The following is a 144,179-nucleotide window of genomic DNA, read 5'->3' as shown; positions in this document are numbered from 1 at the left end:
ATTGTTATTCATAAAAATAACTAGCAAATTGGTAGGAGCGATATTGTAACGATTTGCATCTAAAGATATACGTTACTCTGTTAGCCACATTCAAAATGTACATTTGCGGTGAAATTCAGTAAAATATCCGATTTAACTCCTATGAAAAAAGCCCTCGTAATGTAATAAAATATGATTCTCTTAGTTCTTTGGCTTGAGCCAAAATTACAGCGACTATGTTTAAGAACCTCTTATCAACCTTTTAAATAGAAAGGTATTATAAGTGAATTTTGCTATAAATACTAATTAATGCATATCCTAAAAAATCGTAAACTTAATGTGCCAATAAGGAATGTTTTACGTAGACACATGTTGTGAGAAGCATTTCATACCATTGCAGGAATGAGAACTGCTCTACCCAGGTAACTACTTTCATATCTTGGTTCTCTGGTCAGGTTACATTAAGGTGGTCTGCCCTGTGCATCTCACGGGCTTACTTCGGGACACATTAGCGCATTAATGTTTTATTCGGAAAACTTATTACCCTCCAACTAGCACACCCAAAAGTATATTTGTTTAAGTATCCTCCTAGCAAAATGTGTACGCGGAAGATAAAGGGAGGTGGAACGGAAGGGAAGTGGAAGTGTTTTGTATTTTTTCTTATTTCCTGCGTAATATGAATATATATTTATGTAAGTTTAATTGCTTCATAAATGTAATTTAGCCATTTTAAACAACAAATTTGTAAGATTCAAGTAGTTTTATGAAAATTCTTTGGGAAAATATACTTCTAAAAAAATTCGAAATGTTTTAATCTCATGTTTTAAGAGATTTCGTGAGGAGCAGACGCAAATGAGGAGACTGAATTTGGGCGTCATGGATCTTAAGTATGTTAATATCATATATCGTAAATACCTAGAAATATTCTAGGAACATTGAAAGATTTCATTCCCTTTAAAGTATTTGTTGGTCTACGATATAATGCCCTTTTGCTGGAAATCCTAAAAATAGCCGTAGAACTAAGTTTAAAAATTCTGTAGGCATTTCAAAACGAAACAAATACATTGATTAACTGACATTGAATGCAATAGTAACATCAAAAAAATTAAAATCGCACTAGTAACAATAAACTTACCGCAAAAGTATGCCGTGATGAGCTACCTTCGAGAAAAGGGTCGAGGATTATATTTGCCCAGTTGCCAAAGAAAGGGTCCAGCACCCCGCTATGAAACGTCATTAAGGGTAGGAAGCGACTACCTTGACAGTCCCAAGCCGAGAAAAACCTTGAAAAAAAAAGGAAGTTCCCGTAAAGGAGCCCGGCGCGAAAGGGTTAAGCGCAAACAATATTTTGTCGTAAAATAGACTTATGGTATTTATTTTGATGCAGATATGGACTCAAGAAGACATTTTAATAAAAATATGAGACTCCAAAGAGCATGCCTTTACTGAATTGAGGTGGAAAGACTCGTGCGTTAAGTGATGAACTTTTTTTTTCCGTTGCAGGTGCGTGAAGAGTTATACAACTGGACCTATCATTTGAAGATCAAGGAAGATCGCCGCCATGATGGTGAATTCGATGACAACTCCCCGGAAGCGAAAGAGTTTGCTCTTCAGTCCATACAGGATATAGCTACCAACAACATGGGCTCACTTTGCGTTACCGACTATTTCCGCGCTCTGCCTGTGTATCTTCCAGAAGTTACGCAGCACTTGCAGGACAAACGCCAGAAAGCAGACGAGGCAGCCAACCTAGTAGAGATCATCGGAATAAATCACCGGAACGGTAATGCATATATTTTCCTGAACAGATGTGGTAAATATCTAAAACAACTCACGCAATGGGTTTCAATTTGTTGGTAAGACGTTTTGCACTGCTTTACAGAGTGTATTCCAAAAGAAATGCAATTGAATTTCTTGCGCCCATTCTATTAGTTGAAGTTTGATCATACTCCATGGAGTGAGTGCAGTCAACGCCAGCCTTTACAGCTAAACAAGTTCTAGTTCTCTCTAAGTTGTGATAGTGGCAGAACGTCAGTTATTGTAAACCCCTACGCGACAGTGTCACGAAAAAAATGGAATCGACAGTCTTACAAAGCTTATGTTTTATGCTAAATACATATCTTAAAAAGATGATTAAAATTATTCATGAGGCTTACGGTGAAACTGCGCTATCCTACTCTCAAGATTTGTGGTGTTTTAAGGCCTATAATAAGGACCGGAAAGTAATGCATCCCCAAAATGGCAAGAATGAGAAAATATAAAATGAAATTAGAGTTCATCGTTCTTTTAGAGCCTATATAGTGGCATATAAGGAATGTATTTTTCAAGAAAAAGCAGTAAAACCTGTCCGTCATATGTAATTGATTTTAAGATACCGAATTAGCTCCATCAGAACGATAAAGGATATCTTTGGTACATGGTTACTCCATCTGGACAAAGCGCCTTGCCACAACGCTTCATGATTCCGCAATTTCCTGGAAAAACGAGAGGTTCAAACTCTACTTCAACCCCTAATAGTCCAGAAGTCACCTCCGCAGACCTCTTTCGATTACTTTAGAATTGTAGCCCTGAAATGAACCCATTTTTTGTTTTAAAAAGGCAGAAAATCAGTCGTGACAAGGTACTTGCGAGGGGTCCCCGAACAAGCTTTTCTGGACGTGTACCGGTTATGCCCAATTGGCCATAAAAATATGTAATACCCCAACGGAAGAATTTGGAGTTCTTGTGCGATTTCGCTCAATAAGTTTCTTTTAAAAAATGATTGCACTACACTCGGAGCGCACCCTGTTTATATTTAGGAAGTACTCAATAGTTTTTGCGCGGGCTCATATTTCTCTAGCTCCCAATTCTCTGGCTCCAATCCCTCCAATCCGCACCTCCCGCCCAAATTAGTCCATCTCGCGCTCTTTTGGCGCCACATTCTACGATCATATTCTAAGAACTTTAATCCAATTATCTTCTATGCGCTCCTTGGATCTAAGTTATTGCGGGGAATTCTCGAATATTTTGTTGCGTTCGATGCTAGAGAGTGTTTCATTTCTTTGTGGTGCAGAAGGATATTTTAAATTTGTTAATCACGTACAAAGGTATTATAATTTTAAATATTATCCTAAAACATCATAAATATTTCCTATTTTACTCACTTCTAAACGCACATTCAGCTCTGGTGTTGATGCAACCGTAATATATGAAGAATATAACTGGTTTATTTTACGTTTTATACAATGAATATCAAATGTGCTTATTTTAACTTATCTTATGAACTCATCTTACTGATCAAGCTTCGCACAAAACGCTACCAAATGGCTCTGTTTATTTTTGTCTTTGCATTTTCACCTAAAATTAGTGTCTATCAGGTCCGTGGTGAGCCGTTGACACACCGGAACGCATTCTGGAGCGCCCTCTTGCTCCGAAACCGACAAATTTTAACGTCAGAATACCAACATTGAGCAGTTTACACATTGGATGATGTGACTGATAGACACTAATTTTAGGTGAAAATGCGAATACAAAAATAAACAGAGCCATTTGGTAGCGTTTTGTGCGATGCTTGATCATTATGATGAGTTAATAAGATAAGTTAAAATAAGCACATTTGATATTCATTGTATAAAACGTAAAATAAACCAGTTATATTCTTCATATATTACGGTTGCATCAACACCAGAGCTGAATGTGCGTTTAGAAGTGAGTAAAATAGGAAATATTTATGATGTTTTAGGATAATATTTTAAAATATAATACCTTTGTACGTGATTAACAAATAACGTCCCGTCCAAGCCGAGATACGGAGCACGTCAATGGAAGTACTCTGCACGTCGAACCGAGAGCCCTATTCTCCCCCTCCGTACGTGACTAATATCCACTTCCCAGTCTTCCGATGGTATGAGTAGACATTAACAAGCTTTCATCTTTTAAACCGTGAGCGCCGTTTGTAAACAGCTGTATTTGAACGGAAGTTGTGTCGCGGAAACCTCTGTCTATTTTTCGTCCATATTTTTCTCTCCACGTCAGAATATGCCATTATTTTTACTAATATTTATGAGTGAGATACTTATCATAGTGTATTTTATATGTAATATTTTATCTTTTTCAATTTTTCACGCCACATTACGTTAAATACACATTTTTAGACCATAGGTTTGACTTCCATATTAAATGATTAAGTACTTTGTGTAATTATTGCTTATTTTATTTTTAAATATAAAGAACTATAAAGAGGGATAGCTCTTTAATCTTTTAGCTCCATAAGCATAAATTTTTCACTGCTGCCTAATTTAACACTTTAGGATACTTCATTTTTCTACAAAAATTAGAAATTAGGAAAGAATAAATATTCCGTAGCACCTGGCGAGAGTGGCAGTAATTTTTCATTCTGACTTTGCTTAAATATTACATTTTTTATTTAAAGTAGTAAATTGCCTTCATATTTACAGTGACGCATGGAAAAATAGCTAAAAAATTTATAAACTTAGAAGTTGCAGTTGCATTAAAAGAATTACACGTACCTAATGAAGATTTATTATGCATGTCTGTTTACGAAACATTTGTAAACGCATGTGTTATCTTTATAATGACCTCAGTGTGTTTCAATTCAATTTCGTAAATTATTCAGTAGCCATAATATCTGCCCATTTTGATCTATCTACATGCGCGTAGTATCCAGTAAGCCTCCTTAAAAATATGTGGTATTGGTTACCTATGGCAGGCATTCACTAACCAGCAAACATTACATAAATGTACTATTGCACTGTTGATATGTGTAACTAACTATCGTGGAAACGTAGTGGTAATTTTCTCCGATTTAATATAAGGGGTGTAAATCATTTTAGGATTCTTAATATTCTATGGATTTTTAATAACCACAAAATTGTTTATGCTCTCAAAAGTTTTTCTTCTAAAAATATTTGCCAACTCTCTCTCTCTCTCTTCCTGGTAAAAACATCATTTATTTTTTTGAGCGGTTTCCCCTTAAGTTAAGACCTATATAGTGACAGAGATAGGCTATGAGGACATTTTTCTTTCCTCAATTCGGCGGAAGAGGGGAAAAACGGATGTTGTGAGTGGTCCTAAGGATGAGATAGAAGAAAACCTAATGGACCCAACTGAGAGGGAGACAATAGTTATTGCACATCTATCCTTAGGCCCTTTTATAGAGGCGGAGGTTTCAGTATTCCACCCCTAACCACAACCTCTGCCTTCGCTTCTTCCTCCCCTCCCTCTCCCGTCCCAACTCCCTCTCCCTCGCCCTATACCGAACCACGACCTTCAACACCCTCTCAACCGAGCAGTATTGAGTGTGCTGATAATCTGGTGGATCCTCCAAATATTTCTTTGGGGTGGGGGCAACGGATCATTCAATCTCATTCATAACGTAACCGAAATGTATCGTTCGTTCACTTTAAGTTATGCTTGCCGAAATAACTTGGTTTTATTTGACGTCGTATGCTTTATTTCATAGCTCATAGTAGTGCGGCCCCATAGCACAGTCAATGAATTTTCTTTAACTAATAGTAATCCCCGACACTAATGACAAAAACCCACAGCCAAATTGACAAAAATAGCTTTATTGCAAACTTCGTGAACAATTGTACTTTTACTGAATTATAGTGAAAACGCTCATTTTATGAGCCTAGCGATACTGAAATATTAAGCACGTCAATTGATTTGGTGCCAAATTTTGCAAAAATAATGAAAAAATTGTTTGAATCATGCATAAACATCTATAAGGAACTGCAGTAAACACAAATTAATCAAAATGAATAAGAAAAATTTATCACCTGACTCATATCGACCCGAATTCCATGAAAATCGGGACCTCATTGAATGTGTTATTGGGGAAGCATCAATTCTGTTCTCGGTACTGGATGAAGTGGTTCCACGGAACTTACTTCAGAGAAGGACGATTTGATGCTTCACGTACAATATATCCACATGGGCCGTCGACTGTAGAGTGAATTTTGCCAGCAGTTCTTATATCCTCTGGCACCACTTCAGTGCCCCAAGCCATTAGCCGCACATGTGGTACATCAAAGCTTATGCTTCCATCCCCATTTCATGGGTAATATCCCCGATATTTCCGCAGAAATGATGGAAAGAACAGTTTTCAGCAACCTAAACCTTTATGTTCTTCATACTATGGGCTTCTATGTGTGCTTTAGTGATCGAAAAATCTGATTCGATTTAACTCGAAAATCAAGTTTAAATATTTGAAGATCGAAAAAACCAAATCGAACTATAGTATTCATGTTTCAACACAAACATGGTTTTTTAAATCCGATCTTCACCATTTTGATCTAAGCTATGCTATCTCTGCGCTTTTGGCGCTGGGGAAGACCACGGGAGTGGAAGGTAGGGGAAGTGGTGTTGTATGTGGACCAAGTCACGTCTATTATTGAGTGGATGGAGTAGCTATTACATGTTTATAGTAATATATCAAACATACTTCAGGACATCAGGAAAACTATATTGTTGTGTGCTAATTTTGGTTGGCGTCGCACAATGGGTTGAAATAAAAAAGCTGGCAATACCATCGAAAACGATTTCGCCAGTCTAGGAAGTTGAAACTTCGAATGAATATTTTCCAATAAATGTCGCATAACTTGCCTTATTTACTCTCTCCGGTGTCTATACGTCAACATAATAAATATATGTTAAAATTTGAAATAATTTTGTGAAAAACGACCAATCTCAAGTTTTTCTAAAATTTCCAAGTAATTACTCTTGCATTGGTTTCGTGAACTGCTATTTTCACAAAGGTGTAATACTAAGAAAATGAAAAATACTTTTTTTTACATTTAAAGGCTTTTAAATATTTTATTTTTTTACTTACCATTGATACATAACGAAACGGTGAATACTTTCTTCAGCAATTTTGACATAATCTCAAGGGAAAAGTAAATACTTCCGCTTACTTGACTGGGATCTTCTTGATGAAATCAGCGTTAAAGTACAGCTTTGACTGATATCCACTCTTGGGTATGAAACTTCACTAACTGCCCTTTTGGATGCATTAACACATTTAGTGAGGACCCGATTGTCATGGATGTCGCCCGGATTGGGCGATAAATTTTATTTTGTGCTTAATTTGTGTTTAGTATAGTTCCTTATACATGTTTACAGATTGTTTGAGCAAAATTTACGAGATATTTCGGATACATCTTTTATAAAGAGTTCCTCCGCAAATATGTTTGTTTCCTTGTCAACTGACTAAAACAAAATCTACCCGTAATTTGGAGATCAAAATAATCTTTCGGCCTGTCCCCCAACCCAAACGAATATTTGGAGGATCCACCAGATTATCAGCACACTCAATACTGCTCGGTTGAGAGGGTGTTGAAGGTCGTGGTCCGGGATAGGGCGAGGGAGAAGTAGAAGAAGTTGCGATGGTAGAGGGAGGGGAGGAGAAAGCGAATGCAGTGGTTGTGGTTAGGGGTGGAATACTGGAACCACCACCTCCTTAAAAGGGCCCAAGGATAGATGTGCATTAACTATTGTCTCCCGCCCAGATGGGTCCATTAGGTTTGCTTTTTCCTCATCCTTAGAGCCGCTCACAACATCCGTTTTTCCCTAATTCTCGGAATTGAGGAAATAAATAAATATCCTCATAGTTTATCTTTGTCACCATATAGGTTCAAAAGTAGTTCTCGATGGAGTTAACTCTGATGTAGTTAGAGGTACAAGAGGTGTCCCACAAGGATGCGTAATCTGCCCCTTTTTGCTCATAATGTACATTAATGATCTATGCTCTCACATTAGCAGGAAAATACGTTTATTTTCTGACAATCTGCAGTATTTAGGACAGCACAGGGTAATAAACATCAAATCTTCAAACAGTATTTTGAAAATGCTGGTCTTTTTTATCTACCAAGATTTTATGGAACATTTTCTCGGTGTCCACGATAAATACAAATCAGTAATTTATCCAAAATGAGACAGCGGCACTATATTGAGGAAGTAAATAATCACCTACATGTAACTTGGAACTTAATAATACTCCTTTGTTGGTATTCCGGGAAGCTTTGAAGAACACTAGTACCTATGTTGTCGTGCTACAGTCCATCTAAGTTTCATGGTGTGGAAGATAGAAGCAGCTATATATTTCCTCGGTCTTACGCGTTGCCTCCTTTATATTATCTAAGTCCACGCACTATTTGATGAATGTTTGGTATTTTTCTGCATAACTCCGACCCATTTGAAATTTCCTTTCCGCGAGCTTCTGCGTCACTAATGCTGCGGGATAATGACTGCCAAGCTGGATAGATATAACAGTCTTACCACCCTTCAAGGGAAACCGAACGATGAAGCAACCTGAAATGTGCTTTCTGTGAGCGGAAAGAAACAAAAGTGTATATATTCTTGTACAACCGGAGTTAATACTTTATTGGGAACTGGAAGCTCTTTTTGATTCCAAAACCTACTTAATAGTTTGTTCATGTTTTCTGTCAGTGATGAACTGTTGATCTTACATCTGCGTGAAGTCAAGTTTGAGAAACTAAAAGCATCAAATCCACGGATTTTAGTATGGAAATTAGTTTCCCCGTGTTACTTTTCATTATTTGGCCTTCTATGATCCTGAAGTTAACTTCCTCACTGAGGAATAAATCTCTCTCCTTTGCGTCATGGTATCCTGGATCTGCAAGTGCGAGCATATGAAGTGTGGCTTTAAGGGCATTAGAATATGCTGATTCAAAACGAGGTTTTAGAATAAAGGAACCAGTGTTTTGCAGACAAATTGTTGGAATCCACCAGGGCCAATTAATTTCTCGTAAGGGTTTCTTTCTCTCAATTCTAAGCGTTGGAAAAAGTGCTTGGAGATGAATGACGACTGAGCCCATTACACTCGTTTCATTGCGTAGATCCCTGGAATCCAACTATAAATGAATTGGCCAAAAGAACTGTCTCTCTACGAAGAATAATATTTGCTTAACGCATTGATGCTGAAGTACTTGGTGAATAAACTGACAGGTATGTTATAATTCCGTAGAATCTGAGGCAATCGAACGTGGTTTCAATTCAATCTTCTCCGCAGCTCCACATTCATTGGTGACATTTTGTTCCAAGGGTATGACACATTCCCACATTGTAGGAAACACGAGTTGAAAACTTAAACGGTCTGTTGCCCAGGCATTGCTCATCCCCGGTGAACACACCACCGATGATAGAGATGGGGTGGTTTCCCAAAACCATGGTTGAAAGATATTTTTTATAGGCCGCCAGGTGCATACAAAGGATGCACCATTAAGTGAAAATACGTCACAGCCTCTTTTGGCAAGATGGATTTGGAAAGATACAAGATTAATTTCCATAAATATTTAATGATACTGTCGTGTACTCCCGTGAATACTCGGTAAGGGGTGACTCAGAATAGGGATCTTGGACTAACGCTGAGGGATTCCGGACAGCGAATTCCCGACTCTTGACGAAACGAATGACGAGTGACGAATCGCGAATCACGAATGACCTCGAGTTAATGATGCGTGCAGTTTTTAAGGCTTCCCAAATCCGACCACCCCCTCCCCTCCGTGCGTTCTAGAACCTTCCACCGGTATGCCATTCTTTACTGAAAAGTGCAAACGCATCGGCAATCACAAATGCGATTCCCCCTCTCAGCAAAGTCAGCACAGTACGGACATCGTGGCTTTCTCTCTTGAAAGTGCACAAGCACCGTCTATTCAAAACTGCATTCCTCGCCAGCAGCACAATCCGCACCGCGCAGTTAAACAGTTAAACAGTTACTAAAGCTAATTTGTCGTTATCATCTAGTATCATTATTTTGCAATTGATAAATTCCCCCTGGCTACACGGACAGGACTTGTGCTGACTCCACCCCAAGCCTATCTCTTCAGTTCTTCCTAACTTCTTCTTTTTCCTTTATTCTCTCCTTCTCCATCTCTTTACTCCTTCCTTTTCCATTATTCTTCCTAACAAAGGAAAAATAATGGAAAAATACGTACCGTACCGTGACCACTCCTTAGGCCAAGTCCTTCTGTGACCCCTCTCCTGCGTCGTCCTCCGAATCTTAAAATTCTTGAATTAACCTCGGCGGCTCCACCAATTTGTCGTGTCCTCCCGTGGACACTCGACAAGGGGCGACTAAGAATACAGACCTTGGACTAACGCTGAGGGATTCCGAGCAGCGAAGGTGGTCCTCTAGGAGGGACGGTATCGGGTAGAAATGAAAGATCCCGGGTTTGCCGCAGGAAGTGTATTTGATCCTCTTGATTCTTGCGAGAGTGATCTCCTCCCTCGGCTTCTCCGGATCAATCGTTGACCTCCCCTTCCACCGCCCTGTGGGCCCCCGATACGCGGGTCCCGACTCTTGGCGAAACGAATGACGAGTGACGAATCGCGAATCACGAATGACCTCGAGTTAATGATGCCTGCAGTTTTTAAGGCTTCCCAAATCCGACCACCCCCTCCCCTCCGTGAGTTCTAGAACCTTCCACCGGTATGCCATTCTTTACTGAAAAGTGCAAACCAATTAAAAATAAACTTCCATTTGTATCCAATAAATCCAAATCCAAATCTATCCAATAAACTTCCGAAAATAAGAAAATACCATTCTTTACTGAAAAGTGCAAACGCTTCTGCAATCACAAATGCGATTCCCTCTCTCGGCAAAGTCAGCACAGTACGGACATCGTGGCTTTCTCTCATGAAAGTGCACAAGCACCGTCTATTCAAAAATGCATTCCTCGCCAGCAGCACAATCCGCACCGCGCAGGTATAAAGGAAAGTTCAAGAGACCCACGCAAGAAAGGTGAATAGACGAATGAATAGGACGCATAGACCGACCAAAAGAATATGCACGCATCAACAAAAAGAGTGTGAGGACTTAGTCGAAGGCAAAATGAAGTCGGGATTTAACATAACGCACCCCTCAAAACTTCGATCTCCGGACGAAGCCTTGAGTGGTATCCGTGGATGTGTTATTCACCGATTACCCCAATAGGCGATTTGATCACTCTCGATCCCAATTACATAGTATCTAAAAAACGAACCTCTAAACAATATCATCATAAACCCTTAATAACATCTTCAAAGTAAGTACCCTAAATCACATTACAATATGTTTGAGAACAGAAAAAATCAACAATAAAACAATACAACAATACAACATTGAAGCACTAAGAATTTCACCACAAGCACTGCCAACAATAACATTTTAAAAATCATGAAATTCACCATTCCACAAATAAAAGAAAAAATTCACACATTTGAACTCAATTTCAAACATTTTGAATGCGATTCTAAAATTCCTTATTGAAAGCATTAGTAGAACATGCACAAAAATACGTAACACCATTAGTCTTGACTTGTCTTAAAATGTTTCATTACTAGATAACTATTTTCAAATTCACCGTCTATGTTGGCGTATACAAGTGATGCTGCCTCTTCCGGAATTGCTGAAATAGGCAGGGGAATGGGTGCCCTACTCTCAGGGGGCCTACTAAACATCACTGCCAGTTCGGTGATTCCTACATCCACACGGTCACCGTTAGCACTCGCACTTTCTCTAAGTTCTAACTTCTCATCCAAGGTAGCGTTTTTTTCACAGTGAATGGCTGGATTAGACGGGGAATGGGTTATCACGTACACGTCACTACCGACCATGGTGTCCTTTGACTTCTCAAACTCTGATGGGCACGCTTCTACCATTACTTTGGCCGTCACTAATGGCCGAAGAGGTCAATGGCCGGTTCGTAACCCGCCGCCTCATTTAGCTGATTTTAAGTGGTTCCGCCGGGGTTTGGGTGCTGATGAGCGCCGGGGTGAGCTTGTGATTTTGGCAAGCCGTAATGACTCCCGTCTGCGAAGCGATGGTGTCCTGGAGGTTAGCCAGAATATTCCGGCCAGGTCCTCCAGGTGCTTCTGCATACCCGGTGTCATTGTGCGTTGTGCCGGTAGTGTCAGTAAGTAACCACGGTCCCGCATTGTTCTTTCAAACTCCTCAGTCTCCCCCTCCGATGCAACGAATCGCCCCGCGTGCTGCCGCATCAGAAGAGCGAAAGGAGACGTAACTGCTCCCCCATCCGGTGACAATGGTGCCTCTGTAAGTCGGCCAGCCCAATATCTCCGGCTCCAATTCTCTAGTGTTGGTGCCAGCGTAGTGCGTGTGGCTTCACAAATCCAGGGTGGTTTTTTCTTTCGCAGTTGGATGCATAAGACCTGAAATTACCCAACTCCCTCCTTGGATTAAAGGAAACCTTCCAAACACAAGAGTAGGATGTTTCATCTACTGTGAGATTAGTTAATTTTCTAAATAAAGCTCTGCAAAAATCGATTTTTTTCATATCCATCTGGCCCAATGAAAAAAAGTTGTGGGACCGATCAAAAATAAGGCCTGAAAAATTTGAGACCTGTACGTGAACCCCTGACCCTCGCTCAAATGCAATTTAGGGGGGGAGGGTCAAAATTCGAAAAATATAATATTTAATGGTCATTCCCTATAGATTTTGCCGAGTTACTGTCCTTTTAGATCAAATATTTCGTGCATTTTTACGTATCTGCCACCGTTTAGCCACAAAATGCCTAATTTGAGTCCGTGTCCGCGAAGAAAATATTCCAACGCCCACGCAGCGTCGCGGATACCAGAGCCGCAGGCCGATCCCTTCCCCTCCACGCTCGCTTCTCCCCCTCTCACGCCTCTAACACAGCAAAATTCATCCCGCACATGCTGCTAGGAGGTCGTCAATATGCGTTTCCGCAAGGATGCATTTGGGGACCAATCCGAGATATTTTTTAATTGCTGGATTTTAATATCGACGTAAAGTACTACCCGCTGATGATATATTGGAGAGAGACTCCGGTTCCTTCGGCTATATCCGAGCTTAGCGCTGTGGAATTTAAAAATCTATTGATGAAAGTTCAAATTTAAATTTCAGTATTCCTTTTATTATACATACGTACGAGAGGTTCGCGAAAGAATTTACCAAAACTTTGTTGACAGCAGCAAAAGACCAGGAATGACAATAACATAAGAAATACAGACTGGAAAGCAGGTAATTGAATAATTCTTTTGTGATTGTTCCTCACTGGACGATGCTGATAAATCAAATATTAGTAAGACTAACGAAGAAAGACGCACTTGGTGTGAATTTTGCTGCCTCTGGGGCGTTCGAGAGGGAAGCGGGGAGGGTACGCCGGCGGCCTTCACCCTTATTCATCCATTTAGTCACAGCTGTCGGACAATACCGGAATAGAAGTGCATAACCTAAGTTCCCAAACCATCATAACCGCTCGAGAGGCGTCTTCATAGACCGTAGTCTCCTTTCCTGCGTGCGCAGGTCTAAAATTATTTCATCACTTCTCTAAAAGTTGGTAACATCGATTTGTTAAACGCCGACGAGGCGCCAAATATGGGACAAGTCGTCTCACTACGCATCGTTTTTTACCGTCTACCATCTTCTGATTTATATTATGAAAGATAAACGACCTCCACGGGATTTTACAATACTTCACAATCATTCTGAGATTAGCAAATATTTTCACCATTCCAAAATTTTGCCTTCGTCCAGGCAGTTTCCTCTAGGTTATCACATACATATGGGTAACACTCTCCGACAACATTAAGTTACAACACTTAGTAAGATATAAAATAATAAATAAAATATTACTCCTGTCATTTCACAAAGAAAATTCTGGTACTGGTACCCATACTCGGGAGAGGAGAAAAACCCTCCTTCTCGTTGTACAATGTGGGAATGTGTCATACCCTTGGAACAAAATGGTGGAACTGTCCTCCAATGGTTGTTTTCTCAATTCTCAATACAACCATCACTTGGGGTTTCCAACGCAGCACCTTCCCCTTCCCCCCTCCTGACACCCACTCCTTCCACTCTTTCCCCCAACCCCTTCAAAGAGTATATATGTTTACTTAACATTCGAAATTTTTGTACTTGATAATGACCTCTATGGTCGAAACATGTCGTACGGACGAAATAAATCTGTGGAAATCGACGAAGTCGCCTTTTCATTTTCGTGTATTAATTTCCACATAGTTGAGCCGAATACAATTGAACGGAGAAAACCCCTCTCTGCTACTACATGGTGGATTACATCTTACGAGGGAATAGAGACTCTTGGCCCAAAAAATAACCCTGAAATGAGAACATTGCACATCATAAATGCGGAGAAGATTGACCCGAGGAAACTGAAGAGTGGGCGGTGGGACGAGACTTACCTAGACGGGAGAATCGGGAGACAAGATGGAGAGGACCTACTGAGTTGGTGGCTAGAGTGCAAGAGCGCACTCGTATGCGCACGTCGCATGGCCGGGAAAGATCATGGGAGGGGTTCAGTGGTGGGAGAGGAGGGGAGGGGTGAGGGGTGATAAACGCCGAAACCTTTTTTCGTGTGCGCTCTGTGAATCTCAGAAATACCCCGGAACTGATAACTTTCCGTCAGCTGATCGGCTAGGCACAGACGTCGCGGTGGAAACCGTGACAACTGCAGAAATGAATGTCGTCTAGCGTGACAAAGTCTTCATTTTTTTTGGACCTGCATAATGGACTCAAGTAACGAGAGAGTGAGTTCAAGCATAAGCTTCATAACTTTACGATCTCTCTCCGCTGAGTCGGATTTTTTGCCCTAAATCTATCGCATTTGAAACGCTTTCAAGGGGTTGGCACTTGTTCTTAACATCGTCTTTGCACCCCTTTGGAATAGCTTTGGCGAGTCACTGGCAGTTTTTGTAACTCTTTAATAAGCGTCCAAATTGATCCCTTAGCCATCCAGAAGGTTAATAAGGGTTTCAAGGGTTGGCAGTTTTCACGGGGTCATGGAGTTTCTGAAATGATTTTCCCAAGCTCAATGCGTTTGCTAATTAAATTTTTTAACAGTAGAATGAACTGAAAAATCGTCTCTCATTTAGCTGGCAGCCACTGCACCTCCAGTGGTCAACTGCGAATTAGAGTGGTGGAGAAAATTCTTTTTAACTCTGATGATTTGGCGAATGAACTATCAATTTGAATAGAATTCACTTGACAATGTTTTTTATAGTACGTATTAAGGTTTTCAACCCCTCGGCCATAAAAATACGATGTAAACGTCAGGGAGGATTTGTCTGTAGCTTCTGCTATTCCGTTAATGTAAAATTTTGTGGCATATTTTCAAAGATATTGATATTTAAAATAGGTGTCATATTTTCTCATTTTTTGTCTTTCTCGCTCCAATGTTGACCATGAAAATACAGGTATTGCGGAAAAATCAGCTACCTGCTACGACGTGTTTGAAAATGGAGTCCAAAATCATTTGTACCTATTTTAAATTAGAATCTTTTCTTTCTATTGTAGTGCATCCTAATTTAATGTACTCCACGTGGTAGCGTAGCTAAGTCAATCCATCTGCACCAATGCACGCTATTTTTGCGTTCTGTTTTACCGCAGCATTCTCCCGTTTACCTCGCCTTCAGCCCCTAAGCGAGTCTGAGCGCGCGGGAGGAAGTGCAGAGGAGGGGGAGAGCGCTGGCACTGAGTTGGTTGCTCTCAGTTCACCGGCAGCTGCCGCGTAGCATTCGTCCCTCGGACGTTCCTCTCTGCATAAGAGGCGTTTTGCATGTGATATATACTCGGCGCTTCAGAGCCAAATTTTGATCTACTTCAACAACAATCTCAGTGATGGGAACTGATTCACGCTTGACGAGCAGAAAGCGACGTACTCATTAGCAGTACATGAACTCATATTAAGATGATACTATTGGAACATACCATGACAATATAATAATAAATTCTTCAATGAATATTTTGTCATAATATTATTAAAAATGATTCCTTTCAACATAGGAAAGACGCAATTTCGCTGCAATTCCCAAAAAACATCAATGCAGCGTAATTTATGTTGTGCCTTTACAATCGAATACGGCGGTTTATTCTAGACGGGGGCGAAATATGCTACGAATTATCCTATAAAATTTATATTCACGTCTGTACAGCATTGTGTCTCATAACCACAGTCAATTTGGTGAGATAAAATTTTCCTTTCGTCAATTAAATCAAAGTTGTTGTTAGGGATCCGTATATCGATACCATCAGGGAAGGCAGGATCAGTTAAAAGTAAACTCTACGTTACACAAAGCAGGTTTATTTGCCACATTCGTGCACTACAACTGCCAACACCACACTCTGCATAGCGTCCTCTTTTTGCATGATAGACGCTCACTATCTCTTCCCACTCCATCGCTCGCGCTAGGTCATTCTGTCAACGTTGCGTTGGTCCCACGCTTGAGGTGAGGTAAAGAACGGGGAGGGAGGCAAGAGGCGAAGGAAGGACTGCGAATTTGGCAGCGCGTGGGTGGTGGGTGGCGTGAGGTAGAAAAAGGGGAAGAAAGGACATAGTCCCTCATCCCACGATGCTTACTTACTCTCTTATTTTACATATATGATCTGATATTCCGTAGTATGTTGGCGTCCGTAAGATATCGTTATCCATATCTTACGGAAAGATACTGCCCTTGATTTATATAAAAGGTTTAGTCTACTTTTCAATATACGGTCCGACAGAGATTCCCATCCGAGTTTCTCTAAGATGTCAGTTACACTAACAAGACTATCGTAACGACCTTTCACATACCTGGCAGCTCTTCTTTGCACGCGTTATAACTCTGATATTAAGCCTTTTTCATAAGGCTCCCAAACACTGGCAGCGTATTCTAATCCCACGTCCCGCAGAGAAACCGGAGAACAAAATTATACATTCAGGAAACTCAGGTATTATGAGTAGTCAATTCGATGTAGAACAGGTTGACACTTATCAATCAAAAACGACAACTATTGAAGGGACGGAATTATCAAAATAGAGTAGTTTCCTTCATCAAAGAAAACGAAAGGCATCGATTGTGATTCGTTACCCACCATAAGTGTATTCATGATATTGATACTATATGATTTTAGAAATCCCAGTTTAGACGAGTGGCAATGGTCAATTTTAACCGCATTTGAAAAGGGCAAGATTGGCGCCCATGCGACGCCACTCCACGCGACGTCACAGGGACCTAGTTTATATACGAATAGATAGGAGTTTTACATCAACAGAGATAACCAATGCATGCATGAGGCACAGATCTAAGGGAAATATCAGTTAATAATCACCTATTAAAACTGCCTATGGTCGGAAAGTTTCCTTCGTTTAATAAGGTATTAATAATGCTTATTTAAGCCAAGCGCCAGCTGCTAGCAGGGTACTCTGCTACCTCCTAGCAGCCTGCATTGCAGCTGCGCATATATCCTTATCCCAAGGTCACCTCACACGGTGACAGCGGGAACCTCAGTGACGTCACACGAGTTTTTCCCAGCATTCATACTAAGCCGTCTCGTTTTCGCGCGCTAGAAAATATTCTATTTTTATTTAGTCGTGAAAAATAGATATTGTCATTTAAAATGCTAAAAGCGTGAAATACGTACTCCAGGTGTAATAATATTTCAATTTAGGCAATAAAAAATAATGCGAAACCACCCTATTATTCACCAAAACCGTAATAGATTATTACGGTTCTTATCTTAACAAGTGACCTAATACTCCAAAAATACATACGCCAACAAAGTTTATGCAAACCGTCACTATGGTCAATATTCTACCTCAGATAATCCAGTATTTAAGTAATATTTCCGACATCCATACAGTGATTTATGCTGCTTCCATTACCATCAGTAAGCTTTAGGCTTCAAAATCAAACTGAACATTCGATCTGATACAATGCCAATAAGAAAAACGAAAATCCACCATGGAGAAAACGCTTAGAAAGCGAAATAGAACATCTAATACAGCAAATTGGTTAATTGACCTAATGGTCAATATGGAGAGATAGTTGAAAGTTGTAGTAGATGTAATAGTAGATGCAGTAGTAGATGCTAGTAGAGTTGATAATTAGGTGAGGTGAGGTAGTTGATGTTGTAGTAGAAAGATATAGATCAAGATAGGTGCTATCATCACTTCAATGCATTTGCAAACTTTTAAAACTGATAAAGCAAATAAAAACCACAACAAGCATGTCAAAGAGTTTCTCGAACTTAAAAAGCAAAAACTAGCAGTTAAAGTTGGGTGGCTTAAAATATACCATAAGTCTTTCTATAGAAAGGAGCAAAACCGGGAATACAAAACTTACGAAAAATCATTTTACATGAAGGTAAGATCATCTGCAACTACTAACATGGAAGGTAAATTTCCAGATCAAGATGGGGTATACAACTTCTGGTCCTCATTATGGTCGAACATAACAGAAAGCAATTCGAGTGTAAGCTGGATTGGAAACGAAAGAAACGAAGAAAAAAGAAACCGTAAAGGCAGCCATGGAAAGATCAATACTTGCATTAGTCACAAAATTAATTTCACATCACCCAAAGGCTGCAATAGAGACACTACAGCTACCCCGATATATTGGAGGTGAGGGGTTGATTGATATGCAGCAGCTCCTCAAAAATCAAATTCATGGACTTAACCTTTTTTTACAATAAATCGAACAGTTCGATGCTGCACAAATCAATAGTATATGCCTTCAATAAATTAACACCATTAAATCTAAAAATGGCACTACCTATAGAATAACCAACACAAGAACCATTCTATTAAATAGGAAGGTAGAGCTATGGGATCAGAAGGAATTTCATGGACGACACATCAATGACCTCAATGAACCATATGTTGATAAAATCTCATCAAACAAGTGGTTGTCATTGGGTGAACTTTATGGAGAGACGGTTCATGATTGCAATACAAGACCAGGTTTTTCGCACTAAAATTATGCAAAGTACCTACATCCTGGGTGATAAAACCATAACAGATGACAAATGTAGAAGATATTTTCAACAAATTATATCTGCCTGTAAAATGCTAGGTAATACAGAATATTTTTAGTAGACAAATTAAGTTGCAAAATTATGCGCCAAAAATGGCCTACCAGAACAAGTTAAAAGATACCAAGACTCCATACTATGAATACCCCTTCCCCGTTATTACTCATCACCCTCCCAAATCCCCCACCCCCTAACACCCACTTGACAAACTGTGTTCCCACCCCTCTTTTCTCCTCCAGTAATTAGCAATCCCAGATTGAAATCAAACCTCCTCCCCCCACCCCCAAATTAGCAATCATAGTATATATAAACCTGCTCCCACCACACATATTTTGTATTTGATGGTAGTGCCAAATAATAGCCAAAACCGGTCAATAATATATTTTTATAAACTTGTTGAAAAAACTAAGTTTCTTTCATCATTGATATGGAGCCCTTCCACCATGTTCGTGCATCACGTTTTGATTTAATAGTTTAATACAGCTCCAATTTTCATTTCTGCTACCGGCATAATTCCAAAACATACAAAAAAATAGTTTCAACATACTTAACCTTCATCAAAATATATGTGTCAAATTGCAAAAGACTGTAATAATTCCAACCTGTCATATCACGAGAAAATTTCTCAACTCTTTAGAACAGTAGTGTTATCTTGGTGACAATCCGTGCTCTTTACAGCAAAGCAACTCTGTGAAAACCAAAGAAAATATAAGAAAAAATATAATAATAATAAAACACACACACTTGAGACGCCGACCAGGACTGACGTATCTCTCGATCGCTCCCGACAGTCAATTTATCGAGTGACAAAAAGTCGCAAAGTTTATTACATTCGTGCAACCTAACGCTGCTCGTGTGAGAGCACACGCATATCGCGTTTCCCTATGGGCATGGTTGAGTAGTTTCCGTGACGTGAAGGGTGTTTTTCGATATCGCAGCACTTTTCACGAGACACCAGTGGACTTGGATTCCGGCATCAGCACGGACGCCGGCATCTCGGATTCCGTGGAGACTCTTATTGAAGGAAAGAAGATCTTCAACTTACCGACCATCATGCCGCTGACATCACGGGCAACATCTTCACCACCGCCTTCATGATCTTTAATTGACTTCGTGGATTTCTCCCGATCGTCACAAGAAGGCACTGTAAAGAGTGCACCGAGTTCTACAAAGAAATCATCACAGCTGGCACCGACAGGCTCACCGCCCGCACGAAAATGCGGGGGTAGGCTGAATTTCCCCTCATAAAATTTAGACAGTATATTTCTCGTGCCGGCGATCGTGTAGCGCAGGGAGTCGGGCGCGCTTACCACTTGTGATATTTCAACGCCGACCAGACATCGTGAAGACGATTTATCCATTGTTTCCTCTTTTGTGCCATCAACAAGCACGCACGCACTTCGGGGTAAACACCAAATAAACCAATATCATGGTCAATCGACCGTCATTTCAAATTCATTACGTAGCGAAATGACATTGTCATTCACCCCACTCTCGCGTGAATCAGGTAGGAGGGGCGGTATCTTATCAGAAGCCCCGACTTAAGTGAGCAACAGAGGACGGGGAAACACCTCTAACACGACCATTCCCCCTTTTCGTGCTCCGGAAACACACCCACCCTTTCTCCGAGAAGTGAAGTCAATCACATTAGGGAATCCATCACCCAACAGTAATTCGGTGGCAAAGGTTTTTTTTAGAGGTAGAAATGTAAAATGGCATTCTTAGGGAAAGCTAAGAAGGCAGCATTAAGATATTTAGCTGAAGAATTAGGGGCTACGGTTAATACTGCAGATAAAATCATCCACTTAAAACTGAAGATTGTGGAATCGCCTGAGTATGGCGAGGTCTCGGTTCAGAATATGCTGGAAGCTTACCAAGAAAGAGAAGAGGTGGAAAAACGACTGCAAGCAGAAGCGCAGGAAAACCGATTGCAAGCAGAAGCGGAGGAAAAAACGTTTGCCGGCAGAAACGAATGATAAACGATCAGAAAGGGAGATGAGAAGGTTGGAAATAGAACTAGAAATGGAAAATTAAGAAATCCGGCTAGAAGAGTAGGTTTGGAAGGAGGATCATCCACTTCCGGAAGGGTAGCGCCAAAAATTGAGTTGCATAAGGTGATGGCCAAGTTTGTGCCGCAGGACACCAATGCCCAATTGTTTTCAAATTTATTCGAGGGTCAAGCAGGAATAATTAGATTAGATCCTGAGCAGTGGGTAACTCATTTGATTGCCTTGTTACCCCGGGAAATGATCGAAGTATTAGCTAGGGAACCAAGTGAATTGCGACGCGATTATTATCATGCAAAGAAAATAATATTGGCGAAATATACATTAGGCACGGAGAAACTTCGACAGCTTTTTATGAATAGTCAGAAGCCAGTGAATTTAACATGCAAGGAGTTTGCGTACCGTAAGAGAACATATTGCGAAGGTTGGTTAGAGGGTCACGGGGTGAAGGAATATGAAGAATTAAAGGATCTGATAATTTGCGAGCAATTAAAAAGGAGAGTTTCATACGAAATCAAGGATCATTCCATTGATAGATGGGCCAAGCTGAAGTCCACGGACGAAGTAACCACGTTCGTAGAAGAATATATCACCGTTCGTGAAGAGAGGCATGGAGATAGAGGAATTAGGCAAAATACAGGAACTAGTAAGACGGCAAATTATGAAGTAAGTAATTCCGTCAAAGAGAATAATAATAATGAACATTCAGCATCTACCCGTGGCTTAGGACCGAACTTTCCCTTTCGTCAAACTAATAATTCCCATATGCAAAACTGGGGGTCAAATAACATGAAAAATCCAATCCACAAGGAATACGAAAAACGAGCGGGGAGGACTTGTTATATATGCAATTCTCCGTATCATTTTCAGGCTAGCTGTCCAAAAGTCAGAGAAAGAAATGGAAAGACTGCTAGCGTAAATTGTGTGGAGAAAATCTAGTTTCCGTCAGAGAAATTTCATGTTCCTGTAACATTTACAAGTAGGCAATTAAAGGAAAAAGTTTTAGTCCCATAAGGCTCCAATGTTAATTCGGATCGATATATCTCGAAAACCAATCGAGTTTTTGGATTTTGCCCCGCGATCGATATTTTTTCCCCACCCAAGGTAAAAATTTCGTCTTCCCAGCGCGTCCGAAAGTGGTCGGGAATTTGTATACGTGGATCAGTGAGTGGTCAGTGAGTAAGGTATCTGTCACACATCGGATTGTATATAATATAGACGAGTATATTGGCACTTGAATTCATCAAGTGGGTAATTAGGGGGGTGGGAACAACACCACCTAGAGAGAAGGCCTGAATACTCGCGCGTGACGTCACAACCCGAAGGCCGTCCGGCTGACTGTGAACCATTCATCGTACTGAAAGCTTGTCTCTTGTAAATGTACGGGAATTTTCTATTTCATCCAACTCCGAATATTAAAGGATGAATATAACTATTACAACCGCGTATGTATCATAGTCATTAAATTTGCGTCTATGCAAACATGACCCATTCAATGAAAGTTTACCGTAAATGCATATTTTACACTTTTAAACAAACCGTAGAAAGCCGAACTTTTTACGAAATATCAGAACTCATTAATCGGATTCGTCAGATAGTAGAAAGACTTCATCAAAATTCCTTCACAATCGGAAAGCTTTTTTAAAAATATTAAAGACTCTTGGAAAAATTTAAACAGGAACCAGTCAAATTTCACTTACCATTGATGAATCTTGCGTTGATTTGAGGTTCTCAAAGAAAAACAATGCGAACGTGCGATTTAATAAGGCACCAGGATCTAATAAAAAAACTGTAATAAATAATCAAGAATACAAATTTATTATATCGCTATACTTATTGATGCTTTTATCACTTCACAAATTTCATTATCTTTCTTGCATTACTAACATGACAGCATTCGTCATTCTTTCTACAGCAGTAATTTTTAAAAAAAATGTTGGCACAATTATATTCAATTTTTTTGATAGCATTATTCAATCGGTGCCCTTTGCCACAGATATTGCCATTTAAATAGTCATTTAAAATCAACTCAAACATGCTGACACTGTATAATGCATTCCTTTGACTGACTTCTTTTAGAAATTCTTCTTTCAAATCAATGCTGATGATTTTATTCATCACAACATATGCATGAACAACAGCATTTACAGCAACTTCCTGAGGCACAACAAAACCACCTCTACTAAGGCACTTCACAAAATTATTACTGTCTACCCCTTCTAACATTCTTTCCTTAACTAACATTTTTTTGCAAAATGAGCAATTAATCAATTTTAAATATGATCTCACTCAATACCCTATAATAATGTGAAGTTCACATAAATCCTTAAACTTCACCTTTTCCTCTGAGAGCCTTCTCTCTTCTTCAATTTCTTTAATACACCTCTCCAGGTGCTTCATCTCCAATTTCAGTCGCTTCGTCTCGGGTTTCTCACGCGATGATGAAGCCGAACCTAAGAAAGACGGGCAGCCAAGGAAAACAGAAGGTATTGCACCAGCTTTCAGTATTGGTGTTGGCAATTTCTCTGTAATTACCGTGCCAGTCTTCTCATCAAAGGCGGATATTTCCGAGGAAACATCATGAGCCACAAAATGCAAAGGGAAAATAATATTTTATGATTATAGTATACAAATACAGAACCTCCATAAACTAAAAACTAGGCGCCAATGTGAGAGCCTTCTACAAACATTGGCATTAAGATATTTTAGCAAAAAACTAAATACCAAAATATTTCAGAAATATATCTCGTAATTGCCTGGTTATACAAGATGAATGAAAACATAAGAGATAACGTGCGAGTGCATGTTCCAACAAATAACAACAACCTACACGAATGCATTGATTATGGATGGTCATAAAATAGTATCGGTTCAACTTTCGTCCAAACCCTCGTATATTAACTCGTAAATATTAATTAATTGTACAACCCGGCATTAAGATTGTTCATACACTCGCCAACTTACCCTAGAATATGCCGTAGGGATGAAATCCTCCCTCGGAATACTCCTAATTAATTTCTTCTTCACCTCGTCGTCTTCCAGGAAACGAGAAACGTAAACCCTCTCACCACCCGCATAATTGCCTCGGCAGTGAGGTACGCAGCACCATTTTACCATTATCCACTCATCCACTCGTTAACTTCAAGCACTTTTAGATTGAAATCACCGAAATCCGCGCAAAACTTCACTGATACACGCAGGCATGCACGCAGGATACACGTTTTAACTGTACTTTTCACGTTATTTATTATTAGGTCTCCCTTGCAACGGGAGGGTTGCCAGACTTCGCTAGGCCTCCACCTTGTGACGTCAGATTATTTCAAGCCTTCAGCACTCATACCTTAGCCTAGGTGGTGTTGGTGGGAGCATAGATGTGTCACGTGTTGTCGAGTATAATGTCACTAAGGGCCGGTTTTATAATGTCTGGTTAAACTAGAGTTTAAGCTAAGCGTCGGTTAAGTCCCAAAATTCTGTTTTATAACACAGGCCAACAAAAAAAAACTTTTTTTTTGGTGCCGGGAATTTTTTAGCTGATGCTAACATTATTAGTGGTGCTGAATCCAAATATGATATCCGTTTTTAAGTAACAGCTCTACTTTTTTAGATACGGCGTATTTTATGATTATTTTCTTTCAAATTTTTTATATATTTCAGAAAATATTTTTTAAATTTAAATCAATCTATAAATAAACTAATTCATAATCACTCTGCAGTATTTACTTTGAAAATCACCTTTATACCTTTAGGAAAGGGGTTGGGGAGGATTTGGCGTGTTTGAAGAAGGGGGAGACAGGCGTACAGAGCGGAGGCAGTGGGAAAAGGTACAACTAAGGGATGTGGGAAACCCACGTTGGAAAAGGACCCTAGTCATAACTGTAGAATAACGACACGTGGGAAGAATCACAGATAAGTGGAGAAGAGTAAAAAAGGGGGGATAGGGTAAAGAGAGAGTGTCTTTGAAAATGGAGAGGCGGGAGTAAGTAAGCCGTAAGGGAATTTCCGAAAACAAATGGTCAAATTCTCAAAGTTTTTATAAAGCAGCCTCTAAAAATGAGCTCAAATCGAAGAAGCTGTGTAAATCATTGTGACGTGTTTTGTTACATTTGTGGGGAATATACTTTAAAAGAAAATAGGAAAAATATTACAGACTTCGTGAAACGTGCATACCTAGGATATTTTGATGTTCAGCTTGGTGACCAAGGTAAAAAGTAGGCACCGCATGTTGTGTGTAAAACATGTACAGAACATCAGCGGTATTGGACTACAGGAAAAAGGAAAAGTTTAAAGTTTGGTGTGACAATGGTTTGGAGAGAACCTACAAAAAAATATTGACGACTGTTATTTTTGCATAGTAAATGTTTCGGGAATTAATTGAAACAATCGCCACAAATGGAAATATCCAGATTTGCCTTCAGCTAGACACCCGGTACCCCATTCAGAAGAAATCCCGATCCTAATATTTCAGACATTACGAGATGTATGTGAGGATAAATATGAGCCATTTGAACACATTCCTGATTCTATTGACGATAGTGACAGTGACTACGAGGCAGTATCAACAAATCCTCAACTATTTAATCAAGATGAACTAAGTGACCTTGTTAGAGAATTGAACTTACCGAAGGAAGAATCTGAACTACTAGTTTCAAGGATGCATGAAAAGAATTTAATGGAACAAGGTACAAAAATTAATTTTTATCTCACAATTGAAAAGGATCTACTACCCCTCTTTACTCAAGAAGACAATCTTACATTTTGTTTAGACTTTAGAGGTCTTCTGAATGGAATGGGACTACCGCAATATGAAGCTAGTGATTGGCGTTTGTTCATTGATAGCTCCAAGTGTAGTTTAAAATGTTTTCTTTACAATGTTAACAAGTTTGGCTCAATACCAGTCGCTCATTCAACTGAAATGAAAGAAGAATATGATACAATAGTATTGGCCTTACAGAAGATAAAATACCAGGGACATCGCAAGGTGATTTTTGTAGATTTAAAATTGGTGAACTTTCTTCTTGGGCAGCAATTTAGCAACACAAAATATCCTTGTTTCTTGTGCCTCTGTGCTAGCAGGGACAGACAAACAACTGGATTAAGAAGGAGTGGTCAAAGAGAGAAAACTTAATTATTGGGTAAAAACATTGTTGCTGAGTCTTTGGTGAACGGGAGAAAATCACCTTACCGCCCCTTCATGTTAAACTTGGCTTAATGAAGCAATTTGTAAAGGTTCTTGACAAGGATGGACCATGCTTCGGCTACATAAGAATAAAAATGCCACAGATAACTATATAAAAACTTAAAGCTGGTAGTTTTGATGGGCCACAAATCAGACAACTTACAAAGGATCCTTCTTTTGTCAAGCCATTGAATGAGATTGAAAAAAACAGTTGGCTTTCATTCGTTGAGGTAATAAAAAATTTTCTGGGAAATCACAAGCGAGAGAAATTATCTTGAGCTGGTAAACAATATGCTCACTAACTTTAAACCATTTGGACGTAATATTAGCATAAAAGTTCACTATACACAGTCACTTAGACTTTTCCTGAAAATTTAGGCGACACAAGTGAAAAACAAGGCGAATGATTTCACCAGGAAATTAAAACAATGTAAGATCGCTACCAAGGAAGATGGGATAAACATATGATGGCAGATTACTGCTGGTGCTTAAAACGAGACTTTTTTAACAAAGTGCACGCAAGAAAACTCGCAAAAGGAGCTTCCGTAGTGTTGAGTGACGTTTTTACGTCTTTTTTTGTTTAAATTGTTTTATTTCAGTAAAAAATGTTACTACTTGTATGCAATTGTATTGTAAAACTACTGTAATTGTAGGTGATTTAACATTCCTATAAATAATTCAAGTCTTTATATTTTGTGGGTTTTATCATATGTGTAATATCATCATATTGAAAATTTTTTATGTAAGTAACAACATATCTGTATCTTGAAAACTAGAGCTGATAGGAAAAAACTAATATCATATTTGGATTCAGCACCCCAATTATACTTGAAATCAGCTTTAAAAGCTTCGGCACCAAAACCACTGTTGACCTGTGTAATCGATGGTTAAGTCAAATCTGAGCTTTAAAGTGGTAGTCAAGCTAAACCATGGATTTCCCTTGGGTAAAAGGTTAACGTGAAGTTTAAATAGTTGAAAATGGCGGATGTTTTGAAATGCTGAAGTACCCTACGATAATATACGGAATAAATACTCGAGTATTTATTCCGTATATTATCGTAGCGCAGTATCCTCCGTTTTTATCCGTATCTACGATATCAGCAATCAATTTCCAATATTTTTAGCACCATACTAGCAATTTAATAAGTGAAATATTTCCATAAGACCGGTGATATATCCGGAACGGACCACTGTTTTCATGCTATTCGACGTATTCTACGGTATACGCTACGAAATCCTTACAAACATCTCAAGTTTGATAATAATCACCATCCAATAAATAATATTGTCTATTCTATGGACTGCAGTCGGAGATCGTGTGCTTAACCCCTGAAAATGTTGAAGTTATGCAATATTTGTGCCGGTGTAGGAGTTTGTTATGATTTGTGCCAGCCAAGTGAGTTGATGAAAAATATTAGAATTACATATCGGAGAGAAAGAAGGAGGTGTAACAGGAGTGTAGGTATAGAAATCTGTTATTACCTGGTTTTGCTGACTTCATCAACGAATTTAAAATGTGTCGGTATTTACAAAGACAGTTTGAATTAGAAGAAAAGCCAAGTTTCGTATTTGGCAATCGAAAGAGAGAAAAAGATCGTACTTACTGATTGCATTCTGATTTACTAGCATTTGATGTCACTATAGAATTTATAATTAATTGTGAGGATATATGTTATGAGGTGAAAATATTTTCGTATTTACTTTTCCAAAAGATATGTTTGTCAAAGTACTACAAAAAAAATTGTAGGTAAGTCCATTAACAATATCTGGTGTACGGCTTGGTATTTGTTGAAGATAAATATGTAAGAATAAGTGAGGCAAGTGAAAGATTGCGTGAAAAAGGAAATGATTTTGCACGTTTCGTACGTAATGTATACAAGATACTGTTTGAGTTTTCTTTGGAAGCTGAGAAAGGCAAATTGATGCAACCAATACAGCTCGTGTGGGTAAAAAAGTAAGAATGACTGATTTGCTCATAAGATGGTATGACATATTAATGAATTTGTTAGGCAAATGAGCCTTTAGAGTGTGGAAGTTTACTAATTATTGTACTTTTTGTGACTAAAGTAATGACCTCTCATCCTTTTGATAGAAAAAGATTTGGAAAGGCACCTTAAACAAGAAAAGTCTTCTCTTCTCTGAGGGTTCTAATGTGTAGCCTTCAACGAAAAAAAATGCGACTTTATTGCCTAAGTGCAGTTCGTAGCCAAACATAGGTTATGTACTATTAAAACCTCCTAGCAAATTATCTAACATCAAAAGTAGCTTCAGAGCTATAGAATCAGTGGTGAATCTGCCATCAAAAGTAGCTTCAGAGCCATAGAATCAGTGGTGCCCATCTAAATACCTCATGTTAAAATATAAGAGTGCCAATTTGGTTACCAATACTTATCTTATTTCAGGTTTGTATATTTTAATATGGTGAAATAAGTAAACAATTCGATACTTTATCCTGAAAAAGTTTGATTTTATTCCACACATTTGAGCCTTAATTCAAGGAGAGAATTTGGACCCTTGCACCTGAAGACGCATGGAACATCGAAGCCAGATTAATCAAAGAAATATTATTTTAAGGTTCTTAAGCATTGTCTGCTAAGGGAATATATTTATTGAAGTTCTCAAGCATAGTCTGCTAAGGGAATGTATGAAACAATCAGAGTCAGTTGTATTTCTTACAATATTGAGCCAGCTGGGCTACTCTTGCTTGCAATTGGGGAAAGCTGTTGTCTGTGTACATATGTATTTGCTCATGAGGTTGAATTTACAGGAAATGACTGCATTCACCACCGTTCCATTCGTTATTTTCCATGCTTATCAGTGACTACTGAAATTTTTTCATCGATAAGCTCTTTCAAAGTATTTTGTATGATATTGAGCAAGATATGGTGAAGTTCTTCATATTAGTAAAATTAGACATTGCAGTATTTCCACTGAGTGTTATTATAATAAAATCAGTGGAAATATTGCAATGTCTAATTTGACTAATAACTCTTTCAAAGTCTTAAGTGGGATCCTTGGTATGGTTTCTTCCTAAAATATTAACCCTTACGACTACTTGTCAACGTTTAACTAACTAATATGTTTAATAAGTCTTCAAAGGATAAGTGAAGACATATTCCTATAACAGCCAATTTATATCACATATCTGGTACACTCGTTAGTTCCTTGGGATGTCAATCCCATACGTAGCTTTCATTAATTTTTTCATGCTCCATCCATTGAACTGTCACTAATGAGTACATACATTCAAAAAATCTATTAGGTATAATATCATCAACACTTATAATAATGCATGACTAGATATCTCATTCCATTACTTACTGTTAGAAGTTATCTACTCATTAAGGTTGACATAGTTTTTTGTAACATACATGGTTATTCCATTTATTCCAGAACCATTGTCTCCCTGCCCTTGCTTGTTACTCAAAATCCTTACCTTAATCATTGTTGTCAGCATTTCAAGCTTGATATACACTTCATCTACATTATTTATATCTAATTCATCTCCTGCAATTATTCCCTCACCTCACTTATCAGGTCTAGCTAGCACTTCCTACTTCCTTTTCCTGTCAATATTATCTATACATTCCTGTATACCTCTATTCTTATCCTCCTTCTGGGTAAAAAATACCAGTTCCATAGCAAACCTTACTCCATATATCTTAACCATACTTCTATTTTCACTTTGGTACTGTGATTATCCCTTTAATTCTCCTCTATTTATTTATTCCAAGGATTATCTCTGTCTCATCTGTCTCGCTCCGATTTGCATCACTAGAGATATATTTTAACATGCATAGCTGCAACATATGTAATGAGAAACAGTCTATGTTCATGTCACAAAGGCAAATTTTCTTAATAGATTTGTGAAATTGGAGTGGATGTAAGGGAAATTGCTTCTATAATCACTTCATAAATAGAACATGGTACGATAAAATTCTGTGAGGAAGTCATATTATTGCATTTATGATAATGGAAGCACATACATTAATTATAAGTGATTGATGTCAGTGTGGTGCATTCAGAGATTACTTGGTACAGCATTCAAAAGGATTACCCCAGAAGTAGGTAGTAAAAAAATTACTTACTGTGACAACATGTAACAACATAATTCCATTGAAAACCCATATCCCAAAAAGACAGTTGCTAAGACACTAAATAAGACATCACATAGCCCACGAGCATTAAAAGCTTACTCTAAAGCCTGACGAAATAAATTTTTTAAATAAAAATTGCCGATGAAACAGGATTGCTGACACATCTGCTATTAGTATGATCGAATTCATCAAAATGCAAGCAAAAATTAACGTATAGTTCAGTCTCAGCTACTAAAACTTACCCATATCAGGCGCTAAAGTATTTGAAAAATTATTTGGGATGAGTAAAAGTCTCTAGGTCACTGCAGTAAATGTATCAACCTATTAAAAATATGAAAGTCCTGCCAAATCACCAGCATAAACACTTGTAAAGTAAAACATGGTATCTTTTAGATCACACCTCCGATTTTATACTTACTTTGCATGAAGTCACCACCACAAGAAATTTTAAAGAGGCAGGAAAGAAAAAACCCACAGAAATACAATACATATATTATGTATTTTCTATTGTCAACCACAATAATATTTCCAATTTTCTCTTATATCCCACATCTAATTTAGCGAAACAATTACTCTTATTCTCTTTCGAATAGAAAATTATTTAAAAGAGGACTGGTCGATACATAAAAACTATCTTCAATACTTTCTCTGATGAACGTCCACTATCACAGCATCAACTTGCACAAATCAAATCCACATCCACAAATATGTCACTTCTGCCACAATGTCTGTCTTCTTGGCGACAGGTAACAGTGAAGCAATGGTACCTTCCTCCAATCTGGGCACCTTCAATTCAGCAAGAATTTTCTCCTCGTCTTCTCGTCCAAGGCCACAGATTATTTTCTGATATCACAAGGTGCGATGTGAAGCTCACACACCTAAAATTAATAAATAATAAAATACCATGTAACTTATTAGGTCAAATCATTTCCAATTTTTGGTATATCTGCATGAGAAATCAAATTACTAGGCTCGTAAATATATTAAATATTTGTATGCCTGATATTTTTATTGTTTTAAACTATAGCATAAGATAATTTGAAATGATGAAAGCCGACGTGTAATACACCATAGGGCAAGCTAAGAAGCAATATTCGATCCTATAAACTTGACAGCTTATTCCTAGTTTCTCCTTTAACCAAACGTTTACCGAATGAATTAATACAAAAAAGACAACTAAAATGCAAGAATTTTCAAAAGAATTGCTGCTACAATATTTTGAATCACCATTTTTTGTACTGAATATAGTACTATTGTACTTCAGTACTGAATAGTTCGGGATGTTGATGCATCAACATCCCGAAGCCACTTCTAACTTAAAATTACATCCAAATAATTACAGCGAGAAAGAGTACATACCTCACAGTTTTTCGTAGGGGTGAAATGTTTTCTTCTTATCGCCCAAATGCACTTCTTCTTCAACTCAGGATCTTTTGGAAAGCTAAAAACTTGAACCATGTCCCGGAGTTTCAATTACATCCCGACAATACACACACGAAAGGCATTTTTAACAAAAATATCTCACAAACACGTTTCTGAAGCCCAGTGAATGAAATTAAAGAATAAGGGAAACTTCACCATTACCAGACACTCTATTTTTCACAAATTTAACCACAAAAATCCCTGAAATGTGGTGAGACGTAACGTAAACGATGCGATCTCCAACGGCAGGTGCCAGCTTAAGCTTGTGAAGGCATGTGATCTTTCTAGGAGGATATGGCACGATGGCACCACCCGCGAAAGAAAATAGTCCCAGACCGAATAGTTTTATCGATGAGATACAATTTTATCGATACATATGAATTTGCCAGTCCTCTTGCATCTTTTTTCGTCATTAAAGGAAATAAAGAAACAAAACCTTTTTAGTAACTTCCTAAGCGCAATTTTTGTATCTTGATGGTCCACCCTCGTATTCAGGTACGAAAACTTCCTGTGCCGTCTGGGTGAATACTACGATAATAATCACGTTTAATTGCTATTGTGTGCACTACAAGATTTTATTTGGCTAATGATCCGTCAAAAATATACATAAATCGTGATGTAAGGAAAATAATATGGTTTAGCAAGACTTACAACAGTATTACATCGGGAATCATGCCTACCATTACTTATCAATGCTCTACAAAATGTATTGATGAGAAAATTTTAAATACACCGAAGTCAAGCTTGGATTCTTATCACCGGACATTTTTTCGGTTGTTTTACTTCAATATCTAAGTGTTACACAGTGTAAATCATTTCCGGATCTACTGTTTATACCCTCATGGCCATTAAATCGAAAGGGTTTCCTCATCAAAGGAAAAGTTTGAGCAATGGGAAAGTAAAATATCACCTGAGAGATAAGATCGACAGAGATTTCGCTTACAATTCCGAGTAAACTGCCATGAAAACAAAACAGTCTGAAGAAATTAAGGATGGGTCTGGTGAATTTCAAGTGCTGGCAAATCAGAAATTATTATCCTTCCCCAAAATCAGACGAACATGCACAGTGGATAAGAACTGTGTTAAATGGAATCGTTGAAGGAGGTAAGAAAACAATTCCTATTTTCCATCTTATATAATGTACACACCCATCAAATATAACATTTTCAGATTTCCAGAATGATTTAACAATGCTATTGAAACTGATTATTTATACAATTAATGCAAAGTAACCAAATTAACAATAAATCTTTATGATTATAAATAAACATTATGTAACATTCCATTAAAATACAGGTGTCCCATTAATCTTGACCAACTGAAATAACTTTTTATCCAGATGCAAATTCAAAAATGTGTCAAGCAAATGTTCATTACCGTCAGGGGCACATTAATCAGCACGATTGCCTTCCCTGTGGCTTCGTGATTTACAAAGATATGAACAGCGGTATGTCTTTTTTAAATGGCACCCTTTATTTTTTATTCAGCAATTCATTTCCTCTCCTAAAGACTTATTCAAAAATGGAGCACAGTGGATCATTAACATAAACACAGTGTTATAAAAAATGACTGACTCTCTAGCGCTTAGTGCAGGTGCGCGGGTATTGGAACTACTTAACTTGCTGCTGTTGACAGTGAACAAATGAAAACATAGTAAAATGCACACTAGTATAACGTTGTCTTTATGTTGATGGTCCACTGTGCTACATTTTTGAATAATTCTTTGGGAGAGGAAATTAATTTCCGAATAAAAAATATAGGTTGCCCTTTAAAAAAGATATACCGCTATTGATATCTTTGTAAAGAACAAAGCTACTTGGAAGGCAATCATGCTGATCAATGTCCCCCTGACGGCTAATGAACATTTGCTTGACATATTTTTGAATTTGCATTTGGACAAAAAGTTATTTCGGGTGGTCAAGATAAATGGGACACCCTGTATATTCAGATTAGCAAGAGAATTATGAATACATGGTGAAGGCCGCCACACATCCGGGATTATTTCCAATTTTTGTACGTCCATACACCCTCAATTACATCGGCTACTGGATTAGCTGAACCTGCAATTAAAAATATGTATAAATTCATTAGCTATATTACACCTAAATAGGAATTATTTGACAATTTCAATGGACAAAATCTGTGTGATATATCAAATGCTTAGTATCACCAAACAAGGTAAACCTCTAGATGTTAATGAAAAATGCTATCACTTAAGTTTCTACTTCATCAGGAGAACAATGAATGAGCAATTTCAATGTCGAGTTCGTTTAAAGTTCGTCGCCAACTAAGCATGTGATTGAATGTAAGATATTCAGAATAGGAGGGCTGATTGCTTTATTTGACCACCACAAAATGCAAGAATTTCTGTTGGATGTGTCAAAAGGTGTCACGCTTCAAGCAGTAGCCCAATGGCCTATCCACTAGGCCACCACACTTCTACACTGGTGGTAAATAGAGTTGGTCCTTATCAAATTAGGGAACAATTTACTACACATATACAAAATAATCCTATTCCATTTAATGTTGTCTAAAATCGGCTATACTTTTGTCACCCTTTAATGACAAAACAATGAAAGTAATGAAATTGAATTTTTGCAAGCTAGTATTTGAGTAACTTAACATTATGATGCACATTTATGGTACAAAATAGGTGCATACTTTTGTTTTCTATCTATAGTAGTGGTGCGACATATGTGTGCACCTAGTGTAAAAATAGCCTAAAATAGATTGTTTGTTGTATCGTGAGCAATAACCTTAGTGAGTGTTATTCACATTGATTAAAATTGAAGTGACAATTGTAACGAAAGACACATATGTTGAGTCACAGGGGGGAAATTCATTCACAGAATATGAATTCTGGTTGAGTAGTTAGTAGGAAACCACCACATGTGCCACACACTTTCATCATCTTTATACAGGGTAATTACTTATTTTTTAAATTGAAAAACAGACGAACACATGATTGATCATCATGAACACATTCACAAAGAAGCAATGAAAAGGGCACTCACGTGATCCTAGCATAGATAAAGGAACTGTTGCTTCAGCAAAGTTGTAATCACAAAAATATCAACAACACCTACGAGCAAAAAAAGATGAACAAGACCTAAATGAAAAATGATATTAACCAGAGATTGCAGTAACTCAGCAAAAACTAATTAGAAGATGTTGCCTCCCCTTTCTAAGAGATTAGAGGACATAAATGGGCTATGGAACAAGACAAAACACATTCCGGGCATGTAAAGTGGTCAAGATTCATTAATACCTATATGCTTTCACAACAATATTTTTATGACTGAGCATTTTATTTCTAAATAAGATCAATTAAGGTGTATATCAACCCATTAACAGAGGAAGAAGTTCATGTTGTTTTTTTGCTGAGTAAGTGCTGCTACTGGTCATCGCTAATGATAATAATAACTTTTCGGTCGATAGTTGAAATATTGCCAGGCATTGCTTTCAAAACATGAGACGCAATTGTAAGGCCAGTATAATAACTAAACAATTTTGCATTTTAGATCTAATTTCCACGATTGTAGAAAACAAAATTAATTTGCCAATGCTGGGTTGAGAACCACAAATCCCTGTACACATGTTATGATTTTTAACTAATGTCGAATTTTGGTGGCTAAGAGAGTCATGCGTATCTTCGCTCTAAATAGACCTAATATCTGAACACTAAGTGTTCAATGAAGCACGAAATTCACTCACACCGCACAACTTGTACAGCGAATTAGTACCAAAATGTTTTTACCATTATGTCAATACACAAAAATGTTCACCAGCGAAGGTACGCAGAGATGAATAGAGTTCCAAAAGAGAACGGATATTTTTTTAAATTTCTTACTTCATTACGATTAGCATTATCGCACATGACAAAATTCAACATAGTATAATACAATTTTAGCATTGATAGGGATAAGTAACAATTAACCTGTACACTGCCGCACAGGAGTCCACCTGCTGCACATGGCACATTCATAGACAATTAACAAGGTTGACCATGCACTTCAAGCAAATGATATAGATATTACTAATAATTGACTATTTTGCAACTTACCGGTGGAATATGAGTCCAGGTATCTTTTAACCAGGGCCATTACTGTACCCGTAAGCCGCGCAGCAAACCATTTGCGAAGGATGAATAAATATGTCGTTTTCAAGGTTAAATACTCACTTTCTAACGGAGATAAATATATACTAGTATTAAGATGAAGTCTAGAATATCAGCATACCTTCAGAATGCTACAACAGCCTCGGATTATGGAAAATTAGGTGATTTTCTCAACACGTACCTTTATGGGAAAACAAGCGAGCGAGGTAAAGGAATATGGCGGACGAACAAAAGCGCATCGGTTAAATAGGTTTCTGCTGGCTTCACATTTTTTAGCTAACGCCCTCTCCAGGAGCTCCATGGATGTACCCATTCACAAATTTCATTGGACCAACGTAGTAATCAAGTTATGTCAATTTGCGTATTTTCTACAATTATCGATTCAATTTTTCGATTATACTGACATCTATACTCTCAAATCCGCAATGATATCGATTTTATTTCCAGTCCATGGTCATCTACTATGTAATTCCTGGTCAACTATACCCTAGGATGTAAAATCTTATATGTTATAGCAATTCGATATATTTTAAGAAAAAGCAGATTCGATATATATCACACGAGAAACTATATTCAAAACATATTTCCTTTGGTCATTGTGAGGATACCAAGATGTACCCATTCACCAAATTTCATTGTTCCAACGTATACACTAATTAAGTTATGCAAATTTGCGTATTTCCTATAAAAATCAAATTGAATTTCCTACTATACTGACACGTGTATTGAAAATTCGCAATCCTATTTATATCCCTTCCATTCAATGGTCATTCCCTTTTCCCTGCCTACTCAACTATCCCTGCTTTCCCAATTTCACCTGTGTACTTATATCGGTGACGTAGATAGGGAGATGCGTGTATTTCTTACGGGGACTTGTTACAAAGAGATATAAATTCATATCAATATATCTTCATTAGGAAACATAATTCATCTAAATAATTTATGTGTTTGTAAAGATCAAACCTTTCCTAACATATTGTTAAATTTTTTATCCCCGTAACTATGAAAATAGGTCGGAAAAAGGGCTCCATCGAATAAAATCTTATATAAACCATAACTTCAAATCTAATCAATTGATCAGTTTGATTTAATTTTATTCGGATAAAACACCTTAGCAGTTGTATTGCATATGACTTTCATATTCATAACTTGATTAACAAAAAAATTATTCGCGATTAAAGCGAAACCAATGACATTGGTATCGATATAACTCTCTAATGAATCAATCGAGCGGAATGGTCATCATTGCAAAAGTTGACTTTTTGAATAATATTATTACCCTGAAAATTTCATTCATCTAGCTGAAACGGTTGCTAAGATATTCAAGATTATATGCTCGAGAAAAAAATGGCGACAGTTATTTATCGCGTGCAGGATATATTTTGGAATTATATTTTGAATTAACCAAGAGGCTTACGATGAAAGTAGAGTGAAACATTTAATCTACCGTCTAATGCACCGTTTGTGTTCTGATATACTGGTTTCGATTGTTCTTCCGGTTTCCCCAATGTAGCTTTCTCCGCATTCACAGGGTCAGAACACAAACGGTGCATTAGGCTTGGATACACAGAGAAATCTGCCGTAGGCGACCACCGCACTAAAAACAGTCATACCATCAAGTTCAATGAAACAAAAATCCTCTGAAAGGCAAAGAAATATTGGGACCGTCTTACAAAAGAGGCCATCGAAATACGAATCACAAATAATAAAATTAATAGGGATGCGGGTTTCAACCTCAGCAAATCGTGGAACCTCATGATAAAAAGATAGAGTAGCTGAGAGGAGGAAAGAAACCTACCTAAAGAAATCTAATTTATATTGGATTTAGGTTAAATAATGCAGGTTCTCATAGGAAAAATAAAATCTAAGAATTTTAATTATCAATAATAACGATATCTGTCAAATACGTGGCAAAAAAAAAGGCGTAGGATTATGTCTGACAATAAAAACGAACGTGACGGAAAGATGTGGTAATGCGGGTTGCATAACTTCTTATAGATACCAGCTTCGGCCAAAGCTGTGAAAACGCAACATAATGTTCCCGATACGACTTTTTTTTAATGTTAACTCCCTGACGAAATATAAGCTTTAATGTCTATTAATTGAAATTTTGACGTCCATATGGACGAATAAAAAACTTCACAGGTGACTTGAAAATTGACACATTTTGAGTATTTTTATACATATCGAAATACTGATGAAATATTATTACAATCTCACTAAAAATCAAAATATACTTACTTTTATGAAAAAAATCAAATTATATACGAATAAAATTCTATTAAAACATTTGTTTGCATTTCTCAATAATGTTGCGTTCTCGAACTTTGGCTGAAAATGGGTTAAATAGGAAAATTTTTACAAAGTAAGCGTCGTGGGATGAGGAATTCTGTCCTGTCTTACCACTTTTTCCTCCTCGTGCCACCCACCGCTCAGGCGTCGCCAAGTCCGCAGTTCCTTCTTTGCTCGTCTAATCGCTCATTCCGGTATTTCACTTACTTCCAGGTTCGTCGTTCCTCGACGTATTCTAATCCCCTCGTCACCCCAATTAGACATCATTACTATTGCCCGGTTTTCTTCATCCACCCTACTCAGAGTCCAAGCAACGGCACACCCTTCCACTCCATTCAATCGGGGTACTATCATAACCATTCTATCTCAATACCAATTATTATTTGATATAAACATACACTTTTGAAAACAGAAGAAAAAACTGATATAATCTGTGGACTTTTCAGTATTCTTGATATGACTAAGAATAGATATTTTACTTTCAACTTGGATATCTCAAGTACCCTCCCATCCTCCTTATTCTATTGCAGTTGGTGGTAGAAAATATCATTGTTCAACCCTCTTTTTAACCGCTATCACCGTGGAATAATTCGTTGACCCTGATTATCTTTCCTGTGACCACCTTCGTTAGTCCGTTAGAAAATGATGATCTTCAAGTTTTAAGAAGAAATGTTAACCATTTTCATCAAAGTATATTAAAACTATGGTTGTGCTAATTCTAATACGAATTCTAATAAAGGGCTTAATGTTGGGTGCAGAGGTAGTAGGAGTGTCACTGGCAGCAGTTTCTTGCGTGGAATATTTTCCTAGGAACAACATGAAAATTGAGTGCTACTACTCTTTAACGATGACTTATCTCCAGAGATCATTCATGTGAAATGTGAGTGCAGGCAATACATGTTGTTTCGCACCGATGACAATTGATGTTGCGTTCCACAGTGCAAGTTTAAATGTGCTATTCCTGGTTTTCGACGACGTCACCGTCTCATTTGCATTGTATTCGTCCCTACATGCATCACCACATTTTGCGGGTGGTTGATTGTAATCCCGATACTCTCAATTTCCCGAGTTATTTCTTCTATTTCCCGGATATTTCCCGAGTGTTGAACTTATACTTGTGTTACTTTCAGAGATGCTCAGCGTGCTGCTTCATAAACTCATCGACAAAGACGAGAGCGTACTCAACGTGCGAGCCATCGCGTTTGACCCGAAGTCCGCCCTTGTCGTCGACTCACTGTGCTGGCACGCAGAGGTAGTGAGTGGCCGTCGATTCATCAGCCGCTTAGAAGGGCCGGCTCTGGAAAGGCGACAGGGACCAGAGCCTTGGTTTCGGCCCGCTGTGAGCAGCACGGGCGTGCCAATGCCGATGAGGGCCACCCACACGCAACGCCAGTCCTGGTGGTCTCTCCCCTACTACTCGTGCGCCATGGAGAAGTGGCTCATCTCCTACGGCGTGGACATTCCACCCGCCGAGAAGAGCTTGTAAGTTGCTCATCCTCTTCATAATTGGCCGGGTAAATTCACAGCTGTAATTCTAAATTTCATTTCAGTCTTTAGGTAATAGTACTCAAACCTTACTTGGTTGACATGTTGGTATAAAAAGCCCTCACTCAAGTCTCAACTCATTTTTAGTTGCCAAGATCCAAGATGTCCTGCCATTACCTCACGTTTTCTTAAAATGAATAACTCTTTGTAAAAGTTCTAGCAAGTGAGATATTGTTATCCATAAAAGGTAGTTTTTATGAGTAGATGACCATTAGTACAAGTAGTATTGCTAAGCGCACCATTATGCTCATTTTCTTCTTATAATGAAGCACAATGGAGTTGATTTGAAGTTAGTTTATAAAATAAAAGCTCAACTCAAACTCATCTGAATTCTGACATCTGAACCACCGAGGAAGACTTGAATTGACTTTGCATTTTATTTTACCTAGCTAAGATGAGACCACGATTCGGTCTCCTCTTCCTTCGGGCCAGGAAGAGGGAGGTCTCAAGATTGAGTCTCTTTCTTGAATATGGTTCTCAGACGGCTGGGAGACTTTGGCCATCCTGGTGAGATGATTAGAGGAGGCAAACTGTGTTAAAAGAGCAGAGGGGACATTAACCTGATGGAAAGCTTAATAAAATACTGGGAATTCTCAAAACAGACCCAACTAGTTCCGGGGAAACTAGTCATATATGCCGCAATATGACAACATGAATAAGACACAACCATGAATTCTTCCAAATATTCTTGCAATCATTCTTCATTCATGAATTTAACTAAGGTTTAACTACGTATGGAGAACGCTCTTGAATAGTCATGTGTGAGCGAACCTAATTTTTTTAGAATTACGGCTGCTTTAGAGCACAATCGCTCTAACGGCGTAGTGTGTTAATTATTATGCTATGATACAGAGGTTTTACGGATAAATCTCACTGACGGATGAGTTATTACTCTAAACACAATGTGAAAATTTTTATGACCATAGATACTTCGATTCATTCATGTATTCATTCGTTCAAATTAAACTCACACCTTGTCTAAACAATTTGGGTATTTGACAATGGAGAAATAAATTTAGCTAAATTTTCGGTGCCCTTCAGCTCCACCTAACCCTTAGCTCCATGTGCCATACGTATCCTGTCTTTTTCATCTAAAAAAATATTCATTTGAATTTTCGGTTTATCAAAATAGTAAATATTTACTTACTTATACATTAGTAAATTTCATGGGAACGTATATCTTTCGTAAAAATGGAACGCATTTCGAGGAAAAGCTCTTTAGTACTCATCCAAGCCACGTGAAAGAAAAGTATTGAGCCACCTTGAGACCTTGAAGGAATCGGTTTTCTGTTTTCGATTGGCATGCCGTGCTCAATTTTCAGTCTATAGTGATTATTCCCTTGAATTGCATTACAAGCACTTAACGCTGGAATGACCGAGGAGAGTCAATTGGCCGCTTGCGTTTTTCTTTCGCTCTCCATTTCGTTACCTTGAGGTCAATGATGCTGAGGTTTTTATAATTATAGTCTTTGAAAACAAATAATGTGAAAATGAATTTTTTGGGGGGGGGGAAAGAATTTATGTCAGGAGAAATGGCAGCTTTTACCTAGAATGACCGGTCCAGCGGTCATTTGACCATTTTTGTATTTCATACAGTAATTAAGCTCCTTTTGCCGAACCTTGTAGTCAATTTCGTCAAATATCATAACGTGCGCTTGACCCGACAGGAAAGATACTCACATTTGACTGTCATGTCTATATGTTAGTTTTTAAGTATGATTTTACAGTTAAAGTGATGGAGAGAGACGTAAGTAAATCCATGATATGTTGCGTTGTGAAAATTCACTACTAAGCCTGCTTAGTACTCTATGGGAAGTGATTAACATTCATATAGCTGAAAATCATTGTTACGTTTGTTTGTAGCCGCTGAAAACCAAACCAGGCACTGCCGCAACCCCGCTTCCCCTGCGCGTTGCGTAACCTGTAGGACAGCACGTAAGCTCGCAAGGAATACCCTTCTCGCTACATATCATAACATCCATGCGGGTCACTGTCTCTTTGCAGAGCTTCAGTCACCCATTCTCTTAGTTCAGTCCACACTATGGTCATCCAGTTCACCAAATGTGGTTATGTTTTCTTAGATCCCCCAATATAATCTGTACCTTTTGAAACAAATTTGGTGAAAACTTTTTTTCAGCTCAATTTATTGGAAGAAAGAAATTTATTTCAAATTTGACAAAGCATAAAATTTTTTTCTGAAATAATAGTAGTTAAAATTTTCAGCGGTTGAGGCACAAAAGTGCTTATCATTTTTTCCCCTTCAGAGACTTTTCTGGTGATTGTTGTTAGTGTCACGTAAACGATCATGGATGTTTCCGGATTATTTCCACCGCCCAGTCAACTCGTTTGCTTGCAAGCAGTTTCACTTTTCCGAAAACACATTCCGAAAGCTCCTTCCGGAACGTGTCGTTATTCCATCTCCTTGAGATTCAAATACGCGTCTCTTTCAACAATTTCGGTCACTTTATTGGAGCATTGTATTCTCTGTTGTCTCGGAGTCTACCATAGCATTCTTGATTAGTTGATCTTTGGGTTCTCACCGCGCTGCTTATCATAGAGTGACAACAGTTTCACCTGGATTCCACTAAGTGTCCTCAGAAGTGCCGATATTGGCATTTTGCGTCTCCTTTGAACCACGGTTTCTGACCCAGAAAAATCCCACGTTTTTATTTACATCTGCAAAATTAATGTTTTAAGATGTTCAATTTAACGCTAATGTTTATCTCACATATACATTTGTAAACGCCGCGAACTTAAGTAGACAATTTACGAACGTAATTAAAAGAGTAAAGATATGCATACCTTGAGAACGAATTTTTAGTGCTTTAAATTCTTTAAATAAATTAAATTCAAATGGAGGGAAATTCTCTCGTTTTTTATTTTTTTCTCTTATTTATATTTTAAACAATGAAAACTATACTAAATAACGTGTTTTTAAAAGCTACTTTTGTTTAAAATACATGACCCAATATTTTTAACTATGAAAATGAGACAGATTTATATTTTACAATAAATATTTTAGGGTGCAATTAGTATTTTTTGGCAAAGTTCAATTTCTTCCTAACAATACATATAACCGTAAAACATAATCTGAACTCTTCTTAATTCGTTAGGTTAATATGGAGGGAAAAATAATTAAAGAACACAAGAAAAAGGTTAACGGTACATTGACCGCTGGCGGTCATTGTAGGTATGCGGCTTACCCCAGTCATTCAAACGTTAATGTACAGCAATTGCAAGGAATTGCGAAGCAAAATTCAGGAGGAAAGTCAGTTCAGGAAATTTTTAATTCCTAAGCTGGGCATTTAGGGGTAAAGGAGGTGGTATAAAGAGCTGCAACAAAACTGCGGACACAAATCATGTAAGATATGGATATAAGATATCATCCACCTCATTGGCTAAGGGCTCGAGGATTTTTTTTCCAGACATTCGAAAAATCTGCACGTAATGCATGCGCAAAAATGTCATATGTTCTCCCGGTGTCAGATTGCAAAAGTATTTCCATAATTTATTTTCTCACCAAATGAAACAAAACTGGGGGGCGACCTGAAAGGATTCGAAGCCTCCTTATTAAAATCATCCCAATTAATTTTTTTACATCTGTGGGAATTAAACGTCTGAATACTAGAGGATAGCGATGACTGCTACTGAGTGGAAATTTTATGAACTTTATTGCGTGTGTAAAGTTAGTGACAAAGATAAATCATGGGTCCCTAAGTTCAGTTACAGTGGTCGTAAAAGAAGTCTTTGTGAATGGTTAAATGGGGGAAATCGTTCCCGATACTTCGGAGTGCCAATGATTTGGAATGAACTCACCTCCCATTTCGCGGATTGCAATTTTTGCCACACCAACACTATGGGGTTTAAAAAAACAAAATCAAATGATTTATCCGAATGCGATGTCAGCAACTTGCCTTGTGAAACATAGTGATGCCCTTCCTTTCCCTAAAGTTTCATCTACTATCGCCCTCGATGATTCTCATGCCTTAATGAACGAAGCTGTACCGGAAGTGGAAGCATATCCTAGCCACCGAGATGAAGATTGATGTGGAAGACCCCCAGACTAGTCAAAATAGGGCACCTCATTCGATAACACAAGAGGAGCTATGTGATTTAATACGAGTTTTAGATTTACCAAAGTGTGAAGTACAATATCTTGGTTCAAGTATATAGCAGTGGAATCTCATGGCCATTGGTGTGAATGTTTTTTATTACAGAGGTAGACAGTCAACCCTTACTCGATTTTTTTTCAAAGGATGATGAAAATGATGATCTCGTAAACTGCACTGATATTGAAAGGCTGAAGAGAAAATTAGCAATGACGTATAATCCGTTGAAGACAAGTTTAAAGGCTATTTTACTGAAAAACGGCCATGATTCACCTTCGGTTCCTGCTAAATATGCCACTGTTTTAAAGGAAACCCTAAGAAAGTTAGGAAAGAGCTCTGGAAAAATCAATTACTTAAGACACTAATGGTATATTTGTGCAGATTTGAAAGTTGTACCTATATTGCAGCATTATTAGGAGGCCATACAAAACATCCCTGTTTTATTTAAGAATGGGGCAGCAGAGAATACGCAAAACAAGAGGAGCAATAACATTGGTCCTAGCGTCAAAGACATGTGATCACGGAAAAAATATATCTAACAGGTCTATAATGGATTGAAGTAAAATCTTTATTCCTCCCCTCCATCCAAGATTAGGCATCGTTCGCATCGCATTAGGTTCTCGTATCTCTTTAAGCAATTTGTGAAAGCTATGAATAGAGAAGCCAATGGATATGAACACTTGTAAACGAATGTTCCGATTATCAGTGACGCGAAATTGAAAGAAGATGTATTCGTTGGACCTCAAATTAAAAAAAAACTCTTTAAAGACGAAACCTTTGTCCAAAGTTTCGGTAAAAAAGAAAAAAACATAACTGGCACTCTCCAATGTCTGCCGCAATGTGTCCGGTAACAACAGATCCGCCGACTGTGTAAAATAATTTCAAAAACTTCTGTTTTTATATGAGTCACTTGTTTGTAGTATGTAATTACAGTCACTTTCAAAAGTTAGAAGACAAAGGCAGTAGCACCTTGTTCTGCTTCTCGAGAAATTTTAGTTTCCCTTACTCTTTTTATTTTCCTTGGTTACTCACCAAAAATATTTCGTTTGCCAATGCAGATAAAGTCACTCAAATGCAGATAGTACTTGCAAATTGATCCTTCTCTTTCGAATAGTATCGGATTATATGATTATTTCTTGCATTCTTGCCCGGGTTTCCAGTGTTGGTATCTATTTTTGGTATTACTGTGAAAATTGAAAATGATTTTAAATCTAGATAGAAAAACAAAACAACTCAACGACTTTAAAAAATTTAAAATAATTTTTCACGTCAGAGATTCAATCTCACAATCACTACCATCTCAGTTCCAAGTTTACTCCACTATTTCACCGCAACAAATTGCAATCAGAGCATTGTAATGCGGACTTTAGAAAACAACAGTAAAAACCGGGGCAGATACGCAGTAAATGCACACGAAATAATTATTTAACCCGACATAAATCGAAGCAGAATGATCACTTTGCGAGTAACATCTTCCTAAGAGTGAATTTATCTTCATTGGTAAATGAAATATTCTCGGTGAGTGACCATGGAAAACCAAAAGAGTAAGGGAAACTAAAAATGTCTCGAGAAGCAGAAGTGGCAGCATAGCCTTTATGCTAAAACTTTTGGAAGCGACTGTTACTGAAGGTCCATTTCTTGCACTCTCAATTAGACTGATTTTCAGGAAAATGTGGCATACTGTCAAATGGACAGGGGGACGTATCTATCAAGAAAGCGAGAACACGGAAAAGAGTACTCTGGCAAATGGATACCAAGTATGTTCGAAGATTTCTGTTGGGTACGCATCACCAGATAAGTTCCAGGGGAGTATATTAAAGGAAAAAAACAACCTTTATGTGTAATTATCATTAATACTGGTCAACAATCCTAGGATTGGTTTGACGCAGCTCTCCACCCAATTCTCTTATCAGCTAATCTTTTCACGCCTACGTATTTCTTCTCTTTAACATCCCTCTTTACAAGTTCCATATATTTTGTTCGAGGTCTTCCTTGTCCATTCTTGCCTTCCACTTGTCCTTCGACGATTGTTTTCATTAGGCCATCATGTCTCAAGATGTGGCCTATAAGGTTGTTCCGTTTTCTTGTTAAGGTTTTCAAAAGGCTTCTCTTCTCTCCTACTATTCTTAGGACTTCCTCGTTACTAAATCGGTCGATCCATTTGATTTTCATCATTCTTCTGTAGCACCACATTTTGAAGGACTTTATCCTTGCTTTCTCCGCTGCAGTCATTGTCCATGCCTCACTTCCATATAGGAGCATATTCCAAATGTAGGTTCTTATTAATTGTTTCTTTACTTCCATATTTAAGTTTCCCGCTGGGAGCAGGTCTCTCTTTTGGTGGAATGCTCTCTTCGCCTGAGCTACTCTGCTGATAATTTCTTCCTTACTTATCCTGTCACTAGTAAACTTGCTTCCCAAATAACCGAATTCATCCACCTCTATCAGTTTTTTCTTCCCTATTGTAATGTTATTCTAGACTTCTTCTCTCCTGCTGCATACTAAGATCTTAGTTTTCTTCGTTCTTATTTTCAGTTGATATTTACCCATTACCCTGCCCATATTAACCAGAACATTTTTCAAATCCGTCTCTGTTTCTTCTATAACGGCTATGTCATTGGAAAATCTTATCGACGCTCATTTTTCCTCCATGGATATTCCTTCCTAATGCCTTTTCTTTGATTTCATTAAAGGCTTTCTCAATGTAAACTTTGAAAACTACGTGGGAAAGTCACAGCCTAGTCTCCCTTCTTTCCTAATTCATGCTCCTTTACAGCTGGGCCCTGATTTGCTCACTGCTACTTGGTTTTTGTACGTATTAACTGTGGATGATTCTTCTATCATTGTAAAGAGCCCCAATTTCATTTAGGATTACAAGCATTGTGCTCCAATCCACGTTGTCAAATGCCTTCTCTAAGTCCACGAATGCAACGAACGTTGGCATATTCTTTTCCATTGTCTTCTCGATGAGCAGTCTAAGGGCCAATATTGCTTCCCTTGTGCCTTTTTTTCTGAATCCAAATTGGTCCTCATCCAAGTACTCTTCTGCTTTCTCTTCTATTCTTCTATAGATAATCCTTGTTAGTATCTTCGACGCATTTTGTAAAAAGGCTTATGGTCCTAATATCTTCGCAGTTCATCGCTCTTTCCTTCTTAGAAATAGGGATCATAATGTTCCTCTCGAAGTCCTTTGGTATCTCACCTGTTGAACAAATTTCACTAATGATTTTGCATTGCTGGTTCAACGTCTTTTGTCCTGAATTTTTAATTAGTTCTGCAGGAATGTCATCAATGCCAGACGCTTTATTAATACCGAGGTTCCTTACAGCCGCATCAAATTCGATCTTAAAATTGGGGCTCCTACGTCATCGGCATCCACTTCCCTCTCTTTTTCGATAGCATTCGTTCTGAGGCTGCTTCCTTTGTACAAATATTCCAGGTATTCCTTCTATCTCTTCCTTTTTTATTCTTTCTCATTCATTAGTTCTCCGTTTTTGTTCCTAAGGTTATTACAACTTACGCCCCTTTCATTAATGTGGTTCCTCACTATCCTAGAGGCGGCGGATACTTTTCCTTGTTTAACATTGTTATTGTACGTCTTTACAAAGACTTTTCATCCACGTTTCTCTAGCTTTCCATGCTTTACAACATATTTCGTTCCTTATTCTTTTGTAACAGTTCTGTCTTTCCTCTGTTTTCGTAGCCTTGTGCTTTCTTCTTTCTTCAATGAGATCTAATACTTCCTGCGTGATCCATGGTTTTTTCATAACGAGTCTTCTTTTACCAAGAACTTCCTCCGCTGCTGCCTGCAGACCACTTCTAATGTTTTTCCAACTCTCTTCCATTGGTTTATTGGTCGAATTCCCCCCTATTTTCTTTTCTACCGCCTTTTTAAAAGCCAGTTGATGCTAAACCGTCTTCAATTTTTCAACCTGCTATATGTTTTTCCCGGCTTTCTTCAATTTTTTAAATTTAAGGTGGCATCTCATCATAACTAAGTTATGGTCGCTATCGATATCTGCCCCTGGATAACTTTTGCAGTTCTCCACCTAGTTCCTGAATCTTTGTTTTACTAGAATGAAGTCAATTTGGAATCTTTCAAGGTCTCATGGCATCTTCCACGTATATCTTCTTCGCAGGGGGTTTTTGAATAAAGTGTTGGCAACTACTAGTCTGTTCTCCGTGCAGAATTCAAGTAGCCTTTCTCCTCTTTCAATTTGGTTACATAACCCATATTTCCCAGTTATTATTCCGTCTTGACCTACGCCGACGACGACGTTCCAGTCACGTAAAATAATAAGATTTTCTTCTCCTCTTACCTCCTTGATAACTTCCGCTATATCTTGGTAGACATCTTCAACTTCTTCATTTTCATAATATGACGTAGGCATGTAAACCTGTAGCACTACAGTAGCTACGGGTTTAGTATCAAGCTATACCATTACTATCCTTTCATCAAACTGCAGGTAGCTTTTAACATATATCCCGGCGCTCTTTTTAAGCATTATGTCTACTCCAGCATTACCATTTAGCGATCCTGTCAGTGGCGGCTCGTGGGTCAAATTCCAAAGGGGGGGCGCAGTCGACCGAGGGGTCATAATTTTTAAATATTTTGTGTATTTTAGTGAGTTTTTTTTAGCAATCTAGGTGTTAAATTTTGTGATACCATATGTTCCGTTTTTTTCAAACAAAAATACCTAGTTTTCCTAATAAATCTTGATCAATAAATACTAAACGCAGTAGACTCTCGGTCATACGAATCGGCTAAGTCCGGACTCTTGATTGTACTGATCAATGATTTTGAAGAATAAAAATATACTTGCAGCGATATTTTACCAATGCAAACGAAAATACTTAACTTTACGTTTTAGCGCCTACATTTTTCGCACGGATATGCCTGCAATGCACATCCGTTGTTCGTTTTTGCAATTATAATGCGGTGTTAGTCAAATCTATACAATATTTTCTTTGATTTAGGAGTCCAAATCATTAAAGCGATCCTCAATTCCCGCCATAATACATCGCAAACTTCTTTAGCCACCACATTTTTCTATCTTCAATTAGACGTTTTATGGGTATTTTGGGAGTCAAGTTCTGAAGAGCTTCTAATATTCTTGATAGCAAACTAAAATTCGTCCACATAATTCAAGGCCTTTAGGCAATAAATTCTCCTGTGTTGTAGTGCATTGTACAAAATGTCACGATGAGGCATAATTTTATTGAAAAAAAATTATCAAACAATTGAAATCGCCGTTTTTGATAAAGTGTTGTAAACCAACTGCTTTATTTACAGTGCAGTAAAAATTGCTGTCATTATCTATTATTTTGTTAAAGCACTTTTCTATTTCATTTTTATATTTGAATATTGTGCTAACTTCTTGATTTAAAAGTTCCAACGAGGGCTTGAGCTTTCAGGTATTCGTTTCTTTACTACATCATCAAGCACTGCTGTTCTTTTAGTAGATTGAGAAAAAATGAATGAAAGCCTTCAATCTATCAATACATAACGGTTTTTTGACACTTCATTATTTAGTTTTTGAATTCTTAATCTGTATGCAGTATGTAATTGGACTCTAAAGTCAACTTTGCCTAACACGGCATACTCACTGCAAGCATTTATATTTTTCACTCAACTTATGCTTTTTGACTTAATTATTTAAATATTTTAAATCCGAGGCTGTTCATGCACGGTCTGCAGCTCTCATTTCCAAACAAGGATGAAAATAAGAACGTTTAACTTTGCACACACACAACCAATTAGCATAGTAGTACAATCATTGGAAATTTTCTGAACAAAACTGTTTCGTGCTTTAGAGGCCTTTTGTTGTTGGCTTATAATTAGTATAGGCTTAGGGGAGCCTAAATTCTTGAGTTCGATCCTATGTTCTAGGTACTTAATTCCATTACTAATAATAAAATTCACATCGTTGGAAACAGACGAGGCAATTATGAATCACTGATGCACTAAACAATCATAAACACTAAAACACTAACAATCACAAACTCGTTTACATCAACTGCAACTAGGCCTATTTACATATCAATCACTAAATCGATAAAACAATTTACACACAATAAGTCAACAAGTCACTAAAACAAGTTATACAGCAACACTGCAACACCAAAGAATAGGACCTACATTTTCCCTAAGTGAGGAGGTACTAATGAGTTTAAAAAGGAAAAGGACTCTTATGATCGCATTTACTAGATAAACAAGGGGTGACACAAAATAGGCCGACGAAAAATACGACCAAAAAGAACAAGGTACCTGGACACAGAATTGGGAAAATTTTTCCCAGTTAAATTACACTTTTAATGAAAACAAAAAGGAGCACTGGTGATTATTTCAAAATTGTCTTCTAGAAGGTACATACAGCCCAAAGACACTTCTTAATTGGCAAGTACGCACAGTTAACTACACGAAAATGATGTTTGAACCCATTTCACTCCGTTCCGAGAGTCTTACCGTTACTATAAGGACGACTCAAGGGAGATAGAGGCCGTGATCCACTAATGCTGATTCAGCTACAAATTTAAGGTCAGCAAAGGCATTCAAGCAAACAACAGACGTCACGGACCATCTCCTCGATTCATATAAGGTAAACATACGAAACGCCAACGGGTCGCACTTGGAATTACCGTGCTTTCGAAATCATTGCCATGATAAAATAGAAAATAAATTCTAGATCGTAAAAGAAGACGACTCTGAGCCGCAGATGGAAGCTGTAGGGTCTCCGCGCTAATATGAACTCTTCGAAGCCACTTAAATCAGACCTAAGGGGACATTTTTCGTCAGAAAGCTACCTCTCTGCCGCTGAGGAATTAGGTGAATATGAATGAATAGAACATGGACGGCTAGAAAAATGATGAAACCTCTACACAAAAGGTGCATTGCACGCGGCACTTCTTGACATTCATTGAATGCCTCTATTAAAAGTCGCATTCTACGGGTTAAATCATGTTCAATCCTTCACCCTATCACGCACGCACCTATTTCGTAAATTATAAATGAGTGGGGAATTTTACCTGATTTTTGCCAATACTGCAGGTCTTTTGATAAATTTATCTGAAGAATAGGTACCGCTTTTCTAATCATCGGGAAAATACGACAACATTGTAAAGACCTAAATATTTCAAATTAGTTTCCCCAAGGTTCTTGAAATTCGTAATCGTAACAGAACTGTGGCAAATACTCGAGAATAGTTTTCCTGTGTCAATACGGCCTTTAACTGGTTGGATTTAGTGTTTCGGGATTCGAACAACCGAAAACGCAAGCAAAATGGGATGATTTAATCTCTGTAGCAATACATACCAGTAATTCAAAATTAAAATCATATAACTACACCCAGAACAGTGACCATTCTGATTCCGTAGGCCCCTATTATGTGGCAGCACCAAGTAGACGCCACATTTTATGCCCGCCGGCCGGTGCAGCGATGTCAATTCACTCGTCGCTCTACGCATGTTCGGACGGCGTCCCAAGACTTTCATAGGGCACAAGCTTAGACGCATCATAGCCCCAGCAGCCCCCACCACTACCGCTCTCCATATAACAGCATGAGGATGGATTGGGACGTTCTGGACAGCGCCCCACGGCTACAAATACGAACTTTTCCCGCTTTTTTTCGTGTTTTTCCTACACTTTTGATGCATGCGATTGAAAAAACACTTTGATAAATTAGATGTATAATTGTGAATTAAGGGATATATTTTTTTTCCTTTATAAAATCTTTGGGAGGGGTGGTGTTTGAGAGTTCTTATAGGCAAGCTGCTACTGGATCCTGTGTGTATCATTCTGTAGCTTCCACTTAAAAAGTCTGCTTCCTGGAGCCACTTCATTTTGCTGATGTCAAATACGTCAAAGTTCATTCTTCGCATCTCAACCTTCAAGTTCTTTAGCTTACCGCAGGTACGAAGTGATCTAACGTTCCATTTTCCTATCCTTAACATTCTATCACCTTTGACCGATGTACCCTCTCGAGTAGTCCCCGCTCAGAGATCCGAATGGGGGACTAGTTTACCTACAGAATATTTTACCCAGGAATTCCATCATGTCATTATATAAATTGGGTGGACTAGCTGCGACTTCTCGGGATGATATTGTGTTGGTTTTCCCTTGCCTTCCCCATCGCAGTACTACAGCAGTTAATGTAAATGTTAACACGCCCATGGTGAAATGTGTGTCGCTGTACCGACCAGTTTAGTCTCCACCTTCGCACGTATGAATAAGAGCTGCTGCCTTCTCCCCCGGGTGATGAGAGGCATAATTGTTTGAGACCTCCAGTCGCTAAGTCACGGAATCTTCACAGGTTTCGGTATCATTTAAATGGTCTACCTTACCCAAGGGTAGCCCAATACCCCCTCAGAGCACCGCCGCTTTTTGTCCACGACTGCTTATTCGACGAGATAACTCGCTAATCTCGCAGCTAACCTCTATACCTAAAGGTCAACCCACCATCCGCAACACGGTGGACGCACTCGGTGGCTTTAAGCTCAGCCGTGAGATGTAAAATTATACAGCTTCATTATATTTCACATTGCTTTAAGGATTTTTACTTGGGAAAAATCACTGAAATTTTTTCTTACTTCAAAGGTACGTAATCAACAAACAAAAATTTTAACCCTCTAAATATTTCAAACCCCAGTCAAGTAAGTTTCAACTTTTTTTTTTAAGCTTGCATTAAATTTGATGAAAACAATGTTCAGCGTTTTGTTATGTATCCATGCTAATTAACCCATCTACGGCCAAAGTTGGGAAAACGAAACATTATCGAGAAATGCAAAAAAATGTTTCAATTGAATTTTATTCATAGAGAATTCACTTTTATCGATTCAAGTAATTTTAAACTGACATTTAAGTGAGATTATAATGATATTTTATAGACTTGGAATAGAAATTTTTAGAATAGAAATAATAGAAAGAAAAATTTTAGAATAGAAGAATTAATAGAAATTTTATAGACTTGGAATAGAAATATAAAGATTTCATAAGTATATCGATATTTATAAAAATACTAATAATATTTCTATTCCAAGTCACCTGTTACGCTAGATAAATAATTTTTCCTAAGAGTAACTATTCCTTTTATTAAGTTTTTTATTCGTCCTTATGAAAGTCAAAATTTCAATTATGAGATATTGAAACTTATATTCCGTCAGGGAGTAAACACTTAGCGAAAATAGGATCGGGAATATAATGTTCGTCCGATATCTATAGACTGTTATGCAACACGCATTATCACATATTTCTGTCTTGTAGGAATATACCGTTTTTACTGTCAGATATAATCATACGCCTTTTTATGTCACGTGTTTGACAGATATCGTTAAAATTGATAATTAAAATTCTTATATGTTATGCTTACAATGAAATGCTGCATTATTTAGTCTAAATAAAATATAAAATAGGGATGCATTACGGTTTGAAATAAATGAGTCAAAGCAAATATGTTTACTGAAGATAAGGCATTTTCCAGTTTTTATTGAAATTTATATCACAACACATTGAATCACAAAAAATGATGACTTGTTATAAATACATTGCAGCATTCCGGGTGCAATGGAACACAAAAATTGGTAAATTCATTCCAAAATAGTCCTTCCTTCGGTTCGGCGATATCACCGCTTTCCACAACAAAATATTGGTCAAGAGAAAACGACGAGGCATGAATTTGGTTCGGAAATCGTTGGAAAAAAACAAAATTAGATTAATAAAAGATAATCTACACTTTTCAGACAATTTCTGTCTAGAAAAAAATACCAGATTTGTAAATTATGACCTCAACTTGACGACTTGAATTTAAAATTATTACAATTCGGAATACTTGCGCATCATTTATCAATTTGTAATTGTAAATGCTAATTGTTAGCCCAGCTCAAGTTGACTCTTCCCTTCCGTGTTTGTAAACAAATCTCCAAGCAATTGTTGACAAACGTTAATGTCCGTGTTCTAGTCAACGAATCGAGTAGTTTGATTTCACTTCATCGGAATTTTTGAAAAAAAGTTTCATCGCAAGGTGAGCTCATCAACAAAGCGTTCCAGAATATAATTGATCGACACAAAAATCAAAATTGGTTGATTGAGCGAACAATTTTGACGGCCTAGAACGAAGGTGTGGAATACTCATGCTAGGTAAATCAGGATCGAATAGTTGGTACTCTGCATGAATTCAAATCTTTTAGTTGTGTAACAAACGAGGACGAAATCACCAACTATCTATCTGAATATTTTCAGTCCTTGGACATACCTGGGTAACCAAGGCACGATTTACAGCTAAATGTAGGCTCTGTGTTCATGATATTTCGAAACCTAAACCAACCTTAACTATCCAACGAAACGCGTTTGGTGATTTAAAAAAAATTGATAATGAATGTGATTCACGCGACTTTACCCAAAGGAAAACTGAAAAATGAGGAAGTTCTCATTCCAAAGATTCCATGATACCAACTTATATGCCCTTCTGAGCTTAAACGTATTCAATTTCCAATTCGTGCTGCATTCGTGATAATGATAGGCAAATCGCATGGTCAATCTTTCAGTTTTTGTGATGTTTGTGCTAATCAAAACCCATGATTTTCTCATGTTCATTAAAACGAGGTATGTTAACGAGTCGGTAAACCATCCACTGTGTTTGTTCCTTCACTTCAAGAGTGCAGCTTGGAATTAAGGATGGGGGTTTTAGGCACAGCTAATACTACCGGTGCGTAGGGTATAGAAAACTCGCTAAGGTAAGCGAGAGGTGTGGGGGCCCTCCCCCAGACATTTTTAAGATAAGTGATTCAAAATTGTGGGTTTTGCGGCTGTGTGAAGAGTTAAATATGTTTTGCTTGTTACTCACCCGTCCCTAATATTAGTACAAAAGTTTAAAAAAAAAAGTTGTCTGTGCTCTTGAGAGGGTTTTAACCCCCAAAAACCCCCCTCGCTGCGTCACTGCTTCGCTTCGCTACATTTATTTAGCTTCACCCGCTTTATCTTGCGCCTGATAACAAAACAGAAACTGATATATATCAGAAGATGCCTGACGCAAGACATTACACCCGGATGTGCAGGCCACAACGTAGTGCATTTACGCATGCAGCACGTTTACGTAGTACATTTTTTCCAAACAGAGATACTATAACTAGCGCGCCTAAAGTCATTTGATACGAAAGCTGCTTCATAGGGCTTTTCTTGCACGATTTTGAGCATCCGTCAAGCGTCGGTCTGGCGTTGTGTCAACCTGCCCCGTGAACGGGCCAAGTTTACTGAATAGACTTGGGCCTAAAAACATTTTTTACGGGTAATAACACAAATAGCCTACAACTGAATCCGTAAAATTTTTATTTCATTAACTGCTTTATAAAACCACAATGCCCAAATTTTCTTAAGCTAAAACGTAAGAAAGTTTATTGAAAATATCCGCGTAAACGTGCTCTGATTTACCCCATGTAGATTCAACAAAGAAAATGTCTTTCTCACAAGCAATTTTTATGCTCATTTACGTAGTTATATTGAATTTGTCTTCTTATTTTATTGTAATAAATTAAACATGATTAAAAACGATATAGCCGCTTTTGATTTATAAATGGTGTAAATAAACTGTAAGTTCATTGATTGTTAGGCGATACGAAGTTCGCCGGGTCAGCTAGTTGATTTAGCCGTTTAGATTTCACTTTTAACTTTGCTGCTTTATCAGACGGCTTTACGGTTCAAACAGGCGATAGGAAATTTCTTCGATTGAAAGGTACGGTTGGAAGCAAGTGTTATTGTGGAATTTCTCAAGGTTATCCCCGAACCCTCAAATCCTCGTGTGTTTTTCGGTAAATTCTTTTCATCTTGCAAACTATTTATTGTTTTGAAAGAAAAAGGATTTTTTTGTCACTGGATCCATCCGTGAAGATATAACGAAGAAGTGCATAGTAGAATATTATAAAAGCATTGGCGTATAACCGAGAGGAACATGAAAACCAACATTTGATAAAGGTAATGTTTTTGGTATTGTTCGATGGAATGATAACTAGTTTGTCACTGTTGACTGCAGTATCCTACGATCTGATCGTTGGATTATTCTTCCTCATAGAATAATCCTCCAAGGTCATTAAAACATTAATGGCTTTGCCTGGTTTCGCTAGGATGGTAGGACCCGCCCGCCTCTGTGACGGTGCGGGATTCCTCGTCCCTTTCCTTCCTTCCTTATCCACTTCCAGGAGGCGTCGCGTCGTCGGGCTCCTATCGCGGCGGCGCCTCCTTCCTTTCCTCTTTCTGTCCTCCTCCCTTCTGGGTGCAGAGGTGAAAAGCTTGCGCTTACAGGCCCTGCCCCAGGAGTGTAACCTTACGAGCCCGCTCTGGAGTCTCGTTTTTACTGTAGACAGCATTACAAGTTCTGCACTCCCATTGGGCACAAGGAAAAGTTTCAGCAGAAGAAAGAAAATACTATTCCACAGCCTCGTGTTATTGGGAAGTATATAAATACGTGACAGGTGTGGACCTACTTCATAAAGCTAATGCAAATTACGGCACTACAATTCAGGAGAACATAGGTCCTAGTTTATCAGCTTACTAAAAAGCGTTTGCACTAACGCCGGGAAATTGTAACGGTTATGCAACGTAATTAAATGTAACCGGTAGACTTCAAATAGTATCTAGCAGGGACGCATCTAAAAAGTGAAGTAAATCAGTCAGTAGATGACGTACCCCTATGCGATTCAAGTCTACAAACATAGAAAAGGTAGGTCATATAATTCATTGCAGATTCGTGAAGCATGAAAGGACGAATTTGGCCATAGAGTTAAAAAAATTCAGACCAGAAGTAGTTGCCAAAACGATACTGTAAAAGCCAAGCCATATATGAATGTACAAAATTTTGTGTTCCATTGCACTCAAAATGCTTGAGTATTTCATAAATAGTAAGTAATTGCTATAAGTCAGTCTGCAATAATAAAATTAATATCAATGAAAAATTGTGAAATCACTGTTATTCTGAGAAAAGTTTCGTTTTGACTCATTTCTTTCAAACCTTAAATCATATCTATATTATAATAGATTTAGGTCAAATAATAAAACATCTCATTGGAATCATAATATCTAAGGATTTTATTCATCCAATATGACGATATTTGTCACATACGTGGCATAAAAAGGCTTAGGATTTTATCTGACAGTAAAATGGCATAATCCTGTTAGATAGCAATGTATTGTAATGCGGATTGCGTTATTGTCTATAGATACCGGATGCCACCAAAGTTGCGAAAACGCAACATTTATTTTTTACCACAGGCAAATGTTTTTGAAGGTCCATATTTTCAATTCACCTTATTTACCATGTTCTTAAGTAAACTAAAGAGAAAAATTATATATTTTCGAGTATTTCTTTACCCGGCCGGTAATGGGTTAATAGAAGAAAATCTTTGAAATGCCTTTAAATGCTAGAGAAAGAATTTTTCATTTACATTGTATGACATCTTTGTGAAAATAGCAGTTCATGAAACCAATGCAAGAGGAATTACTTGGTAATTTTAGAAAAAACTTGAGATTGGTCGTTTTCCACAAAATTAGTTAAAATTTGAACATATATTTATTATGTTAACGTATAGACACCGGAGAGAGTAAATAAGGCAAGCTATGCGACATTTATTGGAAAATATTAATTCGAAGTTTCAACTTCCTAGCTTGGCGAAATCGTTTTCGTGGGTATTGCCAGTTTTTTTATTTCAACCCATTGTGCGACGCCAACCAAAATCAGCACACAACAATATGGACTTCCTGATGTCCTGAAGTATGTTTGATATATTACTATAAATATGTAATAGCTACTCCATCCACTCAATAATAGACATTACTTGGTCCACATACAACACCACTTCCCCTACCTTCCACTCCCGCGGTCTTCCCCTGCGCCAAAAGCGCAGAGATAGCATAGCTTAGATCAAAATGGTGAAGGTTGAATTTGAAAAATCATGTTTGTGTTGAAACTTGAATACTATAGGTCGATTTTTTTTCAATGTTCAAATATTAAAACTTGATTTTCGATTTTAATCGAAATCGATTTTTTCAGCTCTAAATGCACAGATAGACGCCCATAATATCAAGAACAAAATTTTTCAGGCGGCTGAGAACTGTTCCTTCTATCGTATCTGCGGAAATATCGAGGACATTACCCTTGAAATGGAGATGGAAGCATAGGCTTTTATTTATCGCATGTGCATCTAATGGCTGGGGGAGTGAAGTGGTGCCAGAGGATATGGAAAATGTCAAAATTCACTCTTTAGTTGACGGCCCAAGTGTATATATTGTGCGTGATGCATTAAATCATCCGTCACTGAAGTTAGATCCGTTAAACCACTGGATCCAGCATTGGGAGCAGAAAACATAATAAGGATACACTGTTGTATGTTCCACAGGTTATTAAAACTTCTGTGGAACATACAACAGTGTGTCGTTATTATGTTTCCTGTCACAAAGTTCCACCAAATAACGCCGTCCAGCCTTAACTTGATTGAGGGCAGAGTTGATGCTTCCCCATTATGAGGGCACATTATTTCAAGTAAGTTTGTCACGTTATTTCCTAAGCCTTAACTCGTTTAAAACTTTCAATTCGCGTCTGAAATCTTCTTGGTGTTAATTAATGAGCCTTTTCAATTTATTCTGGCATGACATTATCTATGTTTATTTAGAATTGGCTTTAATTTGGGAATGCCAACATTGAAATTCTTTGTATACTTGCATCCCTAAGTATTGGAATGTCATCTGGATACAAGTATCCATTCTGCTATAGCTATGACTCAATTAACAAAATTCAAGAAAAAATAGACATTGCATTACAATTTAAAAAAAATGGATCAGCTTGTAACTAAATGAAAAATCACGAACTTAAGTTGTTACTAAAGAAGAATGACAATTACTGTGCAAATTAATGCGTAGAAAATATTAAACCAAATTTATGTCAAGATAATAACGAAAGATGCCGGAAATTTGCTCACGATATGACGGCGACACCTGAAAATATGAAATAAAATGGACATGGGAAAAAGTCACCAAGTAAAATTGCAATAATGCTTCATTAGATACCAGTTTATTGAAATGAGAGTAGGACTTCTATAGCAGAACATTTGGAAATGAATAAAGTGTATTATTTATTTTAAAGATATTTAATTGAGGGAAAAGGTAAGTATCACATAGGCAGGTATAACTATTGTACCTTATACAGATTGAATATTTCTATCCGCTTCATTCCTATAGTTCTGAGACGTGTACTGTATCCATTAATAATGCATTTCGTAGTCTTCTACAACGTTTTGCTTAGTAGGTGATATATTAAATATACAATTGTTATATGATGACGATATGATGCTGAAACTCGGTGAAACAAGTCAGAAAAATGAATAGTTGTTAAAAGACTACGCAATGAATATAAAAATCAGTGTATATACATTTTCAGTTGATGTTTCTGATAGATGTCTGATACTGAGAAAATGTTTCAGGTTCATTCCGCCCGCTTCTAGGGTCCGAGCTTTCTTGGGCGTTGACTTCGACCTGTCCGAGTTTGATGTTAACCAGTGTGACGGAGCTATTGACTCTAAACACAAGCTGCAGATAACGGCCTTTTCGGGGACGCACAAGTGTAATGATCGCACCAGTGTCTGTGAGTTTCAGAGCGGGTTGCGCTGGTCACGGGGAGCATATCGCTGCCACTGCAAGCCAGGATACTACTCCATTCAACCCAAGGTCCCATTCAACGCATCGCAGGTGGAAGGTAAGGCTTAGCTCAAAAGTCTCAGATCTTGAAGAAGCAAGTTCACTCCTATTCAGTCGGTCTCATTTTTTCTTCTTTTGTGACACATTGTTAGTTTAAAATGCGTCCTAAGTCATTATCATGAGTGATGAATCCAATAATTAGCTAGTCTATCCACTTACCCCTTCTGAATGGTACCCTTTCAAGGTGACTTATTTATTCTGTTTTAGCTTCCAGCATTACTTGGTTTTAGTTTTTCAATCATCAGGACACGTCCTTTGCATTTTTGCGTATTAAATTATATTTAGTTCACCAGATCCCTTAAAATAAAATGCGAGATGAAGCCTGCCTAATTTATATGATTTAACTATGCAAATGTAACTTATATTGTTACCATTGTGTGCGCTGCAGAATCGTCTTTTTCTTTGTCTCTTACCACTACGTTTGATGGATTATTCTAGTCTTAGTTGTTGCCTTCTTACCTCGTGATGCGGCCGGCTGAGTTATCTCGTCTTCTCCGCAGAGTTTCTAGAAGAATTCTCTCTCCTGCCATTCACCTCAGTACTTTCAATTGAATCGTTTTCATGACATTAGTAAATCCTGGCCAATATATACCCCTACTTTATACACAGAAATACTGGTTTTGAGAAAATATTGCGCAAATTTGTTTACATTTTTGATGCGGGCAGCCGTTATACACTGAAATTTTCAAAATGATAAAATGGGTTTGAAACGTCACAATAAAGAACCTAAGGATGTCTCAATCTGAAAAGAGCATAAACTTTGGGTCATTTGGTCGTTTATTTCCGTTTTTTCTGAGCTATTAATTGTAAAAAAAAACTTTTTCTTCGCAACTGAAATCTATTCAGTGCTAACATTAGAAAATTTTAAATTAATTTTCAATGCTAAATTTTAAATATATAAATAATTCTTACTTTAATTGAGCGAATGAGACAGGCTTATACGTACTTATAAGGGCCTTCTGCACAGACTCTGATAATACCGCCACATGTGAAAGTTTGAATTAAAATGATGCGTCAGGAAAAAGACAGAAAAAGCGGAGGGGTATATTCTAAAAGCAGTTTGCACATGAATTGATTTAAACTTGAAAAGGACGGGTCATAACAATCATAAATCATATAATTTAAACGGTCGCGCTATTTCCTGTAACAGGAGCTGTTAGTTAAACAGTTTAAACCATGGATATGACTCAGACAGCTGTCTCCTTATGATTAAATTCAGTCAAGCATAAGTTTTCTTAAATTAAGACCGATATTCTCTTGTATGATTTAATATTTTTGTGCAAGGATTTTTATTCAAAATGTTGGCCATGAAAATGTTTCAGGATATTTTTCCTTAATTTTTTCGAGAATGAAATGTTTGGAGTAAATTTTCGTAAGCTTTAAATTTTTCAAAAATACCATTCTTTGCTCCTATTTATAAGGAAATTTTAATTGGCATATATTTATTACTACTACATTTGGTTCCTACTAATGTCTTTCCATAACAAATATCCTGTTGCAGTTAAACGGGGTCATAGCAAGGAGAACGAGAACTTACTCCTTGAGGACCAGTTGCAATGCCACTCGTGTGCCGAAGGGTGCAAAGTGTGCAATGATTCTGCGCCATGCCTTGCCACATATAGCTGGACCTTCAGGTAAGAAAATTTCTGAACAATCTCATGTTATTATCGAAGGAAGTCCTTTCCAAAGAATTTATCAGACCATTCTCTGCCAGGAGTCACGTAATAAGACATGTCCACACTAGCGGTCCACTAAGCTCCACCATCACTTTTACTGTATTGCCGATGATGACAAGTTAAAAAATAAAGACAGCCCAATTTTCCCGTTTGGAAATTCACCTCCAAATTTTGTTTGCATGCGTGATGAGCCCTGGTGAAGATGAGTTAATGACATGATGAACACACGGGGAGCGTGTTGCAATTTTTGCGCTATCATTCGGCTTTTTGGATGGGCATCATTTGCCTCACTGTTTTTTATACTCTTGTGAAGGAACACTTAACTATCCTTAACAATGTGACTTAGTGCCGTTTCATGTTTGATTGAATCTAAACTCTTAAGAAGTGATTCTCAGTTGAAAAATTTGCTATTTTCTTTTTTTAACCTATGGCAGAATGGCTGAGTGAGGAAATGTTTTTCGTCTTAAGTTCTATTACATTTAATGTCTTCAACTACTGTCCGCAAACGCCGTAATTATAGACTCCATGTCTTTTGATTTTCCTCGACCACTAGTGGTAACCGCACCAAAACAGTCTTTAATACTACCAATTTTAACTGATTTCTTCCAGAAAATCTTTAATTAAATTGATATTTAAAGAACTATTGCTTTGCGCTGATTTAAAAATGTAAAAAGTTTTTACAGACTCATGGGATGATGGCATGGGAAGCACTTCTTTATGATCAGTCCTCTAAAATACTTATTATTTTGTTTCATCCACTTAGTTTGTTGACACGTGTTTCTTCATTCATTCGCAGAATTATGCTGCTAACAATTTCGTGTGCCTGCATCGCGTCCACTGTATGCCTGGAGGGATGTGTGTACCGGTACAGGGAGATAAAAGTGTTCAAGACGGCTATTCCCATTTGGCTTGGATTTATCCTCCTAGGATGCGCCACTATGTACTTAACAATGTGGGCAAACTTTCCAGTGGTAAAACTTTATTCATGCATTGCAGCTAAATGGACGCAGCACATGGGTTTTGGTATCACCTACACATCACTAATGGCAAAAATATGGCAGTAAGTTTTTACTTGGTTACTTGGTTAGAATCATAATTCTCAGTATCTGATCACAGGTAATTAGTATTCAGTAGCTCAATATGCTGAAATGCATTTGTGTTACCTTCATATCCGTGCGCTAAAACTGTGATAGACCAAACACAATTCCAAATTGTATTTTTATTTGTGTAAATTCTAAAATGCTGATTTAAACGCGAATTCTGAGGTATTCCCGCGAACAAACACATTCAATTCTCAACAGCAGAAGAAATGGACAAGGACACAAGGATGAAAGTAAGGATAAACACTCACACGATAGCAGGAAAGAGACAGGAACATGCGTTTCGGGGCACGAAGAGCCCAAGTGAAAAAAGCCACTATGGCTTATGCACTACTTCATTCATTCACACGGCGAATTGAGCGCAAACATACAAATAAATTGGCTGGTAAGGAAAGAAAGGATAGGAATATATAAAGGAAAAAGGACGAGGACAACGGTGCTGTGTCAGATGGAAAAAACACCAGAAGTCAGATGGCAAAAATGCGGCCTGACTGGGACTCGAACCCAGAGCCTCCTGATTGCCTGATATGACGTGCCATCATATTGGCCCAACTAGGAAGTCACCATCACAGAGTGTTGCCTTTAATTCAAGGGACAAACCCCATAAACTGGTCTATGGCTTTTACAGTCCACTTTCTTTCCCTGCATCGATATATTTAAAGAACAGTGAATTATCTGTGGTGAATAATTTAGGTGCTCATAAAGCCTTTAACTGTAATTGCGCGCAATATCCCATAATATATCTTGAGAGCATTCGTAGCCTTGCGGTAATGGGGAAGAAGCAAGCAATGAGGTAACACTGAGCCAACTTAATGGTAAAAAGTATGAGGGTGCTGATGTGTGCTCCTTAGAAAATAGAGCAGGTCCCTTTCTTTGTTCTCTTCCCGGTACCTTTCTTCTCTCGCTCAGTAATGACCTTTGCATGACTGCATTGTGAAGGCTGAGCACTCGAAGGGACCCCAAACATAAAAACCCATTGTCAACCGGCCTTCACCCTTGTAGAGCCTTTGCTCTAAGCTTATTGTATTTTTATTGAAGCTGGACGCTGCGGCGTCAATACGGGATTTGTCTCCATACGGTAGGATTTATTTGAGCGAGAAACAACGTGCAGTTCTGCCCCAAATTATTTTTTCTCAAATGTTTCTATAATTTACTGAATCGGAAGGCAAAATATTTCTCGAACCATTTGAAGAGTATGTTTCCTAATGATCATTTCGTTCGTTTGTTCTAGAGCGCACCATCTTGAAGCATCATCATGGTTCCACTGCAGCGAAACAACTTATTACTTCGCTAAGGGATCAAACATCGCACAAATTACTTAAGTGACTTTCCGTTAACAATTCGTTCCGTTTTATTCTCTCTTACTACTTAGTATCTACATCTTACCCCGCCGAAAGTCAAAACAATACAAAATATACTAAAGTGCACATGCAAACGAAGTATTCCATCGTTTGCAACTTACAAAACAGATCATGTGGTCGGTAACGGTCAGAAATACCGTTGAAATCAAAATTAGTTATCGATAGTCACGCCAGTGCGCATCATTTCTGCGCAGAAATTTAGCCGAAATCAATCACTGAAATTATTTACCGCGTAGAGTGGTACCGGCAAATGAATTTAATTCGAATGATCTCGCGAATGATCACTCGAACGAAAATTCACCACGGAAAGCGGCCTTAATCATGCAGTGAGTTTAAAGCTGGTAAAGTGTTTTATTTATTAACCTCGGTGAAATGCATAGACCTAGGTACCTATTCTCAACTAGCCCCAACGATGTGAGCCAAAAATGTAACAAATAAAATAAACGTACGAGTATTATTCACTTACTTAAATTTATACCTACTCACTCTCGTACGCTTCAAAATTAAACGTGAATTATAACTTATTACTTGCCCGTTGTAATTTGCATCAGCTGCTCAGCGGCAAAAGAAAACTCATAGAATTCTATGATTTTTATCTCATTGTAAAGAAAAAGTCTTGATCTTTCCAGTGATATCATAATATACACCCCTTACCGGGCTAAATTCAGAGATATTTGTGAGCAAAGAGAAGCTGATTTACATGGCATAGATAGGAGCCATGCGCTTTGGCGACAGAATTTATTTAAAAAGAATTATTTCCCGTTCATAGAAATCGACGAAAAACTAACTGAGTGTAGTAAACTTCATTTATGAATTTTTGGTTGCATTAAAATTATAGGTCACCGGTAGTATAATTAAAATATAAAAGAAAAACTTTTCGTCGAACAGGCATTTCCTGCAGACGACCGGATGCCGGAAGATTCGGCCTGGCAACGCTGCTTTAGAATTAAACGTAAACAAACATGATCGCATACAAGGAATAAGCATTACTGGATATAATTGATTGCGTAAGAGTTAAGTGTGCTGACTTTCCATATTGTCGCAGTAAATTCCAAGTACAAAAATTACTTCGTGGTGGACATTGGGAAGTGAAATATGAGATTCGCGATTCCTGATACTATTTGGGTTTCTGTAAACTTCGAATGAAGAGATTTCTTTGTGTACGTAAATATTATTTGGTATACTTTGGGAGGAAAGATATTACCGATTTTACGCATACTAAAGGTGTCTGCGTATTTACTTTCACAAGTACGATTCTCCATCCGCATTAATGAACTTGCTATTTGTGATGAAAGCGAGTGGCTGAGACCATCTTTTAGGTATGAGCCGTGCGTGAAACCTATTGAAAAACGTTAACAGGTAGTTATTGACAGGTACTTTTCATATTTAAGTCAACGCAGGCCACACCTTACATAAACGAAAGGACAGGATTCATAGCGAGATATTATAAGTGTAGTCATGCGTTTACACTGATGTCAAACAACACATTTCGTTTATGGTAAAAATCTGTTGAATCATCTCCCTTTTGGAAATCAGAATTCATCCCACAATGCATAAAACCTACTAAATTTTGTTGCCTTAACCGAATTTGAGGAAACCTTTCGAAAAAATGAATGTATAACCAGCCCTCCGAATATATTAACATTGGTCGACATCGATTTTAAATTACCTATCTTTTCTTCCACGTAATGCAAAATTACAAGATTGCACTGTTGGAAAGTTCTTGCTCCAGTAACTGTAGATTTCCAGGTCATGAATGCAGAGATGACTACTAACCACGAAGCAATCAAATTAATCTAATCTTTAGATAGAACGTAACCAAAGTATAAATTAATCTTCCAATAATAGTCATATTGAGTCTCAAAGGAAGTGCATCTTGCCATTTCCTTACAACAATCCCTTAGGAACAAGAAATTCATACCAAATGGACTTCTGCTTACATCATTACAGAGATACTAAAAGCTAAAAAATCACAATATTGTGCTTCAACCACTAAAATCTCCATAACACTATTCTAAATGAAGCTTGCCATTCACCTTGATGCCTACTGCAATACCCCATTACCTTTAGTTAAACTGGATACAATTTCAATATTCTGCTTTTCATCTCAAGGCCCTATTCTGGAAATATATGCACATAGTTACCAATATAGGGTTTGTAGGAAGGAATCAGACAAAAAATGATATATTACTACACTTCTGGTATACATATTTATTATTAATACATAACAAAAATTACAAAATATTTACAGAAAAGCACTCTACAATGTTACATAAATGCAGCAATACACATTTCAGTTTCACTGAGTGTTGGCTAAGAACATAAAAAGGAGAGCCAGGGCTCCCAAGAGACATTAAATTAGCTATTATATACTTTGTTTGTTTGTATATGAGGTATTTCTCTGCTGTCTTATCACTCTAACTTGCTTGTGATAATGTTCCCTCATATTTCCAACATAGTAGTGGGATTTTTTCCTTCAAATCAGTGTTAAAAAATACACTTCAGGCATTCACAGTAAATTTTGAAGAAATGGGCAGAGGCTAGTCTTAATAAGAAACATTTCTTTGTTAGCATTCAACACTGCATATGCCATGTGCCCCACTCCAGCAGAATAGAAGAAAAAATGAAGGCTACAGTAAGGAGGCAAGTTACAGTCCCTGTGAAGCAACTTAGGTTGTTCCCGAAGTCATTGTAAGAGCAAAAGATATAATACAAAAGGAAATATGTTACCAATGTTAGCTGATCTTGATTGTGATTAACTTCAGGAAACAGTAGCATTGAACATGGAGACCATCAGATTTGCCTTAACCTTATTTCTACATAATATGGAGAAGCTGGTGGACATTTTCAGGTTAATTTTATATATAAAGATATTTATATACATAGAGTGGAACACAATGTCTTTCAGTAATTACATGGCAATTAGTTAAACAGTACTTTAAAATAACGTTCACCGATGCAAATAATAATAAAATCCTTGCTACCCTTGTAACAACAATCCCTTGGGAGGGACAGCATAATTTTCTTGCCAATCAAGGTGCGCAAAGAAATTGATCAGCCCTATCGACAAAATCCCACTAACAATTAAGGAGGGAGTTTCTGAAGAGTCATTCTCACTCAAAGACGTTGACGCATTAACCAGTATACAAGATAATCACCCAAAAGAAAACATGGAAAAATTGCCCAATATTATGTGACGCAAACCTTTAGACCCTTGCAGCAAACCTGAAGATACTAGTTAAAATACTCAGGAGACACCTGTTACCACAAGCCAGAGGACGTGGAAGGAATCTTAAAGAAGCTAAAAAATCTCTAATAGACTTAACAGTATGACCATTTCTACTATGCACATTTAAACCATGCTATACATAAGGCATAAGCTAATTTATCAGTCTTACTCTTTTTAATTTTCTCTTTTTATTTATCAGTCATACTCTTTAAGTTTTCTCAACTCCTCAAAATATTTACTAATAGCCTCAATAGACTTGTGAAACTCTATTCTCCTTTGGATGGTAACATGGGGCTTACCATTGATACTCTCTCCCATGTGTACTTAATCTTATTCCCTCAGTTCCACATATACTGAGTATTTCCACCAGCTTCTCCATATTAATGCCAGCTGTAGCCATTTGGGAAATCATTAAGCTTGAAATAACACTCCACAGGGTCTGTAACATTGCCACCTTCTGTGTCTTCTACACATTGCACAGATAGTACTGCATACAGCATACGCAAGTAATTTTTTGGAGTGGTAATCAATGACAGACCCATGCCCTGTAAATGTAAAAAGAAAGACATTTTAACTGTTAACATAATAAAGAGGAACAATTTATACATAATTTATTTCCCAGAAAATATGATGGAATTTACCAGATTTACTGTCATATGATTACCCATTGCCTTTCTTCTGCCATCCATAATCATAAGAGGCAATGATATCTACCTCAGCTCCATCATTGCATTGCATAGGAGACTCTTCACTGGGAGTCATGCAACTGAAATAAATTATGTATACTGAATGAGGGGCCACATATTAATTAGCCAATGCACTGCACTTAGATTTCTGTGACTGGGTGGAATTAAAACTAAGGAATAGAAATAGTATGATAACATTGGAGGTAATCTACCGCTTAACTTATGATGTTCTTGATTCAACATTAGGGAGGACATTGTATATGTGTCAGACTCTTATACCCTATCATTGGTTAATGTGACACAAATACATTTTGCCACTTTGGAACTCATTAGCCTAACAAGAACATAAATCAGTATGTATAATGAAGTATTACTAAAATTATAAATTGCAATATTTCCACTGAGTTTTATTATGACAAAACGCGTTTCATTGCTACAAACAACATTATCAAGTGTTGTTGTCATAATAAAACTCAGTGGAAATATTGCTATGTCTTTTTAATTGTACTAATATTAAAGACTTCCACCATATTGTGCCCAAAATAATACCAGATATAGTGAAGTAGGTTGTAATTATGATAAATGTAAGAAAGCAACCACAATCAGGACAGAACCATCAAGAACAACAGGGAGATGATGTCGATGGATAGGAACATTTTCCTGCAATATTATTTCCACTAGTAAAATATGATTATATGCAATTCTTTTAGAAAGATAAGTTCAATATGATCATTAGCATTCACTCAATGCAACATTAGGAATTTGAAATGAATAAGGGTTCGCAAATAGTATGTCCAGCCTTGACTTTTAAAAAATTAACGACAGAGAAAACATTTCTTCACATTGCATAAAAAAACAGGTTGTGAGAGAAGGATGAACATCATAAAAGGAAAGGGTATGGCCACGGAAACAAAGCTGATTGAATTATAACTGATACTCCTCTTCTGGCAAGCACATGCAAATAGCTGTTAGAGGAGACAGGTAATCCCTTTAAGAAATCAAGAAAAAGTTTTTGATACGCGAAAAATATTGAAAGTCTTAGATAAATAAGTAGCATGTAAAATTATGACATAGAATAATAGTTGCAACACTGAGCACACCAGTGCTACTGTGCTGAGTACTTTACCTCCTTAAGAAACAATGACTAAGGAATAATAATCAAGGAGAAATTAGATTGTCTTCAATTGCTGAATAAATACTTAAGATATGGATACTATAGTTGAAAATATATTTTAGATAGACTTCTAATCCTATGACCTGATGACAGATTACCATAATTAATCAACTTATAATCCACATTAACACAATCCAGCAATTATTGATTTTCTATGTTAAAAACAGCAAATCTGTGGTAATTCTCTGGTTCTAAATATCAAACACTTTATATAGCTCACATCACCAAATTCCAGTCAACAGTCATTTAATCAATTATGGTTTCATCCAAAGGAACCAATAACAAATTACATTGAAGGACAATAAAAAATTAAATGAAACTAATTTAAAATTACACTTGAACAAAGTAATCATCACAAAAATTAAAGCCTCTGCATTTCCTAAATTTTAGTTTATATATTGGACCTACTACTGGTAATGTTCTTGGAATGCAATGTACATGGAAATAAAAAGCACACCGACTGAATATTTCCAAGAGATATGAAGGAACGTAATGCAACCACAAGGCACATTAAAAAAAATGAATTAACTTTCACATTGGGTTTCGGGGGACCAATAACGCTACTACTTACAGTCTCATTTTTTTAACTGATGCGGTGAAACTTACGGTGTTAAGGCCAAAGTGAGAAGCTTCTCCACCTCCACAGCTTTCGTACTCGATTGCATCGTCAACCTTTGACCCCAAAGATCGCTCCTACCTTTTCCAACTGGAATTGGCGACAGACGAAATAATTAGGGTTGCCAAAACCCGATTCATTTGCTCATTCCCAACACATGACAGGACGCACACTATAAATGAAACAAAAATTTATTTTCAGCTAATAACATACTTCCATTCTTAAATTCGCAATGAGGTATTTACTAGAACACTTACCTATATTCACTGAACGTTCGAGAAGAACTCTTCTGTCCCTTCGTAAATTCCTTCTTCCGCACAAACCGCCCCACTTTACTAGTGGATGGCTTCATCGTTAAAGCAGAGAAGGCTGAAAAACTGGCATATTTCACTAAAATGTTAGAGAAATACTCGACTTTGTAATGTATATTTCAACACCGAAATCTCTGCACTCCTGTAACGCTTCAAGCCATTCACTTGTTTCTCTGAATTGTTGCTAGTTGAGAGTCGCACCAACCTAAGAAATTTGACCTTGTTGCCAAGTCGAACGTCTCTTTGACATATGTCATTTCTTGCGATACAATGCTTTAAAATTGCTTTCTAATATAAGTAACCTATATAGTTTTATGTCTGAACATTTCATATGCCAGGATATCGTATTCCAAGTCGGGATTAAGTCCATACTATATTAAGGAAACTTAGTATTATATTACTAAAAGTACCGTTGGTACCTTTGGTAATAAGTCAAGATAGAGTTTAAAATACGTACATTTTGTTCATTACCGAGAAAAATAAGCAACTGAAGCAAATATTTTCCCGACAAAAAATTATAAAATTGTATCAAAAACCTTAACAACTCTTGATATTTGTAAATTTTGAGAAGATACAGTCGCTGTTGTGACTACGGATCTATCTCGCTCAAACTACCTTAACTCAATAAATAGAACAAATTTACCACATTATTTAGACATACAATTCAATATCTGAGCTCTTTATCTTTTCTTAAAGGTCATGACCCATTAACAAACCAATTTTGGACATTTATAAAATATATGTACGACAACTCAATATTTGTAAAATTTAGTTACGTAAAAACCTTCACAAAACATTTTTACTGGACGTTTCACTCCTCCTACTGGGAGCGTTATCAAGAGAATGGAAGGAATTCATGGCTGTACATTATCTGTTGCGCCTCGTCCCGAGCTTATATATGTTTTTCGCTACCCATTGTTGTGCCGGATTTGAATTTTAGGCGATAGCCGTTGGTCATTATATTGTGCTAGGAACCCTCTCCATATACGGCTGAGGTTATACCCATCCTCCCTATTAAAATTATTAGGTCTTTTCGCTATTTCGATGGATTCACGTACAAGACGCGGATGGTATTCTTCCGTCTTCGCTAATACCCGTGTAGCGTCAAACATTATTCTATGCCCAGGGCTGGAGGCAAAATGTTCAGCAACAGCTGATGCGTCCCACTGATGTAATTTTAACGCCCTTTCGTGCTCCTTAACCCTAGAACTACGGACTGGGTCCAATAGACCCAGTTGGTAGTTTTGAAAGTTTATAATTATGTCAAAAATGCACGAAACTCATTTTGACGCCGTGACTTTTCCTACCTGTATGTCCTCTAAAACATAGCAAGAAATAACGAGAATGGGCTCATTACATTTTATAGTATACTACAAAGTTACACAGTGGACGGACTGGGTCCATTGGACCCAGTCGACTATTTTCAATGCTATGGGTAATTCATTTCAACTTATCAGCAATTTTCTTATTTACTTTGTATTTTCGGGAGATTCAATGTTTATGGAGTTATAAACAAAGTCGTAGGTGATACCAATTACCAATTAGTGGGCAATTTTTCTGGATTGGCTTGAAGCCTTTCATATGCTCTTATAATGCCACATTTAGAGTGATACGGTCAGAAACATGTATCCACATCGTTTCGTAATGGGTGGTTTTTGCAACTTTCTCTGGTTTGACGCATACACAGTGTGAATTATCTACATTCAGTCCCTAAATCTGTTAGTTTTATATGTGAGACCGTTCATTTAGCGTCTGCGGTGCTTTCGTGGTGGTAATTCAGAAGTTACGCTAGCAAGCTGGAGTGGTCTTGCTGCCTGCTGACATTACTGTTATTCCAACTATCTAACTGAAGGCATTGAAGAATTTGAATACCATCATTGCATTTTGATGCCGTACATGGCAAATACAAACCTTTATGGATTATATAAAAGATTATACTCCTTCATTCTAAAGTAATATTTCAGAATTTACCTCATTTACCAAATCGTTTACTCCTCAGATGGATTAGTTAGATGAAGTGGTGTATTGATTTTCATCTACTATGATCTACAGCAATTTTATTATTCCTACCTTTACCGGATGTTTAGTGGCACCAAATTTTGTGTAGTGAGGTATTGATGTGACTGAATTCATAGAGGGACTATTTATATACTTACTGTGAAGTTGAGGAGCTAAGAAGTCGGCGTCGTCCTTTGGATATTACAGTCAAAATAGCTATCAAGATATTTTTAGGTAGGTAATAATAAAAAAGAATTGTTTATAATTATTGTACAAATTAGCTGTTCTAGTAAAATTATTGAGCTCTTTGAATTGCTTGATGATATCAGAAACATAATATGAGACAGTGCTTTGCTAATGATTACCAAAATTCATAACTAAGGAGTAGCACGAACAATGTTATCTTCCATTTATATCTAAGTACAGCTTGGAATGATAAATCGATCAATTTGATTGCCACGATATCGACAGGCTTGCTAATAGTGGCACACATTTGGAGTGCGTTCATCTAAAGATTGCAGAAGGACGTGTTCAGCATCTAAACATACAGCGCTGACAGGAGGAGGGCAGTAGTGACTTCGGTGGAGATGAAGCCTAAAATGTTGAGTGCGGATGGAGAAGAACTGAACCTTGGGCGATTTTTCTTCATTTTTCTGAGAAGATGATAGAAATACGGTTATTGGGAATTCCTATCGGGAGAAAGGTTTTATTTTACGCAATCTGAAAGAGGAGTGGTAAACAAATCCTCATGCCACTAAAAAGGGTAGAATGCGAAGGCGTAATATTTTGTGTCATATCCTGTGCGCCGTGCGGAATTTTTATTCTGTCTTCTCCTTTTTTGCTAATTTTGCGTCCTAACATCTTTGATGTTGTTAGAAAATGGACCACTATTGAATGGCTTTTTAGAATGAAGAAAATGACTCTGAAATAAATAAGGTTCTGGGATTGCTAATATTTACCGTTTTTACAAGTCAAAAATGAAAATGTTTCACAACTCTGGAGTAAACTAGACGGGCGACCAATATTCCACAGTATTGTAGGGTGAAAATAATACTGCAGGTTATTCGATTTGATGATACGACAGAAATGAGGAAAAGTAGAGGCGAAGATAAGTTGCAGACTATTAGAGAGATATTTGATGAGCAGAATGAATATTTGAATATGCATTCGTGCCAGGATCCTGATGACGAACAGTTATTGATGTTCCGTGGGCGCTGTACCTTTACACAGTATGTTTCATGAAAACCATGAAGGTATGGAATTAAAATTTTGAATAAAATTAGAATTTCGGCTGCAAGTGGTAGTGGTGATTCATACAAGTGGAATATCCAAGTCTGCACAGGTATATACTCTGATAAAAGGTGAGAGGTCAATCAAGGGAAAAGATTAGTTACAGGTATGGTTGAGGGACTAATCAGCCAGAAACATAATATGTGAAAGTAGACTGCCTACTACTTTCCAAAGGTTTAGCGATTGTAGAGATCATAAGGTAAAATAAACGAGGGATTCCACTCGAGCTCACGTCTGTAAATGCCATACAGCCTATAGGGTTTCCTAACAAAGCGGTATTTCATCAATCTCATGGAATCCAAGAGAATATCAATATCGGATGAATTTAAATCGCGAAAAAAAATGTGACACACTCCTTGACAACCTTAGCAACCTAGGAAAATAAGTGTCGTAAGTACAACAACAATAAGGATAGAAAGACACGAACATCCTCTTCACGATGTGCGAAAAATATATGTCAAGAGCATTCAGAAATTTTATGCAATCAAGGCTTGTTGTAGCATAGCAGTAATTTAAAAACATTTGTAAATGCATCATACTTTTGTTTCATTAAATTTGTTACATATCTTATTTATCATTGACAAAAAATCAATTTTTTAATTTGTGTTAATGTAATTATGCTAATAAATATTCATAAAAATGGGGTAGGTAAAGTGATATTTGTGGTAGAGGGAATAATATTATGCTTCCCTGCAGTACTAGCTTCCAACAAAATAATTTAATAATAATAAAGACGTGAAGAAATATGTTGGGGAAGTAAATAAGTTGGAAACCATCACTTAACTCAGCCTAAATTCATCATACACTGGTAATATTGTGGAAAAAATGTTTAAGGGTTCATTGGACTCAGTCAGGCTACTACGCGATAATTTTTTTTCAGTCTTCCTAGGGTTAAGCCTTTGGGAGATTGAACGCTTGCTCTGTCCCACGTAGCTTCTGCCGCAGCAGCAGGGAACCTCATACACTCCCATAGATTGAAGGGGAGGATGGCTATCCTTCGGTGAAGGTAGGATATTCTGAATCTTCTTCACGGTGCACAAGCGAGTCCTAATGTTGCCTTTATGGAGGATTCTGGCAATTCTATCGGTGACCCCGGAGATGTATGGAATTTTAGCGTATGTAAGTGGCTTTTTCCCCTTGTGGCCGTCATCTTGAGGAGGGTGTTTTTCTTTCATTGCTCTTTTAAAGAAAGAGACACTATAACCATTGCCTTTCAGTGCCCACATAAGGTGTTGCATTTCATCACTGATATGCTCAGCATCACACACGATTTTGGCTCGGTGGGTTAGCGTTTTAATGACGCAGGCCTTTTGTTGTGGGTGGATATGCGATGTTGAATTCAGATACCTGTCTGTGTGGGTCTTCTTTCTGTACACTGAATGGCCTAGGCTTCCATCCATTTTTCTTTTAACCAGTACATCTAAGAAGGGGAGACAACCTCCTTCTTCGAGTTCTTTTGTGAATTTTATGTCTGATGTACTGTATTTAGATGTACGTGGAATTTCTCAAGTTTTTCTTTTCCATGTGGCCAGATCACAAAAGTATCATCCACACATCTCAACCAGCATGATGGTTTCTTCTCGCTCGTCTCAAGTGCCTTCTTCTCGAAAAACTCCATATATAAATTGGCAATCACAGATGAAAGTGGGGAACCAATTGCCGCACCACTTTTTTGTTCATATATTTGCCCGTTGTAAAGGAAGTAATTGTTTCTAAGGCAGAATTCTACCAAGTTTGGGTAGTCTTCTGGTAGTCCATCATCTGTAAGAGTTCTTAAAATTTCCACTGAATCGGGGACAGGAACTTTGGTGAACAGCGACGTGATATCAAAGCTGACTAAAATATCTCTTTCGGTCACTCGAAGGTCTTTCAGGATCTCTATAAAATGCGCCGAATTTTTTATGAAGGAGTCCGTTCTACCGTCGAAATCCTGGATGCCTCTTGAGAGATAACGGGCTAACTTATAGGTCGGCGAACCAATGGTATTTACAATAGGTCTCAAAGGTGTACCTTCCTTATGGATTTTTGGTAGACCATATGAGCGTGGAGCTCTGGATGCGGAGGGCATTAATTTTCAATGATTTTCCTCGGGAATTGAAGACCTCTTGATCAATTCTCTCACCTTGCGCTCGATTCTGGCTGTCGGGTCTTTATTTAGTCTCTCGTAAGTAAAGTCATCCAAAAGGGAGAGAACTTTCTTGCCATATTCTTCCTTATCCATGATGACCGTTTCATTGCCTTTGTCAGCTGGAAGTACGAGGATGTTGTTATCACACTTTAATTCGTTCAAGTAACGTAGTTCAGCCGCTGGTAAATTTAATTTAGGCATTTTTGAACGTCGAAGCTTTCGCACAATTTCATATCTCATGCTGTCAGCCTTGTCTGGAGGAAGAAGACGTATTGCAGCCTCTGCTCCTTCAATGATGTTATCCGCTGGTAGCTTCTAAGGCGCAATTGCAAAGTTCAACCCTTTTGAAAGAACTGAGACTGTCTCTTGGGCCAAATTCTTCTTCGATAGATTATAAACCGCACTTGGCAGTTCAGTCTGCGGCTTCTCCTGCCTCAATGCGAAATTTTCAAATTTGCGCTTCTGCTTGAGAGTGGTATCTTTGAGAGTATGAGCGGATGAACTATTAGTAATTCTATCTACGATGTCCCAGTACTCACGATTCAATATCCCAGAAAGCTCCAAATGAAGGTGATATAATTCCTCCGCCACCACAAAAAGTGACATACGCGTAGCACGAACACGTTCACGTAGGAGAGCTAGGCTGGTTCGCTTGAGAATATTCTTGGCCTTTGGAGTTTTCAGGTGGTCGGATTTGAATTTTAGGCGATAGCCGTTCGTCATTATATTGTGCTACGAACCCTCTCCATATACGGCTGAGGTTATACCCATCCTCTATATTAAAATTATTAGGTCTTTTCGCTATTTCGATGGATTCACGTCTTCGCTAATACCCGTATAGCGTCAAACATTATTCTCAACGATTATTCTTATTCTCGAGTGCTTCGACGTTCAAAAATGCCTAAATTAAATTTACCAGCGGCTGAACTACGTTACTTGAACGAATTAAAGTGTGATAACAACATCCTCGTACTTCCAGCTGACAAAGGCAATGAACGGTCATCATGGATAAGGAAGAATATGGCAAGAAAGTTCTCTCCCTTTTGGATGACGATACTTACGAGAGACTAAATAAAGACCCGACAGCCAGAATCGAGCGCAAAGTGAGAGAATTGATCAAGAGGTCTTCAATTCCCGAGGAAAATCATTAAAAATTAATGCCCTCCGCATCCAGAGCTCCACGCTCATATGGTCTACCAAAAATCCATAAGGAAGGTACACCTTTGAGACCTATTGTAAATACCATTGGTTCGCCGACCTATAAGTTAGCCCGTTATCTTTCAAGAGGCATCCAGGATTTCGTCGGTAGAACGGACTCCTTCATAAAAAATTCGGCGCATTTTATAGAGATCCTGAAAGACCTTCGAGTGACCGAAAGAGATATTTTAGTCAGCTTTGATATCACGTCGCTGTTCACCAAAGTTCCTATCCCCGATTCAGTGGAAATTTTAAGAACTCTTACAGATGATGGACTACCAGAAGACTACCCAAACTTGGTAGAATTCTGCCTTAGAAACAATTACTTCCTTTACAACGGGCAAATATATGAACAAAAAAGTGGTGCGGCAATTGGTTCCCCACTTTCATCTGTGATTGCCAATTTATATATGGAGTTTTTCGAGAAGAAGGCACTTGAGACGAGCGAGAAGAAACCATCATGCTGGTTGAGATGTGTGGATGATACTTTTGTGATCTGGCCACATGGAAAAGAAAAACTTGAGAAATTCCACGTACATCTAAATACAGTACATCAGACATAAAATTCACAAAAGAACTCGAAGAAGGAGGTTGTCTCCCCTTCTTAGATGTACTGGTTAAAAGAAAAATGGATGGAAGCCTAGGCCATTCAGTGTACAGAAAGAAGACCCACACAGACAGGTATCTGAATTCAACATCGCATATCCACCCACAACAAAAGGCCTGCGTCATTAAAACGCTAACCCACCGAGCCAAAATCGTGTGTGATGCTGAGCATATCAGTGATGAAATGCAACACCTTATGTGGGCACTGAAAGGCAATGGTTATAGTGTCTCTTTCTTTAAAAGAGCAATGAAAGAAAAACACCCTCCTCAAGATGACGGCCACAAGGGGAAAAAGCCACTTACATACGCTAAAATTCCATACATCTCCGGGGTCACCGATAGAATTGCCAGAATCCTCCATAAAGGCAACATTAGGACTCGCTTGTGCACCGTGAAGAAGATTCAGAATATCCTACCTTCACCGAAGGATAGCCATCCTCCCCTTCAATCTATGGGAGTGTATGAGGTTCCCTGCTGCTGCGGCAGAAGCTACGTGGGACAGAGCAAGCGTTCAATCTCCCAAAGGCTTAAGGAGCACGAAAGGGCGTTAAAATTACATCAGTGGGACGCATCAACTATTGCTGAACATCTTGCCTCCAGCCCTGGGCATAGAATAATGTTTGACGCTACACGGGTATTAGCGAAGACGGAAGAATACCATCCGCGTCTTGTACGTGAATCCATCGAAATAGCGAAAAGACCTAATAATTTTAATAGGGAGGATGGGTATAACCTCAGCCGTATATGGAAAGGGTTCCTAGCACAATATAATGACCAACGGCTATCGCCTAAAATTCAAATCCGGCACAACAATGGGTAGCGAAAAACAAATATAAGCTCGGGACGAGAATAAATTCCTTCCATTCTCTTGATAATGCTCCCAGTAGGAGGGAAGAAACGTCGAGTAAAAATGTTTTCTACACAGCAATACCCGAAAACCACCACCAACATAGATAAACATAAAAGAAGCTGTGAAAATCTTCAGACGAAAAACCTTCACAAAATTTAACCAAACCTCGTTTTCTTTAGATCTTAATTCCTCCAATGGGAATCTCTATACAAAGGTTGTTCTTGGGTCCATTTTATCGGATTACACACATGTGTGGCATATACATAAAATAAATAGGGATTTATAATTACGGACAGATGACCATGCAGGTTGGTTGGTGCTATGGGCACTCCGGTTTCTCCAATCACTGCACTCGCAATCCTTGGGTATCTGGGTGTCCTGATTCCTGGGCAGCACTCCCCTTTTCTCAAGGTCAACGCAGGCAAATCCTAAATAAGACTGCTTCTATTTCCGGGCTTATTTGCAAAACCCCTCAAGGCAATCTCAGAGCACCTCAGGGACACATCTCTCTCGTTGCGTTACTATTGTCAGAGTCCTCTACGGCTTCGCTTCCACCGCCTTCTCTCCCTCTCTCTCTCCTGTCGTTGACTCACATTTCTCCACCTATACTCCTATTGTCATTCGCTTTTGGAGCCCAATATGGTGGAGATCCTATTGTTTACTGCCCACCACGTGGCATGCGTTGTGTTACAAGCTTCTGTAATTTTAGGCATCTTGTGAATAGAAGAAATATTTATAAAAATGTACCCAAACAAAGTGATGAGAATATATTAGGTGCGCGACCAAGTTCTCGCAGATTTATTAATAAAATTACTACTTTATTATAAAAAATCGTTAAAAATGAATCATTCAATGTATTTTTTGTCTTTAGATACAACTATTTCTAATCTTTCTGGCAGAGCTTGAATACCGTTACGGGAAAAGGTGTTCATCTTATGAGGCTATCCACTAATCATGCCTTTTTTTGAGGACTTCATGTGAGCGAAACTGCTGATCAGCCTATCCATGTGCCATCAAACCGAACAAGTGATTATCGGACGGCGCAATATCTGATGAACATATCGAGTGGGTTAGTTGGGTTTCCATGTATGTTTTAATGGGTATAGCAATATAAGATCGGGCGTTGTCATGCTGTAGAATCACTTTGTTGTGTCTCTGCTCATATTGTGTCCGTTTTGCGCACAATACTTAGCTAAATTGTATCAATTGGAGTCCATACCGTTCCCCATGGTTTTGTTTGGTTTCGACCGTTCATATTAAATAATACTGATCTGGTTCCACTAAATACATAGTATAACCTTCGCACCGTGAGTATCGGCTGAGCCGACGACATAGAGCTATGAACAGGCAGTTCCAAAAACTCTCTTCTCTTAAAGTTTCTGTACTAATCCATTTTTCATCACTAGTCATGATGCGACGAAGAAAGCCTTTTTTTCTGACAATGGAGCTGTTTTTAATTGGTGACAAAACTTCTCTCAACGTCCCTTGGCTTCAAATCATAAGAAACCCATGTTCCCTACTTTTTAATCATTCCTGTCGAATGCAACCGGTTGATATGGCTAAGCAAGTGACTCCTAATGCTGAAGTAAGCTCTTCTTGAGTTTGGCATGGATTTTTATTGAGTAGTGCCTCCATTTCAGTGTGCTCGAAGGTTTTTGATCTTCCTTCACGCGGATGGTCGTCAGCATTGAAATGACCGTCTTTGAAGCGACGGAACCAATCACGTCATGTTGTTTACAGTCCGGCCACCGAGAGTTGTCCGTTGACAGCTAGAAGGGGTAAGGGGCAAGGTTGCCGGGTAAGAAAGGGAAACGCCCACATCGCATGTAAATAAACGGGTTCCGTGAAGAAAGCAGCCAGAAAAGAAGACGAGCGTGAAGGATACATAGGTAGAATCCTTTGTTTTTGCGATTCGCAGAAAGGGCTTGTTTTGGTGGTTCAGGCTTGTTTCAGTGCTTCATAAGCATGTGACAACGTTGTATGACTAGGCAAGAGTGTGAGGTGCATTTGGGGGACAGCGATTGGTTGCAAACCATGTTCTCCGCCACTCCTTTTAAAGTACCATCGGATAACTCTCGCCGGCTAGACTGTAACTTATAGCCGCTTCTCCGAAACTTTTTGGAGCCCTCGATGCGCTTTGACCACCGTTTTATTGGAATGATAGAAGAAAATCATCTCTTCCCGCAGATGGCGGTTACTTGGCAATAACTTGGACATTTTCACGCAACAAACGGCTTTGACGCAATTACAAAAATTCATCATGGTCGGGAGGCGGTTTGTGTACCTAATGTCTAAGCTTGGTTAATGTCGTTTACGATAAGTCAAAATCGAGCTGCAATCACTGCTAGAGCCATCTATAAAAACAGTGGGAGCTTAGTCGCGCACCTAATATATAAGAAGGCCGTCCCAGTAAGGCCGCATTTTTACCCTCTGATTTCTGGCTTTTTTCCATTTACCAGCACTATTGTCCTCGTCCTTTTCCATTATATGTTCCTATCCGTTTCTTTCCTTACCTCTGAATTTATTTGTATGTTTGCGCTGAAGGCGCCGAGTGAATGTTAATGAAGTAATATATAAGAAGAATGTACACAGATCTTGAATATCAAGTATAATTCTGATACAGATGAAGTACTCATTAAGGAAAAAAAACAACGACGAATTATGTAGCAATAATATTTAATGCGTACATTTTCTCCAGGTTTTCATTTGGTTTAATCAAAATAATGGGTTCTTTTTACCTTTTTCTCGAAAAAAATTGTCCCGTGACGAAACCATAAATATTTGTTCCCTCTTGCTTTCATTAGTTCTGTTGAGGCAGCAAAGAGTATTCTCCGTCCTGAGTGCTGGTGTATATTGGGGTGCCAATCCCCATGTTCCTCGTAGATTAGGTTTTATTTACTCGTTGCTTACGGAGAACTTCTTCTTTTGCTTGTAGGTGATTTACCTACCCGTTTTACCTACGAAAAAGTTTGACCACGATTGCTCTGGTCCCATCCTCATCTTGACTTTTCCCAATACGTTGGCAATGCGTTGAGTCTACCATATCATTTGATATTTTTATTTATTTATTTTATTTTAATAAAGTCGTACACGTACAGCATAACTGCCAAATTAAAGTGCACATATGACATCTAAAATATTAAATTAAAAAGTTGATAATGAATTACAATTTCGAATGAAACAATCCATGTATATAGTCATTCATGCGTTAAATATGCCAGGCGAGCAAAATTTTTAACTGTCAAAGAAAATGGATCAGTATCACTCGGGAGAGAATGTATTAGAAAAGGGACGGTATGGAAAAGAGATCGCTTAATGACAGATAGCCTTGTTGTGGGCATGTGGAGTAAAGAGATGTAACGGGTGTGACGGGTTTTTGACAGGTATTTAACACTTAAAAATCAAGTGCAGCCCCCACACTTTTGACAAACTGTAGTTTATTATCATTTCCTTGTTGAAGAATCCCATGATGACATATTTCGAGGAGCAACTTATTCATGGTCATCTACTGCTTTTTAGAGACACTCAAATCAGATTTAACGCTCACATTTTTCACGCTTCTTCGCTTACTTTGGCAGAGTTTTCTTGCAGCACTTTAGTGTTTTCAGCTATTCTCTCATGAAAAAATACGAGTTCTTTGTTTAACTCAGATTCCATATGCATTCTATTCTTCTTAGATTCTTCAAGCATATGAATCATCCGAGAAATTGTTATTTAACCTAATTTCTCTGGTAAAGTAGCGATCATGTTTTTGCCTCTTACTGCTCTGCAGTTGGGAAATGCTTCATTTGTTTTTCTTTTTTGGGATACTCAATATCCTGTTTGGACGTTTGCACATAGTCTGCATGACACACAGACGCACACCCATCGCAGGTGTTCCTTAATTAACGATTTTGCGTCACAAGCACCACACTCAACCATTATTGAAGTTAAGCAAATAATAAGTATACCACTTCCGAATTGTGGACGAACGGAGTTGAGCACTCTTATACTGGAGATTGAACTGCACACATCACTGCAAAACCTGCCGTCCGCAAGTGGAGCACCAGGATAGTGCCTCATCTGAATGCCGAACCATGACTGAACTAACACAATTATTATTTTATACTTCCTTCTTTTCAACAGAAATAGGTTATGAGTATAGGAACATTAAGGTACAGTAATATTAACACAGATAATATTAAGCAACGAACTAAAAAGGCATCCAAAAACAGCACCAGAACTTATAGCACTTCGCCAAATATTTGCCGGACTAATTCCGTATCCCTACTCTCTCCCCCTGTGAAACAGCAATGCAGAAAGTTATTACCAAAGAGTCTATAACCACTGAGCTAACCATAAAATTTGCAAATTTTTTGCTTTCTGTCCTAATTCCTAACTCAGCCGCGGCGTTTCTGTGAGTTATTTTAATAACAATTCAATATGCCAATGTAAAATACTGAGGGTACTTTTTCCGAGATCAGCATGAAAATATCTCTTTGCTCCCTCAGTTATTTTTTATTCAAGTCGTCGTTTCGGTTCTCCATCATCCAGTTAAAATCTAATGCATATAATATGAATTTTTCCTACCTTGTTTTAGTCATTAAACTGCATTTTCATGAAGCCAAAATTGTTTGAAATTTATTTGTCTATTGGCTAAAAAAGCAATTTTCATTTTTTACCTCATTTCTTTTCATTTTCACCTCAATATTGAAAAAACGGGTATACTTAGGCATGTCTTTAAACTGAAGCTAGAGCTATTCATTTCTTAGCCATCGTAATAATTATAATATGCCATTTATTCAAAATGACGGTACATATTTTAATTTTCTCCTCTCTATTGCTTCCTAGGATCAACGTGGCTCATACCGTCACATCTGGTCAGAAGATGAAGCTCACAGACAAGCAAGTCCTACAGAGGAGTATTCCAATTCCGGTTGTCATAGTAATCTATTTGGGAATTTGGACGCTGGTATCATCACCAAATGTAGAGGACAAGCATGACAGCAATGGTTTGATTTTCAGGAAATGTACTTACAACTGGTGGGACCATTTCCTTGTCATTGGTAAGGCGTTATTTCCAGTACTCAGATATAGTTTAAAAGCTCTATTCTACTTTCTACCCAAAATAATTCAGCGATATGAATGATTTTCATCACTATGTACTCTACCCTTAGAATGGGGCGATTAAAGCATACCTTAACTGATGGGAAGAGCTCAATTAAAGTTTACTTAGGCCAATTGGAATATGCTTGAAATCAAACAATTAATTTATTTAAAATCTCAATAATTCATTATTTAAAATCTATATGTATAAAAAAAGTCAAAACTCGTGTTAGTTAGAACACTTATAACTCGAAAACGGCTGCACCGTTTTTAATGATATTAGGTTCTTTGGATTCCTCTCAGCCCCGGGTAATATATAGGACATTAAAAAAATAGGATAATTCCTACAAAAATTATCTTTTTCTTAGGGATTTTTTTAGGAGTTAGTAACACAAAAACAATTACTACGTCCGTCAAAACAACAAGTTAAATTACATGTTTTTACTTATGCCAATTTAATAACAGAACTTCGTAGCAATATAACATTTTAATTACTTAATATATTCAGAATATTTAAATTGTATTTAAAAAATTAAATTCGAGCTAATTGCAAGCCCAGCTTGAGTTGACTCCTCACTACCGTGTTTGTAAACAAATCTCCAAGCATATGTTGGCAATCCTAATGCCCGTGTTCCTGTCGACGAATCGAGCAGTTTTATTTCACTTCCTCGGAATGTTTGAATGTAAACCATTCACTGTATTTTTTTCTTCGCTTCAGGGCCGCAGCTAGGAATTAATGATGGGGGGGGGGGGGTTAAGGCGCAGCTAATACTACAGGTCTGTAGGGTATAGAAAACTCGCTAAGGTAAGCGAGAGGTTAGGGGGCCCTCCCCAAAACATTTTTTAAGATAAATGGTTCAAAATTGTGGGTTTTGAGGCTGTGTGAATAGTTAAATATGTTTTGTTTCTTACTCATCCGTCTCCCTAATAATAGTAACAAAATTGTTTTAAATAAAATTCTCTGAGCTCTTGGGGAGGTTTTTAATCCCCCAAAACCGCCCTCGTTATTTAGTGTTCTCGGGATCGCCACGGGGTCAGGAGCTCCATCTCTGCCGACGTTTCGATGTCCGACTAGGTCATCGTCCTCAGGCTTGTGGATGATCATCCACATCATGACCGAGTCGAACATCGAAACGTCGGCTGATATGGAGCTCCTGACCCGGTGGCGATCCCGAGAACTATTCACTAAGTCCATTTGCCGGGAAAGCACGAAATCTTCCTTCCCCCCCTCGTTACGTCACTGCTTCGCTTCGCTATATTTATTTAGCTTCATTCGCTTTATCTTGCGCCTGATAACATACAGAAACTGATGTATATCGGAAGATGCTTGACGCAAGACATTAAACCCGAATGTGTAGGCCACAACGTGGTGCATTTACGCATGCAGCACGTTTACGTAGTGCATTTTTTCCAAACAGAGATACTATAACTAGCACGCCTAAAGTCATTTAATACGAATGCGGCTTCAAAGGGGCTTTTCTTACACGATTTTGAGCATCCATCAAGCGTCGGTCTAGCGTTGTATTAACCTGCCCGTGAATGGACCAAGTTTACTGAACAGACTTGGACCTAAAAACATTTTTTACGGTTAATAACACAAATAGCCAACAACTGAATCCGTAAAATTTTTATTTCATTAACTGATTTATAAAACCACAATGCCCAAAATTTCTTAAGCTAAAACGTGAAAAATTTCATTGAAAAAAATCCGCGTAAACGTGCTCCGATCCACCCTATGTAGATTCAATAAAGAAAATGTCTTTCTGACGAGCAATTTTTATACTCCTTTACGTTGTTTCATTGAACTTCAATCCTTATTATATTATGATCAAATATTATTAAAAACGATACAGCCGCTCTTGATTTATAAATGGTGTAACTAAATTGTAAGTTCATTGATTGTTAGGTGGTTCGAAGTTCGCCGGGTCAACTAGTTTATCTATAAAACTTGAAATAGTCTGACTTAGATACTTTTTGATTATAACAGCATTAAAGATATTTCCTTCCCACGGCTGCACTCAGAACATACTTTCGAATTATGAGCTTCTTAAACTGTCTGATATAATTGAAGAGGACAAGATGTTTATGTTACTTGGATAAAAAGGGAAAATTTTCATTTTACTATGCAATCAAAACCCGACATACGAAAATGGATTTTCCATTGTATTCGCCGAAAATAATTTAAAAAAACGAAAAAATGCGATTAAAATTTGCCTGAAATAACTGACCATAGACCTTAATTAAATGAGAGCTTTGAGATAGTATCAGCAATACGATTGTGTGGTGTAACCCGTGTTAAGATTAATTGTTTAAAAAAATTACAGTTGCATATTTTTGTCTAACCTGAATTAGTCAATGTTCTTAAAAATTCAAAGCATTAAAAATAATTTTAATAAGATTTGACTCCCAAGAGAAAATTTTTTTCGAGATAACTCCAAAGAGCATTCAAAAAACTGTTTGCGTTGCAGTAGTTCATACTGAATACTGAAGAGTTCATGTTTATAGAAAATAAATTTCAATTTCCTCTCTTACCCAATGAAAATTTGGAGTACAATTTGTAGGCAGTTTACAAAGGATTTCCCGTACACAATTGTGTACGAATTGTTTAAATAATGTGTAAAATTGTATACAAGTTACACAGTTATATGCATTGGATAAAAAGTGTACACTGCACAAAAACTTTGTAAAGATACATTTTTGTAAAACGTACAAAAATTTTCTTTACGGATATCAACAAGAGCAATGGATCAATATACGATACAAACAAGTTTAACACTTTCAATAACTCCTTTGGTAGTATATTCCCATAACTATTAATACCTCTGGCTTTTTAACATGAGAGGTAGCATAGACCTTATAACACAACTATAAATGGAATAATAATTGCCAAAATAAATTGACCAGAGCTTGAATAGAATCTTTGAATTTATCAATTTTAGGCGCATTATTAGATGCCTAGTGTATTTAATAACACGATCAGATAATGAGGAAATATATAAGAAACCTACACATTGAATACCCAAATTCAGAGTAGCATTTTTTACTATGTAAAATATTATACGTTTGATTTCCTTCATTCCCCTTTCCCAATGCTCTAAATAGTCTGATTTATAATTAAAGGCACTCTCTCAAAATGGCAAATCCAAGTTTTCACTGGAGGTACTATCACAAACGTCACATTTAATATTATTGGCAAGGGTGGGCAAAGAAACGGACTTATTTTCAACTTTGAATGGAAAATTCGCAGTTGTGCGAGAACAACAACATCTTCGCTCATGTTTGCTCCAATACCTTATTCAGTTTTGCTATCCCTTTTCTGTAGAAGTGGGGAAGTTTAAGTTGTCTCAGGAATAATTTGGTCCTCTTGCATTAATGGATTTGAATTACCTATGTATCTTTATCAGCCTCCTTGTGACCGTTTTTAGGGATGGCATGGTCCATTTTGCACCTCCTGGGGCTCTTCATACTCCTGCAGAAGGTTTTTCTCCTCCTAAATACGGGGGTGGACTGGAGAGACTAGGATGTTCTAACCCTGGCATCTAGTATGAGGTGTCACTGTTTTCTTTACCCTCAAAGGACCTCACATAATTTTCTAGTCCATGTAGTTTTCTATATCCTCTTCCAACTGTAAGGCATTTGTGAAAAAATTACTAAAGACACATTGCAATATCTAAATGATAATGATCGGAGAGAGGGAAATCCCTGGCTTTGTTTTAAACTGTTAATTCATTACTATGATTATTTGACACATTCGCAATGGTTATTCATTTTCAAGAAAAACACTTCATATACGAGTTAATAGAGATTAAGACTAATACCAAAATGTCATAAACAACAGCTGGCTACGTGGATTATACTGCGAGAACCCTGATATTTCAACTTAAATCGATCTGAATGGATTTCTCCTCGTACCATGACCGCGAAAGCATGATCATGCTAACTTGTAATTACAGGGACAACGCAATAATGAATAACCTTAAATAATTATTGATTTAAATTAGCTGATCATTAATCGTTTGAGTCCTGAAAGAGTTGATAAACAAGATCGACTATTTACTCTCGAATAGAAAAAAATTCTCAATTTACTTACATTTAACACTAGAACTACCGATGGAGTCATTTTGATTTTAGATTTATTCATGTTTTTAGAAGCCGTCATGTCTGCCCCTCATCCCTTACCCCTCCCTTCTCCCCGCCTGTCAGACTCGCTGCAGCGCAATACTATGTATACAGTATCGTGCTGCAGCGCTTTTATTTCACCCTTGACAATGTGAAGTTGATTTTCAAACCTGAAAAAGTACCTTTGTATCCTTCCATTGATATAATGATAAACCAGGAAAATAAATCAGTAGAATGAAATAAAGTTATTGTCCTAGCATTGTCGGCTCTGACAGCGCTGGCTGTCGTGCGCCGCACAGGAAAACCGTGCGCTGTCCTTTGCATTAGGAAATCCAGTGAACTCTCTCTTCTGTAGTGGACTGTAGAACTCTTGTGAAAGCTTTCATTTTTCCTGACTGGCAGTATGACCAGAATAAGTAGGCTAAAGCGTGAAGAAGTCCTTTCTATGTTGCATTCTATACCGGAAGGCAAATCGGAATGCGAAATGAAGATCATTTCGTCTCTGACGAAGTCGAAGATTTTATTCCTCAAAACGTTTCTAGCTAGTCTGAAGATTCAGACATAACACGTTTGAAAGATATGCAGTAATATACATTTACTTTCCCTTTCATAAGGAGTTACAAAACAAAGATATTATTTATCGGTTCATGTATAGTGGCTCACATAAAGCGATGTAAAGCACGCAGACAAAATTATGAAGATTTTACTCTTTTCGATGGGTAGCTAGATGCATGCATAGCCTCATTGAATGCCCGCGGAATATCAGGTACAAATGATCTCTCTATTGCAAGTATTTGGTCAAACGACTGGGGAATACCATTATCTAAAATGAACGACTAGGAACCGGTTAGTAAAAATTTTGAATTATCTAAGATTTGATGAGAAATCTAATCGATTCCAGCGGCTCAAAACTGTCAAGTATGCCATCTTTTCAATAGTGTAGGATAGATTCACATGTAATTACATTGCTTGTTACAAACCTGGTCCGTACATCACGGTTGTTGAACAAATTTTCCCCAGTAAAAGCTGGTGTATTTCACTCAGTATATTCCATCTTAGCCGGAAAAATACGGCCATGAATATTGGCTAGCTTTTGACAAGGATAGCAAATATCTTGCAAATGCCTTTCCTTATGATGGAAAAGATTATTCACTTCATGCAGATTGCCGTTTAGTAGTACTGAAACTAATGCAACCGTTTCTGTAAAAGGGTGAAACTTTACTGTAGATAATTACATTACCTCAGTCAAATTCGCCGAACAGCAAAAAAGCTAGGGTACTAGCATCGTGGGAAAGGTAAATAAATAGAAGAGAAGTACCAAAATAAATGAAATCACATATACACCACAAGAACATATGCTCAGCGATGGCCTATCCACTCGTTGTAAAATACTTCTGATTTAGCAGGTATTCACGGATAGTGTACAAGGAGACTACCTAAAACATTTCGCGCAAGACGCTTTTGAAAAAGCTCGATACAGAGTTGGCTGATACTCATATTAGATCTCGACAAAAGCGTGGCGTGTCCAATGGTGCTGATTCTTCTTACGGGATTCTGCAAAAAAATATTTCCAAGCAAAACCAAAGTGCAAAAAGAATCGATCAGTTTGGAATTGTATGACCTGCCAAAAGTCTTTGTGTGGGCAATTTAAATGAACGTCAATGCTTGAACTGTTTAGCACCTTGGCCAAATGCGTGGCTTATCAAATGCATATGTTTTGCTTTATTTAATTATCTTCCCAACTTCCATGTAGCCAAGGTAATATTTTTGATCATTCAAACATAATGATAAAATGTGTTGAAATGTCTATGTTTGCTGTTTTATCCAATTACTCTGTGAAAATCCTATTAAAACAACATAACATGTAGGAAAAAAGAATTTCAAAGCAATACTGTCGAATCTCGCATTTAAAAAAATATATAATTTTTTGTTTAAATCACGTCTGAAGTAACGCAATAATAAACAAAAATGGTAAACTAAAGCAATGTATAAATAAAAACATAGATAAACTGGAAAATAAACAATTATAAGGTAGGAGTCAAAATGACTCCATTTGGTAGCTCTAGGAGGGGTGTCAAGTCCGGTATTCCTAGTGTTAAATAGACAGAACAGCAGAGATGAGTTGATTGTGAAATAGGCATCTTCAATCTCCTCGTGCCACTAAGGGCAACTCTTTCCGGGAATACAGTATACGAAAACTTTATCAGGCGTTGATTTGATTGTCTATTTAACAGTATTTCACTAATCCCTTTTTTGCCAGTATTCACAACAATACACGAGTTATTTTCCTTTTCCATTGCGTACTTCAATAAATGTTTTCTTGTAAATCAAGATTTTACAGCACATTTTAATTCGCAAAGTCACAGAATACAGCAACTACGAATGCAAACAAAGTTTCAAGAGCTATAATATCAACCGTTATTCGGTCACATGGTATACAATATGGCCGCCGGTCGTGATGCAATTTTTCAAAGATGATTTCTAATCTGCCATATTAAAATGACTTCATAATAAAATGAGCAAAAATTTGTGACTTGAGTTTTTATACGCCAAATAAATATTTTCCGTAGTTTTCCAAAGTTGTGCATATACTTGCTTTCCCATGTTTGCATATTTTGTAGTCAAAAATAAATTGTTCGAATCACTGTGGTGTATCACATGTGAAGATAATTAAACCAAATATCATTATATTGATATATTACTTAAATTCTCACTAAGAACTTATTATTTACCCCTTATAACCAAGCTTCCAGTTTTATCGTGTTCATGGAAGTAATTGTTTTTTGTACAGATTGTAAATTGACCCTTTTGCATAAGTTTGTTTACATTGTAGTCACTTTTGTAAATTCTATAGCTTGTATACATTTTATAAATTTCTATACAGGCTGTGAAAATTTACACAAAATGAGTTCATTGTATACAACGTACAAATTTTATGCAGTCTATACTACTGCACTCAAATGTAAATAAAATCTAATCGAAAATCGAATTGTACACATCCTGTAAAGAAATTTTGTACAAATTTTTCATTGGTGTTAATAACATCTGAAGACTCGGGTATCGTCTCAAGACTCGTCTCGTGAGCCCCAGTTTCGTCTTGGTCTCGAGTCTCGGACGAGACTCGTCTCGTCTCGTTGTCCCCAAAATAAATTTAGCACTATAAAAAGCAGTTTCCTTAGCGTACTTCATCGATGAATTGGTACCTCGAAATAGAAAAGTCATTAAAGTAAATTTAAATACATATTTATCTGGACACCAATCACGTCAATTCTTGTAGAATTATCGATTTTATTAATTCTCAATGAGTTAACTCGTAGCATAAAACGAAAAATTTCTAAAAAGGGAATGTAGACACAAATTTACTACAAAGAAATCAAGGAAAGCATTAGGGAATAAACGTAAAAGTAATGTCAAAAACCTCAAGCACAGCGGAAATTTTATTAAACCCCATCACAGCGGCCGGTTGAGATTCAAATAACTTCGCCTTGTCGGCATGCTATCATTCAATAATTTACAAATTTCATGGCATGTGATCATTATCGTAGTTTTGTGTATCTCGTTCTCTAAATAATGAATATATTTTTCAGTTTTCTAAATGTTAAATTTAGTTCAGATTTAGTTGCGAGAGTTCTAACATTACATGCTTTTCTTTATATTTACCTGATATATTTCAGTGATTTTTGGATTAAAATTTCATAACCAATTGGATATTTATGATAGGATTACCCGTTTCGTCTACTTGAAAATTCAAAACTTCTCCCATTTCTTTTACGTTGTTATGTTATTATCGAATAATTTCGTATAGATAATTATGTTCTGTTATTTCAAACGTTAATATGGAAATTTTCAAATGACATTACCTAAGTAATTCTGCTTAGTATGACATGATTGGTAGTAATTCATTCATAAGCTCACTACACATTCTTCACACCAGTATACGCTCTCTTTTTATCCCATGATTGGCATAAACTGCACACTTCCATCGGGGTTTTTCTTCCCAGCTGCAGGAATTCTCCTTAGGAAATTTTTTTTTAGTCATGGAACTGAATTGTCAAAGGAGGGACGGCCATGTCCAAACTGTCCTTATGGAGTTGCATATTTAAAAAATTTACCACAACTAGCTGCACGCGAAGTGATTATATGACCAATTTGTTATTCGTGTTTACTCTGAGAGCAACACATGAATTTAGGACTGTGGAATTCAATAGTCTCTTTAATAACTTCGTACACCACTTATTATGGCGTTTTCTCTCCATTGGGTAGAATGTAATAACAAGTCCTTGAGACCCACTCTACCAATGCATTTATACCAACCTAACACACAAATAGACTTCCGATACTCTAAGCCTTTCAACACTATTCCCATTTTGTAGTATCCCCAATTATAAATAAAAATAACCACATACAGTAAGCACACTCGACGGGAATTTCAACACACTGCCTGAAAGAACACCACAGCATGAACGGTTCTAGTACACTTAAGCGCGTGGTTTAGAAGCTCCAATACGAGACGAGAAAATACATCGAAGAGGTCCTGGTATACGCTGACTGTTTAGACGGAATCTTATCTTTGTTGATGACTGTCCACAAAATAAGAAATAATAAATGCAGAGAGAAGCACATGGTATCTTTGCTTAGGACAAACGATGCGGACTAAGCACACTTGGAGCTCCAGGTGATGACATACATATGGAGTGAAGGCTGTAAGCTTAAAAGGAAGACATAGTATGTCAAGCTTAAGTAGCTGACCCTTCCTTACGTCTCACAAGCAGAATGGGCAGCATTTTAAAGATATTAAAGTTGAATAAAGACGTTGATTTTTAAGAATAAATATGTCAGCTCACTGGTAACTAAAAACGGAATATTATCGAGACATTTAAAAAATCTGAAAGCATAAAATCGCTATGAATATTTTATTGGAAAGAAAAAATATGTCTTCAAAAAGCAGAGTTATTAGTAACTTGGCCGCAAATCGGGGGATCTGGGTTCAAATCCTGGTGAGGGTGAATGATTTTACCTCTCAGAAATTGGTCATAAACTGCAATAGATTTTCCTAGAGGTTTCTGGCCCCTTTTAATATGGGCTGCATGCTACTGAAAAAAGAAAATTCCTTCCGCTAACTGAAGAAAATATAAAATAGAGTGAATGGAGTTAGAATGAATGGCAAACAAATAAATGCCGATTACATGATCCAGTAAGAAATTTTTGATGTAATGGACTTTCGGCAAGCAAAATGAGTCAAAGAAAAGTGAATTGTAGATATCATTTTCAGTAGCAGCATCCTCAACGCAACTTAGCAACGATATGCTAAATATCCTCACCACATCGGAAGATATTTATGTAGGAAGAGGTACATAGTTATTTCAACTATCATCCGTCTTTCTGCCGAGATAATAAGCTCTGCGCAATTTGAAATGGGCCATCATTCTCCTCTGGCAAGCAAACTATAAGACGGATTCTAAGTGCCGTTAAGCCATACTGTACACACATGCGAGTATTATCCAAGATTTTTTTTTTCGTATGGGTCAGCACTGAAAATTTCCTTTTTATAAAATAATTCAATTTTTGCAGGATAAATTTTCAAGGTTTTTATCGCAGGAAACAAGGAAAAGCAGTCAGCCATTGACACTCCCTAAATTTTAAAATTCTGAAAGCATAAAATCGCTATGAATAGTTCATTGGAAAGAAAAAATATGCCTTCAAAAAGCAGAGTTATTAGTAACTAGGCCGCATATCAGGGGATCTGGGTTCAAATCCTGGTTATTTATTTTGAGTAGGTGAAAAATTGCAATGATTTTATGGAGAACAACCCTGTAGTGGAACTACCTAATGACTTAACACACAAATTTGAGAAGTTGGTGAAAAAAGCCCTGAATTCTGACTCATGTATCATGAGATATACAAAGTAGCAGTGATGATTTCGCAGGCACCAAGGTTTTTTGGTCGTCCAATGTTACACAAAACAAACGTGCCAATCAGACCCGTAGTCTCAAACGTTGCTGCATCATCAAGAAAACTGGCCTCCCACCTCAATTTACTCTCCAGAGAATTCACCGAATTCAAGCCAATATACGGGGTAAAGAGCTTAACTGCACTGAGCCGTCTTCTCACCCTAAGAAAGCCCCCGCCATCCAAACATACGTTAGTACCCTTCGACGTGAAGGATTTATTCACCAACATTCCATTTTCCGAGGCTGTTAAAGTAGAAGAAGAAACACAAAGGAAAGCCGGAGCCTATTCACCCTTCCTCAAGGTTTTTGTGAAATTACTGCCAGCATGTGTGGAAAAGCATTATTTTAAATTTAATAACAAATTCTACAGACAGAGAGAAGATTTGGCAATGGGGTATCCGCTATCGCCGCTTTTGGCGGAACTATATATGGACAAGTTTGAAGAGAAAATTTTCTGTGGGGATTCAGTGAATACCAATTTTATCCTCTGCTGGTGCAGGTACGTTGACGATAAGTTTACCGTATGAGCTGCTACTATGAGGCAACTGGACATATTTTTGAATACACTGTAAACTCAAACCAAAAACATGAAGTTCTCATGTGAAAAAGAATCCGGCCATAGTATCAACTTTCTAGATATCACTATTTCAACCACGGAGAAAAGCTAGGACTTCAAAAGCTACAGGAAATAGACTACCACCGTCCATTTCATCCCCTCCGACCCCCACCACCATCCCTCTCATAAGTTAGCCGCCTTTCATTCCATGTTAAACAAAGCACTCTAAATCCCCTGTCTGCCAAAAACCTCGCCATGGAAATCATAACCATCAACACATTGTTGTGTCCCGAGAGACAGAACGCAACATGGAATGAGCAATACAGATCTACGACCTGAGTGGCTAGGCCGAAGTTCAGAAGATTGGGTGTAGGCGCCAAAGAGTAGAAACTCAAGCGTTGGTTTTTGAAGATGCATAATAAACCCTGGCCGGAGCGTAGCAGGGACTCCGGCCGCACCTTGGAGATCATTCCCCGAGTACACAAATTCTGGGGTATTTATACGCTTCTCTGGACCAGGAGGCTGCAGTGGGAGGCGTGAGAAGGGTCCTTTGCGAAGGATTGCCACGGAATCAGTTTCCCAGGAAGAGCAACTGCAATATTTAGCCAGTGTGCAGGTGGCCCAATAAGCAAAACCCCTGATTTAACATTGAAATCCCAACACGGTTTGGGAGGACGTCTTCCAAAATTATGACGCCTGACGAGTAGACCATACAACCTAGAAATGAGCAGCTGGACCTTAAAATCTCCCCTTCACTCAAAGCGTGACACTCTGACTCTCTCACGCCAGCCTCCAGGATCCATATAGCACCATGACAGTTTTCACCCTGATACTTACTGCTAGAAGAGGGGGCGACATACATAATACCTCCACCTTTGAAAAGAAAATAAAGCTAAACATACAAATTGTTTTGTTTTCTTCAAATGAATCTAACGATTCGGCACAGCAACAGAAAGGCTAATAGTTGCCTCTCCTTCACAGCTCAGACTTGATTTTAAGGAGGTAAACCTTATCTCCTCCTCTTGTTCATTATTTCTTAAACTGTCGTTGGAAGTATGTTAACAATTTTGGTTCTGAAAACAATAGGTGGACACGATCTCGTATCCGTATCTGGCTTCCAAATATAGCGGAAACATACCTTATAGCATTCGCAACAATAGCAACAAAAGGTCATAAAATTTACAATCAATACATTTATGGACATGAATGATAGATAATACACTCTATCTGAATGGCTTTGCTTACATTCCTCTTCTGACAAGAGGTTCTCTACTTCCTGAACCTTATGACTTGCAAACTTAAGATCCTCAATGTTATTCTCAGTGTGCTTTAGGTCCGAATTAATTTTTAGCTTGCTAACACCTTTTGTTACTCTATCATCTACACAACAGTCATAAGATAAACTCAAAGGAGGTATCACATACTTGCTAGGAGGTATCACATACTTGCTAGGAGGTATCACATAGCTAGTATTTGAACTGACCATTATCTTCGAAGCAAACAAGATCTTGGACCGATAGCCCTTACACTTTTTCACAAACTTCAGCTTTCATGTCCCTTCGTTTCTCACATCCACAGGGTCTTGATTTTCACGCAACACTGTAATAGTTTCTTGAAATAAAGCAACATACAACTAATATTTATTGTCCTATGGGGCCCATAATTCTTCATTAAGTTCAAAAATTCTCACAGAACAATCCGATGGTATTTTTTGTATACATTGAAGCATTTAAGCTTCACACTCTTCATGCAAATGAGTAGATGACACAGGGCACAATTGCTTACAAATCCTCCAATATTAATCAATTTTCTTACATTATAATAAATCATTTTCAACGACTTTACAATGGTACCGTTTAGCAATAATCATGAAAACATACGGTTTTTCTGGTTGAATAAACTTAGTACTTAATAAATACTTAGTACTAGAGAAATCGAACCGAATAGGCAAAGGAATTACTAAATACACATTGAACTCAATGTGGTCCGTTAAAGGTACTTTAATCACATACACAAATAAATCATGATTGATGAACACACCCAATTCGATAACTTTTAGCAAAACACTACTTTAAGTCAAACACAGTGGGATAGGTAGGGACAGGTCACTTGGAATCTCACCTCGGCTTATCTGCATACTTTCCACTATTAGTGCAGGAGTGTTGATGTGTGGCTGTAGGATGCCCTGTGTCGCACCTACGATCGCTCTCACTATCATTTCATAGTCCAATTTCACTTCCCGAATTGCATAGTTCAACTGCACTGCATGCTATTTCATTATAACTATGGTATTCACACCATTAAATATTCTTTTCACTTCACCGTCTCTTTAATCCAAGATACCTTCATTTTTCTAGAACCTCCCTAACGGTTGAGCTAACTGTTCTGAAGGTAGCCTAAACCATGGGCATCTGTTCTCTTGTGAGTTTGAAAAATACTGTTTGCTCCTCTAATTTACTGAAACTTTCCTTATAATATTTGGCATCTTTCTCATCTAAGATCCCAAACAATAACTTGCTTAATTCACCAATGAAATTAAATCTTCCCTTATTGACCGTAATGAACTATCATTATTAGGAGCCTACTTCTTAACCAGCTCCCTCATACTGCTGATGTCTTTCATTTTATAAGCCACGTAGTTATAAAGGCTTGAATTTGTACAATTAAACAGTTATTCACTTTAATAATCTATTTCCACTAGATTTACATATACGTTACAATTCTCTATTAAGAATTGTGTAGTAGCGCTTCACTTTCGTATTTGTAATGCAGCCCTGGCGAATCCCTTCTTTTATCTAACTTAAAATATAACACATTCATTACAATACCGATAGCTCTATCACTCGTCCCACCGTGATTTCTTCTAATTAAAACAACAATTTCAATCTATTATTGACCTTCGTAAGATAACTTTTACCTTGAATGGCTCTATTAACACCATTAGCACTCATAACCACGCATGAATCTGAGCTGCAATCTCATCCACCGCGCAAACAACTTTTTTGACCAACCCCTTTTGACATTTTCGTCTTAGAGAAATACCCTATCCTCTTCTCGGGATAATTCCATTTCACTTTCTAATTTATTTTCCTCAGAGGGGTCGTCTACTTCCGCAACTTTCTTTTGCAGAATCCCATCACCTTTCTCTTCTTTTTGTCTCTCTCGACGATTTCTCCGTCAAATTCCTATCACCTTTCCCTTCCTCTCTTCTTTGTGTCTCTCTCGATGATTTCGTCATCGCCTTTATATCGCTTATCTTCCCTTCTTCTCTTCTCGCTATCTCTCTGGATGATTTCTTCATCATCTTGTCGCATCCCGACGCCTTCGCCAGGACGTAATGACAATCGCGAGTCGCAAGAGTCGAGTGGCTGCCTCCTGACTCGCGGGTGTGGTTGAGAATCGGGGAAAATGAATAAAATTCCCGCTGGATACTAGTGAGGTTATTTATTGAAAGTAAAATACAAGTCCCCTCTAATTAGTCCAGCTCGTCGAGACGCCGGAAAACCCAGCCCAGCCGCTTCCTCTCTCTGGAGAGAACTGGCGACACATCCTCCTCTTGCGTAGATTGTGTCCTAATCGCACCTCCCCCCACTCTCGACTTGCCCCCCAAAAGGCCAAAAGGCTCTGCTTCTCATACAGCTGTCATGATATTGATAACAGACCACAAGCAGGGCCATGTGGGGGTGCACAACACCTCCCCCCCTTACCAGAGAGAATCTTCCACACGATTCTCTCGACAAACTGCACACATGCCAAGCAGATATACATACATGTTACACACAAAAAAAACATGAATGCTGGAGTCACTGATACAATAGTGAAAAAAAATACACACAGTTAAAGCACTAACGTTTTCCCGATTGTGGCGTATTGCTACCACCCGTTCTCGATACTAATTGCTGGCTTGAACCCGGAAGGGGTACCAGCGGTAGATTTACCGTATCAGATGGTGGACTTTGATGCATTTGTTCTGTAGATGTATGCACCTTACTAACAATTTTTGGCTTAAAGATTATACATAAATCTTTACATTCACGGCGTCCCCTGTCATCTGAATACGGGATCAACCTTTTTAAACAACATTTACAACAACAACAATAAATCGTTACAAGTAATATGAGAATCAAAGATACATAAGTAAATGTAGAAATTTTCTTGTGCTCATAGATGTGAGCTTGGTCCCAACTCTCTTTTTCAATTAATTGCTCCACCTCCGAGACCTTTACACTAGCATATTTTAAGTCATCCAAATGCCGAATCAAAGGCGAAAACGGCAAGTTTAATTTTAATCTCGCAAAAGATACTAAATCCTCCTCCGATAAACAGCAATCAAAGGTCAATGAAAGAGGAGGTATTACATCATCCTTGGAATTATTATATTTAAGGTTTATATCACCCTGGAGAATAGCACCAGTGCCATAACCTTTGCAATAGTCATTAAACATTAATTTTCCTGTGCCACTTATGGTAACGTCGTAAGGGTCATCACTCTTACATAGCACGGTGACCTTTTCAGGTCCTGGAGAAACAAATAACCACTCCCTCGATCCTAAACGAGTCCAGAATGTTTTTTCTAACGACACAATTCTTCGATCACAATTTAATGGTATTGAGGAAGCTGATAGAAGCAACTGAGTTTCACAATCATCAAGCAAGTGCACAAGTCTTAGTGGGCATGTTTGCTTACACAATCGTGCATTTGCACTCACCAATTTACAATCAGCAAAATCTTCTCTGGAAAGTTTTGTTACATATCTCCCACTTTTATCTAGCAGCAGATACTCGCTCTCCGGCTGGATAAAAATAAACTTCATTGACGTGCCGTTAATCTTAATAGGTAAAGGTATTACATGGTACACATTAAATCTTACTAAGTTACTCAAAGGAATTGAAATAACATATCCCAAAACGTGATTAGATAGAAATACATCCAGCTCTAGCATTTTGAGAAGTTTACTTCGGTAAGCCACGCTTTGAGGGAAAGGTAGGGTTAGGTCTTTAGGAATGTCTGCCTTGTGCTTGTCAAACATAGTCATTATTTCTTCTGGGCTAATAATTTGTGGCTGCAGCACTCCCTTTTGCGCGTTTATTAGTGAGTCTATCACAGCATTATACTGATAGGAGAGTTCTCCGATGGCTTGACTTAACTGTTGGACATGTTCGTTCCCTGATAAGACCAAAATAATATACTTTGTATGATCAATCAGCTCTCCCGTTGTTTTATCAATATAATTTTCTAACCTTCTCAATCCTTCAGAAAGTATTTTCTCATTTCCCTCGACGTCTATTAATGACTGATTGACAGCTGAAATAGTGGATTTCATGAGAGTTACTTGTTTCTTCACAATAGTTAGAAGGTCCTTATTTTCAGCTTCCAGGTTACCTATTTGCCCTGTATAGTACAATGCATCTGCGTCATCCAGGGTCCCAAAAAGAACTTTGCTTACTTCCCCTATAAAATTAAAAAGGCCTCTTCTTCGCCTATCAGGAGATCTCGAACGGGAAGTTAACTGCTCCATTATGTCCTTTAGTTTATAAATTCTATTCAAATCATTTCTCAGTCCATGAAACGTAGTTCGGCACCCAGTCAGATGAATCCACGAAGCATTCTGATATTTCCTGCAGAAGTCTTCAGTTAACGAAGCATAAGTATTTACTACGGCCAAGTTTCCTTCCAGTTGAGTGACATTTACGTATGTGACTAATTTCCATTCACTACTATACATTTCCGCCTCTCCTTGTGAATCGTAATACAGCCCAGGTGATTGTTTGTACTCTTCTATACTGTGGTCTTCCCCCTTTCCGATGGTCGCGAGACTCAAACAGAGGAAGATGCAGGCTCCCATCTCCATTTTTAGGATCCTGCGGAAGATTAGAAGAATATCTTTAGCCGGTTGGCATGGACTTTCACCTCCGACCCCCTTCTCCTCCTTATCGTAACATTCACTCCGTCCAATTTGTCTGGTCATCCGAGATGCAATGACGTAAAAACTCTATCAGAGTTCTGTGACTTCGCTCTAGGGCTCCGTTCGATTCTGGATGGTACGCTGAGGTCTTCAACTTTTTTATTCCTAGTAATCGGCATGTATTACTGAATATTTCACTTAGAAAATTAGTGCCTTGGTCAGTTAAAATTGTTTGAGGAACACCGTACTTCAAGATGATATTATCCACAAACGCTCTTGCCACTGTGGTTGCATCCTGTTCTTTTACTGGGATTGCTTCCATAAACTTTGACAGCTCGTCTTGAAAAGTGAGCAAATACCTACTTCCGTCATCTGTAACGGGTAGGGGTCCCACGATGTCGAGGCTACATTTTTCAAACACGCATTCAGGCGTAGTGGTTATCTCCAACGGCATCTTAGTTTTCCTCCTAGTGATTTTATTTTTTTGGCAACTCTCGCATCTTTGAATGTATTCTTCTATGTCCTTTTTCATTCCTTTCCAAGCATGATACTGCTTGATTCGTTTGTACGTCTTATTCATTCCTGTGTGTCCCCCAAGAGGTGAGTCATGATATTGCTTCAATATTTCTCTTTTTCTTTCCTCGCATGGATTGGCAACACCATCCGTCTTCTCTTCAGCATCCAAAGAGTAAATTCTACTTAACGCGTCAGCATTAGCATTCTCCGATCCCTTCTTGTATACTACATCGAAATCGTATTCCGCCAATTTGATTCTCCATTTCATCAACCGAGAGCTCGGGTCCTTTACATTGAATACCCAAGTCAGCGGCTTATGATCCGTGACTACGGTGAATCTTTTGCCGTAAAGATAAGGACGGAAGTACTTAACTCCCCATACGATGGCTAGCATTTCCTTCTCCGTCGCGGAGTAATTTACCTCAGCTTTACCGAGCGTACGGCTTGCATAAGCCACGGGCGGATCCTGCCCAATGATGCCTTGAGATAATATAGCCCCCAACGCGTAATTGCTCGCGTCGGTCGTGAGAATGAATGGGCGTGAAAAATCTGGGTATTGAAGAACTGGCTCCGTAATCAAAAGATTTTTCAGTTTTTTAAAAGCATCTTCTTGCTCGTCCTTCCATTCATACTCTGCATCCTTTTTCAATAAATCATGTAGAGGTTTAGCTATCAGTCCAAACCCCGGTATGAAGCGGCGATAATACCCCGCCAATCCAAGAAATTCCTTCAGCCTTTTTACTTTATCCGGCCTGGGGAAATTTTTCACCTTCTCCACAGTCGAGGGATTTGGTTTGACCCCCGTCTCTGAAATCACATGCCCCAAGTAGTTCACTTCCTTGCGAAGAAACTCACATTTTTCCGGCTGCAATTTCAAGTTGTGTTCCCTTAGCCTTTGGAACACTTCTCTCAAGCGCTGATTGTGCGTAACTAGGCTATCTCCATGCACAACTATATCATCAAGGTAAAAATAACAGTGTAACCCTTGTAAACCACTCAATACCGTATTCATAAGGCGCTGAAAAGTAGAAGGAGCTCCTTTAAGACCCATCGGCACTCTTTGAAACTCATAGTGAGCTCCTAAGGCACTAAACGCCGTTTTAAATTGGTCCTTCCGATCCAACGGGATTTGGTAGAACCCACTTGCCAAATCTAATGTGCTAAAATATCGTGCCTTTCCCAATTGATCCAAAATGTCTGTAATATTTGGCAATGGATAGGCATCGCCCACCGATTCTTCATTTAATTTTCTGAAATCCACCACTATTCTCCACTTTTTATCTCCCGTAACGTCAGCTTTCTTCGGTATAACGAGTATTGGGGAGTTCCATGCACTTTTACTGGGAACAATTATCCCCTCTTCTAGCATTTTCTCCATCTGCCTTTTTACCTCTTCCTTTTGAGATTCAATGAGTCGGTAGGGTCGAGTATTAATGGCTCCTCTTAAATTGGGAGTGGGAATCTCGTGACTCAACGTCTTAGTGTGCGATAACTTGTCTCCAGGCAAATAAAACGAATCTGCGAATTCTTCGCACAATTCAGTGATCACTCTCTTTTCTAGATCACACAGATGCTCTTGCCTTAAGCAACTCCGTAAAACTTCTTTCCTTGACAAATTATTTTCAACATTGCATTGAATTTCTTTCATATCAGTATCCACAGATTCCAACTCAACAGGAACATTGCATTGAATTTCTTTCATATCAGTATCCACAGATTCCAACTCAACAGGGGAAATCTCTACCTCTTGTTCCTCATCGCTGATATTCAAAATGCTTCCAATGCACTCTCCCATCTTCCCCTCCGTCAAAGCTGATGCTAAGAAGACACCCTCTTTTATCTCTTTCTTGTTTATCACTCCCACCCCCGTGGATGCAGTAGGAATTTTTACTCGCACTTCACTTCGGGAGGGTATAGATATTTTTCTAATCTCCTTAGTTACGTCTTCCATGGATTCTTTTGAGTCAAAGTCCATGAGTAGGCCTCTCATGTAGACCCTTTTTTGTGTACAATAAATCACTGCGCCAAGATCATTCAGGAAGTCCCTACCGAGAATTCCATCTACTTCAAGACGAACATCGGCTCCCTCTATCAAATGAAAACCATGTTGCATCTCCTTCCCTTTCGCCTCCAATAATATAGCCGCTTTCCCTTTTGTCTTGATGGGCTTATCAGTAATGCCTCTTAATAGCAAGTAGTCCTCCGGCCAACACCTGGTTTCCCCCTTCAAGGACTCCATTTTAATAATACTCACATCTGCACCGGTATCAATTAGAAGACGCAAGATGCCTCGTTTGCTCTCTCGACTCTGGAAGGTTATCGTATCGGCTACGTCACAGCGACTCGGCCCTTTCGACAATTTTCTTACTTCCGACAGACGAAAGCTCTTATCTCCTTTCCCATTCAGCGACCGCGAGTTATCATCCATAATTTGACGCGGCTGTGGCGATCCATTTTCGGAGGATTTGGCTCTTGGTCTGCGACAGTCTCTTGAAAAATGGCCTAATCGCCCGCAGTTAAAACATTTCACACTTTCTACCTTTTTTATCTCCTTCTCTTTCATGTTTACCTTCCCTTTAAGGTAGCATTTTTGCGCTGAATGCCCAGGCTTGCCGCAATTTTCACATTTAAAATATCCTTTCATATTCCCTCTTTCTTTCAGTGACAATATGGCACTCTCCTCTTCTAGGGCGACTTCTACCGCAGCAGGCAATAGTATAACTTCTCCCTTACTCCTCACAATTGTTTGTATGCGCTCATTAGCCAGCCCTTGAACAAAGCAAGCTTTCGCGAGATGGTTAACTAAGGCTAAAGCGCCGGCGATCTCTTCCTCTTGAGATACTCGTCTGGCCGCTTCCCTCAATTCCGTTTGCATAGAATCTATGCGATTACCCCAACTTGCAATGCTCTCCGTCGGACCTTGCTTGGAGTTAAACATTGCGCATGCGTAATAGTCTAGGGTACGTCTTGTAGCATAGTTTTCTTCTAAAATAGCTCTCACCTGGGGCCACGTGTGAGCGTGATCTCTGACGAGAATTTTTGAACGAGCACCCCCCGTTATCCGAGCCTTCACGAACTTTAATAATTTGTCATGATCGATCGGATTTACTAACTCGAACACAACGTCCACGTTTTCTAAAAACTCCCGGAGTTCTTTCTTGTTCCCGTCGAATGGCTTATTAACAATCTTTATGGCTTCCGAAATACTGCAGAACGTTCCGCGGCTATCAAGGCCTTCTGAGCTAGTCATCGTTGTGACGGACATTATGACAATTAGCAGACAAACTTAGTAAGGGCGATACAAAGGGCAGAGGAAAGGAATCAGGGTGGCTTACTTACAGTAAAGCCGACTTCTCCTTTGTACCCTCTCTCAGCGCAGCTTCCTCTCTAGACGAACCGCTGCGATGAGGTGATGCCGAAATCTCAGGGGTGGCGGCGACTAGTCGGTAGAGCCTCCCCTCTCAGCGCCTGATGTCCTCTGCTTCTCAGTGAGGCTCTTCGGTGGCCTTCTCAGGTCTCCACCCTGATGTCCTCTGCTTCTCAGTGAGGCTCTTCGGTGGCCTTCTCAGGTCTCCACACTGCGGCCACGACGACGATTCTCAAAAAACCCCACACACCTAACACCAGTTTTAATGTCGCATCCCGACGCCTTCGCCAGGACGTAATGACAATCGCGAGTCGCAAGAGTCGAGTGGCTGCCTCCTGACTCGCGGGTGTGGTTGAGAATCGGGGAAAATGAATAAAATTCCCGCTGGATACTAGTGAGGTTATTTATTGAAAGTAAAATACAAGTCCCCTCTAATTAGTCCAGCTCGTCGAGACGCCGGAAAACCCAGCCCAGCCGCTTCCTCTCTCTGGATAGAACTGGCGACACATCCTCCTCTTGCGTAGATTGTGTCCTAATCGCACCTCCCCCCACTCTCGACTTGCCCCCCAAAAGGCCAAAAGGCTCTGCTTCTCATACAGCTGTCATGATATTGATAACAGACCACAAGCAGGGCCATGTGGGGGTGCACAACAATCTCCCCACCATCGTTCTCTTTTTCTCTTCTCTCCTCTTCTCTCAAAGATCTTTCCGCCATATCTCTACCATATTTATTCTCTTCTTTTCTTCCTGAAATCTCGCTCGATGATTTCATCGTCATCTCTCTACCACCTTTATTTCCTTTTCCTCTTCTCACTATCTCTCTCGGCAATTTCTTCGTTGTCCCTCTACTACATTTATCTCCTTCTTTTCTCTCAATCTCTCTCGATGATTTCTTCATCACCTCCATACCACCTTCCTCTTCTTCTTTCCTTCTCTCTATTTCTCTCGACGATTACTTCGTCATCTCTCCATCATATTTCAAATTTTTTCTTCTTGATATCTCTCTCAACGATTTCTTCATCATCTCCTTATCAGTTTTCTCTTCTTCATCACTTATCGCTGTCTCTCTCTGGTCAGCTTCTTCGACCTTTATTTCCTCTGACACCCAGTCATCATTTTCCATTTCTAGGTTGGATATTCTACTTAGGGTAACTGCATTAAGATCAAATCTTCCCTTCTTGGGTATGGCCATGTACTCGAAGTCTTCAAGTTTCAGCCGCCATCTGATGAGCCTTGAATTAGGGTTTTTCACATTAAGCAACCACGTGAGAGATTTGAGGTCGCTTGAAATTGTGAATTCCCACCCGTATAAGTAAGGAGGGAAGTACTTCACGGCCCAAACAATTGCAAATAGCCCTTTCTCTGTTGTTGAGAAGTGCTTCTTGCCTTTATTCAGCGTCCGACTTGCGAAGGCAATCGGGCGATCCTTTCCGATCTGACCTTGGGAAAGATCACTCCCTAATGCCTCATTACTCGCATCAGTCGTGAGAATAAACTCTTTATTAAAATCAGGGTACTTTATAATGGGCTCTGTGATTAGCAACTCCTTAAATATTTAAAATGCTTCTTATTGCCCTCTTCCCCACTCATACCGCGCGTTTTTCTCCAATTACTCCTGCATTCGTTTGGAAATATTTCTGAATGCAGGAATAAATCTTCTATAGTAGCCTGCAACCCCTAATGATCCCCTTAACTGCTTCATACTTTTAGGCTGAGGGAACTCTCTGACCCTCTCGATCTTCCCTGAGACGGGTTTAACGCAATCTTTTGTGATGACGTAGCCCAAATACACCACCTCTTTCCTTAGGAATTGGCATTTATCTGGTTGCAGCTTTAAATTACTCTCTCGCAGTATCTGAAAAACATCCTTCAGTGTTTCGGTATGGCTCCTAAGCGAATCTTTATGCACCACAATATCGTCCATTTATACAAAACATTTGATTCCTCGCAGTCTCGATAACACTGCATTCATTAACCTCTGGATTGATAAAGGTGCACCGTTTAAGCCAAAAGGTACGCGATTGTACTCAAAATGTCCGCTTGAAGTACTGAAAGCGGTCTTCTCTCGGTCCTCTTTTCTAACTTGGATTTGGTGAAAGGCGCTCGCCAACTCAAGGGTCGTAAAATACTTTGCCTTCCCCAGCTGATTTAGGATATCTACGATGTTCGAAAGGGGAAAGGCGTCCCCAACAGTGACATAATTTAGTCTGCAGGAGTCGATGACGATTCTCCATTTCCTCTTACCGGACGAATTCATCTTCTTTGGAACCACTAGCAATGGTTAATTACATGCGCTTTTGCTTAGCAAAATGATCTCTTCATCGAGCATTTTCTTAGTTTGCTCATTTACAATTTCTTTGTCTGCTTCGGGTATTCTGTATGGTCTTATATTGATTGCTTTCATCGGATCGACTCCCGGTGTCGGAATACTGTGCTAAAGTATATCGGTGCGTGATAGTGAATCTCTACGAAAATATAACAATTCACCGCATTGATCAATGAACTCCACAATCCTTTTTTTCTTCGTTGCTCAGATCATTAGGACGCAGTTGAGAATGGAGTAATTTCTTTCTACCCAATGCCGATTGCGCGTCCGCTTCTTCTTCCACAACAAAGTGTTGTTTCTCAAAAGGAATCAGCTCTACAACAGGTGCTTCAATTTTCACGTCCTCTTCATTGGAGTTAACGATGCATTCATTTCCCTCCCTGACGGTTAATGATGCCGCTAACCATACTCCAGGACAATTCTCTCATTTCTCTATGAATCCTTCTCCATCTTTCACGGAAGGGCATGCCAAAACTACCTTACTTCTAGCAGGAAGTAATATGTAAGTGGATTCTAGCGTCCGCTCTGATTCACAGTTTTTTGAACGGTAATCAAACTTAACGCTCACATCTTGCATTTAAATCACAACACGGTTTGGGACGATGTCTGCCAAAATTATGATGCCTGACGAGTAGACCATACCACCTAATAATGAGCAGCTAGACCTTAAAATCCCCCCTTCACCAAACAAAAAGAACCGTTTGACATCGCACCGGAAGGTTAGCAAAATATGACAGTGAATAACGAGAGAAAAAAGAGAATGTACCCGCGAAAATATCAGCAAGAAATCACTCGCGTGTACCTTGCCGGAAAACTTTTAAATAAGTATGGGAGGTTAGAAAGTGGAGGCCATGGACCATCAACGGCTCTTGCCTAGAAATAGAGTTTGCTTGTTAATAAAAGAGTCCGTTTCCCTATTTTAAGCACACGATTTAATTCCATCCTCTGTAGTAGTATATGGAATGCACTCAAAGAAAGAAACATTTCAGTTAAACTCTTGCAGTGCCCAGCGATTGCATAATAAGAGTCATTCGTAGCATTATTAATTCATTTTACTGTCTGGTGATTATTTTATATCACCATTATATCTATTATCCGCATATAAAAGGGAATGAGACCATATTGCATCCACACGGTAGCGGCGTCGTCGTACTCTCCGCCGCCGCCGGCCAGAACCGGAGTCGGCCGCACGCTCGAAAAAACGATTCAAAATTCAGGGTTGCAAGTTGGTGCAAGGTTTTACTTTAGATTCATAATTCAAAACTTCATAAAACGACGTTGTATCAGTCAGTTTGCGAAAGTCCGATGTAATATCTACTTTTTCTCCACGTTTCTGTTAAAAAAATTGGCTGAAAACAGGCTCCACCATTTTGTTATATATCTATAGTTATTGATGAAACAAAATATTTAAAACCATTCAAATGAAATAAAAGGATGAATCAATTGAGATGGTATAACAATTTTGTCCATAAAACTATTAATGAAACCACTGCACGAGGACAAATTTGGCAATATTCAGAAAAAATCGAGGTTGGTCGTTTTTCGCTAAACTCGTTAAAACTTGACCTCACATATATTTTTAACGTGAAAACACAGGAAAGAATTAATCTTTAAGGTGATGCACAATTCAACTGAAAATATATTAAAGAAATTTCAACTTCCTAGCTCAAAAAAGTCGTTTTTGAGGTTTTGACCAGCTTTTTTCGATTCTATTCCACTGTGCGCTGGTGCAAACTCAGTTATTTTACTGATATATTTCACAGGCAACCGCAAATCTCTTTCTCAGAGAAGAATTTAAAATTGCATATTAAAACACATATAACTTAAGGGCGTTATTATGCATTACGAAAGATAAAATTGACATAAATGATAGAAGTGGCGTTTACAGACTCAAGTGCAGTGACTGTGAGATCTGTTATATAGGCTAGACTGGACGTTCGTTCCGAGTAAGAACAGAGAAACACCGAAGGCAATTAAGAAACGGGGAGATAGACAAATTGCATTTCGCGAAACACCTATGGGAGAATGACCACAGGAGCGATTTTTTTCCAGAAATTCTCCATCTTGAGAAAAAGGGAAGAAGGATGGACTGCTTGGAGGATTTGGAAATTAGGAAGCACATCAGAAATGGAATTTTACCAAATGAGGATATTTTTGTCAACTATTCCCCTCTTGGTAATTCCCCTGAAGTTGAGTAATGCTCCAACCCCAACGCAACCCTCCCCTACCAACGCGTAACAGCAACCAAATCAACAACAAAACAACTGTAAAAATAACAATTTTTTAAACTGAAGATGTCGCCTCTGTGACGAAACCGGTCGTCTTAAATAAATTATGTGAAAAATTACCATAAATTTTTATTGTATGCTCCCTAAGTTGCCCAGAAGTCACGCTCATGAATATAGAAATTTATCTTTCGGCAAAAATTATTTTATATAATTGGATAATTCATCGAAAAATAATTTTGAATTATATTTTAAATTAAGTGCTTAATGAAAACGCTAATTACTTCGTATTAACAGGAGAACATAGTTTTAGGGATAAAGCTGTATTAAATATCAGCTAAGGATATATATCAGTATTTCGACCCTTTTAAGAGTCTCATGGAAGTAGTATCGTCTCGTCCCGTCAAAAAGTAGTTTCGTCCCGAGTCTCGTCTCTAATTCTACCTTTGTCTTATGTCTCGCCTAGAAAATGAGACGTTCCGATTCTTGCGGTAACACTACTTGTCAGTTGTATCAATATTTGATGCAAATATTTTAAGGGAAATTTTACCGTGGGACACCGGCTTAGCAGCACGTTTTCCTCTTGTCTCCTCCACTTAACTCCCATGGTGGATGAAAATGAATCGTTATCTCGTCACCACGATAATAACATCTAATAGCAGAAAACTGTGTAAAAATAACTGGCGAAAAAGTCGAGGTAATCAATCTGCCTTACCAACTAAAATTGTACTCACCATAGCCTTGACATTTTTATTATTTTGAATATCCATTGGATCGTTCGCTGTTTACGTCTTGTAACCTGACGTGTATCTCAGCAATAAAAAAGGTGGAAAAGTACAAAAATTAGCAAATATTTCCTCAGGAAAAATTCTCTCAATGAAAATAATTCCTCTGCTTCTAACACAAGCTCCCGTTGCTTTACGTTGCGATGTAATGACGACTAATCCCAGAGTTGCAGTTTCAGCGCTGCGAGCGGTAAAACGGGGAACGCCTTGGGGCGGGAGGTCGCGAATGCCACATTCAGGTTGTAACGGGCGGCGAGTAAACCAAGCTTAGTAATGTATGAATCAACTTTGGAGCTTTTATCGGGATTTGAGCATTTAGTCCTTACTTGTTTCTACCCTTCTTTCATTGGTGGTGATATGTCACACGTCTTCTAACTTCGGGTATATTCGATTTTTTCCTGTTTTGGAAGGAGAGGGAACCGTACCGACTCGTTAAGATCCCCACGACCGAACAGAATCTGTGGAAGTGCCGTCGTTGGTAGGGAAACCGTTGTCCGTACTGAATGATGTCCAGTCTGTGGGCTCAAAATGGATAGCGATCGTTGCAGTAACGACGAAATACAGGATATGGCCCCAGCTAACCCATGGCCATTTCTACACCAACACCAGTGGAAAAGTAGGAAGACTTCAATACACCGAGATTTAGAATTTCTTATCCTATTTTATTTTTTTGCTTTTAAGGACGACTTAGCAAATGCAACTGCTCCCGGGAATTTTTTTAAATATGCAAGCGCATTTGAACGGTCAGGAGCTTCGGATGAATTTTTTTATTATTTTAAAGCATGCATATCATTGTTTTACCTTCACAGGAGAGCTTTTACTCCTTGGATTGGGGATCAAAGTCAGCCTGAACGTGCGGAAGGTGGATTCTCTCTTCAACGGAGTGCGTCTGGCCAGCTACGCCATCTACAACTTAGCGTTGGTCAACATCACCACGGTCATTTTTCAGTACGTACTCATTTTCTAGATTTTCAAAGGTGCTTTTGCATCCATTGATGCTCCAACAAGTAATATAATTATTAAAAGCGAGTCTTTCTTAGGTTTAAACGGTAATATATGCCTAGTTATATTTATGGATCTTCTCTATCACATATTTGATGCAATAGAAATATTTTTAAATAATACCTTACCGAATTTACTTAATGAATCTAGTTGAAAGGTCATGCTACTGTGCATTGATTGATGAAGAGTTGAAGAAGAGTAGGTGAAGGATATTTCATGGAGATATACCCAACATAGTAGGTCCCTCAAGGTTGCATATTAGGTCTGCTATTGTTATTTCATGAGGTACATACAGGAGCGATCTTCAGAACTCCAATCGTTTATTTCAAGTTATTGTATAATCTACCGAAGGATCAAATATATTTAAAAGACTTGTGTACCCTTTATAATGTCATCAATAAAATGTCCTTATAGATAATGGCAAGTGAAATGGACGATAATACCATTAAATGCTAAAAACAACATTCCCTAGAAAGAGAAACAACAATATAAAGTCGCTCTCTCGGCGAATATTTCTAAATAAAATGCTACTACAGTTTGGAATCATTATTGTAAATCAGACGTTTCATTGCCTGAAACCTTTGAAGGAAAGGATGCCATGCGCTCTTGGGAGGCACCCGACTGTGAATGTTATGCTAGTGTTTTGGTTAGAAACCTTGGCATTAGAAGAATCTTGAATAGGTTTTGTGGAGTAAACAAAGCTTTTATCGAAAGGCAGACTTAGAAGAAAATAAATCAAAAGTTAAACTAATCCGGCACATCTGAGGGAACGATAACAATTTCAAAGTTAACTTAACGAAGCAGAAAACGGACTTTATGATAGAACCCTTCATACATACAGGAATAAAGAAGTAAAATCATCTGCCTGATTGCACTTTTAAAGCTCTACCCGCAAGTACAAAAATTTTTGAGAACGTTTTCCCCGATTCTTGGTCGATATGACCATGGTTGAGCGCGATATAAACTAGGGGTGTTGGTTCCAATTTCACTTATCACCGATTCGGTGTTTGTGTTGGTGTATTTTTTTATTCTATTGTTGCATTTTCTGTTTTGTTCATGGGTAGGTAGGCGTTTAATTCATCAGTTTAATTCTAATGTTACAACAAGAAGATAGCCCAATTTTAGCAAGACGCTGAGAATAAATTAATATGAAATGTGAATAAAAACATCTAATATGGCTATTTAAAATTAATATTTTTTATTTTAACATCTAATGTAATTATTAATTTTAGCTCAATGAAGCTTCTTCCTCAAAGATGCTTTGGTGCATATCTGTAAGTTTTCATAAATGAAAAGACGACTTCGTTGACATCCACTGATATATATCCTTGGTACGACATGTTTCGATCCATGAAGGACCTATACTAAAGGTCATTTTAAAGTACAACATTTTGACTTTTAAAAAAGTATGTATACTCCTTGAAGGGGATAGGGGAGAGGGTGGAATGAGTGGGTGATAGGGGAGGGGGAAAGGGGGAAGGTTGGGTTGGAAACCCCAAGTGGAGGCTACATTGAGAACTACTCAATGATATTCCTTTTAGCGTACAAGCCTTGGAGTTCTTCCGTTCTTTCTTCAGTGGAAGTTGACGAAGTCGTCTTTTCATTTGTGAATTTCAATTTCCGCATAGTTAACCTTGATACCACTGAACGCATCTATGTCTATTATTTATTAAACACTATATCCTGTCGTAAACTTTTAGCAACTTTTTTCGATATATAGTTAGCTAAGACCAGATTTCTCACAAAGAGATACTTGCTCCGCTTTATCAATGTCATATTTGTCATTGCAATCGGAGTGCCAAACGCTTCTTTGAATGGGTTGTCTTTGCATTAAATAGACCGTAATTTGGCTGTAATTAATTATTTTTCATGCGGTACTTTCAACATGCCATATAATTATTTAAAAATACGACTCTCTCAAGTGATTAATGCCGTCCACGGTTTATCTGTCTGTCATTATCCTAGGTTCCGTTTCTCCCCTCGGCCGTTTTATCGCCTTCACTGGCGTTATACACCTCTCCAGTCTGAAGCCAATTCTGGCGCTTTTTTCCTCTTTTGCTTTGAGAGGGAAAAGGAAAAAATAAGGGAGTAGGAAAACGAAAGGAGGGTATTTGATGACGGGAAAATCATGGAGCCTAAAAAAAGGGGAAGAGAAAAATCAATAGCAAAATATCAACATCGACCGAGTTTGGTGTGGTTAAAATAAGCATACCGGGACTAGCCACGGTGAATTCACACATTGCGCGAAAATTCACAGAGACTTCTAGATTATCTGATTTATGCATTGCTGTTGAATCCGTAAAATTATCACCATGGCTTCCCGGTTTAACGAAATTAGTCAAAAGCGACCACTATGCGTTCTAAGTTCCGGCTTTGCTCCTAGCCTGTGGCACTTTGCGAACGTTTTGAAATGCTTGTGGCGTCAAACGCTGAACAATCCATACCACTTTGTCAGGTATGTTCCTCAAATATGCGCAAGAGAAAAGTATGTCTCGGCAGATGAACTGGCTGAAGCACTCCACTGGAAAATGGGAGATCCGGGAGAGAGCCCCTGTCAAAGGGAATGATATTTATTCTCTGTGGATTATAGGCTCTGTTGTTGTGCCTAGATAGATGGAAGATAATTCTATAACGAATTATGTACAATGCAGGAATTTTAATTCCGATCATATTTGTAATGATAGCCAGTATAAGAAAGCTAATAAATCATCATTCACTAATATTCATTATTTTGTATCTCTTTCAGCTTATTCATTTATCCAGCATCGGGACCAGATATAAACTACTTACTTGAATTCATGACAACTCAGCTGAGTGCCACTGTGACAATTGGCCTCGTGTTTGGTCCAAAGGTATAATTTTGATTGGTTGATGGATATTTTAATGAGCATAATATTATAGCGTCAAGGTAATCTAATTTTTGGCTAGGAATGCTTGCTACTAAAATATACATATTTATAAAATTTAAGAAATAATATTTATTCACATAATTTTAAACTGCTTTTCTCCAATCTTTAGCGTTACTTTTACAGAAAAATTTCAAAATGTGGTCATTCCGGTCAATTCCTGTCATTCATACCTATTCTAAGACATCTTGTTGGTTCGACTTATGCAAGTTTCTGATCGATTTTTTGTCTAAAGTTCTATTGCCTACTTGCCTACATAAAGCATAAGTAATCTTATCTATTCTGGCTGTAAATGAAAAATGTTCATATATAATATAATAATCTTTCCTAATTTATCCATTTTCTTTCTGATAATTACTATTTATGCTTACTGAGGCTAGTAATTATGTCCTAACAAGTTTATTAAAATCATTAACATAGAATATGATGATGCTCAAAGCTTTTTCTAAGACCAGATGTCTTGATTCTAGCTAATAGCCAAATATTTTGCAGTGCATTAATTTTCTGTCTGTGTTAACCTTACAAAACAGTGATTTTTAATTAAGTAGGGGGTAATAAAGATAGCTGGCTCAGTCAAATATATATGTTACTGCAATCCGACCACTCACCACCCGACTACTAGGGATGGGCAAAAATAATCGATTATACGTAATAATCGATTATATGCTTTCGATTATTGCGATTATTGAATCGATTATGGACATCCGATTATTTTGCATAATCGATTATTTGAATATAATCGGCGGGAATAAGAAGCGTGCTCACTTGCGAGAAACGAGAGCGAGCATATATTTTTCATGACAATCTATCCTTATATCGTAATTGGTGATTCAAAATTTTGAAAACAATCATAAGCAATAAAACAAATTCTAAATTTTTGATGGGAGAAAATATATATTGTTGAAGGAAGAAATCATGAAAAATTAGCGAAATAAATTATGGCCGCGTTGAGTAACTACATGATCATATGGAATACAGGGCCTAATTGGTCAAGGACGAACAATTTTTTTTCACCGCCATTAAGTAATAAAGCTAATTGGGCAACGCTTACCTAATAATCAATCGTAAATAAATGTATAACACCTCGTAAGTGGAAGAGCCCAGACACCTCATCTGAAGCCGATTCACCCATAAGTCACTAAAATCCTTTGTTCGGTGTAAGCTCAGAAACGAAAGTGATATGGCACCAGTAAAGAGTCACTCAAGAAGTACTTCCACAAAAATTTCAGTGAGAGTAAAGAAAAACAATCTCCTAGTCATGTACTATTAGCATGAAAAACCTATTGACGATATCACTGTCAAGAACAAGACAAAAACTTAGCTACTTTATTACTACCACCAATGCCTTCTTAAGCTTAAGAAGTTCATAAGCTTAATGCCTTCGTAAGCTTAAGAAGGCATTGCTACCACTCATCATCCGGATCTAAGATTGTCAGGGATAAAATAACTTAATATTACAAGTTCAAAAACGAACTAAATTATTTGACACGCATCATGACACCCACCTTCAAAATACCACCATTACAGCATCCGCACAATCTCAAAATACGACAATTAAAACGATTCTTTGCATTTTATTTTTCACTCAATACAAATGAGACGGTGCGCGCCGATATCTTTAGGTCTTTAGCGTTCCTACGAGACGATTATTCTACCACGCCACAAAAAGAATCGCTTCACACTCAAATAATCGGTAGCGCACGGTAGCGATTCAGGACAGAATAACAATATTCCTAGCTTACGCCGACGGTGAATAATCGAATACTTGGCCAGCGCACGATTCTTGAGACGATTATGCACCGATTATCATCATACGATTATGGGGCGATTCTTTGGGCAAAATAATCGTTTGCTGAAGGTTAGGCGCTCCCGATTCTTTTGTCCATTATCGTCAATAATGACGCTGCGATTCTGTGGGTGAGGAGAACCCACCCACCCACAGAATCGCAGCGTCATTGTTGACGATAATGGACAAAAGAATCGGGAGCGCCTAACGATTATTTTGCGCAAAGAATCGCCCCATATAATCGTATGATGATAATCGGTGCATAATCGTCTCAAGAATCGTGCGCTGGCTAAGTATTCGATTATTCACCGATTCTCTGCGTAATCGATTATTTCGGCCCGATTTTTTCCCTGAATCGATTATGCTTGAATTTTATCATATGATACGATTAATTGATTACGGAAAGTTTTTCCCCATCACTACCGACTACTCATCGCCAATTAATGAAAGCTTTTACAAGAGCACCCACCCCGATACTCCGCGTAGTTACTCTAAGAAAACGTCACTCGAACGCATCTGCAAGGCTATTCTGTTAAACGGAGGAAGTTTATTCCGACGTGAATAAAAAATTAATTCTATGGTCCTTAACTAAAATAGACTCTAATTAAAGGATAAATTTGGATTATATTTAAATAATGATCGGGTGCCACACGTTGAAGAGTTTCGAAAAAGTGAAGAACGCAAATCACGGACGAGAAGAAGCACAATGAATTTGTACACGATTTTTACCGTACAGTACTCTAATATTCATGAATTGTACATAGAATGAATAAATTTAGTACATGATGTCCTCTTGTAGTTTTACCCCCTTCCTCTTCTTCCAATAGTGTTTTTTTCTGTCTCATGGCTGAAATCATTTGCCCCCAAAAACCTTATAGGAATCCAGATAATGCACAAAATCTGAAGATGAAATTGAAATTCTAAGGTTAATTAAATTTACTATCAGCGGCTTTTGTTTTGTTAGCTGTATAAAATTATAACATCAATCATAGACTATCATTCTTTCCTTCATTTTTGGATGGCATTTGTCCTTAACGCATCGACTTACTTAAGATTGCCTTACATCCAAAAAATGTTTTGCTCTATGTTTCTTTGATATCCGCCCACATGAACCGCAATGCAACGATAATCTTAAAATATAAAACATTTTATAGCGGATATTTTAAGTTACCTACAGTTTTTTTAATCAAATAAGTAAGAAATCTGCTAGAATATGTGACACAGAAAGCAAATGAAAGCCCGTTCCTTCGTTCACTTCATCAGAGCATCCATTTAAAAAGTATTCCTAATTTTTTAACTACAGGCGAACTTTTATTTCACCCTTAATATCTACTTGCAAAGTAAGTAATAACTTCTTTTGACGCGCGGAAATATTTATTTAAAATATCATCATGGTATGCGAACGGATTACACGTATCCCGTGTTCTCCTTCTTTCCAGAGGAAATCGACGCCTTTCTCTTATATATCTAGCCAATTCCCATTGATTCCGTATGGGCTCCTCCACAATATTCAAATATTTCTTTAAACAATCGCTATATTATCCATGAAATTTCGTAAATTTCTTTTATAACTCCTTAGGCGGGCAATGTTATTTCGTATGGCCCGTATTATGACGGCCTCCTAGTCAGACTATAATATTATGGCCTTAAGGTCATAGCTACCACCCGACTTATGACTTTTGGCTAAGAGTAGAAACGCTGTAAGCCATACGTATGTCTCGAGGCCGTAGTTATGGTCAATTTCGAGTTATGGCCCGGCAATACGATTTCTGGAGTAACACTGCTGAGCTCACCCCCTCCATACTCTCTTCAACAATTTTCTTTCTCCAAAAAATATATAATAACGTAGCGAATAAATGTGACCTCATCGATATAAGAGAAATAAATAACATTCTACAGCAATATAAATTCCAAAGTGATAGGTTTATGAAAGGTTTCAACATTTTGGATCAGAAATGTATACCTACTGGAGGAAAGACAGTCAGACAGAGAAACTCATTAGATATTTATCACCATCATCTATTGCTGATCTTCCATGGAGATTTCATGCCAAATATTTCCTTTTAAATATTGCATATAATGTGTTTATTGGCAACAACAACGACAGGCTATTGCTTTGGGAGAAAGTGATATTTTCCTGCGTTTTAGATGGGAATGGAAGAGTGCAACGATACGGCATAACCCAACTCTCTTGTGTTATCGATGTTGGAGGGCAACGTGCGACGAAATGGCTCCCAGTTTTTATCCATAAAACTGGTTAAATAATCCATGTTTCAGGGAAATTAAAAAAGTTCTGGAGAAATAACATGACAATCAAATGTAAAACAAAGTACTCTAATGCTCATGACCAACCGATTTACTGAGAGACAGAGGTTTAATTACTTAGTTATTTCAAAGGCTATTATTTTTTGAAAAACACAAAATTAGTGCATGTGAAGTCACAAAGCAATGTAATTAGTAACGGACCTGCATTGGTGTTATCGTGAGATATCCAACTACTATAGAAAATACTAAAATACTCCGAAAATCGCTCAAAAGCAATAACAAAGAAGGCACATGTGGTATCATAGGATTGATTTATGTGTGATGTAGAGGATGTTATTCATGGTTGACAAGAAATAGCATATAAAAAATGAAACATCTCAAGAAAGCATAGAAAGATACTGCTAAACTTAATGTTATACCGAAGGAGGAATGGATAGAACAGTATAAAATATTATGGTATGATCTGACATTAGAAGATACGATAAACACACCAAAGGAAAGAATAGGATTAGACCCTATTCAATTGAAAGAGCTTGAATATGCTCTGAATAACATAAAAGTTAGGAAATATGCAGGCATAGGTGTAATTAAATCAGAGATAATAAAATATGGAGGCAAATCCCAGCAAGAAGGAATCCAAATGGAAAAATGCACCTATGCAGGCAAGGAAAATGCACAGCTTCATCCAATGAAATACAGCTGCTCTTTTATGCGGTCAATTTCTAATAAACCAGACTAATTTGGAATCAAGTACTTAGTTTTGACAGAGTAAAAATGAAAACACAGCCTAAATGAATTTCCATATTGGCAAAGATGAAGGTTGGCCATCAAATCAATCGGAGGGGAAATAAATGCATAGTTACGAAAGTACCGTTACAAACATGAATCCAGGAATAAATATAACTTGTAAAAATTATTTTCCATCCATCCAGCTAGCAGAAAATTAGAAAACAAATGGAAACTTGCTCTTGCAGGGACGATCAGAAAAAACAGGCGTGACGCACGAATATTTTAATCCATTACACGCTCAAAAATATCTTAAGCCATACTCTTATGTAGTATTAGGCAAAATTTAACAAGAACTTACATTTACTCGGCAGCATGATCTCAGACGACACTATCTCCGGAACGAATATAACAAAACTATAGACCATCCTATATCATAATAATAATAAAACGGGAGTAGACATGATGAATAGAATGTATCAATTTATTTACACGTCTTCAAATCCAACCGCCACATCTCTACGGGCACAAAAACGAAAAGGTGCCAAATATCACGGAATCGCACCAATATCCTTTCCATTTTCCAAATTCCTTATTATGAGCAAGTGGCTGGTGTCCTAACGTCCCCTGCCACACGCCTTTTAGGTGTCTTGCGGGGTAGTACTTAGGTGTGAATAAATAAATCGTCCAATGTAAGCATTCAATGCAATAAAATATTATACGGAAAGAGCGCCGAAATTAACACTGTTTGCCAGATGTTTAAAAAAAGCAATATTTTTTTTTTATTTTAATATAAATTTTGTAAACCCAGTGTGCCTATTTTTAGTTAATATTTTTTTTACCATTTTAATAGCAATTTGCATCCAACTGAACAAAAAATTTGCACAAACACGCCGCTACATTTATCATCTTCAAAAACATACAACAGCCATTTGAGTAGCACTGATGGTTTGCGCGTATTATATTAAAAACCGGAAAACCGTCCCTATAAAATGCAAATTTTCGGACGTTTGAACATGCTAGCAGCGAAGTATGACGTATGTTCTGGTTTTCGGAATTGTTCTCCAAATAATTACCGGTTTTCTATCTGTGTACCAAACATCAGCCCTCCTGCTCTTCTGAAGGTGGTGTAGAATTTATATACATGAGTAAGTCAGTGAGTCACATATGCGGCTGTTTATATAAAGGGACTTAGAGATTCACTATTATCATTAACACAGATGAGAAGGACAAATTCATATAAAACATTTAATAATTGAATGATTCGACGATAGAACAGGCAATATTATTTAATATTTTCTTCTTTAATTTGGTGCTTAACGTACCTGATACCTTCTCGTTCTTCAGGGATGCTGGCAGCTCCTTATAGCTCCTAAAATTCAGGCTTACAGAGCTATTGTAAAAAATGGAACGGATATGTTCTCCCACGTTACAATTATCTCTCCTTTATGCATGATTACTATGAATGCCTTGATTATTGATGATTGTCGGCTCATATTCATGATCTCTCAATAACATCACTGCGCAAAAATATATATGCTAGGTATAGAAAAGATTTTTAATTTTTTAGATGAATTTTGACAGCTTACTCAATTTATGGCTTTGCTTTTCAGGTGATTCTTTCAGCCAATTTTTGTAAATAATATACATGGACAGACTTAGAGTAGAGACCCTTTGCTAATATGCCACTAATTATCTCATCCTACTATATATATGAGCATAATAAATTGTGATAGCTTTTCGTATATCAGATAATTGAATCATAAGTCTTACAGGATAGTATACAGAGGCCCTAGAGGATGACAGATGACAATTGTGAGAACCTATGATTTCTAGATTCAGGATATTTTGTAGGAGAGTTCAAGTTCAGTATAATTATTAAATTATGTATCTTTATAAGAAGTTAAGTTATAAGTTTTGAACACCACCAAAACCTTATTTTGGAATTTGTTCTGAAATATGAAAATAAATGCCTATATTTATCTTTTTTCAACAAATACAAAATGATAATATAATAAGAGGTCTTTGATAGTTTTTTCAGTGCTGATGTTAGCATTGATCAAAAACAAAAGCAACTCAAGTTTTGCAAAGTGTCATTGTCACTAATGGTAACACAACACTTCTTCAAGCATTAAAAGGAGCTATGTTAACTACAGCATTTTGCTAACATAAGAACTATTTTGTCATTTTAAATTAAGTGCCATAACTTGAATTTTTCCATTTTCATTTATATAGAACTCACCATTACGTCCAATGCGAGTAAGAAACACAAAAGCTTATAAAAATTACCCATTTCACTAAGTCTCTCTAACATGCATTAAGTTTCCAATAAAAAAATTGAGCATCCTTTTTATAAGCTGGAACATAAACTAGTTAGCGTTTTTTAATTTTTTATCGGTTAGTCCTCTCATGTATTAAATATTTCCAAGTGATCATAGGAACATCCGTTTATTAACAAAGGGACTAAAGAGCTGTAAAAGCAAGACTTCTAAGATACTTGAACATAATTGATGATAAGGTAACATTTACCAAGACGATAAAGATGTTAAGCATATTAGTAACTACTGGTCACCATCAAGATCGATGTTCTGGATCAAATTATGAGATTACAATGACTATTTTACCAACGTTCCATTATTCATAATGAGAAATCGAGATGTCAAGAGCAGAGGAAATTACTCGAGGACGTTAGAATTCGCCAAGTTACGTATTTCGTACAATTCTTGGGAGCGATGTGCCGAGGTTTGGGGGTTGTTGAAACTGGCTAGAGGTCGGAGGGCAAAGGAATTACTCGAGAGTGTTGTTGTACGCCCAGCTGCTTTTTACATTGAACGATGGGGAAGTGCCTAGGAGGTCCTCCGGTATATCGCCAAAACATCTGTGGCAGCAGCAACAGCAATCATAATTTTCAAAGGTTATATATTTAAAGCTTATGCCCACTTTTTGGGTTAAATTTTTGTTCCTCCTATTGCTATGGAAGGATAAATGCTAGCACTACTGGAAGTCATCTTCTTCAACCGCATCAAAGTCAACATTCTCCCCGACGGTTAGCTCCTCTACACATATTTTTTTATGAAATATTATATGTCATTGCGTTTAAGTGAATTTTACATCTGCTAGCACCTTATCTGCAGGTTCTTCAGCCCATTCAATGCGGATGTCATTCATGAATGACATTTGTGCCTTGCCACCCGCGCGGATGTCTTTCATGAATGACACGGCCTTGGGTCCTTTCTCATGCGTAATATCGGCACCACGCTCAGCTCCTTCGGTTTGCCGCCACTACGCCGCTCTTTAGTTGGTTCCTAGCTTCTGTCTAGTGGGCTTTGTTTCTGGCTACACCCATTTTTCTTTTTCTCACAGATTTTTGAATTTTGTTGTGTTTTTACGAGACTTTTGGTGAATAAGTTTTTATTTGAAAGTGCTTTAGTCTTTTCTTTTTAGAAATGACGTCTTGTTGAATAATGCTTTCTTCTGTTTTGAAAAACCATGGTTTAAAAAATATTGATTGTAGTTGTATTGTGATAGCCAGTAAGTTTTTCAGTATGACGATATTTCGAGAATCTATGGCAAGGGATCGCTTTCTCGGGATTTTACAAGCATTACATTTTGCAAGAAATCCGAATCGGCGTGCCGGCTTGCAAAGAGAAAGATGATTTACAGCGACATACAGCTGCGACGCCCAGTAATCCCATTTATAAAATTAAACCTCTCTTAGACAGTTTCAAGGAAACAATGGAACCTACTGTCTTGCCGGACGGGACTAAGTATAGATGAGTCGATTATACTGTGGATAGGCCGTCTAATTTTTCGACAATACAATAGTGGCGGTTACAGATGAAGGCGCGCTCCCCTTGTGGGGTCGCCCAAATTTCCAAAAATTACAGAACCTCAATTTTAACTTTTTTACATTTTAAGATGACATTGTCTTGTATTTTTGCATATTCAATTTAATTAAAACTTCTTAACAACCTGCTCGATTTGATTCTACTCATCCTCCACGTCTAGAGACTTCTTGACTTTAGCCAAGTTACTCTTCATTTCATTTTGAAATTGGGTTACTCCTTCTTTGTTCTACAATGAATATAACCTCTACTTTTTCGTTTTCGGCGTTTTTGTCCATTTTTGAGTAACTGCCCTTGGTTTAACGAGAAAGTAATCAGAGTCACAATATGGCCCTCTGCAGCTGCGTACATCTATGATTGATGATGAATGTCTGCCTTTAGTCAGAACATGGTCTATCTGCGTGACAATTCCTGAGCCTGGGGCTGTCCATGTGCCTAGATGGATTCTTTTGTGTGGGAAAAAGGTACTTTTAATGACAGAATTATTTGTTGAGGCAAGTTGTTCAAGTTGAACGCCATTTATATTGCTAGTCTGATGTAGTGAGTAGCGTCCCGCGCTTTTGGAGCTGATAGAATCCTGCCCTACTTGTGCATTAAACTCCCCAACTATTATAATCCTATTATAATTTTGTGTTTACAAGAGTCTCTCTTATCCGTCATAGATTTGGTCTTTCAAAAGTTCGTCTATGTCTTTCATTGGGGCATGGGCTGATATTAGGGTAATATTTCAAAATAGGCGTTGAAATCTTGCTTTGGCGTTTTTCATTGATGGGTTAAAAGTTAAACAGGCTTTTCCTCATATTGGCGTTAATTATTACTCCGGCTCCAAACTGCTTTGACCTTCTCTCACGTCCACCGTAGAGGAGGCTGAAATCAGGCTTGTCTGTGCAACCTTGTCAATTCTAAATTTATTTAATTCCTTGGTAACTTTTTCCATCTTCCTAGGCTTTAGGATTGTCCTAACATTCTTAGTTGCAAACATGATATCCTTATTCGTATTCCTTTCCGATTTCCATTGATTTAATCCATTATTCCTATTAATCCGAGATTTTTTGTGCAGTTTCCATGACTCTGTTTTTTCCAAGGTGAGGTTGTTGGCCTCCGGCTCAACCCCTGCAATTTTTGAATCGTCCCCGTTGATTTTCTGTCAGAGTTTACTCTTTTAGCCAAGATAATCCGGTTTTAAGGCACCGGAAACTCTCCTTTCACCATTTCACGATCAGCGTTACCTAGGGGTGCGACGAGGACGCTGTGATTTGATTTTCTGGCAGAGCCAATTAGAGACAGGCGGTATTTTTCAGCATTTAATAAAACCTTGGGCTTGACAGCCTTAACCTTACCGATACCGCGTTACCAGCAATGCGTGGACGCAACAAAGAAGTGCATATAATTTATATTCCTTTGTTGGAGATTTAAAATGAATTGACAGAAAGAGTAAAAATGTTTTGCAAACTCAACTATAGATAAATATATTTTTAATTCTTGAACATTAGAAATGAAATAAAAATTCCACTAAAACCTCAGTAGTAGATCAAAGCAAGTCGGCTGATAAGGTGAAGGTTTTCCGTAGACACATGCTTAAGATAATGACTTGGTTAATTCCTTAGTAGGAGATTAAAAATAATCGAAAAAAATAGTTAACTTGTCAGGTATATTCAACTATGAACTATGTTTGTGGTTGATTTCTGAGCAGGAGATTTAATGCTGCTTTCGGGTATACCACCCAGCGTACGGTGAGGATTAATATTTTCTGAGGGGAAGTTTAGAGATCGAAGGGGGGATGACATTTTCGGCATGCCAAGGCCATATATGGGAATTGACACATTCACACATATGGTCTGGTGGCATACCTGGCACCAGCGCCCCTAGGATAAATACGTCCTACTTCAAACTACTGCAATTACTCCATCCTCTAACGCTTTTACTCACTGTCTGGCAGAGTATCGTGGATGCTGGGATGCAGTGCTGAAAAGGCGATATTAATGTTGTAAAATCACTCAATACACGTATTCTGTATGTGTAGAAAATACTTTAGGCAAGTGGGAGGTACTACTTCTTAACTTTACTTATAAATTCCGATAAAAATAAAAAAACAAGTGAGAAGTGTATTTTTTGGCATATAAACATATTCTCAATACGCAAAAATACAGCGTTTGTAAAAAAAATCATAAGTACAGTATAATCAAACTTACAGTCCCTAATGCCGACTAAATTCTTGGTATTAAAGGCAGGGATAACCTTCAGGCAACACATTTCACATACCCAACCATGGAATGCTACATTCAGTAATTCCTCTTGATAATGGACGCAGAGATAACCTAAGGCATACCTCAGTCCCTCACATAAAAATAAAAACTCATTTAACATAGCTAATGTAAGAATGTAAAATTTAGTAAAATTTGATATTTGCTGGTTTCATTTATGCTAAATTACGATGCATAGTTCATAATGATCGAGACAGCATTTTAAGACACCATGTTATGAAGCACACAAATGCTGAAGGAGAAAGTTTAGAATTGCGTAAGGAAAGCTGTATCTGGTAAGAATAGAAAGTTGTACGAGCATTCAGAATATTGCATTACATCATTCAATTTATTTCGGGTTCTGAATCCCGCAATTTTTTTATTTTTTCCCTGTGCGATGGATACAACCGCTTCAAATGTTTCACATTTTCTAACATCATATGCACTGCTTCAAGTTCCTACTACGTTTGAAGGAATTCGGTCGGCTTTAAGTCGACGGAAGTATGTGATAATATTTAAAAAATGATAATTTTCGTTAGGTTCAAAGAAAGTTTAATGTTTATCTCAGTAACCATGGATGACGAAAATCAAAAATTAGAATGAATCAGTGGAGAACATCGTAGGAAAATATTTTTGCCGTATTACAAATAAGAAAGTACATCGAAGACAGCATAAAATATCGTAGACTGCATTAATTCCCACTGAACTAAGGATCAACAGTTTTTTTCCGCGTCTTACTAAAAGAAGAAGGGAAAAAAGACAAGATTAACTTGCCACGTTTATTAGATCTTCTAGTAAAGTGACATCTATCATAACGTGAGGTGTTAAGGGGGTGGAAAGAACTAATATAATTATTATTTTTTGCGGTTTTTCCTCCCCTCATAATTATTTTACAATTTCACCTCGTTATGACTGGAAATAACTGACTAGTACTAATAGTGAAGTATTGATAAAAAATACACACAGCAATACCTCTGGTCTCATTGAAAATTTGAGAAGGGAGCATCTAACCTTGCATGTTTTGCCAAGAGCACCAGGAAAAATTGGTGGAAATTTTTTATTTGTAGTATCGATAGAGTTCCGGCACTTGCAAGAAATTCCGATCGTTCAAAGAAAGTTACTACTGTCATGGCTACTATGATCGTGAGAGAAATGCAACCCATCGACATGGTGTCCTACCTTGGTTTTTGGTACCTGAAAGAAACTTTTGTTTGATAGTTTTGCTGTCAAGATTTAAATTTATATCCATAGCATTCGATTGGTCTTATTGGATCAACCGTACGGGTCCAAAAATTTCAGAATATTATACGGTCGATATTGTTTCGTTACAACGCATGCCCCATGTCCACCTTGGTATTTATTTTATGACGAACTCAATATTTGTCTCTCAACATTATAAATTAAATGAAAATGACGATCAAATCCTTTTACATACGTTTTCATTCACTCCCACGGAGTTTCTAACATTATGTGAAAGGAAATGTAAATGGCCTGTTAGCCAATTTTTAAACACTTCTACAGAAATAGTTTCATTATTTATTTTCAAATATAGACTTTTTTGTAAGTGTATTCAACGATATGCGCGGGTGTTTCCCCACTTCACGTTTCTTAACCGTATTTCTACAGTTATTGCAATCATTTCATTTTGTAGGCGTTAAGCCATTTTTAAATATAACTACGGGTAAATATTTCAAGACAACAGACCCCATTAAAATGCGGAGCTTCAGTAATCGAGAATTATTCTTACGGATGATTGAATTGATTAATCTCTGACACATTTTTATTCCCGAAATGCTGTTTTTAATATAGGAATATCGAAGAATTGTTACGAAAATGTAATTTTTCACTCGTTGTGTTTACTTTTTGGTGAAAATCAGCAATCAATTAATTGATTACTGTCGAGTCAAACCTTATGTTTACTCTGCTTAAAATAACATGAAATAAATATGTGGTTGACGTTGACCTATCTATTTCAATTTACTAAACAAAATGAAAATAATTATTTCTCCTAAATGAAAAGAATTATGTGCTAGGCTGAATTCAAACGCTCATTATAATAAAATGGAGGATCTGTTAATCATCAGACAAGGACTAAACACTGACAAATAGGTATCTCCTCAAGTTAATTAGTCATTTATTTTATATTACCCTCTCTATGCATTTAATTCAATTGCCAAAGATCCTTCGAAGCTTTAATAGCCACCTTTAAAGTGGTTACTAAGACAAGTATTGCTTTGTTTAGAGCGAATAAGGGTATTCTCTGTCTATTCCTTCCATTTATTCAAAAATTTGAGTGGATTTTATGCTATTTAAACCACATATGGACAGAAAGTAAACACCCGCGACCAAAATGTCTCTTTACCAATTGCAGTGCGCTTGAAGAATTTAGCGCTTGAAGAATTCAAGCGCTAAAAATACATATACTTGGCCCTTATTGTGACTAAATCACTAACTCACTGAATTACTGACTGACTCTCTCACGTATAAAAATTCCCGACCACTCCCGGTTGGGCTTGTGGTACAAAATTTCTACGGAAGGTGAAAGACCAAAAATGACAGCGGGAAAATTTTCGAAAACGCCAATCTTCCGTCGCAACCCCGCCAAAAAATTTAAAATTGCGGAAATTTTTACTTTTTGTACTTTCCGACACGCGATAGCTCACTGATCCTCCACCTTTCCACTTACGCGTTTGCATTTAACTAATTTTGCAAGCAGAATATTTAGGCGTTGTATGAAGTTTAAATGCTTTATGTCACACCATCCTCCGCATCAAATCAGATAATAATATCAAATTTTTCATTGAATTTTGACGTATTTTTCAACACGCAATCGCATACTGCTCCTAATGGTACAATTGCGCATAAACGTTAAACTCATTCTTTAAGTCAAAGTACAGGCTTTTGTCTGACGTTACTTTCATTCCTCTATACAGATGTTCAGTTTTAACTCGTAGAACCCTCAGACCACGCTTCCATGAGGGTAAGAGGGACGCATTTTTTAGGGCAGGTGGGCGACCCAAAATCATTCGGATAAGGAATCTGGAAATCACCGATGTCACTGTATAACTCCCAAAAATATTTAATATTGTTGAAAAGTCTTAGAATTTTTGGACTTGCATAGTCAATATCATAGGGGAAATCGGAAATTATCTATATAATTTCTCATCGATGCATCGTAATTAAAAACATAACTCATCAGCATAATTTATATTTTGTATTATACATTTATGTCTTAGTTTAATGCTAAAACTCTATATACATATCCGTATCCATAACTACAAGTCTGTAACATGGATATATTGAATGCACTTTTTTATCGATTATAGCCTCAACTCTTATTATTCGATTCTTTTGATTTAAGGTGCATCCAATAGCAAACCATAACTGTATTTTTCTACAATACTTTCATTCTCATATCTTATGCAGCAAAAAGGTTATTAGCGACTGAAGCGTATCCAAAGAGATCGATATCGATATTACTCGCATATGTTTCAATGAAACTAAATGATCATGATTTCATAAGATGACCTCTTTAATAATAGTTTTAACCAAAATATTTTTTCCATCTAACTTGGCTACTACAAAATTTGAGATTGTACACTCCACCAAAAATTGAGACAATGCATTTTCTAGTGCAGAATGTTTTTGGAATTTAATTATTAATAAACCGAGAGGGTTACGAGAAAATTGGGGTTAACCGGTTTTTCTTGACGATTCCAAATATTGATATACGAAAGTATAAAGGCCGAAATCCAAAATTGAAAATTCGACTATCTCGAAAATAGAAAATTGAATATAATTTATGCCTAGAAATTGGTTCAACATATGAAACTTCCAAGATTCATGCCAAAAATCAAGAAAACAAATCTACTATTTTTCGTTGCAAGGAATTTTACCTACATTTTTTACAAGTTGGTTAACAAAATTCCAAATGTAGTTCCACAAGAAAGCAGTAGAAAAATTTATGATATCATAAAAAAATAAAAAATATTAAAATATCGCAAAAAGAACCACAGTAAAACATCATTACAAATTTAGTTTCCGTCAAGGGATTTCCATTTTTCGAGAAATTTAAAAAAATCCATAAATGGTGAAAATTTTTATCCTTCAAAGCTACCGAGTTAATTCCAGTTGTTATATTTCGACAATTAATCGAATTTTTCGATTTTTTGGATTTTCTCCCCTCGATGATTTGCCTATACCCACACCTATCTTTGTTCGGAATGCAAATTTGTATCAGTCAGTCGAAGATAAATCAATTTGTCGCTACGCATAGCACCGCGGATATAGACGCACTGACCACGTGCTCGTTCAGGGTATCGGTCCCCTTATTAATCCGGGGCGGTTTTTCCACCCAATGGGGAAGGGAATCAATCGCACATGCGCCGCGACCGGCTTCGCCGGTATAATCCGTGTTGTAACTGCCGGATCGGCTTCGCCGGCCAAGGGGATGGGTGCATGCCTAGGGAGTGGGTAAGGCGAAGAAAATAAAGGAGGGCATCGAGGATTTATTATGTTTGAGTGGAGGACATTATACTGTTTGTACCTTCGATCATTCTCTGTTTCACGCATTAGGATCGCTAAGCAGTGTATCCTAGGCACGGATAAGACATCACTCATGTGAACTAAGCGGCCGTACTTAGTCGAAAAGTGCTTAAAATATATTTCTGAAATTCGGCGAATTGGTGGAACACATCCTGCTAGATGGATCCATATGTGGTCCTTAAAAGTCTCCGTACTAAGTCCTCATTGTCATCACGCCATTTTAATAATAAATTAATATATTCTCAACTTTGACGCTCCATTAAAGAGCCGTCGTTTGGTTTAGAGAAATTAAAGTAACTTAAACCCAAGCCTCAACGATCTTGTTTTAGAATCAGTTTGTAACATTTGCGGAAGTGGAACAGTCAACGAGCAGTAGTCAATCGGGCGTTGGAAACTACCTCAAAAGTCAATTTTTAAAATTTTTGGGGTTTCCAGGAGGAAAGTTGGGGTTTTCGGATTTTTCCACAGATGGCTTCCGTTCCCCATCCACCGTAAAAATGTCCTCATGGTACTACTCTATGGGTAGTTTTTCGGGAATTTTTATACGTGACTGAGTCAGTTACTTACGCAAAGGGTTGTAAAATTACCATTTTCTAAATATTATCACATGCTTTAGTCGACTTCCAGCCAAGCGAATTCTTTCAAACTTTGTAGGAACCTGAAACAGCGTATATGACGTTAGAAAATTTTTAACGTTTAAAGTGGATATACCCATCGCACCGGGTAAAAATAAAAATTGCGGAATTCAAAACTCGAAATTAATTTGATGATATAATGTAATATTTTGAGTGCTCACCAAAATTTCTATTTTTATCACATCTAACACAGCCCCTTCCAACTCCCAACAACTGAATTGAGGACTAAGAAGCAGTTTTATAGCATTTAAATTTTATTGACAGCCAGTTTGCAACTTTATATATGCAAAAATTGCCATTAGAAGGAACAGAATATGCTTGTTATCATATGTAAGTGGGCCTATTGTATTGGCTCTACAAGATTAAACACAAGTTTCTTACGTTCTGACCATCATAAATTTATTGTTAGTTGGCATATTACCTAAGATATTATAATCGAGGTACCCGTCCCTAAAAAAATTGGCGATGAAGACAATCGAGTCGGCGTTAAAAATATTATCATACATCTTTCAAAATGTTGTCGACTTAATTTATGTAACATTATCTTTCCGTACCCATCGCTTAGCGTGATTTAAATTAGACAATCCTTGAAAGTCCTTATTTCCGGGGGAATGTCCGCAATTCACCTTAATATTCTTCATATTTGGATGCTATCATGATGGCTGTAGTTCATTTTGAAAGGTAATAAATATGGGCACCTTTTGTGTTATTTATTTTCCTTTTTCAACATTTCGTCACAAAAAAGCAGTGATATTCTAAAATTTCAGTTTTCTCCATAGTTAGTGCTATCTTTGAAATTTTTTTAGAGTGAAACGAAGGTGAAGTAGGTATATAAAAAAGAGTCAATTGTCGCTTGAATTCATCAAGCGGGTTTTGGAGGGGGATAGGAACATATTTATGTCACGTGTGTTCGAGTATTGGGTCCATAAGTTGCTTAAAAAGCAAATAAAACACTCACAATGTCGTTTAAATGGGCTGAATAGACGGACAACACACTCATTCGCCGTCAACAATACTTAAGGTCGTCTTAGGAACCACGATGATATGAGCGTTGGGAGAACGTTTTGAAATAAACAATTATGTAATGGAGAAAAATATAAAATTAATAATGCATGAACTTGTAAAATACCACCGATTTTTCGTATTTAAGCCCTAACCCGTGGATTGTAGCTCCTCCATTTCTTATTATGAGGGTTTGAACCCAACAAACTTAAAATAATAATCAAAATAGCATTTCTCTTAAATAAACGCACTGAGACCAATCAATACCAATGCCCAGCTGCTTAAGTTAATTTCGAAGACTTATTTCCAAAAACCGAGGATCAATTATATGTTATCATCTTTCAAGCGAGAGAAGGCGCCACCAACGCTCTATCCCCAAAAAACCAGCATTCGCATATTCTTTGAGTTATATTTATAAAAATTCAACAATTCATACACGCGTTCATCCATTCATAACTATATGGCAAGAGATGGCTAGATGAACGCGGAGTAACGTGAAAGATAGCTGTCACCTGGCCTGTAATTTATTTTCACAAACAGCCATAAAATTAGCTTCTCTTCTTCTTTGTGAGGCGAGAAATAATAATATAAACGCGAAATATCGAGACACAAAAATATCACCTGGCACGTAAGTTATTTTTTTTTTGACAATACACATAAAAATAGCTATTCTAAAACATGTTTTTAATTGTTACGGTATATATGGCGCCACGAACGCAAATCAGGGCAAGACGGTTTTCACAACTAGACACGCTAGATATTTTCATAATCCTTACATATTCACAGCAAATTGCCCTAGCTGGGAACATTCAACTTTTGGCTATGGCATTCATTTATTGTGACGCCTTACGCGGCCTTTATTAGATATCGATTCCCGATTACTTGAATCCCGTACAATTTCCCTGTAAAAAATTTTTAAACCAATAATTACGTGAACATACGGTCACTTTAATATTAATTTGTCAGCTTTGTTAAGCAAATTTAAACAGGCATTAAATTTAGGCATAATTATGCTTAAAAAACGCTAGAAATATTATGATAGTATTTGGTTATTAAAATTATCAAACACTTTTTATCTTAGAAGTCCATGATGAATTTTACACATAAAAATGATAATTCAATACTTACGATACATGAAATTCTGTAGATAGCTTTGAAAGCCATTCCACAGAGAAGGACTTATTGAACATTGCGCTAAATTAATCACTTCAAAACGTGAATTGGTGTTACGCGGGCAAGCGACTTTCAAAGTAAAAATAGAAATCCATATTTACACCGAATTAATGAATTAGTTTTGCTTAGGTCAATTGGAGTTGGATAACCAGGATTCAACAATCACATCCCGCCTTAGCAACCTCATACAAAATGTGAATTCAATCGTACGTAAAATGATCACAGCATTATTTCCATTTACTTTACACAGAAAAAAAGTATCGTTTTTATATGATTACCAAAAGGGACCCAAAGTATTATGGGCAATTATTTATGAAATTATTATAGCCTCATAATTATCTGTTAATTTAGGATACGTACCTAAAATACTAAAGGAGATTTTTGATGGCATCGATAAATATTATACCGTTGGTTTATCGCTGTCTAACTGTAAGTACAATTTTTGCGTTTAGTTTCCGTTGCCATCATTGCGTCGCAGCTGTATGCAACTATCAAGTGTACCATTTTGTGGGCCAATACTTTATTTGCTGTACCATTATATGCTAGATTTTATATTTATTTGATTGGGTAGCCTAATATTAACATTCAATGTGAGTTTCAGCCTTTTATCTCATGAAATGAAAAAATTATGATCGAAAAGTCGAATCCAAAGAAAGTCAATATGATGTTACTCGCAGAAATATGGATTATTTGGAGCGCCAATCATTCACAAATGTAATATACGTGATAAGGATTAGACCATTAAAATATCGTTCATCTCCCATAAATAGAATCGTATTGAGGAGGATTTGAGGTTTTTCCCCTTTGCTTTTCATTGATATAAGATATCGATATAATATGAAAACTATGGTTGGCAAGGAGACTTAAATGTCGCTAAATAATCATAATATTAATAAGGTAACACGCTGAAAAATTCGGACAGGTACGGTCAATATCATAGGAGAAAACGAAACCTATCGATATAACTTCATAACGACATTTCATCACAAGGAAATGTATCACATCAAAATAATTTATATTTATGAAGAGTACATTGCTTTCTTAACATATTTTTAAAAATATTATCCCAATCAATATTGAAATTTGTTTGGAAAAAGGATCTGTCGAACGTACACTTGTATCGAGTATAACTTCGACTGTAATTACTGCATTACTTTTCTTTAGCTTTTTTATTTTTTTGTATTATAATTTTATCTTTCAGCAAGAGTTTCAGTCCTTTGCCTTAATAAATAAAAATATATTAGGTAAAAATTGAATTTCAGGATTATCAATATGATTTTTCTTGCTGGTTAATAGATGAAGCGGAATGTCCATCATTGCTAATTGTGACCTCAGTGATAGGGAAAATATCCTTAAACTTTTTTATCTCGTAAAATGGGAAACTTGTATTAAACGATATGAATATATCCTCATTTACTTTATACCGACATTAATTATCGACATGATGTGAATACCATGGTTGCCATGGAGCTTTTAATATAACTGAAAGTTTATATTACCAGACAGCTACTACTCTGGACATTTCGGATCGGTACAGTCAATAGCAAAGGAGAAAATGAGTCCTATCGATATAAACTCATATAGATATATTTTCATTAGGAATCGTTATCTAAACAAGTTACTCATAAATATATCACCGTATCTCTATAAATAAATCAGAAAGCGGGATCTATCAAATGCGCACTTTTATCGAACATAACTTCGACTCTAATCATTCGACCTATTTGATTATCCTTTTGTCAGATAAAACATTAGCAGTTGTATTATATGGGACAAGTATACTAAAAAGTTGCAAAACAACAAAGTTATTCGCAAATGAAGCGTATAAAGATACTAAAAACCGTATGCTTCACAAAAAATGGCGACAATGATATTTCACGTGCAGGATATTTTTTGGAATTTTATTATGAACTAACCAAGAGTATTACCAGAAAAGCAGGGTGGATCGTTAGGGTGCGATGCACCCTAAACGGTTTCTTACGGAGATTCCAAATTTTCATATGGCTCATGTCTCAAGGCCTAAATCCGAGTTTGAAAATTCGTCCATCTCCACAATTTAAAAATCGAAACTCGCTATTCCTTGGAATTGTTCGACGTATGAAAATTCTAAGACAGCCAACAAATCAACCAAAAATTTTTATACCTTTTATTTGAAGGAATTAGTCGTACAATTATTGCACATTACTAAAATCAATCCTAAAATATTCCAATTATAAAAGCATTGGAAACGTTCAAAAAATGATAAAAAATACTAAATATCAATTCCTCGCCATGACAACCATTTCAAAAAATTAACCAAAAATTTAGTTTGTGTCCATTGAATATCATGTTCCTGAGGCATTTATAAGTACCGAATAAAATCCAAAAAGTTTAAGTCACATAAGGCTCCCATGTTAATTCAAATGGATATATCTCGAAAACCTGAAGACGCAGGTTGGAATACTGAAGAAACTGTCGACACAAAGAAAATCCACGCGGTGAAACCCAGAAACATGGAGATATCATCGAGTATATTGGCGCTTGAATTCATCAAGCGGGTAATTAGGGGGGGGGGAACATATTTGTGTCACGTGTGTTCGAGCATTGTGTCCCTAAGTGGTTTAAAATGCGAAAGAAACACTCGCAATGTCGTTAAAATGGGTGAAATAGGCGAGCAGTACGCTCATTCGCCGTCGACAATACTTAAAATCGTCTTAGTGACCTCGATGATAAAACCTTCGAGAGATTATTTTGAAGTGAATGATTTAGGTATGGTAGAAAAATTTATAGTTAACGATAAATGAACTTGTGAAATTAAGCCGATTTTTGGTATTTTTGGCCTTTCCATAGGATTGAGCATCTCCATTTTCTTTTATAAGCGTTTGAACCCAGCAACCTTAATCAAATAAAAACATCATTTTTAAAAAATTAACACACGGAGACTAATTAAATTATTATCCGAATTAATATGTCTAAATAATGAAGTAATGTTCGGATTTTACTGACAACGTATATCCCTCAATGTGTCACCTTGTTTATCGAAGGAAGGTTTAAAATAACAAAACAAACTGATGATAGAAAATGCACGAATACAGTTAATATTAATGAATTGAAGAAAGGACGGGGTACATCGCTAACAATTTTATAATATAAAAGTCCATGTTTCAAAATAATTAACGAAATACATTTAGTTTTACTATTATAAAATTAAACTTCTCGTATGAAACCTCTCGTGACAAATCTCTCTCTTATAACGTAAGAAATTACTCAGAAGATGCGAAAAATGCTGTGTAATAAGAAAAGATGGTTATTTCCAAGTAACTTTACATAGAAAATATAAATCACTATACATTGAATACAAAGGTGAACGTGGAGGCATAGAGATAAATTATTAATGAAATATTATGAAAGTGATCAAATATTCTCTTAAATTTTTCACTGTTCCTTTTTTACTGCTAGAGCAATTGCATTACATGTTGATCAGTGCTTGAATTCATCAAGTGGGTTGGGGAGGGTAAAGAGATATGCTGGGGTCACGTGTTGTTGGGTCATGTGTCCATAAGTTTTTTAAATATTAAAAAATTTCCCCGCTGTTTCTTCGAAAGGGAAAGGAACTTAATTGTGCACTGTTAAAAACATTTGTTATTTTCAATAGAGTTTCATTTGACGGATATGTCATTCTTTGTGTTGGTTAAGTCTAGCATTGAGACATAATTGGACTAAGATTTTCAAAATTTCAAGAAAGTCACGATTTTGTGGTTATTTTTCGACGCCTTAAGTCCATAAGCGTTGTAAGAAGCGAAACCTGAAAATTAAACGCAGATTCGTTAGATATAGTTAAAAATATACCACCTACAAAACATGTGCCCGTAATGAAGTATGAAAAATACTAAGTTGCAACCATTCCCCAAATTTCTATGGTCTTACAGAAATAGTTATCTGTCGTTTTTCAGACGCTGATTTTCTCTGCAAACTAGCAATACTTTGGAGCAAGTTTTTAGGGAACTTTTTGCCTTATATTTTTATTTTTATGGTGAGATATTTATTTGCAACCCATATGATAGGATTGAATAAGTGAACATCCTTGCGAAGTCGTCCAAGGATTTATAATATGTAATTGGTTGGTGAGGAGCGCATTTCCCAAGAGGTAATTGCCCTCACATGATCTCATTTTCTTAATTTCCTTTCTTTATGGTAGTCCTCTTATGGCTGTATTGATTTGCCCCTTCTATAACGATGCAATTGGGAATTTCTAAATAAATATGCATCCTCGTCTTTCGTAGGTTGTCCGGATAATAAAAAGGCCAGGAGATATCTGTGACAACTCCGTGGAGACAATTGGACCTACGTCAACTTCAATGACGACTCTTTGTGAAATAATTAATAACACAAGCGCTTTTGACGGAGAAGGAGATGAAATGAGCTCCTATGTTTGATAAATACAACATGGCCGCCAGAGTGAAAGCACACATTATTTAGTAATAAGGTATAGTAATACTTATTTCTGTGTTGTGTTTATGTATAATTAATGTTTTTATGTTATGTCAAAACTATATTAATTGGTACTGATGCTCTTGATTTGAAACAGATGAAACTACCCAGTAAACACGTATGACTAATTCATGAGGTCATAAAGAAGTCTGACGAATTTGTAGGACTCCTACAAAAGAGTCCCAAATGGCCTCATAATGATGTCTCCGTGAGGTCATATGCACTCGTATAGGAATTCTTTTCGCGGTCTCACACGACTCTGAAGGAGCTCATACAAGAGGTCTTATAGGACTCCTATAACAGTTCCAATATGATATAGGCGCATATGTGGCGCCTCCACGTGTGTGATTATGGAACTACCTGGAGAACCAGAAAAATGACCCACTTCGTAATAATTCCGATGGATGGCTTTGAAATAGCCTACAAAAACGCCGGGGCCCCTACCAGCCCATTAATTAAGATTTCAAAATACTTTACGCATCCTAATTTAAGAAAACACTCTCCGATGACATAAGTACCCGACGTATCCAATTAAAATGAAGCAAAATAATACACTGAATGAGAACCATAGGTGGAAATAAGGCAGAAAAACAAAATGGAATAGACAACTTCATGATATTCATAAATTTATTCTTCATAATATTAAGTCAATAAACAAACATAACGAGTTTTTGAATTCTTCCTCTCTGCATACTTTACGCGGTCTCCGCTTGACACAGCCACTGCCTCTCCACTCTCTCCAAGGCGACACTACTTGCTGATGTCGGGTTCCATTTCATAACAGAGGCTGAAAAAAAAGCATTGAACTTAAGTTTGTTGAGAGTTATAATTGATAACATGATAACATCAAATAAACCAGATAAAGACTATTTATCTCATAAGCAGTCCCTAAATACTCCCAGGGCCGGTTTCAGCACCGAAGATGACCGTTTTAACTTGGTTAATTTTAGGAGTAACCGAATTAGTGAACTACTTTTGATTAAATCTTACACTTCCTATTGCATTCTATTCCTATTGCATTAGAATGCACTTAGAAGTTAACTTAAATACATGGTGAACGTTATTTCCATGCTTTATCGTTCCGTAAGTTACATTATGAAGTGAAATCAAGCAAATTATAAATCGTTAGCAATTTTGTTAGTTTACGTCATGATTTTGAGAACTGAGAAGTTTATAAACTTCAATGATCTTAGGGAAAACTGTTTTGTGAACCCGAGATAATAAAAACACTGCTTGAACACGTACTAGATATGATCGAGATAGTGTATATTAGCGGAGATAATTTAAAATGCGTTAACAGCAAATTTATAAGGATACGATGAATGGATGAAATGAAACATAAACAACAACAAAGGCACGTTACAAAACGTGTTCCATCTAAAAATTTTACATGAATATTTACCGATACTCAATGATAAGCATGAACTTAACCAGCTTGGAAAATAGCATAATTAATGGATTTTCTCATTAACAAGTGGATAAAGAATCGTACACATAAAATCATTGAAACTTACCTTCCAAGTCTCCGTGCACGTAACACATCATGATGTCCACAAGGTTCGTGCCGATCTCAGATCCGATGGAATCCTGATTCACGTTCGTAGACACAAGGAAAAACACGAGTAAGAACTAGACCATGGAGTACACACGATATTAATCATAAACTAGACGTCTGAGCTCAAGGCAGTAGAATAACACGACAACACAATGGCGGACCTAGCGGAAAGTGGAAGTGTCAGCTTATTTAATAGAATCGGAGGGAGAAGTTTACGAACCCATCTCTTAATATAAAGAGTTAATTGAAGGAAGAAAAAATATTATACACGCAGAAATATATAATTACGATTGAAATTATAATTCATTAACATATACATGACTTGATTTTTCAGGCCCCATGTGTGTGAGATCTTGAAGACCCCATGAAGTGTAAGGTCTTCAAGACTTCATGAAGTATGCGGTCTTTAAGACATCATTCATGTGACCTCATGAAGTGTGAGGTCTTAAAGGCCCTTTCATGTCTCTTAATGTGGAATCTTAAAGGAGTCCAACGTATGAGTTCATATAAGACCTCATTACGAATACTGTGTTGACTGGGTATACTGCTCACTGATTGTTAGGCTATTTGAAGTTCATCAAATGACGTAGTAATGTTATAGGAAGAAGTAACTTAAGCTAATTCCATGACGAATTTTTGCAGTCAAAGAAATAAGTACAAAGCAATGTTAGCCTAAAAAACGAATGTCAAAAGTGTAGAAACAAATTGCGGTAAAATCTGCGTAACGCAGCCAGTAATAACTACATGTCAAAATTTCAATGGGCAAATAGAAACACAAAATTACAATGGAATTTGCTTAAAGAATTAATTGGCGAAGAACAAAGAGATCGTTCTATGATGCAGTTAGAATTAAATGGAATTGTTAGTAGTGATTCAAAAAATTTTGCCTCTGAATTTAATAAATACTTTAACAAAATGTTTGAAGGCGCAAAAGTAAAATACAATGGTGAGAACAGGACATGTACTCAAAACCCCTGTGCTAATAAAAGTGAGTTGAATTCCTTTTTCATAGAACCAGTGGTGCCAATTGAAATAGTAAAATTTGTTAAAAATCTTTCGTGTAATAAGTCCCCTGGACATGATGGTATAGATGTTAGAATGTAGAAATAAATCAATGATGATGTTGGCTCTATGTTCGCTCACTGCTGTAATTTAAGTTTTATCAATGGCGTATTTCCAAGCCCTTTGAAGAAAGCTCCCAGGTAAAAATATTTGGTCTGTAACTGAGCTGGAACAGGTCTGGAACGGGGGTGGAACTAAAGGTCTGTAGCTGGTCTGGAACTGGGAAGAAATTGAAACATTGCTCCAGACCAGTTTGGTCTGCAACTGGTCTGGACAACGGGTGGGTAAACTGGTCTGGACCCAGGAATAGCTTGGTCTGTAACTGGTCTGTACTGCTCTGGAACTGGGCTGTTCTCAGGGAGACTATGTGGTCTGGAACTAATCTGTACTAGTGACTAGTTGGTCTATACTACTTAACCTGAGACTCAGGATAACTATAAGATCAGTCAATCTCATTGATCTGACTGGTTCAGTTCAGCTAGTAAGGAAAAGGGAACAGCCTAAACAAATTTATCTGAGAAGCCTACTGAAGGCATTTCCCAAACAGCCAAATATGACGGAGATAAAGGCATACTGGATAGCAGTAATCTTCAATTGTTACAATGGCATTCTTACATAATCAATTTAATACATTGTAAATTTTGAAAAGCGATGATACATCTCTATGGATGTCTTCAGTTGTAAGGGGCAAGAAAGTTAAGTATTCTTATTACAATAAAAAGCTCAGAGTTGATGTATCTCCAGATTATACCAGTATGAGTGCAAATGGAATTCAGAATTTAACAAATGTCAACCCGATCGTAAGATATTCATTGTGCTCACACTTGGCAACTGCATTTCAGCTGTGAATTGCCATTTAAGTTCTAAGTTGATAAAACATGTTAGCATACGACTTTTGACAAACCATCAATAACATATCCCCTGCAACAGGAAATTTTGGATTCGTATGGAGGTGGATGATTTTCTATGCAATAAAATAAATCCATACAGGCAATTTAACATTTATTGATGTACTCAAAACATTCTCTAGTACTAGTAACACAGTTAACATGTATCGTAGTAGAGAAAACGTCTAGTGTCCATCGCCATCAATCCTGGAAAATGAGAATTGTAACATTTAATAACCAGCTAAGTACTTAATAAGTACTTAAGGTAACTTAAAATTGTTCCACATATTCTCTAATATGGTTATTCAATTTCAAGAAAAACCCTTCATGCACGAATGAATTTATAGTGAGACTAATGCTTTTATGCCATGAAAAACAGCTAACAATGTGGTTTCTAACGCGAGAACAGTAATTTGAAATATTTCAACTTAATCGATCTGAATGCATAGTATTTTTAATATATAAGTTAAGCCAAAGATCAACCTAAATTGTAACCACAGTGAGAACGTAGTAATAAATAATCTTATATAACTATTGGGTTGAAAGAAGTAGTTCATTAATTGCATTACTCCTAAAAAATTGTTGATACTCAAGTTCGTTGATTTACTATCGATTGTAAAAATATATTCCATGTACTTACATTAAAAAAGTCAGCGCAGCAGAGATGGGTTGATACTGACCAAGGCATCTTCTTTAAATCTCTACGTGCTGCAAGGAGCCACTTTTTCCGCAAACCCGGTAAATAAAAACTTTATCCGGCGTTGATTTCATTGTGGTAGTATGCAATTGGCATGAAACAGTATTTTTTTGATTCCTTTTTGGAAGTTTTCACTTTGAATAACGTTATATTTTCCTCGTCCATACGTTCTTAAACATACAGTTACTTGTAAAATACGGTTTTAGGCACAGATTAATTCACAAAGTCGGAAACTACTGTATCTTCGAGTGTAAACATTCCAGTGGCTGTTAGGTCACGTGGTATAGAAGATGGCCGCCGGTTGTTTTGGCGCAAGTTTCAAAATACGATTTTTAATACGTTATAAGTACGTTATATAATGGGAAAAAATTGTAACTCAAATTTTTAATCCGCAAAATATGTATTTACCGCAGTTACTATATTCTTTTACTGAACTAAATTTCTCTGGATCAGGTGCACCTGCTTCTTATAGGTGCGAGGTGTACCTTCACGAAGGTACCTGAGGGACTTCTCATATATTTTCCTCTTCAACAAATGCTTTAATTTTAATGGGTTACTGAAATGATGCACTGAGTTCACCTTATTACCATTTTATACACGGTGTTCTGAATTGAGATCCATTTGCATTTGAGGGGGCAAATAGATACTTGAGTATATTATTTTATGCGTCCATAGCCCAAATGAAGTGTGTAAGCACTACTAGCTGGAAGATATTAAATTTTTCTTACAATCAGCTCATTAACTGCACCCCTTCCCTACAGAAATTCAATGCAATTTTTTGAAAGAAGATAGGTATGTTAGTATGCAACATCAGTGGCGGATACAGATGGGGGGCGCAGGGGGCGCGCGCCCCCCCCCCCCTTGCGGGTCCGCCTGTATTGCCGAGCATTGCAAAACCACAATTGTAACTATTTATATCATAAGATGGCATTGTCTTTTACATGTTTATAATCAGGTTAAATAAAATTTTCATATACTTTGCCTGTGACTTGATCAACTTTTATAAGGATAAAAGTAAAGACAACTCAAGATATGTTGCGCCCCCCCCTTGAGTTTTTTCTGTATCCGCCACTGTGCAACATGTAAGTGTAGATGTTTGGTGAGGAAGAATCCTTCTTCCATGGTAGTGCTACCCTTGCCTTACGCTCCCCGGAATGTAGAGCATGGGTTGATGGAGGGTTAACTACACACCATGGAGGGTACTACCCTTCATTTACCCTATGTCTATACCCACCATGGAGGAGTTCATTTTTATTACAGTGGAAGTTGCGGGCAAAAAGTTTTGCCTGAAATCGGTAAATACATCGGAATTAGAATAAACCATTGCAAATTATTTTATTGACTGCTATCTACTTTCTGAACCCTATTTGATATTTCAACCTTCATTGCTTGTGCAATCATTTAGAAGTAATATTTATTTTTACCTCGCATATTCAATTTGCAGTTTGTATCATAAATTTAAATCGTTAAAAAATCATAAAAATAAAGTTTGCATCATAAATTGAGACTAATATCTGAAGTACTTCTGATATTAGTCTCAATTTATGATGCAGCCCTTTATGATGCAGCCCTTTCTAATGCCATCCAAATAACGCAACTCTCCACAAGCCATGATTGTGGGCAGTGCACTGTCCACAATCATGGCTTACCCATGGGTACCTTTGAACCCATGTGAAATTCATCTATGAAATAACAAATATAAAATTGTAACCCTTCTTGAAAAAAAATTAATGGACATTAAAAATTGACCAATCCATAGCCCAGGATTCCTAATTCCATTAAGTATAAATGCCTGATATACATTATAATAATTTCACTGTTACAAATAAATTTAAGAGCAATTGCAGATGACCGAATAAAATATCAGATCTCATGTCACATTAGAATCCAGACCAGTTGACTCACTTGGAATTCTTCCAGAATAGTTCCAGACCAGTTGAAACTCATAGAATATTTCAGCATAGTTACAGAATAGATCCAGACTAGATGCAGACCATCGAAAATTACAGTACAGTTACAGACAGTTGATCCAGATCAGTTACACACCATCGAATATTACAGCACAGTTACAGACCAGAATTCCAGACTAGTTACAGACCATTTTCCTTTGCCTCTCTGAAATCCAGACCAGTCCAGTTCTGTTACAGACCAGTTACAGAACAAAATTTAGCCTTTCAGACCAGTTACAGACCAGATCCAGATTAGTTACAGACCAAATATTTTTACCTGGGCTGTTGTTATACCTGTGCATAAAAAAGGGTACAGGCAACAAATAACGAATTACCGTCCGATATCTCTTTTGTCTGTATTTGAAAAAATTCTAGAGAAACTTATTAAAAGCCGCCTTCTGAAATTCCTAGACAAGACCAAATTTTATAGCGAAAATCAGTTTGGATTCAGACATGTATAGGAAACTGAAGGTGCTCTAGAGAAGCATATGACCGAAGTATACAATTCAGTCAATTCTAGCTCGCAAACTATTGGGTTATATCTAGACATAACCAAGGCATTTGGTACACTCTCGCACAAAACACTGCTATTGAAACTTGAGCAAGCTGCATTACGAAGATTATCACTGCAGTGGTTTGAAAGTTATTTGTCGACGAGATCACAGTGTGTAAAAGTAAATAATTGTTTTAGCGATAATGTTACAATTGAGACGGTTGTACCATAGGGCTCTGTTTTAGGAACAATTCTGTTTTTGATTTACGTAAACCATTTATGTGAAAATAAATTCAATGGTGAACTCACAGCCTTTGCTGATGATATAGCACTGTGCTTCTCAGCTCCCAATTGGAGTTGTGCTGAAACATTTGTTAAAGAGGATCTATGTTTCTTGTGAAAATGGTTTGATTTCAATGGGTTAGAGTTAAGTGAAAAGACAAAATTCATGTGCTGTGATATGTGTAGTACAAGTATTTTTAATTGTAAATATATATTTCACTATACAATTTGTTTTAATTGTGTCTGTAACCGTCCAGTCATTGATAGAGTGAATTAAATAAAATACTTGGGAGTAATTCTGAACAGAAATTTACGCTGAGATAAACACTTAATTACTGTAAACAAATGCCTCATGTATGCACGGCTCAAGCAGATTATACCATAAGAAATGTTAGAATGAACAACAGCATGATAAATGGTTTTTTTAACCAGAAATGGACATTTGTTTCGTAGATAGTAAAATTTGGACGATGGACTTCTGTCAGGGCACATTTAAGGGTGCACTCGTTTTGCAAAAAGTAATTAGGGTAATATTGTCTAAAAGTTACTATGAGGGCTCATTTCCGTTGTTTGTGGTCCTAAATTTGTTGCCACTAAGGCATTTGTATTTATTTAAAGTGCTTAAATTGTTTTTTGCTAGAAGTGGAAATATGCCGAGTGGATATGACAAATATAAATATACTTTAAGGACTGAGTCATTTATAGTAGAAAACAGACCCAAGTTAACTTTAAATCAACGCTGTTTCTTTACATGGGGCCAAAGTTATTTAATATACTGCCCGCTAGAATTTAAATTAAAATAAAACCTCAAATGTAATGCTTATTAATAAATAATTAGACTTGCTAAAGACTGGCTCTTTTCGCAAGAAATAGTTGAAAATTTATTTTGATGTTATTTATCTAAAACACTCATGTATCATTTAATGCATTATTATGTTTATTGGCATACATTTTTTTATTTGATGGTGGCTCAATTCTGGTCCTATTACCTTGGAGACCACCTACAGCTCCTTCTTTTGTTTTTTGTATTGAGATGTAAAAACTAAATGTAGGAGTGATAAATTATTATTATTATTATTATTATTATTCAAGGGGTAAACAAGTCAATAAAAATAATGATGACATGATAATAAAACACCTTTGTAAGGATAAAGACATTTAGTAGTGTATGTAATGAATTTGTATGTAATTATACACATGGCATAAATAATTTAAAAATTAAATGTTCAAATAAGCTATGGAAGTCCTATCCAGAGTCAATGATAAATAGTATGCATCTTCCAGAGCCTACCAATTCTGATATTGCTAATATTATTACAAAGTTAAAAAACAACGCCTGTGGAGAAGTAAAAATTAAAATTAAGGATATCAAAAGTCAAAAGGGTTTAGTACCAGTTTTGACCGCTCTTGTAAAAAATAGTGTTAATGAAGGTATTGTTCCACAAGGTATGAAATTAGCCTTAATTAGACCAATGTATAAGGATGGCACATTTACTGACTTGAATAATTATAGACCTATATCAATCTTTAAACAATTTTTATCATTGTTATAAATAAATTATATTATAATTATATATAAAAAAGATAATAATACAACCTTGATGAGAATAATAAAGTATTAGTCACATATGTGGATTATAAAAAAGCTTTTAACCCTGTCAATTTGCCCACATTGCTGCATATACTGCAGGATATTAGAATTAGAGGGTATGTACTGAAATGGTTTAGAAGCTATCTCCTGCAGAGGAGTATCAGAGTGAAATTTAAAACTTTTATTGGAAACCAAGGAAATATAGAATATGGTGTACCTCAAGGTTCTATTTTAGGACCAATCTTGTTTATTGTGTATATTAATTGTATATTTTAATGTATTTACAATTGTAATATTTTAATTTTTGCTGATGATGCTGTAATGATATCTGTTCATAGAGATTTAAATACTGCCATTGCCTACATGCAAAATGATGTCAATAATTTAACAAAATGGTCACATAACCATGACCTCTCAATCAACATGAAGAAGTCCAACGGTATGTACATCGCCAATAATGCAGCTAACGTTAAACAGATTCACATAACAATACATAATTATAAATGCTTGCATAATGAAATAAACAAGTCTTTGTGTAAATGCAACAATATGGAACAAGTAACACAATATACTTATCTCGGTATCAAAGTAGATCAGACATTCAAATGGAGGTAACACTGTGAGAAGATATGTAGTAAATTACGAAAGGTTAGTTATCAAATGTATCACATTAGAGATTTATTGCATATTAAAGTTAAAAAGATGATGTATTTCGCGACAGCTGAATCAATATAAAGATA

General features: G+C 37.4%; 2 protein-coding genes and 2 long non-coding RNA genes across 4 annotated transcripts; 1 reads left to right on the top strand and 3 right to left on the bottom strand.

The window, feature by feature from the left end:
* Positions 1-35,685: 35,685 nt before the first annotated feature.
* Positions 35,686-61,390, top strand: LOC124167588 (probable G-protein coupled receptor CG31760). The gene is made up of 5 exons (XM_046545590.1): positions 35,686-35,794; positions 39,011-39,362; positions 58,994-59,265; positions 60,769-60,901; positions 61,378-61,390. Exons 1-5 carry the CDS (start codon positions 35,686-35,688, stop codon positions 61,388-61,390), a joined length of 879 nt encoding a protein of 292 aa, XP_046401546.1.
* Positions 61,391-65,589: 4,199 nt separating this feature from the next.
* On the bottom strand, positions 65,590-69,590 carry LOC124172549. Its single transcript, XR_006868185.1, has 4 exons — positions 69,367-69,590; positions 69,100-69,281; positions 67,275-67,399; positions 65,590-67,178 (listed from the first exon to the last, which is right to left on the bottom strand). It is a non-coding gene; the product is annotated as an uncharacterized LOC124172549 (long non-coding RNA).
* A 5,192-nt stretch (positions 69,591-74,782) lies between these two features.
* On the bottom strand, positions 74,783-102,994 carry LOC124167515. The gene is made up of 6 exons (XM_046545486.1): positions 102,962-102,994; positions 97,597-99,062; positions 94,446-94,580; positions 93,977-94,073; positions 93,525-93,792; positions 74,783-75,151 (listed from the first exon to the last, which is right to left on the bottom strand). The coding sequence occupies exons 2-6, from the start codon at positions 99,050-99,052 to the stop codon at positions 74,783-74,785; spliced, it is 2,325 nt and encodes a 774-aa protein (XP_046401442.1). The 5' UTR covers positions 99,053-99,062; positions 102,962-102,994.
* A 35,531-nt stretch (positions 102,995-138,525) lies between these two features.
* Positions 138,526-139,524, bottom strand: LOC124153768. The gene is made up of 2 exons (XR_006863758.1): positions 139,068-139,524; positions 138,526-138,634 (listed from the first exon to the last, which is right to left on the bottom strand). It is a non-coding gene; the product is annotated as an uncharacterized LOC124153768 (long non-coding RNA).
* Between the last annotated feature and the right edge of the window lie 4,655 nt (positions 139,525-144,179).

The sequence above is a fragment of the Ischnura elegans genome, chromosome 1 (assembly GCF_921293095.1).
Source record: "Ischnura elegans chromosome 1, ioIscEleg1.1, whole genome shotgun sequence".
NCBI lineage: Eukaryota > Metazoa > Arthropoda > Insecta > Odonata > Coenagrionidae > Ischnura > Ischnura elegans.
This window is presented reverse-complemented; position numbering and strand designations above follow the sequence as displayed.

What these genes read in the sequence shown, in the direction of transcription:
- LOC124167588 (XM_046545590.1), top strand. Translation starts at nt 35,686, where the DNA reads ATGAAGTCTAGAATATCAGCATACCTTCAGAATGCTACAACAGCCTCG. An exon ending in TGGGAAAACAAGCGAGCGAG is followed by an intron (nt 35,795 to 39,010) that starts GTAAAGGAATAT and finishes TGTTACTTTCAG; the next exon opens with AGATGCTCAGCGTGCTGCTT. An exon ending in CCACCCGCCGAGAAGAGCTT is followed by an intron (nt 39,363 to 58,993) that starts GTAAGTTGCTCA and finishes AAAATGTTTCAG; the next exon opens with GTTCATTCCGCCCGCTTCTA.
- LOC124167515 (XM_046545486.1), bottom strand. Translation starts at nt 99,052, where the DNA reads ATGGAGATGGGAGCCTGCATCTTCCTCTGTTTGAGTCTCGCGACCATC. An exon ending in CACTGGTGCTATTCTCCAGG is followed by an intron (nt 94,581 to 97,596) that starts GTGATATAAACC and finishes ACTGTTGTGTAG; the next exon opens with ATGATAGAGTAACAAAAGGT. An exon ending in CTGGAGGCTGGCGTGAGAGA is followed by an intron (nt 93,793 to 93,976) that starts GTCAGAGTGTCA and finishes TAAATATTGCAG; the next exon opens with TTGCTCTTCCTGGGAAACTG.